This window comes from Natrix helvetica (assembly GCF_964273705.1).
Source record: "Natrix helvetica genome assembly, chromosome: 1".
NCBI lineage: Eukaryota > Metazoa > Chordata > Lepidosauria > Squamata > Natricidae > Natrix > Natrix helvetica.
This window is the reverse complement of record NC_138548.1, coordinates 242,397,429-242,523,934: the sequence shown is the minus strand read 5'-3', so window position 1 is coordinate 242,523,934 and position 126,506 is coordinate 242,397,429. Positions and strand designations below refer to the sequence as shown.

The window sequence follows — 126,506 nt, the reverse complement described above, 5'->3', positions numbered from 1 at the left end:
CTCCGGAGGCTTCAGGGACAGTCCGGAGGCTTCCCTGAAGCCTTCAGAATGCTTAAAACGACCCTCCGAGCAAACCGGAAGTGACTTCCAGGTTGCTCGGAGGGTGGTTTTAAGCGTTCCGAAGGCTTCAGGGAAGCCTCCGGACGGTCTCCGGGGGGGCAGGGGAGGCTCTTTTCACCCTCCCCAGGCTCCTATAAAGCCTCTGGAGCCTGGGGAGGGTGAAAAAAGCATGTAAAAATGGGGGGGTCACGCGTTGTGCGCGCATGCACACTGGGGGGTCGCGCGTTGCATTATGGGTGCGGCACGTCCGCACACAACCCCCCTGCGCTCCCCCCACTTGTGGCACATGAGCCAAAAAAGGTTCGCCATCGCTGCTATAGATACTGAAATAAAATCTGAGTTTAAAAGATTCCAGCAAAGCTTTGATCTCTGAAAACATTGTAGGAAGTTAGCACCCACCCCTCTCCTAGAAAAATGAGATATTTTAGGAAATATTAAAAGGGCAGAATATTTCCTGTAAAAGGGAGGCAGAAACTGATTCCCCCGCCCTTTGTCAATGGGCCATTAAGGCCTGATCCAGTCTATTCTACATAACAAAGATCTACCCCCTTCAGCTCCAGGGTGATGGGATTAAGACAAGACATGATAGGATTAGCCCTCTACCCATCTCATCACATGGCACCTGGGAAGATTACATCACCTTCCCAGCCTACAAAGGAGACAGACAGCCTACAAAGTTAGCTAAGGCCTCTGCCCCCTGGGAGTCTGACCACCAATCAGAATACATTTCTTACACAGGTACAGGAAGCTCTAAGGTGTGGCCCAGGGAGGGCGCAAAACCAGGGCACTCTCAGCATCTTTTCCCTTTTCCCACAGGATCTCAAACCATGTGGTCCTGTCCAACATTAAAAACCATCTTTCCAAAGAGCCAGCATGTTTCCAGTGTCTTTCTCCCCACTTGGAATTGAACCCAGAAGGACATTTCTTCCAACAACATATTGGGCATACTCCAAATAAATGTCTTCTCTGCTGCATGTGATTGTGAAGTTTTCTGTGTGTTCTTTTTATTTTATTTATTTCAAAATTCCTTGCACTTTTTGTTGTGTTGCTGCTGCTGTTGTGGCTGTCTACTGCAGAATTTTAGGGTCCTGTAGGCTGCAGAACTCAGGACCTTGATAGTGATGTCACCTTACTTGGCACCACTGATATAATCAACTATGCAAGACCCTTTGCTAATAATATGGAAAAGCTCTTCCTTGCTGGCTGTTTCAACGTCTTAGATGCCCAACCAAGGGAGGCAGGGCTAGATTCCTCTCCTTATCCCTTCCACTAAAAAGGAAGTACCTTTCTAGGGTAGAATGTATTGTCCCAAAAGGTTTTTCACACTCAATGAGTTGCCAAAATAGTTTTTAATTTGTAGGAGTTCATATTCTTTTTTAAATGGATGTGTTTTAATTAATTTGCTTTTATAACATTAATTACATTTTTGCGCTTTATCTTAAAAGTGATTTGCTATAGGACTGTGATGGCGAACCTATGGCACGTCTGCCACAGGGGGCACACGGAGCTGTTTATTAGGGCACGCTAGGCATTGCCCTGTCAGCTCCAGCATGCATGCACGAGCTGGCCAGCTGACTTCAGCCTTCTTTTTCAGCCGTTTTCGCCCTCCAGGGGCTTCCCTGAAGCCTCCGGAGGGTGAAAAACAACCCAATGTGCAAACCGGAAGTTTGGAGATGTACTAGTTTGTGCATTGGGAACGTACTTCCAGTTTGCGCTCCGGAGCCTTCAGGGAAGCCTCCTGAAGGCTCTGGAGGGCAAAAAATGGCCCTAGGGCAAACCGGAAGTTTGGGAACAGACTTCCAGTTTGCCCATAGTGCCGTTTTTCACCCTTTGGAGGCTTCAGGAGGCTTCCCTGAAATATGTTCCCGAACTTCTGGCTTGCCTCCTGAAGCCTCCGGAGGGCCTCCGGGTGGGCGGGGGAATGCTAGATTCTAGAAAGCCTCTGGAGCTTGGAGAGGGCATAAAACAGGTCCATCATGCGCCAAAGCGGGTGCAAGGGCAAGGGTCGCATGCATAGCATTATTGGTGTGAGCATGCCTGCGCACGACCCCCTGCACTCCCCCCACTTTTGCTATGTGATGAGAAAAAGGTGACATGAAGGTGTTAACTCTTTTAGGAAGAACTGAAAGGGGAAGGAAGGAAGGAAGGAAGGAAGGAAGGAAGGAAGGAAGGAGGGAGGGAGGGAGGGAGGGAGGGAGGGAGGGAGGGAGGGAGAGGGGAAGGAAGAGGGGGAAAATGAGGAAGGATGGACCATCTTTAAAAAGCATCAGTGCATTTAAAGGCAACATATTGCTTGTTTAATAACACAGAGCATTCTTATCTTCCTTTTAAAAAGATATATATTTCATAGCAGCTCTCATTTCAACATGGCACCTTTAAAATTAACCTGAGCTTCCATAATAGAAAGGAAAGTGGTTTAAGTGCTTTAAGTGCTTTTCAAATATACTGTATTTAAAGAAATTGCCTCATTGTCTTCATCTGCTAAATGTATAAATATTTAATGGATTTATTTTTTAAGCCACCTCCGCATGTTGTTATGCTCCTATCTTACCGTTGTTTTTAATATAAATGAATAATCACCGGAAAATTTTATGTATTTATCTTTACTGAAACTATGTTTCCCCCACTCTTACAAAGTACAATGTATGATTCAGTAATCAGCCAAATACAATACATAAATATTATGGTACCAGATGAATTATATTTTTAAAATACTTTTATTAAACAGTTTTTTAAAAACAATTTTTTTACAATTTTCTTCTATACATTTCCACATCGGTATGTATCCATTGTATATGCATTTCTCCCCCCTTGTTTCAATTTCTCTGTCTATACATATGATACTAATATATACATTCTTTAAATTACAATCCTTCATTGTGTATCGTTTCCATCTATACATGTTTATTCATTTCTATATATACATTACAAATTTCTATCTTTCCTTAACCTTTACACCTGTACTCTAACCATTTATACCACTCGTTCCATGCCATATGATATTCTGTTTCCTCTTTATCTTTTTTGTGTGTGTGTGTGAGTCTATCCATCTCTGCACACTCTAAAACTTTCCATATCACATTTTCCTCTGTTGGTATATTACTGTTCTTCCAATTTTTGCATATATTATTCTCCTGCTGTTGTAATAAGTAAAATTAAATATTGTATTTTTTATCATATTTCGTTGTAGGTATTCTCAATAAAAATAGTTCCAGTTTCATATCTACCTGCTATTTAGTTATCTCTTTGAGCCATTTTGTTATTCTATTCCAATATTGTTTGGCTTTTGGGCACAACCACCAAATGTGGTAGTATGTTCCCTGATTTTATCTACATTTCCAACTGTCTGGTGATGTATTCGGGTACATTTTAGCCAGTGTCGCTGGCAAAAGGTGCCATATGTAGAACATTTTATACATATTTTCCTTGTAGGCTACTGCCATTGTCAATTTATAATTTTCATTCCAAGCTTTTTTTCCCATTTCTCCAAATCTATACTATAGCCAAACTTTTTGGCCCATGTTATCATAGTTTCTTTAACTACCTCCTCCTCCATTCTATAGTTCAATAAGTAATTATATAATTTCTTAATCAATTTATCCTCTGTACCTCTAAAATCTTATCTAAATCTTGTGGTTCTGTTTGGAATCCATATTGTTCTTTATCTTTTTTATATCTAGCCTGTATCTGTATATATGTCCACCAATCGATGTCTATGCCTTGTTCTTTTAGTTCTAATCTTGTTTTCATTCCCCCTGATCGTTTAGTAAACCTTTATATCCTTTTATTTTATCTATATCTAATACATTTGGGTAGACTAGTGCTTCCATAATTGATAGCCAATTCTGAATTTTAATATAATGCTTTTGTTTAATTTTTTGCCATACTTGTAGCAATGCATCCCTAATTAAATGTTTCTGAAAATAACTATGGATTTTATTTTTGCTGTCCCACATAAACACATGCCATCCTAGCTGTAGGTCATGGCCTCCTAAAAGTAGAATTCTTTAATTTTTTAGCTCTATCCTATCTTTAATCCATGTAAGTGCCATTGCCTGGTAGGATGTCTACCACTTTCTCTACTATCCTGCAATAATTTTATTTTGTTTCATGCTTTTTTCCCCAGCCAAATATATTTCATAATTAATTTGTTTAAATCTTTAAAAAAGCTTTTCTCTACATTTATCGGTACTACTTGAAAAAGGAACAATATTCTTGGTAAAATGTTCATTTTGATGGCAGCTATTCTGCCTATAAGGGACAATTGTAATTTTTTTCATGTTTCTAAATCTTTTTTTATCTGTTGCATTAATTTGCTATAATTATCTACTTTAATTGAAGAGCATCTGGCTGATAACCAAATTCCCAGATATTTTTTTGGTCACTTGTATGCCCATTCTTTCTTCCAGTTCTCTTTCCTGTTTTTTGCTAAGATTTTTCATTATTGCCTTTGTTTTATTTTTGTTAATTTTAAGTCCTGCTACTCTACTGTATTCTTCAATATGTTGCACCAGTTCAGGACCTGTCTCTAACAGTTGTTCAAAATATAAATACTAAGTCGTCCGCAAATGCTTGGACATTGTATTCTTCTTTTCTCATTTTCAGGCCCTTTATTTCCTGGTACCAGATGAACTCTTACTGCTTGATAGCTCATTTAACTATTTTTATCAGTGTAAAAACAGAGAAGTATTTCCATTTTCACCTTCTCATCACCCATAGTTCAAGTACTCCCGTCTTCATTTTTTAAAATAAATATAACATTATTTGTACAAAACCAGCTCAATGGTTAGATTTGACTTATTACAATTCATTATTTTCATTGGTCTTTGCTTTTTGCTTAATTGGCTGTATCTTTCCGAGCTCCTTTACCTACTCAGAGGACTTAATAATTAACAAATGAGGGCTTTTAAGATTAATTTTAATTTTAATTTTAATGTGGATCAACAGTATTTACAGAAGAGAAGTACGTCTTTTAAGGAATCATTTCTGGGGAAGAAAGTACTTTCAGGCTAAACTCAGTGGCAGTACTTCAAAATTAAACCTAACGATTCAGACTTTTGAGTATGCCATACTAATTCCTAATTTTGTAGAATTAACATAGAAGTAGTTTATTTGTAATCCCAATCCCCACTCTTTCATCTACAGTTCCTTTTTCTTTATCTGGGAGATCTTTAGATAGACAAATTATTACATCAAAAACTTGAAGAGAGGGTATAAGGAAAGAATCATTTTTTCTCCCAACCCCGACTTTCCCCCAACTTTTTTAAATTATATTTTTCCTCCTATTTTGTAGAGGGCAGCAGGAGGCAAGAAGCAGACCAGCAGAGATACAACAGCATTTATTGACTCAAACTGGAACTGTGGAACAATAGGCAAATCCCTGTAATTATACTCTGAGTCCACAGGGCCTTAACCAATCATAATACTTGAAAGAGCCCGCCCAAATATGAATGTTCTAAGTTTCCCTCCAAAACAGTTGCAGTTAACAGTTAGGGTCATCTAAATGTTAGTTTCACTTTAGCAGGGCTTAACACAACTATATATATTCAATGCATAACACCTACCACTTATTTTAATGAAAGGGAACTGAACATATCAAAACTAGGAGTGATATCTCTTTGTTGTTTGCTGGAGGGAATACTTCAGAGGTGGTATTCAGCAGGTTCTGACCAGTTCTGGAGAACTGGTAGCGGAAACTTTGAGTAGTTCAGAGAACCAGTAAATACCACCACTGATTGGCCTATCTATTCTCTGCCTCCTGAGTCCCAGCTGATCAGGAGGGAATGCGGATTTTGCAGTATCCTTCCCCTGAAGTGGGGAGGGAATTGAGTTTTTACAGTATCCTTCTTCTGCCACGTCCATCAAGCCACACCCACCAAGCCATGCTACATCCACCAAGCCACGCCCACAGAACAGGTAATAAAAGATTTTGAATCTCACCACTGGAATACTTGAGGACTGGAGTGTCACTGCGTTAAATTGTTTGCTAGCTGAAATGAAAGAGTTACTGCGCAGGTCATAGGGTCTTATCTGACAATGATGTACTGCGCCTGCTCATTACACATTCCAGAGACTTCTCTTTCCTTTTGATCTTTGTCCGTCTGCCAGGAAACTGGGAGACAGAATTGCTTCTGCCAAAATGTAACAATTAGATAGATTTGTTTTATTTTCTATTTCTTATTTTTGTATTAAAGCTTGTTTTTCATTAGAATATGTTTTCCGGGATTTTTATTTCATTTTTTCGCACCTTAAAGATAATGCTGTTTGGAAACGCCGCGATCTAAGACCTCATCTAGTTCAGGGTGAAATATTTTTCCTCTGACATGGAGAACTGTGAATTCCAATAGTCCACAGTTTCTGATCTGCCTTCTTCCCTCTTTCCCAACATCAGAACTCTAGTCTTGGAGAATATTTTGATTATTTGAGGCATCTGGGAAAAAACTTTTAGCGCAAATACAAATACTTTGCATTATGCAGTTAAGGAAAGACTGGTGTTTAAGATTTGCCATCTGCTCCTGTGCGACAATGATCTTCTTGAGAAGATAAAATTTTTGTTTTAACTGGGTAAAAAGAATCAATTTTTCATAACACTGACTGTCCTCCCAGTAACCACAAAATAAACTGTTTTTTTTAAAAAGAAATTGAAATGAAAATATTTGCTATTTACTAACTTTCACACTAAAATTAATCCAGACATCAGTTGCTGAAACATGGAGTGTTTTAGACCTATTGTTGAAACTACAGTTCCGCAGCAGCAAGAATTTGGGGGTAGAATTTTACATCATCCAACTAAAATCCCTATTTTACTGAGAAATTACAAAAGGCAAGGTTGGTGCTACATCTATAGCCCGCTGAAATGTTTTTTTCCTTCCTGCAAGAGTTTGAAGGAAAGAAAGAGAAATGGAGAAGTTGCAAAGTCACTGAACCTTTGCATGATTTCATCACTGTAAAAGCCATGTGTAATTTCCACTAAACAGAAGAACATTAGTAAGGAATATGAAGAAAGCTTGCATTGCTCACATTTTAAAAAGACTTTGATCGAAAAAGTCAGGGAAGAATAATAGCTACAATTGGTCCACATTTTTTTTTATAGATCTTGAAACTCCTTTAAATGAAAGGTTCATTTTCTTGGCAAAATATTGCATTTTGAGCCAGCTTTATGAGATTTTGAATGATGCAATTCTAATAAATTCCAATCTATCTAAATCAGAGGTGGTATTCAGCCGGTTCAGGCCGGTTCAGACCAGTTCATCCGAACCGGTAGTGGTGAAATGGCCCTCCCACCCACCCACCGACCTCGGCTCCAAAATGTCCTATATGGCCCCATTTTCAATACCTTGCACATGTGTGCACACTGTGCATGTGAGCAAAGCACATGCACAGATAGCTGCATGTGTGTGCAGAAGGGGTGGGTTCCTGCCAGTTCTAATCTCTTCTATTGAAGAGGTTCCACAAATCTACAGTGCTGTTTAGAACCGGTTCCAGCTCCCTCCCCCTCCCCCAGTCCGCACATCATCAAGATGAAGAGCGAGAGGAGGAATTCTGGGAGTTGAAGTCCACAAGTCTTAAAGCTGTCAAGTTTGAACACCCCTGGGGTTTTTTTTTCTAAAGGGTTAGGGGTGCAAGGGTCTTGTAACTTGACAGCTTTAAGACTTGCGTGCTTCAAATGCCAGAGTTTCTGAGCCAACATTTTGGTTGCTAAGCAAGAGTGTTGTTAAGTGAGTTTCACCACTTTTTACAAGTTGGCCATGCCCACCCAGTCACATGACTGCCAAGCCACTCCCACCCAGTCACATGGCTGGCAAGCCACTCCCACAAAGCAGGCCACACCTACAGAAGAGGTTCTAAAAAAATTGAAATCCACCACTGACATGCACACAACGCGAGCGTGGCATGAGCGCTCACAGTTACGAACCAGTGGTAAACCTAAGTGAATCCCACCGCTGATCTAAATGTAATTTATCTCCTTATATTGGATTTATTTTACAAAATAAGGGAGATTTTAAAATTTGTTCTTCCCTCCAGGAAAATAAATTGCTGAGTTCTGTTACATAGATTATTGATTGCCCTGCAAAAAAGAGTTTGGAAAATTACTGTGGAAAATGTTCCATTTAGTTTGTACATAGCACACTACTAGTCAATCCCTACAATCACATCAAAGAAAGTACCAGGCCACTCACTTCAGCTAATGAAAGTAGAGCTTGATGTTCATTTAATAAACATCAGCAAACATCACAACTTTAACTGGCAACAATGGGACAAAAGGAAGGTAGACATTATCCAACAGGCAAAAAATACTCATTATTTATCTCTCAAAAGAGAGTTTCCAGAGCCACTGAAAACAATACTATAAATAATTAGCATGGACAGTCCCAAAAAGAATGGCTTTTGTTAGTTCAGCTTTGGCCTTTTTAGGTACATAATGGCAGCAGAATATTAATACAAAGAAGGACAGCAGATGTTCCTTCTTCTAAAGGTGAAGCTTTTTGTACTGGAAAATTTGCTATGACAATTTTTGCTTTGCCAGCAAGCAAAATAAGGCCGTAATTTTGTAGTTTACTAGATGTTCTTGTTTGAGCTTCTGGTTTATTGGCAAATGACAAAAGACTGACTTCTCATTTTCTGGAAAATCTGAGCAATAAACAATAATTGTTTTTGTTCCCAATCTTTCATAATATATCATTTTGGCATATATTGCATTGGAATAGCAAAAAAGATTACCTTTTCAAAAAAAAACTTATAAATTACTCATCTTCTGGATCCAATTCCTAATACTTGGAATAATATTTTTTTTCCAATTTCTCAAAATAATTCTCTTGGCATTTCTCCATCTCAATATAATCAAAGTTCTTCAAACGTAGTGAAAGTCTTCATTTTTGGAATGTAATTCAATGTGTTAACATCTTTAACATAATTTTTCACATGATTTCTTTTGCCAAAAAGTAGCGAAGAATCCACAAAAACAAATTAGTTAGTCAATGATACCTCAAACTTTTCACATCACCAGCCAAAAAAAAAAATCTGATTTCTTTCAAATACACTATTGGTGGTGAGGGTCTACAGAAGAATTAAAACTTAAAAACAACTCCATTTTACAGGTTTTGATGAAAGCTAAACATACCCTCCTCCTCCTCCTCCAAGGATATGACAACAAACCAGAGGTGGGTCCCTACCGGTTTGGCCTGGTTCAGCCGAGTAGGTAGTAACTCAGTTCTCTCTGCGGTGCCATAAGGCTGCCATCTTGTTGTTTGCTCTGCGCATGTGCAGAAGCTTTTTTTAATACTGCGCATAATGTGCCTCAAGCAGGTGCACACACAAAGCACACATGCGCACAAAGTGCATCGCTGAGCAAACCAGCAGTAGCAGCAGCTGGAATGTACCCCTGCAAGAAACTCAAGGTAAACTGCTCCAAACTCCATTGCAGAAAATACGACTTCAGCAATAGAGTGATCAACGCCTGGAATGCTCTACCTGACTCCATTGTTACATCCTCAAACCCCCATAGCTTCAACCTTAAACTATCTACCGTGGACCTCACCCAGAGGTGGGTTCCTACGGTTCGCACCGGTTCAGTAGAACCGTTTCATCAAATCTACCGGACCAGTTAGAAGAGGTTCCACTGGTCGACCCGGAAGTAGGTTCTACCGGTGGACCCGGAAGTAAGTTCCGGAATGCCTGCCCCAGCCCTGTCGCTCTCTCGCCCTGCCCATTCCATCGCAGCTCGCTCGCTCCCTCGCCCGTCCGCACTAAACTAGCCCAGCCCCCCGCTCACTGATTGGCTGGAGTCCAGCCAATCAGTGAGCGGGCTTGAGTCGACCACCCACCTCTAACACCTGTTTAAAAGCGCAGGGGTTCCTCCCTTTATTTCATTTTGTTTCATTTCGCCTTCAAGCAGCTTGCTGCTTCCCTCAGGTAAGCAACTAAGTGCAAGGAGGGGTGGAAGAAGCCGTAGGAGGCTAGCTTACGCCAGTTCGCGGTTTTCACAAGGGAAGGCCTTCAGGCCTTGCTTCGCGAAAGCCGCGAGCTGGCATACGCCACATGGCTGAAAGGAGGAGGTGAAAGAAGGAGGTGAAAGGAGGAGGTGGGTGGCTGCGGTGGGAGGCCGCGGCGGTGGGAGGCTACCTTACACCAGCTTGCGGCCGAAAGGAGGTACTACAGCTCTCAAATTTGCTGAAATTTTCGAATGAAATCAATTATTCAGTATTTAAAAACTTTCATTATATCATATTAATTACATATTGCTTTGATAATACACTTGGCTCTAAAAAATAGGATTCTCTTAGATATCTCTTGCCTAAAAAATAATTTTTCAGTCTTCCTTTCCCCCCTCTTTTTGAGTGAGACTTCAGGGAAAGTAACATATTCAGTTCTGAATTGTGATGTATGTGGGTGAATGCTCAGCTTTTGGTGACTACATAGGACATATCCATGTAGTTTTGTTTTTGGCAACAGAAAAAATGATTTGCTGGTCTTCTTTTGGTTGTTTGATTCGTTTCCTCTTCCCAGTCACCCCACAACAGTGAAATTCCCTTTGGGTCTTCTATCTAAGAACTAGTTGAACCTCACAATGCTTAGCTTCTAAGTCTAGATGGGGACAGACATATACTGCCACCTGCTGAGACTTCCCATGAAAAGGAGTAATAGAAATAAAGAATAAACAGTGCAAATGTTGGAAGAAATGTCCATTTGGGTTCAGTTCCAAGTGGGGAAAAAGACACTGGGAACATGGAGAATGCTTGGAAAGATAGTTTAATGGTAGACAGGATCATATGGCTTGAGTTCCTGAACAGAAAAGGGAGGAGCTGCTGAGAGTGCCCTGGTTTTATGCCCTCTCTGGGTCCCACCCCAGAGCTTCCTGTTCGTGTGCAAGAAATGTATTTTGATTGGTTGTCAGACTCCCAGGGGCAGGGGGGCGGTCTTAGCTTGCAGCTGTCCTCAGACCGAAGCTTGTTTGCCTTGCTAGCTGATGTAATTTTCCCAGGTGCCTTGTGGTGAGTTTCTGTTTGCTAGATGGGTCTGCCTGAAGGGGGTAGATCTTTTTTTTTTAATAAAAGTTTTTTTAAAAAAAAAATTATTTTCAAAACAAACACAACACATAAAATCTTCCTTCTTTACATACTGTAGAAAGTGTATCAGTTGGTTACAAAAGACTTTCGTGCATCTCTTCCACAGTCATCAAGCATAATTCATATTAACTCAAGTATTTTAACTCAGATATTTATACATGTTACCATCATCATACCTCCATTTTCATTTGATTATAATTGTTTAAATGTCCTTCATCATAAAATATACCACAATTTAATACATAACCACATACTGGCATTTCATTTACTATTTCTAAAATCCTTCAATGACACTAAATCCTTATGTCCTATTCTAGCTAAACATCCATAATATTTAATAACAAAGTTTTCTATCCTTCATTCCAAATCACTGTTTACAATTTACATCCTATTTCCTTATGTTGTACCCATACATATATATACGTTATTATGATTATCCCTCCTTTATTTGACTATATCCTGTATCATATCGTTTTACCCCCTAATAATCAAGACTTAACTGAATCTAACTTAATTCTTTTTTTTTTGTAAAAAGTTTTTATTGGTTTTAAAACATTTATAGGGAAAAAGGTAAAATTTCTACTGCTAACGTGGGAGCTACTAAAATTTTCTATGTACCCTTGGAATTTTCTTAAGAATGGTAATTTCTTTATCTTGGTATTTTAGAGGTCCCTCCCTTTGGGCCCCTAGCATCTCGTCTCTCGTGGTCCTCCTGAGAAATTTAACGTGTACCTCTCTTGGAACATTGTGAGTTCTGGCATATGCTGAATTAATTCTATAGACCAGGTCCATATCCCACCACATCTGCTCTTTGTTTCTCTTAAGGTATTCTGCTAAAATTGTGCTCATAATATCTTTAAGATCTTCATTTTCTGTCTCTGGTAGATTCTGGAACCTGAGAAAAAAAGACATTCTTTCCCATTCTATTTTGGCCATAAAGTTTTCCAGTTCTAACTTAATTCTTTTTTTTATTAACCTTTATATATAATCCAAAAGGGTTTCTAATCTTCCTTTCATGGGTACCATTCAATATTCATATCCAGTTATTACTTATCATAACACTACACATTGTATACATTATAATCATCAATTATGTATTTAACTATATCTATTATCACTAAATTTCACTAAGTTTAGCTAATTTTAAATTATACTCTTTCATCTATCAACCTGTATCTTTCCAGTAGCAAAACAGTCTCATATCTTCTGCCATTTGTTGTATCAGTCCTCTAATCATCTCCTTAATCAACTTTGTATGGATTCCTCTTAGCAACTCTTTGCTTATAAAATCTCTCATGTAATTTCGATGCCCTTCTTCTGTTTCCTTAATCAGCTTATCTTTGATTGTCGGTAGTATTATCAATGATATTGCTAATGAAATTTATCTCTTTAAATCCATAAATTCTTTTCTTTTCTCTTTTTCTGTATCTTGCCATCTGGGGTAGCAATTTAATTTCTTTATATTCATTCTCCTCTTTGATTTTTAGGATTTCTAACTGTCACTTTTTCCATTTGATTGGCATCTTCAATTTCTTCATCATATTTTGCTGTTAGGTGCACTAAAACTTCCAATTTCTTCTCTATCCTCTCACGTGCATCTGATAATTTCTGTATTTCTGAAAGTATCTTTTGTAGACTTAAAACTTCTTTCTGCTGTTGAAATTGTGCCATTACCTCCAGCTAACAAACACTGCTGCTCTAACTTAGAAGGTTTTCACAATAACATTTCACTTTTCTCTGGTTAAAAATATATTTCAAAGGAACATCTGTGTGCTTTTCTTCTTATCACTCTCCATAAACAAGCTGTGAAACCTTGAAGTGCCAAGCCAGGATAATCAGTGAAAAAAAGTGTTTCATTTCCAATACACAAACCTCCAGCCTCGGAGTAGCAGTGTTACAATGTTAATTTCTTTGAATCTTTTTGTATCTTTTTTGTATTTCAAATTTTGAAAAAGTCCAGTTCTTAAATGAGTTAGGAAAACACCAACAGTAATGAAAGAGGAAAAATTTAGTCCATAGATTACAGAGAATAGTAAAAGAAAAAAAAATAGAAGAAGGAAACTTAATCCATTTGTTTTAAAAGGCTTGCAAAGATTCTATCCATGAAAATAGCATTTAAAAAGTAATATAACACACTGTCCAAAACCAGTCCAAATTTAATTCCGCCACTTATTTCTTCTGTTCTCCAATTTAAATTAATTTTAAGTTTTTTTTATAGGCGGTCATTTTTAAAACAGTAAAAATTCCTCACAAGCTGGAAACACTTTCTTTTTCCATGTCCTTCCATTTTGGAGCCACCCCGACTTCATCAGCCAAATGGCTGGATTTTTTGTCACCGGCTTGAAGAACTTCTCTTGGATCAATCAGGGACTTTGCGATGTCCCTGAGATCAGCAAGATGTATTCTTCCTGTTCACCGTCTCTGCAGGACGGTTTAGGTCTGTTTGGACCACCCAGTGGCAAAAGTACCAACTGCGATCTCAGAGCATTGAGATTGCACGTCGTGTTGTCACGACTTCGGATCCTCCCTCGGGATAGATCTTTGTTATGTAGAATAGACTAGCTCAGGCCTTAATGACCCATTGACAAAGGTGGGGGGGAGCTGAGTTTCTGTCTCCCTTTTAGAGAGAATATTCTGCCCTTTTAATATTTCCTAAAATATTTCATTTACTAGTAGAGGGGTAGGTTTTAACTTCCTACACGAAGAAAGAAAATAAAATAGATGAAGTGAAAAAGAAAAGAAATATTTAAAGAAGTGATTTCTGATCTTCATCACAAGTATAAAAAACCTATAAAACTTCACTCTCTGTAGGTTGGGCGTGAAATACCTTTTCCCCACAACCTTATGCAGATCCATAAATCACCAACTTTTCAGTCCTGTGGTGTCAACATGAAGTCCATAAGTACCAGAGCGTTATAGAAACATGTCCAACTTTAACCTTTAAGCAAACTATCATTTTTGGAATAGTCATCATTCTCTTTTGACTGCAGAGGAAACAAATTTGTATTAGAAATGTCAAAGATAAACATTCAGATTTCCAATTAAATGGCAATAGATTGAGCAGCCTCAAGGCCCTTGTTTTGCCCTTTGAAGTCTCCACGTCTGCTGCATTCACAGAAATGCCATAAATATGGTAATCCTGGATTTCATTAGTCTAGCAATAATGCTCTCTGAGACCTTGAGAGGCTGAAAAAAGTGAGTGAGTGTAGCATCTGGCCACAGGCAAACTATCCTACTAACTTCTGGTTTCTGAGATGGATATATGGATCCAGCCAATTGTGACTTATTGAACCAAAAAGCTATAATGAGTTGCTCACAGCAACATTTGAGGCCAGTCTGAAAATTAAAATACAGTTCATGCAGGAAGGTGGTGACAATATTTCTAAGTAGCATTGAGTGGAAATGGACTTGAGCTGGCTCACCAGATGAATCCTATGTGATAAGAGAATACCAAGCCACAAGCTTTATGATACTTTCCCCCACCCCCCGTCCAATACAAGCAATTACTTTTCTTGTCCTTCATTCTTTGCATGCTTTATCATTCTTTTCTAATTTATTTTGGTGCTGTTTTTGAACACACACACTGTACTACTGTAATGTGGTAAAGGTTGCTATTGTAATGCATCACTCAACTGCCTTCCAAGCTGGACAGATTCAGAGAAGTGACTCAGGTCTAAGGGTGAAGGAAGTTAAGATGAGGATGCCTGAAATAAGAATGTAAGGTTCGGAGATATGCTTAAGTCAACAATGAGCCAAAAGAAGAACTTAAGCAGAGGCTTGAGAAAGAAGCAGCGTTTATTTTGATCAAAGCAAAAGGCTGGGTAGACCATTCCATGAACATATAGATAAGGTGCATGCAAGGAAGGCCACATCTTGGGGAATGTATGGGGTCCTTCTATACCTTCAGAGACATCAGCTTAGTACCCAATTCTGGCTCCCTGGCCATGCCTTCCTTGTAGCCCTGCACTGGCTGTGCAGCAAGGAACAGGGGGGCTGAGTGCTTAGCAACACAGGTATTTGCCTGATGTACCCCTGCCAAGGTATGACATACCCTGATTCTTGTTTGAGATATGTACCAGGCTCTGAGTTATGAAAAAAAAAAACCTAGATATCAGCAGTTAGATCACTGGTAGAAGCAAATGGCAGAGGCAATTCTAATTCTTACAGGAGCAAAGCAATTCTTACAGAAGGGGAATAGCAAGTTATTATTATGTCCCTTCAGGAATAAATGCAGAGATCATGCAGTCATATTGGGTTTGTGCTGATAAAACTAGGTAGACTTACAGTATTCTCAGTGGATGTATGCAATGAAGATTCTCAGTCGTCCAGTAGAGTTGTCTGGAAGTTAACTCAACTTCCAGTATCCTCAGTGGACTATTTTTTTTTACTCCATTTTCCAATCATATTCCTTTTTTATTAGAATGATGCCATGTTGTACAGTACAGTTATCAGTAGTTATCTTTACTTTGAGAACGCACAGGACATTTTTTATTTGGTGTTTAAAAATAATTTAATCTAAAATTATTTTTGAAAATCTCATTAAAAGAATTGCAACAGCTATTGGTTCTCCCACTGGTCTGAGAGCTGTCTGTCTTCTACGCCTTTTAGGCAAGATAAATAATAAATATTGTCCCAATCAAAGCAATGTTTGCATGTTGTTCTGTACTTTGACTTCAAAAATGCTGAACAGAACATATTGTCTAATGATCCAAAGAACATAATATTAGCATTTTAGGTTACTCTCCTCTACCTTAGGTTACTCTCTCTGCCTAGGCTCCTTCAAAACCCTAGAAGCTAATTTTGGCATGGCATACAGTAAATGGCATGAAAAATATTAATGATCCAGAGTTCCTTTTGGAATGCCTACAAGCACTTCCTCTTGTGTTTCCCTGTCCTGGAGAATTGTTTACATTTTTCAGAGGCCAGCATGTGGCAAACCATAACATCAATCTTTCACAGCCCTTCAGGGTATCCTGACAAGAGGCATTATACCACGAGTTCTAAGATCATCCTTATTGTAAAGTTAGTGTAACAGTGACTTGCAAATCTAAAAGCACTTTTCTCCTTCATTTTTATGTTCAGAAAACTAGGAAAGATCCCAGGGGTGGGCTGCTGGGGGTTCGCAGGGGTTCAGGAGAACCTCTGGCTAAGATTCTATTTGGAGAACCCCCAAATCCCATTCCTGGCTGGCCTTGCCCACCCCGCCTCTCCCAGGAGCCCCACATGGCCCATTTTGGATGCAGACAAGTGCAGAGCGCATGCAAAGGCTCGGAGACAGCGAAAAACGGGCCTACCGGAAGTTCGGGAAGGCCGGAAACAGGCCTGATTTGGGCCTCCGGAGCCTGTGGAGGCCATTTTCACCCTCCTGGAGGCTCAAGGAAAGCCTCCAGAGCCCAGGGAGGGCAAAAACACCCCCTTCCCACCGTGGTGCAGGAGGCCAACTAGGCTATGCCCACCATGGCCACGCCCACCCAGCAACCAGGCAGAGAACCCCTTGCTAACATTTTTGCCCACCCTTGGAAGATCCTTTCTGAGACACTTCCAATGCTCATTTTCCTTCTGTTGGCTGAGATATCTTCGGCATGATAACTGCCTACTAGCTTTTCCTCCTGTCCCAAGGTCATTTTCACATATCGTCACAAAAAGCATCCTTATTGCAAGGAGTGCCTCTGATCTCCAAATGGGCCCACGTAAGCTTTCTTAGGAAGTGAACATAAAGAGCTCGAAGCCAGTGCTTTGGAAATATGCTCAGTCTGCCCAGAAATGGACTATAAAGGAAACATGGATTTAGGAAACATGTGAGAAACAAGGACTTCAGCAGTAGCATTCTAATAAGTAGTTCCTTTCTTACTGGAATGTCCCTCATGACAAAGAATCTGTGAATGAGCATATCATTTTTCAGCTTTGGGCGGGGGGCATGGTCCCAACATATTCTCAAAATTCCACATTTGTCTACTGGTCCCCAAAGATTCAGGACCTCTTTGTCTACTGGTCCCCAAAGATTCAGGACCTCTTTGTCTACTGGTCCCCAAAGATTCAGGACCTCTTTGTCTACTGGTCCCCATAGGGCATACACATATAAAATGGACAGGATTATTTTTTCTTCTTCTTGTACCTAAAGAGATTTAAACCCTATGGATATCTGCGTGTATTTCTGTGCTCTTCCTTTATCTTTTCATTTTGAGCCTTCTTTTCATTAATTCCACAATTTGTACCACATTCCAGACTGTGTGATAAATCTTATTTTAAGTCTGCCTTCACAGCTTTGAGAATAATATTCTTTGCTTCCCTTTTGCAGCTGGCTGAATATCAAGAAAAAGAGTCGTCACGTGTATGTATGTGATTTTTCTCTAGGCTTCTCCAAATGTTGGTCCTGTTTCTTTCTCACCAACAAGAGAAGGAAAGCTCCTCATTATGCTTGTAGTTAGACTCATCCCCCAGGACGTTGGGTTCCCTTGTATAATGTCCCTCAGGTACAGCCCTCTAGAGTTGCACATATAAGCAGAAGTGGGATATTTGGACTGACATACCTTTTGAAAATTACTCCATGATAGTTTTGAGGTGAGGAATAAGGCAAGTAGATTTCTCCCACCTATTTGCCTGTAAAGGAAATCCTGGATCCTTCTAAGAAAGGAGGAGCAGGAAGAGGAACCACACACAGCTCCAACTGTCTACTGAGGCATGGACCTTCTGTTCCACCTCTTCTTTTTCATCCATTTGCCCCCTGTTTACCCAATCGGTCCGAAGGCTTTGGACGATTATGTGAAGCGTCCTGACCTTCATTACAGTTACACCCTTGTGTCTAAAAAGAAGCACCATGACTCCACTGTCTATACCATCAATATGACCTCACTGAAGTGGTTGGACGGTAAGTAGCCCTCTGGAAGTGGTGATTTGGGACTTGTTTGGTTGTTGCTCTTGGTGGAGAGGAAACCTAAACCCTTCTCAGGGAAGAAGTTTATTAAAAAGGCAGGAGATGCTTTCTGACAAGTTGGTAAAAAGTTTCCTTCTTCATAAAATGGGATGGGAAATAGTTGGACCCCAAATCCTCTTTTCTATTATATCCCACCTGTTTGTTTGAATATAGATTCTTGCTTTACCTACCTAAATCTGTCTAGAAGTGAAAGACAGAATAGCCGCACAATAGTATTTTCATTGGAAGTGCCAGGAGAAATTCAGCTGGAACGACTTACCAGCTTTCCAAAAGTTATGGTAACATGATGCTCCTGTGCTGATCATCAAAGGACTCATATTCCTTTGATTTGTTTCCAGTGATTGGAACAAAGCATAACTGAGTTATAGCGCTTTTTGAAGAAATACAGTGAATTTTATTTATAGATGAAATTGTATAAATAGTACTAAACTTGACCTCGCGGTACACTTTCCACAATAAATAATTTGTGGGTGGCCAACACATTCAGCAAAGAGGCTATTTAATCATGTATGCCTGCCCACCATCTCTCCTGCCAGTCATCCCATATCTTGGAGAACTTATGTTGAGTTAATACAAATTGTCAACTCAAAAGCAACACTTTCTAGCCGAAGGGGGTTTTAGGGGCCATTTCGCTCCTTCAATAAGTGAAAAGATTTTACTTCCTGTTTTTAACTTTTTATTTCACTACTCAGATGAAGAATAACTATACAGGTCTACAATCAGAGTTACACAACTATAAGGATAATTTTATGCAACCGTAACTTATAATGCTCTGTGAACAAAAATCTTGTTATTTGGCATTTGTCTCTCTCACCCATGTGAACTTCTTCCTCAAAGGGCAATGCATTTCTGATGGCTTGCCCTCCCTTGAACCAGCTGGAATCCTTGCTGATCCAAATGCAGGTTGGGCTGTTCATAGACTCTGCCAGTCTTGATTCTCTGCACCAACCATCACAAACTGGACACCTCTTACTCTTTTGGCTCCAGTCCTCTTTCCACCAGACTCATGGGACGCAGGTCTTCACAGGTAGCGATGATCATCTCCCCTGAACTTAGCTGCAAGCAGGTATATCAGCTGGGCATAAGGCAGGGTGGAGAGAACAACCTGGCATGTTCTCCTATTATTTTTTCCTCACAAGTAATCTTTGGATTAGTTGCTTCCCTAAATGGGACAATTTGTTCCTTATTTCCCTTTTGTCTTCTTAAGGTGGCTCATGAGTAGCCACTCTCTTCCTTTACATTTTTGCCTCTTTCCTCTCTTATTCTTGAGTAAACTTTCTCCCTCAGGGTTAAGGTTGACTCAGCCTTCCATCCTTCCAAGGTCAGTAAAATGAGGACCCAGATTGTTTCTGGGAGCAATATGCTGCCTCTGTAAACTGCTTAGAGAGGCCTGTAAAGCACTATGAAGCGGTATATAAGTCTGTTATTGCTATTGTAAATCTGTGTTTTCGTTTGTATCTCCTTTGATTACCTAAGTTATCCAGTTACTTATCTTTTCCCTGGCCATTTCTTGCACTCTTGGTCCCTTGGAATCAAGCCTGCTAGTAATGAGACCCCCCCCCCACAACCTCACACTTTTATATTTTTTTATAAATAATCAATTTATTCCATTCATTACCTTATCCTGATTACCTCTCAGGCTCCCATTGATCTTCCCAAAAGCTACCCATCTCACCCTATCATCTAATATAGCTTATGGTTTTGTTGGGGATAATCAACTAAAATAAATGAAATGTGATAACGTAAGTAGTAAAATGAAACAACATTGGAGAGCAGCAAAAATAGTTCCTGGATTCAGTAGGTCAAATCTACATATTTTCCCTACGTGGGAGTGCACAAGAATGTTGTAGTACAATAGTATTGTACACTCTGGGCACTGTACAAAATCGTAAAAACTTGAACTAAAATAATCTTAAAAGAAACACAAATGAAACAAAACAGCCCCACCTCTATAAAATACAATAACCCCAGGCCTGAGACCAAAAGCAAGTGTCACTTCTGTCATTCCATCTCCTTGAGCTCTTCAGAAATCCAAGGAGCATCCTGGGATTGGCCCACAGAGAGAGGCCACATAGGAGCAATCTGGTCCAAGGCCTTAGTCACATGCCTATTAGAGGCTTTAGCCACAGATGTGCCACAGATGACACGCAAGCCATTGCCCAGCTCAATTGCACTGCGCTTGTGAGCGCGCCTTCCGCCGGTCAGTTGGTTTTTGGGTCTCTGCTGCAAATGCAGGAGATGCATACGCATGTGCAGAGGGGCTGAAGGTCGCATGCACATGTGCAGGGAGTGAGGGGAGTGCAGGGGCTACGGCATGCCTCCCTGCGGCCTATTTGTGGTCCCAGGAGTGCAGGGGGTCATGCATGCATGTGCAAGGGGTGGGGCGCATTGCATTATGGGTGTGGGCAGGTGTGCAGGTGCTGTCGCAGGTGCAATTTTAGCACACAAGGGGAAAAGGTTTAGCCATCACTGCTATAGCCAATGACTCAGCCCAACTGCCTGATAGGCCTGGTCCCATGCTGTCTCTGGAAATCAACAGGGCCCATCAATTGCCTGGGGCAGGCCAACTTAACAGGCTCTTTCATCCCATGGAGATGGATGGTCCCAGCGAATACTTTATGATGTGATAATGTATCGTTGTTGGAGTTTGTGCCTGGCTGCATTGGTGTGGGGCTTGGGAGTCCCATCTGTACTATATCTGTCTTTTCATCCCCAGATTCTGAAGTGGATAAAACAATCTGGTGGCACATGGTGACCATCGCTGAGCCCAAAGTATATAAGAATGCACAGATGAAGAAGTCATGTGTCCTTTTGCTTGCTGGTGGAAGTAATGACAATCCAGAAGAGCCTGCTGAATACTCTGCTAAACAGATTAGAACTCTAGCAGTCACAACTGGATCGTATGTAAACTTTTCCTTAAGTAGGGGGGGTAATGGCAGTTCAACAACTTTTCAGGAAAAGTTCTCAATAGTTTCCATAGGAATCAGCAGCCGTGGTGGCATAATAGTTAGAATACAGTACTGCAGGCTAATTCTGCTGACTGCCAATGGTTCGATCCTCAAGGTTGACCAGCCAGCCATCCTTTTGAGGCCAATAAAATGAGGACCCAGATTGTTGCTGACTCTGTAAACATTTAGAGAGGCTGTGAAGCAGTATATAAATCTGACCAGGGGTGGGATTCAGCTGGTTTGGGCCAGTTTTGGTGAACCGGTAGCTCCAACCATCAGCTGAGAATGAACCAGTTCTCTCTGATGATTAGCCGGGGGCCCGGCTGCCTGCCCCTGCACTGTACTGACCTATATTCCATTTCCTGTTTTGCATTGGGGCTGCAGTAGAAGTGTGTTTTCAAACACACTGCACGCACTCTCAGCGAACTGGTTGTTATACCGGTTGAATCCCACCACTGAATCTGAGTACTATTGCTATCACCAATCCTACAGGAATTAGGAACCTGAAGGCAGGAAGATGTAGAAAGTAATAACTGAATGTGTCTCAACTGTACATCTACTGTATCTCTAGTTATTTTTACATTTTCTTTGTCTCTTATAAGATTAGGATCTAAGACCTAATAATATAGAGGGAGGAAAGATGAATAGAAGTAGGATTAAATAGAGCTGTAACTCCACCTTCCTAGATTAAGAACTAATAAAGTAGGATATTGATTGTTACTAATACTTAACTTGGACTTCTTGAATATGCTTTTCCAGAAGTTTTGATCACAGCATTTTCTCCAAGTCCCTGTCCAAGTCTTTATTTCATCCGATCACCCTATTGGCCCATCATATGTCTTTTTTGTAGAGTCTCCTGTGACCATGTAAAGGAATTAAGATAGATGGCTCAGCACAAAGGCTCCAGAAGGTAGTTTGAAATATTAAGGGCAGCAAAGGAGAAAGAACATTAATCTTTTGAGGGAGGAAAAGGTCTTTGAAAGCTGGCAGAGGAAGAAGTGGAACAGCAATAACTGCAAACTTTATCAGAACAAAAAAGCAAAGCAATCAGAGGGGGGAAAAGACTGAAGGAGTTGTTCAGCTATTTGCATAATCATGATTTATAGTATCATCATATATTGCTCTGGAAATATAAAACATGTCTTCATTGCTGTTATATCAGTGTATTGATGTCTGGAGATGCTTGAAGATGCTATAAATCACTTCTGTGGAAATAATTTGAGGGTGGGGAGGGAAAGCCAAGGAAAGAGAACAGAGTAGGTACCCCAAAGTGCACTTACTTTTGGTAACATCACGGAGAAAGACTAATCCTGTTACCCTTGTAACTATTGTTTGGGGTAAATTGGCTAGTGAGGTACATACATACAGTACATACATCTCTCTTTCTATGAAGTTACGTCATAATGCTCTTCTTTTTATAATCTATCCTGTCTAATCATGAAAACCATAAATTACAACTTCATTCTTTTCATTTTCCTACAAAAAATTCAAAAAAGGCTTCCAGCCACCAATAAAAATATGGATAATGTCTTTTTCTCTAATTAAGCAAGTTATACCATATTTAATCCTAATATTTTTATCTTGCCATTTAAATGGTATATCCGATATCAAAACATGTACATTGTCTGAAACAAAAATATCATTTTGGCAAAAAAAAAACCATATTATTACACAAATTCTCCCCAACAGTGACAATTTTAATCACTCCCATCTTAATATGTCTTTCTTAATTTCAGTCCTTGTCTTAACATAATCATTTTGAAATAGCATACAATTCATATTTGTCACAGTAATGCTCAAATGTTTTACTTTTTCTCACTTTTAAAACATGTTTTCTCAATCAGTTCTAATTAATCTTATAGTTTCATTTTGTTAATATTTTTGTCTTCTGTTTATTAATCTTAAATCCGCTAATGTACGAAATTCCTTTGATTTTCCCATTAATGCTTCTACTCCCTCTAGAGGATCTTCTAAAATTAACATCAGGACATTTACAAATGACCTTAATTTGTAAGTTTCAAGTTACATTAATATTCTTAGTTGCAGAGAAGGTCCTTCGATGATTTGGATTTTTTTTTTTTCTGTTTAAAGTTCTGGAACATACGAACGCTATTAAATAGGTAAAGGGGATTTATACTTCTCAGAAAGCACAAATAATTCTTAATGGAAAACAAACAAAACCTTGTTAGGGGACAAGACAGTATATTCACTATCTCCAATTTTGTTCATTTTGATTCTTGAAGTATTGAATAAAGATACAGGTAGTCCTTGTCTTATGATCACAACTGAGCTCAGGATTTCTGTTGCTAAGCAAGATAATAGTTAAGTGAGTATGCCCCATTTTACAACCTTTCTTGCCACAGTTGTTAAGTTGATCACTGCAATTGTTCATTTAGTAACACGGTTGTTAAGGTGAATCTGGCTTCCCCATTGACTTTGCTTGTCAGAAGGTTGCAAAAACTGATCACATGACCCTGGGACATATCTTAAATATGAACCAGTTGCCAAGCATCCGAATTTTGATCACGTGATTTTGGAGCTGTTGTGACGGTCGTAAGTGTGAAAAACAGTCACACATCTCTTTTTTCAGTGCTGCTGTAACTTTGAACAGTCACTAAATGAATGGTTGTAAGTTGAGGACTACCTACATAAGACAACGACAGAAAATTATGGGGGTTATGATTAAAAAATAAACCTGAGTGTCTTTTTCTAAATATAGTTTAATACTTATTTGAATATCCTCTCCAAGTCTGCACTTATGTTCCATTAAGGTTTTTTAAATGAAGACTTTGAACCCCAGCAACATTCAAATGCACACTAATTCATTATTTTCTTACAATGCAATACTATATTAGAGTTGGATCTAATGGAATAAGCCGAACGTTTTACATCTGAAAAGCAGAATTATTCTCAATGTCACATAGCTAGAGACATTGGGTACACGAGCAAGGACCATGAATTTTAGAGCGAGTGGATTGCATTGCATTGAGCTGTGGTGGCTCAGTGGTTAGAGTGCAGTACTGCAGGCTACTTCTGTTGACTGCCAGCTGCCAGCAGTTCGGCAGTTCGATTCTCACCAGGCTCAAGGTTGACTTAGCCCTCCATCCTTCCGAGGTTGGTAAATTGTGGATCCAGCTTGTTGGGGGCAATATGCTGACTCCGTAAACCGCTTAGAGGGGGATGGAAAGCCCTGTGAAGCGGTATATAAGTCCAAGTGCTATTGTTATTGCTATTATAAGACCCTTAGCTACTAAACAGCGAGCATACCCCACCATTCTCTGGTTTTCAGCCACATCTAAAAATCAGAGTTTTGCTACAGTTGATAAATATAATTTCACTACTAAAGGAGTGCATTCAATGCAACATAATTAATTACCATTTTTTCCAATTGCAGATCAAATCTTTGCCCGGCATATATGGATTTGGGGGTGGTGAGAGCGGAGAGACAAAAGTGATAGAAAAATGCTCTCACAATTGCAGAGCTCAGATTTATTGTTTTTTTAACGAGTGGGTGGGAATGACGAATGGATGTTTATGAACTGATTTTTATTTTGTTGAAATGAAAAGCTTGGGCCCTTTCAATTGTTATTTTCTGTTTAGAATAGTGGAATAGACTTGACTTAACAACTAGCCATGGATACTTGCAGCCCTGTGACAGCTGGGGATTCATGGGGTCATAAAAAGGGGGTGAAAGCTGGGTGCAGGCCACAGGCTGACTAACTCTTTAAATGACATCTATCTGGTGTTACTGGTGTCAAACTACCATATTTTTCAGAGTATAAGACGCACCTTTTTCCCTCAGAAAAGAGGCTGAAAAGCTGGGTGCGTCTTATACACTGAATACAGCATTTTTTGCCTCCTGAAACCCTGCACCTTCACCAAAATAGCCATGCAGAGCCTTTAGGAGCTTTGCAGAATGCTCCTGGGGGCTGGAGAGGGCAGAAATGAGTGAAAAACGGGCCGTTTTTTGCTCAATCCCCCCCCCCAGTCCCCAGGAGCACTCTATAAGCCTCCTAAAGACTGTACATGCCCTTTTTTTGACAAAAAATGGGCCCATTTTCACAAAAACCGGGCCATTTTCGGGAGATCTGCAGATTGCAAAGACTTTTTTCTTTAATTTGCCTCTTCAAAACCTTATTACGTCTTATACTCTGGTGCGTCTTATACTCTGAAAAATACGGTACTTTGTCTGAGTTTGCCTATTATAAAGCAGAGTGATGCCAGAGTGATGTTTTTGTTCTTCGAAACTGGTTTGGACTGACTGATTTGTCTTGGCAGGGTTGCAGTTCGTCTGCTGCAGATCCCCTTCCAGCCTCTCACTTTCTACGTAAGTACTTGTGGCTTTTGCCTGCTTTGAAGTTCCCTTCTACCTTTCAGAGGAGAGGTAGTGATGCAGGACAATAATTTTAGACCCCAAAGAAGCTCCTGATGGAAACGTTCTGTGCCACTGCAATAGAGTATATGGCCTGCAGAAAAGCAGGTAGTAACATTCAAAGGAAAACAGAAATAACAGCCAGCATTTCAAGAGTCATAAACTGAGTGGATTAAAAAAATATAGCCACTTAGAGGTTGTTGGGGTTTTTTACAAAATGAAATCACTCATTTTTACATGATATACATGTACTCAAATACTTAAATCAGTGTAAATTTGGAAATAATGTGTATTACACACACACACACACACACACACCAATGGTAATTTAGTTGTATAAATATGCACATATGGCTGTTGAGTAACGCTATACATTGGCCTGCAATTTTGGAGTCCTACAAATTTCCTTATGGTACTTTATTGTATATCAACTAAGCAGCCTTTCAAAACTTGAGAATAATAGTTCTGTCATATTCTGGAGTTTCCATGGCAGCAGGAACAGATCCACAAAAAGTTCTTGACATTCTGATCATGGCAGTATGACATGAGTGACGTCTGAGTGCTTTGCAACTGGTGGGCCTTTACAATAATTGCAACATCCTGTAGATACACCACCACTATTTCTCCATTTCACAACCAGCTTCCAATAATCAATGGAGGGGATCAATGGAGGATCAATGGAGAGGCAGTAAAATTACGAGTTGTAGTGAGGTGATGTCTTGCTTAATGACTGAATGGAAAGTCCATTGCAGTTGCGCAATGTTTTACTTAGTAACTGTGTTGCATAGCAATGGAACTGTCAGTCCCAATTGCTAAGTGAGGATTACTTCTGCTTGCATTACTTTTACAGACATGAAATCATACATACATACTTTTTTTTCCTAGACTGCAGTTGAAGAGAAAAAAAACAAGTATGACTGTAGATTATTGGCTAAACATCTCTTGCTAAGCAAAGAGGTTAGGTCTGAGTTCTGAGCAATTTGCAACAGATGCTGGGAAGTGGACGAAATGCATTCTTCCTTCACGCAAGTGATAGTATCTGCCATTATTTTGTAAAACAAGAAATGACTATTTTTTTCTTATTATTATTTCCAGAAACATCCTTTTGGGATGAAGAATATAACAGAAAATAGTTTATTTGCATATATTGTATGGAGATTTATTAGTGACCCAACTACTTCGCTGGACTGGGTCATCCAATTCCCAATGGTCAAGGTAATTCTGAAATTCACATTCCTTACTATGGAGTTGTAGACCTTGGGATTCTCCAGAGATCATTGGGCTGTAATCCCCATCAACCTCAGCTCACTTGAACAGAAAAGACAAACTGGTAATCTACAACATATAGAGCAGGAATCCCTACAACCTCCAGGATGTTGACCAGTACTAATCTGTGGCCTGTTAGAAACCCAGCCGCGCAAGTGAGCGAAGCTTCATCTGCACCTATGTGGGATCTAGGTAGCACATGAAACCATCCCACCCACCTATCTTGTCCATGGAAGAATTGCTTTACATGAAATCTGTCTTGGTTTCAAAAGGTTTTGGGACTGCTGCTATAGAGGACTGCAGATTTCCCATATTTACTGTACAGTGTAGCTGTTGAAGCAGAGGTGGTTATTCAGCAGGTTCTGACCAGTTCTGGAGAACCGGTAGCGGAAATTTTGAGTAGTTCATAGAGCCGGTAAAGACCACCTCTGACTGGTCTTGCCCCCATCTATTCTCTGCCTCCTGAGTCTCAGCTGATCCGGAGGGAATGGGGATTTTGCAATATCCTTTTCCCTGCCACGCCCACCAAGCCAGAGCCACAGAACCAGTAGTAAAAATTTTGTGAATTTCACCACTGTGTTGAACCTAATGAAATCTTTCCAGGGTACAGATGATTTGTGTAGCTATATGTCCTTCTAATGTCTGTGTCTGTCTGTAGACCAGGAGTCCTCAATCCCATGGCCCTTTCTTAACCGGGTCACACAGTGGTGGTGGTGGGGGAAGCGCTTGTACATGTGCACAGCTCCATTTGTGGGAGAAGGGCGGTTGCACAAATGAAGATGCGTACGCTCATGCACCTGGCACTCACACAGAACCATCTCGTCCCACTCGCCAGTCTGCCAAGCTGGAAAGGTTGGGGACCGCTGCTGTAGACCACATGTGTTTACCTTGTGAGCTGTAGAAAGCTCCTTTCTATTTAACATCTATTTAGCATCAGCAATGCTTAGTTGTCAATGAAAAGAAAGAAGAGAGAGAGAAAGGCATTCTATGACCAAAATGTTTACACATGTGGGCAATAAAAAGGTTTCCAAAATATTGTTGTTCTCTTCCTAGGAAGACTTCATAAAAAATCATTAGCAAATAACTTGGTACTTACCACATTTAGAAAAGAATGACAGGACTTTTAAATACATGCACCTAAATAAATCCTTGTGACCGCTTTAGGATTAGCCCATAGATGATGCAATGACTAACCTTTCAAGTTATGGGAAATGAATCAAACTTATAATAATTGTTCTGCTGCCTCACATGTGGAGCACTGCGTGTTCTTTTTTCCCTTTTCAGTAGAAAGATGTTGGTTTTTCAAAGGAGCCTATTAAACATATACTGTATGTTTAAAATATAATTTTGTTGATGCTTTGAATCAGTGGTTCTCAACTTTCCCAATGCCGCGACCCTTTAATACAGTTCCTCATGTTGTGGTGACCCCCACCCATAAAATTGGTGTCTCGGTTCCTAAGACCATCAAAAATATGTGTTGTCCGATGGTCTTAGGCGACCCCTGTGAAAGGGTCGTTTGACCCCCAAAGGGGTCCCAACCCACAGGTTGAGAACCGCTGCTTTGAATGTACCATGTCAAATCAGCATTAAAGCCAGAAGCTATAATCCTGCTCTCTTCCTATGCAGGCCACTGTGCGAGCCATGGACACAGTTACAGATTTCTTGCGGAAACAGACTGGTGGAAATGTACAACTCACCAAATTTATGCTACTAGGCTCATCCAAGGTATCTGAGAGGGCCAAGGCCTAAATAAGATGGCTGGGAAGTTGTGTGTGTGTGTGCGTGTGTGCGTGTGTGCGTGTGTATGTGTATGTGTGTATATATGTGTGTGTGTGTATGTGTTGTATTTGTGCTGATAAATAAATAAAGGGAGACTAGTATAAATCTATTTCAAGCTATTTAGCTCTCATCAGCTAGCCATACCCTTACTGGGATTTGAAATACAACACAAATATAAAAAGGCAACCTTAAAAATAAAAATATGGGTTTCTGCCTTTATGGTTTTCTGTAATGAGCCGAAGGACAGAAAGAGGGAGTAGTGAGCTCCCTCCCATATTTGGGCATACCAGGGGTTGTAACACAAATACATATATATGTGTGTGTGTGTGTGTGTTGTATTTGTACTGATAAATAAATAAAGGGAGACTAGTATAGATCTATTCGAGCTAATTAGCTCTCATCAGCTAGCCATATATGTGTGTGTGTGTGTGTGTGTGTGTGTGTGTGTGTGTATTTCTGTTACAACCCCTGGTATATATTCATGCATACATAAATACATGTGTGTGTGTGTGTGTGTGTGTGTGTGTGTTGTATTTGGGCATACCAGGGGTTGTAACACAAATATATATGTGTGTGTGTGTGTGTGTGTGTGTGTGTGTGTGTGTGTATATATATATATATATATATGTTTTATTTGTACTGATAAATAAATAAAGGGAGACTAGTATAGATCTATTTCGAGCTAATTAGCTCTCATCAGCTAGCCATACCCTTACTGGGATTTGAACCCGGGCTGTATATATCTTAGGCAGGAGTGTTAGCCACTAAGCCACGGGCTCACTTCCTTATCAGTTGAGCCAGGGAAATAGGTATGTATTAGTGTTACAACCCCTGGTATGCCTAAATATGGGAGGAAGGTCACTACTCCCTCTTTCTGTCCTTCGGCTTCATCACAGAAGACCATGCAGGCAGAAAACCATATTTTTATTTTTAATGTTGCCTTTTATATTTGTGTTTTATTTGTACTGATAAATAAATAAAGGGAGACTAGTATAGATCTATTTCGAGCTAATTAGCTCTCATCAGCTAGCCATACCCTTACTGGGATTTGAACCCGGGCTGTATATATCTTAGGCAGGAGTGTTAGCCACTAAGCCACGGGCTCACTTCCTTATCAGTTGAGCCAGGGAAATAGGTATGTATTAGTGTTACAACCCCTGGTATGCCTAAATATGGGAGGAAGGTCACTACTCCCTCTTTCTGTCCTTCGGCTTCATCACAGAAGACCCCTGGTATGCCTCTAATGGTTGCCTGGACTTTTGCAGCCGAAGTGTGATATTCCATGCAAATTTGATTTGTCTGGCATCCATAATGGTGAGTACTGGTGGCACAGTGGTTACAATGCAGCATTGGAAGCTGACTCTGCCCACCGCCTGGTGTTTGATCCTGGAGGGCTCAAGGTTGACTCAGCCTTCCAGTGTCAATAAAATGAGGACCTAGATTGTTGGGGGTAATATACTGACATCTGTAAACCATCCAGGGGGTGCTGTAAAGCATTATGGGACAGTATATAAATCTAACTGCTATTGCTTTTGCTATTGCTATTGCTTGAAGGTGGGAGTAAAAGCAAAGGAGACAAAGCTGAGTTAAGTTTCCAAGTGTTTCTTCATTCTCTGGTGGGTGCCATCTTTCTTTCTTTCTCTCCCTCTTAGCGTGGATGGATTGTTTGGCTGACTGCAGCCGTTGACAAGCGCGTGGTATCATTTGTCACAGTCGTTATGGATATCCTGAATTTTGCTAAGGTGAGAGTTTTCAGATGCAGTACAGTATACACCTGTACTTTGTGTATACTGGGTTGGATCGTGACAGAAGAAATCTTCTGTTCCTCCAGATTTTTCTAAAGGAGCTTCTTAACTTTTCGAAGAAGTTCCATAATTATAAAGCTAAACAGCTTAGAATATGTAGAATACAAAGCCTGATGGGTCTCAGACATTAATTGGGTGACTTCAACTACTGGAAATGAAAATTGGGTTGTGGCAGAAGAGGGGTGAGCAGCCTGTTTTAGAAGTCCTGGACTTGACCTCAGAATTTATTTAATTTTTTATTGTATTTTGTGATATTCTCTATGGACTGTACACCGCCCAGAGTCCCTTCTGGGAGAGGGGGCGGTCTAGAAGCACCAAATATAAATAAATAAAATATAAATGATCCTCATCAGCACAGCAAGTGGGAAAGCACTGGAAAAGTTGGAGTCCAAAATAATGGATGGAACCAAGCTGCTATTGCTAGCTCTCATTTTAATGGGGGAAAATATCCTGTCCTGTCAGAGCTAATTTCAGTGCTTCCCAATTTGCAGGCTACTTCTCCATTCAGTTCAAATTGAGTTGAGATATAAATCCAAATCTCTGCACTTGAACATGTAGACTTACAAATTATTGCATAAACTGGAAGGGGCATTTTGTATCAAGGTTTGAGATGGTTAAATACAAGTTGGAAAGTTCTCAGGTGTCTTCCCCCAAAGAAGGCTACTTTGCGGGGGGGGTCAGTAGTTTCTATGGAAACCACCGCCAGCCTCCTCCCAACATCCTAGTATAATAGTAAGGTGAAGGACTTATAGAAAATACAAAATGACTGCCAGAAAGAAAACAAAAATTTAAAACTTTTCCATTTGGTTTTTTTTTAAGGAGGAGTACAGTTAGACTGTCTTAAAATAATTGGGAGTATGCCCTTTATCCCTAGAAAAGTTAGTGAAATTATCATCTCTGTTGCTTCATTCAGAATTTTAAAAAAAAAATTGAAAATGGGCATTTGCTCCAAAGCAGAGATGTCATCTGATGTGTCACTAAAACAAAATAGAGGCAGTTTCCAAAAATCCTAACTAAACTGTCCCTTGAAGAAGCTATCTCTTTCTGTGTTACCAGACTTGTATCCCATCTAGCTCATAGCATATGCCATGTCCAGTGGTGTATTAACCATTAAACAGACTAAGCACGTCCCTAGGGCACCAGGCCCAAAGGGGGCACCACAAAGTTGAGAAAGAAAGAAAAAAACCCAATGAAAATTTGTACAGTATGTACAAAGGAGGGGGGGTCAACAAGATTTGTCAGTGCTTATGGCACCAGTGAGCCTTAATCCACCCCTGGCCCTGTCCCCTGAGAATTTCAGAGAGTTGCAGTTCTCACAAATAGAGGGCACTAAGTTGGGGAAAGCTGACCTCTATGCTACAATTTGGTTTGAACCCAATATTACTGATAGGACCTCAGGAGCCAAACTATGCCTGATGCTTGCAGGATTGGTCTGCCCATGTGACTGGGGAGTCGGCTACTTAAAAATTGAATGCCAACAACCTAGCTTTTTGTCAACCTTCTGCAGAGTTTACATCACCAGTACAGATCATATTGTGGCTGGAGTTTCGCACTGGCGCCTTTCTACTTCCTCAATATTACTCAACAGATCGACCATCCCCGTTTTGAACTTATTGCTTCAAATATCGACCCTTTGAGTAAGTAAGCACCACTGAAGATGAAACGAGTGGGTTGAATTAATGAAGGACCAGATTATAGGACTGTGGTATTTAGCAGGATAGAAATGGGTTTAGGGAGATGCAGAGTACGTGAAAGAAACTTGAGACATACATTGATGGGCTGTGAGAACAACCTTGAGGAACAGGAGGAAGAACTGCAGCTAATGCAATGGGCTTATCTGAAATCTCAGCCCAAAGGAGGAAAAGAATTTGAGAAAATGTCTCAGACCAGACTTTCCCTAGTTTTCTTCAGCATAAAGGCAGGGAGGGGAAGATACAACTAGAGTTTCTAGATTCTGTTACTTTGAACATCTACTTTGATATCCAATTTGCCTTGAAGGGCTGACACATACTTAAGGTGTGGGTGAGGGGACAAATTAAATATCAAAAGCAATTCTATTCTCTTTCCTCTGAACAATTACCTCTGTCCTATTTTGCTTTCTGCTTAAAATGAGGCAAGGCTGAGAGCCACACATATTCCTTTTTTTTCCTTTTTTCTGTTCCCAGAATATAATAAGCATTATAGCAACAAAGCAAAGTACCTACTTGTGGCATCAGGAGATGAAGTGGGCCAGCCTGACAATTCTTATTATTATTTTAATCAGCTAAGCGGAGAGAAATATCTCAGGTGAGTTGAGCCATAGTAGAACGATCTCTGGTGTAGAGGCTCTTGGGTTGCATTTTTAGAAGAGTGGAGCAGAGCAATAACTACTGCTCAGAGAGAGTTTGAATTAATGAATTGCAAATAAATTCTACAAAAAGAGAGCATCTGAGGGATTTTATTACAATTACATCTTAACTCTTGCAACAACATATGAAGAACGGTTGCAGGAACTGGGTATGTCTAGCTTAAGAGAAAGAAGGACTAGGGGAGACATGATAGCAGTGTTCCAATATCTCAGGGGTTGCCACAAAGAAGAGGGAGTCAAACTATTCTCCAAAGCACCTGAGGGTAGAACAAGAAGCAATGGGTGGAAACTAATCAAGGAGAGAAGCAACTTAGAACTGAGGAGAAATTTCCTGACAGTTAGAACAATTAATCAGTGGAACAGCTTGCCTCCAGAAGTTGTGAATGCCCCAACACTGGAAGTCTTTAAGAAGGTGTTGGATAGCCATCTGTCTGAAACGGTATAGGATTTCCTGCCTAGGCAGGGGGTTGGACTAGAAGACCTCCAAGGTCCCTTCCAACTCTACTATTGTATTGTAACTATACTGATAGCATAGGTTAGGGTCCCAGGGGTATCAAACTCCACTTCATTGAGGGCTGCATCAGGGTTGTATTTGACCTTGGGGGGGGCGTGGCCAGGGAGGGTGTGTCCAGCTTGACTTCACTTGTGTTGGGGGTACCTGTGAAGAACCGAGCGCTCTGCCAGTGAGAAACAGCTCCTGAGCTCTGTTTTTGGCTCCTTCTGCAACCCTCTGCCAGCGAACATGGAGCTTTGGGGGGGGGGCACTGCCCTTGCGAGCTGTGTTTTCAGCCATGACAGCCTCCTGCAACCTGACAGAGGCACCGTGGGCTAGTCCTTCGCTGTTTCCAGGGTGGCCCATGGGCCAGATCTAAGCACCCCGCAGATCAGATCCAGCCCACAGGCCTTGAGTTTGATACCCCTGGGTTAGACAGTCACTTTCAATTTAAAATAATGAGGGAAATTGTGCTGGGCAAAATCCAAGCTCTCCTTCGGACAATGAACGAGTTTAATTAGTCACCGTAGAGCTTAATGAGAGGCAGTGGAGGAGAACAATCAGACTTTACTATTCCTAAGGGCCTTGTAATAATGATAAGCTTGTCTTATTTGAAAATTGCCTCAAATGTAGCTTGAATTCCAATTCTCTGATAATGTTTGTGGATTTATTGGACTTTGCCAATTGATGAGTAATATCAATCCTATATAATATCCAAGGATCACTAAATAGCCTCCTTGGTCAAGGTAGAGGAGAAATGGCATTTTGTTTAGGAGCAGAAAAATAACCCAGTACTGCAGATTATTTTAACACCATAGCAGGATTTGTTTACTTTGTGTGCCAGTGCAAAATTAAATAGGCAGCTGTGCAAAGTTGTTTCAAAGCGAACTCTTACTATTCAAGCAATGCCTGCATTTCATACCATTCTCACCCTGATCGTTTACAGGATCATGCCAAATATGAACCATGACTTAGCTTTCCATAAAAGCAGTGTTGGAGTTCCAACTGCCACTTTTTACCTTATCACCATGCAGAATCAACAGCATCCAGAGGTCTATTGGAACAGGACTGTGGTGAGAGACATATTATTCACAACAGCCAAAAACTGTTGATCTACTATGCTAAAATAAGAGCTTGGGTTCCACAGACAGAAATATTAAATTGACAATGTCAACTGCATATAAGGAAAATTTGTGTAAAATGTTTTATAGATGTACCAGCAAGACTGGCAAAAATGTTTAAAGATAGATCGGCTAATTGTTGGAAGTGTAAGCAAGCATCTGGTTCATTTTATCATATGTGGTGGACACGCCCCAACGCAAAACAATATTGGACAAAAATACAAACATGGCTGGAAAAAAATGGCAAAACAACATATGGATTTGAAACCAGAGATATTTTTCTTGGGCATTCTACCTGAAACATATGATAAAAAGACCACATACTTGATCTTACATATCTTAACTGCCACTTGTATTTGTGCAAAAATGGAAAGATGATGAGATCCTGTCTGAGGGAATATGACTAAGAAAATTTTAGATTGTGCAGAAATGGATAGATTAACACTTGCTATTAAGGATAAAGAAGAAACGGAATACTTTTTGATATGGGACATATTTTATCAATGGCTAAATAATAGAAGTTGGAAAGGAGGAGATACAACTGGAGGAGATGGTAAAGAGGAGAGTTGTTAAAGAAGATGATGTTAAATCAGTGGTGAAATATAAAAATTTTTGCCACTAGTTCTCTGGGCGTGTCTTGGTGGGAATGGCTTGGTGGGGGACTCATGTGACTGGGTGGGCATGGGCAACTTTTTAAAAGTTTTAAAGCATTTTTTACTACCTATTTGCTCAAACTGGTAGTAAAAAATGCTTTAAGAAGTGGGAAAAAAGGTTCAGCTGTGCCATGCAATCGTGGTAACCTCTTTTTTTTTACTTTTAAAGCATTTTTTACTACAGGTTCAGGTGAATATGTAGTAAAAAAAATCTTTTAAAAGTGGGGGGGGGAAGCTTCCAACAATCGCGCAGCTCACAGCTGAGCCATGCGATCCTCGGACGCTTTTTTTTACTATCGGTTCGTGGAACCAGTGACAATCGTCCCTACTGGTTTGCGCAAACCAGTGCAAATCGGTAGCATTTCATCCCTGTGTTAAAAGTTAAATATCAATGTTACAATATTATTATATTATTAATATGATGGCAAGGAATTATAACAACAAAAATGTATAATATGATTACTTAAGCACAATTGCATCCCAGAACACACGCTCTTCAATGAAAATTGGATGTTATATAAATAAAACAAATAAAACGTGAAGGAAAAAAAAAGCTTAGGTTCCACAAAAAGGTATTTTCAACAAACAATTACCTTATTACAGGGGTGTCCAAACTTGGGAACTTTAAGATTTGTGGACTTCAGGCTGGCTGGGGAATTCTGGGAGTTGAAGTCCACAAGTCTTAAAGTTCCCAAGTTTGGACACCCCTGCCTTATTACCTTAGTAATACGATGGTCAATGAGAACACCAGCCTGGAACCGTCCAGATGGAGTGGTTGGGAATTCTAAGAGTTTCAGTCATAATACCTCTCGTGGACTCTTCATGGGAAATCTTTGTTATGTTACTCATTACTTTTAAGTAGAGAGTTTAAATGAGCTATTTCTTTATTTTGAACAAACATTAGTCACTGCAAACCAATATAGACTATACTCCCAATCCAATTCTGAGTGAGAAAAGGTATTTCCCATTCTTTGAGAACTGGGTCATGAGGGTGGGTGGGAGAACTGGGGTTGGTGGGAGAAGGAGGGCTGGAGCAAGAGGATTGCAGCCCTGAGGACCACATGCAATGCCAGATGTTGAGGTAGGAATCAGGCTCCATACATTCACTCACAGTCCTATCCACCCAGTGATCCCACTGCAGCTGAGATAGCTAAGGCAAAAAGGATGAGCCGCCGCGGCACAGTGGTCAGAGTACAGTACTGCAGGCTACTTCTGCTGCCTGCTGGCTGCCTGCAATTGGGCAGCTCAAATCTCACCAGGCTCAAGGTTGACTCAGCCTTCCGTCCTTCCAAGGTGGGTAAAATGAGGATCCAGATTGTTGGGGGCAATATGGGGACTTTGTAAACTGCTTAGAGAGGGCTGTATAGCACTGTAAAGTTGTATATAAGTCTAAGTGCTATTGCTATTGACTTGCCTGTCTCTTTCCTGGTGTCCCAGTGTTGCTTCCACTGCTGATTTTGCAGAGAGCTCTCTATGGTCCAGTAACTGTAAAATTATCTCAAAACAGAAGACATCAGATGAATAGGAATGCAAACCTTAAACAGACATACAGAAAGATCCTACCCTTTAAAAAGAAGAGTCCCAGACCCACCCATGCACTGATGTGACTCGAATTTGCTTGTCTCTTAATGCATGTTTCCTATTGCAGTCTATTTGCACCCCATCCAAATATCAAATTCAGCCTCAAGCTACCAAAGTTTGTTTGTTCCACATACCAGGTTTATATAAAGCTATTTAACTGATGGCCCATCATAACTTGACTTCATCAGGTCGTAATAGAGGAGGATGAGGGTTGACTTCCAAATACATCAGGACAACAGCAAATTGGAGAAGACCGCCTTAATGACATGGTCATCCAAAATCTGATTTATGTGTCAACTGTGTTTTTTGTTTCCACTTAGGGAAAAAGGAAAACAGCACTCAAAGAACACCTGCCTTCATTTCTTTCTCATTGATCCTTCCTCTTTTTCTAGAAAAATACTGGAGGAGCTATTTACTTTTGCACAGACCAGGAGCCTTCATTGATCTATGCTTACCATGCTAAGACTAATGATGATACAAGGTATCCTATACATTTATTTATTTTTCCCATTCTCTGTCCCTTTTTGAGAGTTACATTTGCAAAACCAAATGACATTTCTTTTTTTAAAAAATGATATAAACCAAAAGGAAATATAGAATTAGAATGAGAAATAAACCAATTCAAAAAGGAGGAAGAAAAAACAATATTGGAGTGTACAATTTTCTCCACTACTTTTAACATCTCTAGGAGAGATTTCAGGATGCATGCGCTATCTGGAGAAAAACCTAAAAAGAATCCTATTAAATGGACTCGTACTAAGGTGAATAAAGTGGTGAGTAGACCTTCATTCATTCATTCAGCTTTGGCGGGAAGAAATAAAGCCATCCAATTAATAGAAAGCACCCAGGTGTGTAAGACATGGATGGGAAACTTACGGATGTTTAAATATTGCTATTACGATAGTTCCCAACATATCCCACCATTGAGTGTCTAGCTGAGCAGCTCCTTCATCTGTTATCTCTGAAGAAGCGTTATCATGTTGTAACTCCTCAGACGGAGTAGCTATCCAGATCTCACTTTGGGCCAGTTCCTTGGTTGTCCTATCTGGCCATTTTCAAATGCAGCAAAACGTTTGTTTTTATCCGCTTTGCCTTCCTTTCTTAATGTATGTTTCATGATCCCACCCCAACCCCCCCGACTCCACATTCAGGCCTGTGGTGGGTTCTGGATCCTGTCGTAACCGGTACGCTGCGCATGGGGCAGGGCATCTTAGTCGGGCACGTGCGCTGCACACGCCACCGCCCTGCGATACCCAGCTGCTCGGCAGAGGTCACGCATGCACCGCACACTGTGTGTGCGTGCGCAATTGGCCCAGTTGCTTCAAAAGCAGGTAAGGAAGGCAGGCAGGCGGGTGGGCCAAACAAGCCACCGTACTGGTACAGTGGCCGCTGCTCCCGGTTACTACCAGTACGGCCGTACAGGGCTGTACCACTCGGAACCCTCCATTGATTCAGGCTCAATCTGGCCAAAACTAACAAAAGCTTTAAAAAAAAGCCATTATCCGTCTCTGTAAATAATACTCATTAATATACATCAGTGGTTTGCTATCTTGTTTCCTCATGGATGATTTCAACTTTCTAAACAGTAACCAGCTATTTCCTGTCTTTTTCTTTCTTGGAAAGAGCACAAATGTTTATAAGAAAGAAATGAAAAATCCAGGCAAAGGATGGATAGGATTCTTCATTGAGGTAAATATTGAGTTTTGCAGATGGTTTTTTCATTGGGGGGCGGAGGGCAGTCAGGGTTACAAACTGTGCTTCTTATTCAAGACTTATTTTCTTATTTTATAAAGCTGGGTTTGAGATGGGGGTGGGGGGGACCAAATGTTTTTAAAGTAGGGCTCATATCCCCGCCTCTGCATGCAAAGAATTGTTTCATGCTTGCCAAAGAAGCAGGCTTTAATTAGGATCCTGGGTATTCTAATGTTTGAAAGGGGACAGGACAGATGGACTTGAGGTCTGCAGAGGCAGAGGGGGCAAGTGATGAAATGGACAATCTATCCCATTTGGAGTTGTCTGTACCTGGGGGGCGGGGGGGGAGGCAGAAAGTCTACTGCAGAAATTGCTTCAGCATTCTGTTGCAAGCGTCTATTCTGGAGATGCCTCTGCATCTAGTTCTGTTTTTGTTGTTCCAAAGGAGGAATAAACAAGGGGAAATAAAAAATAAAACCAATATGAGAAGGGGAGAACCACATTTTGGGGAGGGAGCAAGTGGGGATAGGCTAGCCCTATGCAGTGACATGGGGTCTCTCTTCTGCCCCATTTAATATTTGTTCTTATAAAAGCAGTTATATGTTCGATTTTCTTTAGGGCAGGGGTGTCAAACTCAAGGCCTGGGGATTGGATCCGGCCCGTGGGGTGCTTAAATCTGGCCCATGGGGCTGCCCTAGAAACAGTGAAGGACTGGCCTGTGGTGCCTCTGCCAGCGAAAATGGAACTCGTGAGGGCCACACGCTGCTCTCCCGAGCTCCGTTTTCACTGGCAGAGGATTGCAGGAGGCTGTTGCAGCCAAAAACAGAGCTTCTGAGGATCATGTGCAGCTCTCCCAAGTTTCATTTTCGTTGGCAGAGGGTTGCAGGAGGCCATCTCAGATAAAAACAGAGCTCGGGAACCTGTTTTTGCTGGCCAAGCGCTTGAGCCACCACAGGTGCCCCCAACATGAGTGACATCAAGCTGACCATGTCCACCCTGGCCACACACACACCCTGCCACTCCCCCACCCCCCGAGGTCAAACACAACCCTGATGCAGCCCTCAATGAAATCGAGTTTGACACCCCGGCTTTAGATGCTTCCATTTTAAATTAGCTCTTTCCCACTGCTCCTGACACAATTTTTGCCATTGGTGTGATCCAGGATGTTTCAGTGATAGTGTGGTTGATGACAGGGTCAGGGGCTGGGCCCTACTTAGCTCCTCTTGGCAACTTGGTTCTTTCAAACTGGCCCCTTCTCAAGGATCAACCCAATGCAGATGTTGCAGTGGGGTGATACGGTAATGCAGTGAAGCTACAGAGAGAGAAATAGTAGTTTGAAGGTGCAGTTCCCCTCCATTTTTATCTGCTGTTCATTTTACTACAAATACAAACCTGCTGGGTTATCGTTTCAGAGATATTTCCTTACCAGAGTCCTTAATGAATGCCTTCAACAATGGTGGGCATTGTTTAAAACTCAGAGAACTATTCACAGATGCATCTACGTTGAAAGTAGTCCATGTTGAGCCGTACGGCACAGTCAAACATCAGCAGTTGACTCCAGCAAATAAATACAAATACAATAATATAATAGCAGAGTTGGAAGGGAGCTTGGAGGTCTTCTAGTCCAACCCCCTGCCTAGGCAGGAAACCCTATACCGTTCTAGACAAATGGCTATCCAACAACTTAAAGACTTCCAGTGTTGGGGTATTCACAACTTCTGGAGGCAAGTTGTTCCACTAATTAATTGTTCTAACTAAATGTTTTATGGCATCTTGTATTATGTCATTAAATGCCTGATGATAATTTTTTGTTATGTTTCATAAAATTTGCCAAATTCCAGTTCCATGGGAGTCATGGATCCCTGTTTTTGGACACATTCTGTTAGTCCACTTGAAGTATCTTGTTAGAAAAAGTGTTGATCTATGATGTACCATTTCATCCAGTTAAAGTTTACAAATATGAGAGTTTTTAGAAGCATATGGATTATCATGTACTTGTCAGAGAAAGATTTGCACTTTAGCTGTCAGGCCCGATCACATGTTTTAGAAATTTGGCAGGAATGATTCCTCCTCTTTTTTCTACTCCTGAGATTAGAGTCTTCATTGGTATTTTGCTGCCTGTTTTGAACAGCCAATATTTGTCAATCAGCTCTGCCAAATTTCCATTTAACCAAGCAATTCCCCTGTTCTTAAAACTACTGTTTCGGCTACCTCAGGTTCTTTCAGAAGTGTGTCAAAAGCTGTGTTTAAAAATAACTTAAAATACAGCTGACAGGCAGGTGGGTGGGGTGGGGTGGGTGGGCTTGGACAGTGTTTGTGGTGTGGGAGCAACCAGACCTGCAGCCAACTGTTAGTTGGGCTACTTTACTGTGTATGCTTGATCTTAGCTGTAAGGCCAACGAGTAACTGGGGCTTCTTTAAATCCTTCTTCTAAAAGAATGCTAAATCCATGTTCAGAAGCAACCAGAACATGGGTTTAGCGATGTTCAGATTTAGAAGCACACTAAACTTATATTCAACAGTAGACAGAAATACAGCTTGCAGGCATTAGCAACTTAACTCCTCCTGCCACACCTTGTAACTTGACTGCTAGGGCTGGAAGATGGCAGGAGAATCTGAGAGTCTTGTCCCCAGGTGCTTTACCTGTGGCTGATCTATGGAATCGAGATAAATTTCTCCTGCTTTACCAGGTGATCCTTGTTGAGTTCATACATCAACATCCTCAGTAACAGAATGCAGATACCTACCCATCATCTATCGAAAACAAATTCTTGTCCCAGAGGGAACACATATGAGAGCGAGGAATTACGTTAATAATTTAGAATGAGTAATTCTTACGCTAAAGTGAGAACCAGTTTGATCTAGTGATTAGGACACCAGGCTAGAAAGCAGGAGTCCACGAGTTCTAGCCCAACCTTAACCATCAAAGCCAACTGAGTGACTTGGGGCCAGTCACTCTCAGTGCCAACCATCTCGCAGAGTTGTTCTTGTGGCGTAAATAGGAGGAGGAAAGGGTGTAGGATATGTTCACTGCCTTGAGTTATTTGTATAAAGAATAAAGGCATGATTCCAATAAATAAACGAAGTTACCTCGGTTGAAAAACCAATCCGCTGAATTTGTGCTGTGATAAAACTATGAGGGCAGTTCTACTTTCCAACCAGAAGAGCATAGCACCGTGATGGCGAACCTATGACATGCATGCCTGAAGTGGCATGCGGAGCCATGTCACTTGGCATACGCGGCATTGCCCGTTCCTCTCCCATATTTCTGGTGCGCATGCAATGATCAGCTGTCCACGCATGCGGCAGTGCCGGAAACTGGAAGGGTTTTCTGGGATGAGCATGTGCACCCGCCAGCTGATTGTCGCCCGCACATGCACAGCAGTAACTGGAAGTCTAGCTGGTCGACAGGCAGGCACCCGCTGGAAACCAGAAATGCATTTTCTGGTGCGCGCATGCCCCCTGGGCAGCTCCTCTTCCAGGTCACAAGCGCACTCTCTGTCCCTTTTCAGCACTGATTGCCTAAAAGGTTCACCATCACTGGCATATAGGGTATAATATTGCAGCTTCCTTCTCTTAACTCAAAAATGGATAGACCGCATGTTAATATAATTGCCCAACTATGCCTTAATGCCTCCTCCCCATCTTCATGAGCAATATAAATCGGGGAATAAGGAACTGTTTGGCACAGCATTTTTTGCACCTTTTTCTGAAGCAGAGCTTTCAAGAATATGATTCTATTGCAGGCTACATATTCCGGCTTTATGGATTCCCGTGAAAAATTAATCATAACATCTGAACTTCACATAATCCCAGAAACCTTTCCATGCGAGGACTGTGTCGGAGAAGGGTGCTATAGCAAAATGGTCTGAGGACATGCAACTAAAATGGAAGAGGCCTTTGAATGATCAATAAGAAGACTCAGAAAAGGGGTAGTCATCCAATTGCTGGAATAACTTAGAAGAGGGAATGGGCAGTGTGTCCTTTCAGGTTCTGCTGGATCAGTAATCTTCAGTTATCTCTAGAACACGGCTTCCCCATCTTTAGCATAGGTGGTCTGACTCACATATTTTGCAATAAATAAAGCAACCTATTTTCAAGGAATTGTCTGCGAATCATAGTGGTAACAAACATTAATGAGTAGATGTAGTTGCCTTCAAATGATTTTGTTTTGTTTTGTTATGGTTTCTCCACAATTTTCCACTCTTAGTTAATAAAATCATACTCTGCATCACATATGGCTTATTGGAATTAATGTATGTTTGGGATTACAAAGGGTTTGAGCAGGGGTGGGCTTCAAAAAATTTACCAAGGGGTTCTCTGCCCGGTTGCTGGATGGGCGTGGCAATGGTGGGGGTGGCCTAGTCGGCCTCCTGCACCACGGTGCGGGGGGATTTTTTCCCCCTCCACGGACTCCAGAGCTTTTCTCAAGCCTCCAGGAGGGTGAAAACAGCCTCCCCAGGTTCTGGAGGCCCTCTGGAGGCCGGAAACGGGTCCATTTCCAGCATTCCTGAACTTCCGGTGGGCCCGTTTTTTGCCGTCCCCGAGCCTCTGCATGCACCCTGCACTTACCTGCATCTAAAATGGGCCACATGTGGACTCCTGGGAGGGGAAGGGTGGGCGGGGCCAGCCAGGAGTGGGATTTGAGGGTTCTCTGAACTGCATAGAATCTTAGCTAAAGGTTCTTCCAATCCCTTGCGAACCCCCAGCAGCCCACCCCTGGGTTTGAGGTTCTGCAAAATGTTTGCCAATCTGGAAGAAAAAAGATTGGGTTGATCTCGATCTCTGCGTGAAACATCTTTGAGAACAGGGCAAAACTGAGACACCTGTTACCTTTGTTACATATCACACTATGATAAACATATCATGCTTTATATACAGAGGGAGTGTGTAGCATTAATTCTTAAATCAAGTTTAAGAGCAGTTGGAGAGAAACAGACCCAGGAATACTTCCAACGATCTTCAGAATGCATTTGCATTTATCAACAGGTTCTCCTAAAACTGTTGTCCAGTCCACTAGTTAGTAAATGCCATCTATTTAGTAGTTAGTAGCTGCACCAACATATTGCACCTGCAAACAATTAAAGGTGGCAGATGTTTCTAGTTCCCAGATGACAGAAATCTATCATCGTTCTTACTATTCTAAGTAGACTTCTTAGAGGAAAGCTGGCAGATGCAAGAATCTCAAATAAAAATATAAAAGCAGGTTATAGCATTTTTATCTTTACAAGGAGTTATAATATATTCCCAAACATGTTGGGGAGGGGAGGAAGAAAAGACTGTCTGAACACTTTACAGAGGCATAATAGTATGAAGTCCCAGAGGTTTCCTGGATACCATCCCAACTTTTAATTCTTCCCTTGCAAGTTACTTATAATAAGCTGTCTGTTCCATCTTCTAAGTTTTCGGTGCTCCAGCTGTTAAGAAGCTTTGCAGCTGCAGTCATACACTCACACAATTTGCTCCATGTTGATTTATTTAGAAGTTTATTGTTGCAGATTAAATGTCAGCTCTGGCTCCGTCACAAGGGGGCCCCCTGGTGATGAAACATAGTAATCACTGAAGGACTTGCCCTTGTGGAAAGTTCCAACGGATCCTTCTGAGTTCTGGTGAGGGGTGAAAAATCACTTCTGAAATTTATTTATTTATTTTCCTTTGGTGAGTAAATCTGTGCTCTCATTGAAAGGGATTCGCATCATTTCTTCTCACTTCCTGTGTTCCCAGGATGTTAGGCTATTAGATAAACAAAAGTGCTGCCATGCCAATATTAAGGGTATGGAAGGCAGTGGATGTTTGCCACCGTAACAAGCAGAGAAATAGAAAGTTTTTATGCAGATGAGGACTGATATGCTTTCCTGGAGGTTTTCAAGAAAAGATTGGGCATCTATTTGTATGAGGTGGTATAGGAATTTGTGCCTTAGGCAGGGAGCTGGACTGGTAGACAGTCCAGGTCTCTTCCAGCCCTGATTCTATGACCTGAAGGAAACAGCTTTTTATTCTGACCGAGGCCTCCCAAGAGCATGAAGCAAACTCCTGGTCCCAACAAAAAACCCTTTTATTAATTTACTGTGAATTCTGCTCATTCACATCCAGCAAAGTCTTTCAAGGAAGGATTTACAATCACAGACCTTACCTGGCTTGAAGAGCTGGCAGGCCAATATCTGCAAAACTTGGCAAGGAGTCTCGGAGAGTCACAAACTAATTAAGCAAACTAATTGTCTCCTGCAAACTCCACTCCCCTTTTGCTCCTCCTTTATTTCCTCTGGGAGGGGTCATTCATCGTCCACCTGTGGCCTTACTCCCAAGTCGACCCCTGTTCTTTAGCTGTTCCCTTCGTCTGGCAACTCTGCGCATGCACACACTGGGAACAGGCTCCAGCTGTTCATCTGCTTCACTGATGTCTGACTCTGAAGGCAGCTGATAACTGGCATACGGCTCTGGCCCCCTCTCTGCCTCTGACACAGAGCCCTCATCAGAGCCTTCCCCAGACTCCAGGACTGGCCCATGTTCCTCCCCAACCTCCTCACTGTCCGAAACTTCTGCTGGCCTCTGGCAGACCACAACACTTTTCATATACAGAAGAAACTTTGCATGTAGGTATCAAGTGAGGTACTGTACAGTATGAATCAACACAACACACACACACACAACCCCAGTTGTCAAATTACATTTTCTAGACATGATTTCTTTGTGATTGCTAAAGGCCATTTCACAGAAATAATGAATTCCAAGTAGGCAATTCTCATTTTAAACAAGGTCTGCAATAGTAGAATGACAATTCAAAAAGCAGTTTGCTGCCATCTTCAGGTAATCAACCAGGCAGCAGGAGTTTCAAAAAGTACATTTGAGGAAATACACGATACACCCACCCACTCATTTCCTGAGTGTCTTTAATAAACACTGGCTCCGTCACTTGAATCAGGTAACTACAAAACTAAGCAGCTTCAAGTTCTGACTGGCAGTGAAGGTAAAAGGGAGATAATCACCATCAGACATTTCTTTTCCATTTTGCCAGTGGAAATAATAAAGTGAATGTAATTTGCCTGGGTGCTTGCAAGAGAAACAAGAAATAGCGCCGGAGTGATTCACACACCCTTGTATGCATCATAGGCAATGAATGAAATCTTTGGGTTTTGATAAAAGAGTTAAAAAAAACCACTCCCAAAACCACACAATAGACCTGTTTGTTTTGGTGGGTCTGCTTAGCGATACTAAACAACATATCTGAGATTTCATCCGTGGCCAACTCCTGCATTGAAACCATGGACAGCGACTGTCAGAACTTGTTGAGTTTTGGATAAAGTAGACTAATAATATGACTTCCTTTTCTTTGTTCTTCCTTTTCTTTCTCTCCTTTTGCTTTCCTTTCTCAAACATTTCTTTACAAATTGTAAGCAAACTAGGAAACAAATTTGGTTCATTTGGCCACCACCCCGTTCCTTTTAAATGATCTGGAAAATTGGAGAGGATGGTGGATGTAGCTCTAACTCTGAAAAGTCATCCCTCTTCAACACCGATCCTCCCTGTAAGTAAATTAATATTTGGATTTAACTTGGCATGCCAAGTGGTACAGCATTGGCTACTCAACTTTCTAAGTCAGGGGTAGTCAAAATCAATTTCATTGAGGACCGCATCAGAGCTCTAGTTGACCTCGGGGGCTCAGGGGGTGCGGCTGACTGGGTGGGTGTGGCCAATTGGATGGGCATGGCCAGCTTGATGCCACTCACTGGGCGTGGCTGACTGGGTGAGCGTAGCCAGCTTTACGCCACTCCCCAAACTGCTGCCATGTTTCCTCTTCGCATTGGGTAGACTGGGCCAAAGCCACACTGGCGTGACATTTCCTCTTCGCATTGGGTAGATCAGGCTGAAGCGACACGGGCCCTTACGTTTTACAGGATGGTCTCACAGGTCGGTTTCAGCCCGCAGGCCTTGTGTTTGACACCCCTGTTCTAGGTAGTTTACAATACTGTAATGCTTCACAATTTATTCTTTAGAACCCAACCACATGTTCAATAGATGTGCTGGACTACGACACCCAGCATTCCCAGACAGCATTGCTGACTCCCTTGCCTGATTCCTTATAGAACTTCAGCTGCTCTAAATGCTTACCTCATTTCAGAATCTATTTTGAAAGGCATCCAGGGTGGGCTAAATTTAAGATTAGGTCATGTCTGCAGGAAAAAGCATCATCAACAGCCCAGGCCTGAAATCCTCATATCTCCGCTACCAATTCGGCAGCGGGAGCATGCGCAGAACGTGCATGATGATGTCTGGGTGGGTGGGTGGAGCCTTGTGCCACTGCCACTCCCGGTTTGCCCGAACTGGTGCGAGCCAGTAGAATGCCACCTCTGCAACAGCCTCTCAGCTGCAAAGTTTTGGGAGGCAAATCTTCTCTTTGAGCAGCCTTCCCTCCCTGGTGCCCCAAGTCCATGCCTTCTGCCTTAGGCTGGTGAAATCTACTTTTTTCATCTCTACAACCCAGAAGGGGGTCAGTAAATAAAATTGTGAATGTGGCCACAAGATGTGCCAACTCATTTTCTGCACAAACATCCATTCCTAGCTAACTTTCCTCTTCATCCCCACTTTCTTAATTTCAGCATCCCAATTTAGTGGGCTGTTGTGAAATGCTTGGGAGTCAGAAACCCTGGCTGTTTTATTCCCAATTACCCAAACATGGTCTAGCTCTAGCATATCAGAGTTTCCTTTTTGCCTGCTCCAAGGATAAACATTGCATTCGTTAGCTCTAAAGGGACCTGGTTATTTTATTTTCTTGGCTGAGTGGGAAACTTCCCGCTTCCTTCTTGCAACTGTGCATTTTATTTAGTTTAATTACATAGAATAGCCCTGAAATGTTCTAAGACTTCAACAATTATCTTAGGTTTTTTTTATATACAAGATGGCAAGTAATATATAAATCCCATCATCAGACAAGTCTGCACACGTTGAAAAGCTCATCATTTCTGTATCATATTTTTAATCTCATATAATTATTTAAAGAAAATAGACATCTTTCAGTATAAGGTGCAAATCAGGAAGAGTTAGGTCCAACAATGGACTTCATCCTGCCTTCATCCTCCATAGCCATTAAGAATTGCTTAGACCCACCTCAATGTACTCTTTTGCCCCCCAACAATAGGCAAAAACCTAGGATTGGCTGGCAATAACCTCATGCAAAAACATTGCTGCTGGGATTCCAAATTAATTCAATCTCATTATCCTTGTTTACCCATGTCACGATGTTAAAAAGTTTGCTAGATATGAACTGACTGAAACTGACACTAAAGAGTTAAACTGAGAAAGCTTTATTGCGCAGGTCATAAAAAAAAAGTTATCTGAAAGTGATTTATTGCGCATGTCTTCACACATTCCAGAGCTTTCCTTCTGATCTTTGTCCGACTGCCAGGGAGCTGGGAGATGGAGCTTTTATTATCAAAATGTAACAATTAGTTAGTCCTGTTTTATTTACTTTTATTATTTTTGTATTAAAGTTTGTTTATTAATTAGAATATGCTTCTCAAGTCTATTTTTCTTTTCTTAACATCTTAATGATATGCTGTCGGGAATCAGCCCGGTCCATAGACCTCATTTTTCATCAGGGTGTTTTTTCCCCTGACAACCCAGCTACAAGAAGACCTTCATATGATTTTGATTGTGCAAATTCAAAGAGGCTGCTGAGATTGTCTGGCCCCTAACCAGCAAGAGTCGGAATCTTTTTTCTTCTTCTTTTTTGGTGCAAGACAGTTCTCAGAACACAAAATTTGCCTAACTGTCGGCAGAGGAACACAAGCAGACAAAGATCAATGTGAGCCAGAGGTGAGTTCAATATTTATTTGCTGCAGGTGTTCTGTGCTAAATCACAAAGTGGTGGGAAACGAAAGTTCCAAACCAGCCCTGAAAAACAGATTCAAAACGAAACTATAACCCAACTGCCTGACCTGTAATAGCTTTCACTCTTCCCCCCATTTCCCCCTTGTGCTACAGCAATATGCAGGAACCCTGCCGTGTTTCATAAAAACGATCTTTAAAACAAATACAAAATAATCTCCAGGGGAAAGAAATCTGTACAGAGAGTATCTACATCTCAGATAAATAGGTGGTGGGTTTGGAGGCTTGGAGAACTGTGTGAGGAATCGAGAGCTCCCCCAAAACTTTGCAAGGGAAAGCAGCCTTCTCTGTGGCTACCCTTCTCACCCACCCACCCCACAAACCCAGTTGCAAACATTAGCCAGCAAAGCACACCCGATCCAAATCCCTCATCTCCAACCGCTCACTTGTGCTTCACTCGGGGTCAAGAACTACTGCTTCCACTGGCAACCTCAGCTGAACTCATCCCTGCCAAAAAAAGAACTGCAACAGGACTGATCAGAAAGACAACACTCAAGGTGTGTGCTTTACCCTTCCTTATTATTGGAAGGTCCCCCCCCCCTTCTTCCTTAAACGCTGCTATTCTGAGCTATTATTCCAATGCTAAATAAAACAGAGGGTGGAGATTTCACAGCCAGCAGCTGCATGGGGCAGTCCCCACCAACAGTTGGCAAAAGTCTTCCTGCAAAGCATCAATACTAACCACACAATCCGCCTGCCTGCTTCTGCAAGTCTGTGAACTGGCTTACAGCAGTAACAAGAACTCCCTAAAGTAGGTGCCCTCTAGAACGAGGGCAGTGGAGACCCTGGAGGTGGCAGCCTTGCCCTAGGCCCCCTCATCCAGGTGTTGGAGCAGACATCTTGATTGCTCAATACTCCTAATGGTTAATTATTAAAAAAAGTGAAAGAGGATCCCCAGCTAACCATGCCTAGCAGACCCCATGGCTGAATCGCTTTGGGAATGGAAGCCACCAATCTTGCTTGACTAACAAATAAAAAAATAAAGGCAATAGGAGGTGTGTCTCTGAAATCTCTAGGCTTCAAAGCTAGCATGTCTGCTCTATAGATCAATGTATGCCTTTAAAGGTATGTGGTCCACTCCTGGTGCTTGGCCTTTAGAGAGTAGCAACGGCAACTTAAAATAGAGCTGCATCCCCTTAGGGGTGCGTACTGCGTTATGCGCTCTACCTCTCCATTAAGCTCACACAATGAACAAATAAACTATGATAGCCCCCAAAGACTCCAACCGCTTTCTCTTCTGGTCAACTGGACTGCAGAAGATGCCGTTGGGATTCAGGTTGCCAAGAAGCTGGCGTTCTTCCCCAAGAAAGAAGTTAGTGAGTTGGTGGCTACCATCCAACTTAGTGCCCCCTCCCCTTCTTCCTGTTGCCAAACAGGAAAAGAATAGCAAAAGCTGAAGCTGGGCTCCTGAAGGCAGCAGTAGAGAGCAGGCGGTCTAGGGCAGCCTCTCGTTTCCCCCACTCTGGTGGAGATGGAGAGGCATCCCCTGCCAAGGTCACCACCATAGAGTTAGACCAGGGGACTAATGCCGCTTGGTGGAGGAAACCTTCTTCTTGCGTGCCGCAAGCATCTCGTAGAAAGGGTCCCGGCTAATTGCAGCTCTGAAGAGAGAAAAACGGGGCAGGGGGAGAAAAGAGATAATTAAACTCTTAATCAGCTTCCCAGGAGGACTTAAATCACAGGAGCTCAGAATGGCTTCAACTTCTTTCCTGACTCTTTTAAGGAAAGCCGCCTTCACCGGCCATTCTCCTACCTAACAAGGAGATCACCAGATCACTATTTTAGGTTACACAAAAGGCAAACGCTTCATTATGATTTCATTGAGAATTACCCTACCTCTTTTCCTCTTAATCAGAGCGTTGACTTACAACCACAGTTGGAACTTGAATTTCCATCATAGATCATTGCATGACAGGATCCGATTTTACAACCATTTTTAATATCTACAGGGGTGTCAAACTGACCGCCCGCAGGCCAGAGACATCGCGCACAGGCCACGCCCAACCCAGCTCTGCAAAGGGGGGGGGGGGACACACACACCATGATACGTCACGTGATGGCAAGGTGACGCCACAAGTTTGTGACCAGTGTAGTGGTAAGTCAAGTCACATGGTCATAAGTGTAAATCCTACTTAAAATTGCAAATCGTAATCAAGAGACTGAAGGATAACAATAAAAGAGAAAATGTGCAGCTCGGGGTACACTGTGAATTTGGTTGTTTTCTTGCAGACGTTTCATTACCTAAACTAGTAACATGATCAGTGCTGTTGATGTTATTTTGGGTAATGAAACACCTGCAAGAAAACAACTAAGCTCAGAGAGCACCAAGGACACCTAAACATGAGCTGGTTACCCAAATTTAGATCATGTGGGTGCAGGAGTGGGGTAATGGCCATAAGTTTTAACTTAAGTCATAACCATAACCAACTTTTTGGGGGGGGGGCTGTCATTAATTCAAAATGTCATTGAGCAAATGGTTGTAAGTCAAGGACCACCTGTATCCCTACAAGCCTATTGACAAAGATTACCCTGTTTCCATGAAAATAAGCCCTCCCTCATAATAAGCCCAATCGCATGCACTAAAATAAGCCCTCCCTGAAAATATTGCAACACAGCAGCAGCCATGAGGTGTCCACGCTCGCCTCCTCCTGCACCTCAAAAATAATAAGACCTCCCCCAAAATAAGGCCAGGGGCCTATTTCGGGGGGGGGGGGAAATAAGACCCTGTCTTATGTTCGGGGAAACATGGTAGCAAAAATCTAATGCTGCTCCTCTCTCCCCAATTTAAGGTTCTTCTTTGGCAAGAGATTTATACTTCCTCTTCCTGCTTCCCTATCAAAAATTTGAATTATACACACAAAGTTCTAGCAAATTGCCATATTGCTTCAAACCCTAGGCATTCCCTTCTTCTGTCTCACTTGATGCATTTGATCCACTCGTCCTTCTCTTCTGTCGTGGGTGCCGAGATGCGGTACACAGTGTGGTTTCCTTCGACCACACGTCCGTCTGCCTCCGTCTTACATGCTTTGATGACCTGGTCCTTGTTGTCAGGGATATACAGTTCAAAGCAGTTCTGCAAGAAGAACAGGTCAAAACTTATTGCTTCATTGAAGACGAAAGTCAGAAGTGTCAACACACAGAATGCAGTTGACGGAAAAGTCACAAGTTTTCTGCAGCAAATATCAGTTCCGTAAACCAACTTCTGCTAACTGAAGTAGGAAGATATTAATTCAACCTACTGTAGTTTCCAATGTCATCCAAAAATGATAAATCATGATTACCAATTAAACCATCAGTATTAATCTTGAAACAATCACTAAATGGCTTATTGCAAAACTGGTCGTATTAATTTCCAAATTCAGTTGAAACAGGAAACTATGGTTAAAAGGCTTCCCAATTTTATTGTTCCTCTGTTGGAGGCCTGAACAAAAGAAAACCGGTAGGTATTGTCAAGAAGTGTCTTCATCTACTCTTTTATTAAGCCAAAGTCAGGTTATAGCAATTTATAGAAATGCTAAGGTGGCATCTACATTCTAGCTCAGATATGACAAAGTTCATCTTGACTGGGCAACCGTTTCAGGATAGCGACAGGGGTGGGCTTCCAGGGGTTCGCAGGGGTTTGGGAGAACCTGTAGTTAAGATTCAATGCAGTTCAGAGAACCCCTAAATCCCACTCATGGCTGGCCCTGCCCACCCCGCCCCTTCCCTCCCAAGAGTCCCCACACCGCCCATTTTGGATGCAGGTAAGTGCAGGGCGCAAGGGGAGGGGAGGGGAAGGCGAAAAATGGGCCTATCGGAAGTTCGGGAAGGCCGGAAATGGGCTTGTTTCTGGCCTCCAGAAGGCCTCTGGAGCCTGTGGAGGCCGTTTTCGCCCTCCTGGAGCCTCTAGGTAAGCTTCTGGAGCCCAGGAAGGGCAAAAATGCCCCCCCCCCACGTGGTGCAGAAGGCCAACTAGGCCACGCCCACCCAGCAACTGGGCAAAGCTAAAAATTTTGAAGCCCACCTCTGGATAGCGCATATCAGAGTTGTCCATGCTTCAGCAATCATTTGGAATGCTTGGGAACATGAGCAGATCACCTCCTTAAGGTAACTTAAATCTTTTTCCAGGCTACTGTGCACTGGAAAAGATACAACCACATTAAAGAAGTGCTTCCTCTTTATTTATTTATTCACATTTTTGAACTGCCCAATCTCCCTCCGAGAGGCACCTTTTTTAGAAACAGTGTTAAGCTATTAAAAGAGTTCTTAACCTGCTGGGATGAAGGAGGAAGTTATTTATTTTTTCTTTCCCTTTCCGTTTTGTCGCACATCCAGTTTTTCTTTTCTTTTAATTTTTTTTTTTTGCATGGATGCTTATCTTTTATATGTATAATTCTTGGTGTTATTTGCATTAAGGAAGTATTTCTCCTTTGTATTAAAGAAGTACTGTTCCCTTATGGTTCAAAACACCTCTTCCAAATCACTTCTGAAGCAAGGCCAGCCTGAGTAAATGGTTTGTGCACTAAAATAAAATATTCTAAAAAACAAACAAACCCCGATCATCTTAAGAAATCATCTGATCAAGATCTATTGTAAAATAGATCAAATGCAGCAAGGTACGGCTTGAAAATATTGTGGTCAATTCTCGGAAAACTATATTTTTTCCTCTGTGCGATTTCCCTGATCTCAGTGCTTTGGGGGTGTCATGCGTAATTTTCCTTCTCTCACTGAGTAATAGAAACAGAAACAATTCTGCAATGTGGGTAAGCCTGCTTAATAACTCATATTTCAGGGTTACTCCCACTTTTCTTGAATTCCCTCTCATTTTCTTTCAAAGCATGCAGAATGGCAACAGGTGAGGGCTTGGGAGAGTTTTCTGGGGGGTTCATTTTGGTTTTGAATAATGATCTCCCCATCTTGGTGCATATACTAGAACAGCAATGGCGAACCTTTTCAGCACTGAGTGCCCAAACTGGAACGTTTGAGCATGCGCCTATGTCTGTGCACTGGAGTGTCGGAAACCTGAAGACCAGCTGGCTGGCATAATCATGCGGGTTTTTTCACCATTTGGGGGGCTGTTTTCAAGCTGGTTTTCAGGTCGTTTTGGGCCCAAAAACCAGCCTGAAAACAGCCCCAAACAGTCTGGTTTTTGTTCATTTTACAGGCCGTTTTCCGGTGCTCCAGCGCCCATGAAAACCAGCATGCGTGCCGGAAATCAGAACAGCAGCTGGTGATGGCGCATGTGCCCACAGAAAGGGCTCTGCGTGCCACCTCTAGCGCATGCGCCGTAGGTTCACCATCACAGTACTAGAACTTTCACTTTGCTTCCCACAAGAAACGATGCTTTCAACTTTTAGTAACCATAGTTACATAATTAAAACAAAACAAAAAGGAATGAAAGGCTGCAAAAAGTTGATCTCGCCCTATCTCACAACAGTCTCCAGGCTTAGTATTACTCACCGGTTTCTTAGAATCTTCCACTTCACGGATGCTTAGATTCTCCAGTGGAATAATGCCTCTCGGCTCCTTGTCCTACAAGATAGTCAGATTTGAATCCATAAAATTATCTTCTCAGTTGTAGCACATGTTACAAATGTTCATTCATCACAAAGTTAAGTGGGGAAAAACCTCCCCTCTTAGACACATGTATCCAGACAGATGCTTTAAAGACAAAACTTTCAGTGAGAAGACCAAAGGCATATATCATAATAAAGGAAGGAGAAAATGGCATGAAAAAGGCCAACAAATATATTGGGGCACAGTTTTCTGGGTTTCATTGTGGTATTTGTTCCAATAGTGAAGATTTCAGGACAACAGCTTATGCTATTGTGTTTCCCCGAAAATAAGACAGGGTCTTATTTTCTTTTGCCCCCCCCCCAAATAAGCCCTTGGCCTTATTTTCAGGGAGGTCTTATTATTTTTGAGGTGCAGGAGGCGGCGAGCGTGGTCACCTCATGGCTGCTGATGCGTTGCAATATTTTCAGGTAGGGCATATTTTCGGGGGAGGACTTATTTTAGCACATCCGCTCAAAAGCCTGATTGGGCTTATTATCCGGGGAGGGCTTATTTTCAGGGAAACAGGGTAAATACTCCAATCTTATGTTAAAACAAGACTTCACATTTAGAGTAGCCCTTGGGTGCATCTGCACAAATGGTGACAACCTGAGACACTCACCGTGGTGTACTCAAAGTAGTAGAGGCAGTTGTCTGTCAAGATGAACCAGCGTCGCTTCCATGTCTTCACTCGGCCACCTGCACAAGGGAGAAGCAAGCTTGACAATGCGTGCCCAGGCCAAAAAGCTGGCTCTGGACACAAGAGCAGCTAAGGCAAAGGCAAAGCTACAGCCTACGGGCACAACAGACAGTAGCCGAGCACATGCTTGTCAAGAGCGCAAGCAGAGCCAGCCCCACACCAAGAGCAGCAGGTGGCTTCCAGCTGAGCACAACAGCTTGAGCAGGAGAAAAGGTTGCATTGGTCAACCCTACTATATGCTACCGAACAAGCCTGCGTCTGCTCTGCACAAGGATGGAGAAGAGGCAACAGATTTCCACTAAGATAGAATTGCTATGAGTAAAGTCTATATTTTAGCCAGATCCTCAGATGAAGCTGCTCTCTAGGATTCCACTTGAGCCCAGGAAGCCAAATCTACACCACCCTCTCGCCTCTTTTTTATTACAGGTTAAAGAAGAGGGGATTACGTATTTACACTCCATGATAATTTGGCAGCCAGGAAACAGCCTTTTTGATCTTGATGCTCTCACCCCTACCTGACCATGAGACACCATCGTATTTTAAGATACAATAAGCTAGGCTAAGGGAAAAGTCCTTGATCAAAACGGGTGACAGGAATAGCTATCCCTACCCCACTTGCCTTCAAGATGCAATAAGGATTTTGGATGTGTGAAACATTACTTGTGCCTGATGCAGAAAAAAGGAAGCATGCTAAAGGGCCTGATATTGGAATTTGCTCTTAGCTTCTTTCAACTCCATGCCTTCTAAATGACTATCTCAGACCTATGATTCCCATTTTCCCAGCCTAAGACAGCGGTCCAAATCACCCAAAGGGTACCAGATGAACAAACATTATCCTATGTAAACAGGATGTTTTCAAAAGAGATTTCCCCAATAGTTAGGGGATACGTCTACAAGGCAGTTGGCTCAAATTAACACCTATTAGGGATATGTACCGTATTTTTTGGAGTATAAGATGCACCTTTTTCCCTCAAAAAAGAGGCTGAAAATCTGGGTGCATCTTATACACAGCATTTTTTGCCTCCTGAAATTCTGCCCCTTCACCAAAATGGCCCTCCCCAGCCCCCAGGAGCACTCTATAAGCTTCCTAATGCCCCCCCTTTTTTTTTTTTTTACAAAAAACGGGTCCGTTTTCATGAAAAACGGGCCATTTTGGGAAGTTTGCAGAGTGCAAAAACTTTTTTTTTTAAATTTGCCTCTTCAAAACCTTGGTGCATCTTATACTCCGAAAAATACGGTATATAGAGATCTCCTTTCTTTTTCCTAATACTAAGTTCCTCACAGGTAAAACAACCTGGCTTTGCCAGTGGTTAAACAACCTCTTTACTCCCAGTGTGTTTCAGACATTTATCCTTCTGTTTATCCAAAACAGAAGCTCGGTGGAAAAGACCTAAATCCTGTCAGTTTATTTCATAGCAATTGGTTCTTTCTGGGTTTTCTCCCCTTTTCCCCAACTAAACTGTGCCCACAATTAGCCAATGGCTTTTTCCCGAAAGTCAACTCAATGTCAATAGGAAGATTCAGATGCAGGGAAGCACATTACTTTTGGCAAATTGTGACAAACATTTTAAAAAAACGACCTCGGGTTTTGTCAGAGATTGAGAAACTGTGAAAGAATTGATACAAATGGGTACTATTCTGAACAGTTACTTCCCAGAGGGACCACCAAGGTAACTTCTATCCACAACTGCCTGCCTTCACTCATTAAAGGATGGAAGTTTGCACAGCCCCCTTGGGCTGGTCTAGCCAGTTTATACAAGGGGGAGAGGGGTATCCTCTGGTGCCAAGAGGCAGAGCAAAGTTGAGAAGTGAAGAGGCAAGATCAGCTCAATCAGCAGGGGCTACTCTGGCAAATCCAGAGGAGTAGAGTTGAGCTAACCAGAAATTACCAGGAGCAAAAATATAAAGACCCACTCAGGGAGATTCTTACGCCACATATAGGCACACACAAACAAGAAGACTTCATTCAAGCAACATAAAAACAAAAAACAGAAAGAAAGGGACAATGGTGGGTGGAAGAAGCCAATTGCTCCAGATAATGCCTGCTACAGTCCCCAAGGAACTTGGAAAGCTTCAACTTTTGGGAGTTCCCTCTAATCATGGAATGACCGACTTCATCGCAAGTCAATATATTACAGAAAGACAAAGAAAACACCCCCACCCACCCCCAGGGGAGCCGATTGGTAAACTCAGTAAGTCTCCAGTTGTATCCTCACAAGTATTTGGCAGTAGTGTTTTGCCCATTTCGTTTCACTGTAGACAAAACTCAGCAGGGTGGACAAACAACCTGTGGGGCAGCAGAAGACAACTTCCAGAAGAGCCCACCAGAAAAGAATGCGGTGAGCTGGCTTCTAAGGAACGCTAGGCCAGCCACCTTTAAACTGAGGCTTTCATTCAACAGGAAGAGAAGTGATTTGTCTACCATGATATTAAAACTAAGACCAACAATTGAGGATCAGGGCATTGGATGAAGATGATGATGATGATTAAAGTTTTTTTTTTTTAATGCATTTGTCCCAAACTGTGAACTGAAAAGCAAAATGTGAAAAGATCCGCCATTTCACCTCCCTTCCTTTTTCTCTTAAAAGTTCTTAAAGTGAAGCTCTTGTTTCAGGATGGTAGACTTACAAGTGTCAATTTCAAAACACCCTTTGAACTTGGGTGAATATGTAAATAAACTCTAGAGTTCCAGGGAATAAGTAGAGGGATATAAACCACCAGGAGGTTTCAGCCATCATTTTCCAACTTTTATCTTTTGACAATTGAACAACTGTAAGTATAAAACAGCTGAATATTCAAGAAACACCTTCGCTTCAGAGAATTCCAATTTGCTGCCATATTTATAACTAAGAAATGCTGAGGGAACAGTATTATATCTGAAATGTTACAAGCTAATAACTTATAGCAGGGGTGTCCAAACTTGGGAACTTTAAGACTTGTGGACTTCAACTCCCAGAATTCCCCAGCCAGCATAGCTCCACAAGTCTTAAAGTTCCCAAGTTTGGACACCCCTGACTTATAGAATAGTAACTGACAGGGTTATTAAAATCCCAAAGAGCTCCTTGCTGTCAACTATTGTTCATCCTGATTTTCAATTCAGACATGGCAACTTTAATAGTTGGGGTATATTTTTAATGGCCACAGGCAGGGGTGTCAAACTCGTGGTGTCACATTATCATGTGATGTATCATAACTTTTTCCCCCTTCACTGAACTGTGGGTGGGGGTGGCTAACATATGATACATCCGGCCGGCAGGCCACAATTTTGACACCCCTGGCCTAGGGAGATTCCTACAATAAAAGATACACCTGCATTGCTTTTAGTTACACACTATTTTAACCCCTCCCGGTTACAAATCACTTAATAATACAATTATAGCTAATGCTAATATTATATGATTAACAAATGATGGATTCCATCCATTCAGCTACAAATTCACTGGGTGGCATTAATCAAGCCTCTGCCTTCATCAACCAGGCATCTCCAGGGATGATGATACTTTAATAACCACGCAGGCTAAAAATTACAGGAGTTACAGTCTGGACTTGTTGGGCAGATTCCTGGTTCAGGAAGGTTCCGATCAGGGGTGGGTTCTGGCTGGCTTTACTGCCGGTTTGCTACCGAGCATGCGCGCTTTGTGCAGTTCAATTAAAATTGAACTCAAAAACAAAATGGCGGAAGCAGCAACCAGGGAACCGGTTCGGGGGCATGGCCGGTTCCAGTGACCCAGGCCACCATACCACTACCTGTTCGGCCGAACCAGTAGGAACCCACCTCTGGTTCCAATCCTGTTCTTATTCCAAGTCCATAAAATAGAAAGGATAACCTATTTACAGATTTATTGTAAATATCAGAAAAAGGATTGTTAAAAACTGACAGCCATAAATTGATCAATAAGTTAACCAACTGAAAAGAAGAACCTTTATTATGCGTGGTGAATTCTAGTCAGTGGGAGTAGCATTAAACCAAAAACCTGATCTAATAAGAGATAGGATCACGATCTTCTCTCCTCTGATCCAGTTGGACATTTTGATCCTGTGCCATCCCAACTAACTGGAAACTATCTCATATATAATTAAGGGAGGGTTCTTCTTCTCTGTTCCCCACAGGACCAGAGCATGGCTAACTCATTGCCACAATCAATTAAACAACTAATATTTTATTATTCCTTTTCACATTGGTAGCATTTTTGTTTTGTTGAGTGCCCCTGGATGAAAATTACACATTACCAATAGGGATTCTGCATTTAACTCTGTTCTCATTGATTAATTGTTTCCATTTTCTTTGCTTTTTTTAATGACAAGCAGGAAATATGAACGGGTTCCTCTTAAAAGTATCCTCTTAGTGATACTTTTCCTATCTGAAAGTAATGGGAGGGGGTTAATTAACAGAAGATATTTTAGATTTAAACAAAAATACGCACTATGCTAGGACCTTGGGCGAGAGGTTGTCCCAAAGGTGCTTTTTTCTGAGGCAACTGGATTTTGTTTTTTCTTTTGAAAATTAAAGGAAAATAAATCCTTCCACTCCGCACTATCCTGTCAGAGCTGAAGAAGCTTCTTGTCTGAGAAGCAAAACTTCTTCAAAAGAAAAAACAAGTCCAATTGCCTCTAGAAAAAGTACCATTGGGACAACCATCACCTGGATGACTGAGAATCACTAAAGACTTTTAAATGGAAAAGAGATTCATGATTCATCTTACAATCATTTTAAGTTCATCAGCTGTATGATGTAGGGCGGATGAAGGTTCATGATGGCACTGCAATCATCAAGATTGAAGTAAAGCATCTGGAAGAAGCCTGCCTAAGACTGGAATGGTATAACAATTGTGTTAAATACATAATTAATCTGTGGTATGCTAAGTGTAGCCAAAATACATCTCCCAGCATCCTTCAAACTTAACGAGAAATGTTTTTTTTTTCCTGTAATATCTATCCCAGAACAGGTCAAACAACATTTTGGGATTGGAAGTCATACTTTATTTTTAATTATTATTTTCAGCCTGTCAGCACCATACGGACAAATGTCAGTAATACTAAGGGCGAGATGGAAAAAAAGAGAGAAGCTGACAATTCTGAGCTCTCCCCACTCCTTTTTTTTAATGGGGTTGGAGATATTTAAACTTGCTCTCTTTCAATTCTTTCCTTTTTTTAAAGTATTACTTTAAAATTAGTATTACTGAAAATATTATGCAGATATATCCATATTCTCTACTATCAAATTGTAACCCTGAATACTTCCAAAGGGGTGTGGGCTTCCTAAAGCAAGAGAAGCATCCTATTCCACAGGAGGAAGAGGGTTTTTTCCCCAAGCCCTATCATGCCCTTCCTACCGTGTTTCCCCCAAAATAAGACAGGGTCTTATTTTCTTTTGACCCCTGAAATAAGTACTTGGCCTTATTTTTGGGGAGATCCTATTGTTTTTGGGAGGCGTCAAGCGTGGTCACCTCATGGCTGCTGCTTTGTTGCCATATTTTTTTGGGAACGCTTATTTTGTGGGGAGGGCTTTTTTTTTAAGCATATACGCTCAAAAGCCTGATTGGGCTTATTTTCCGGGGAGGTCTTATTTTCAGGGAAACAGAGTAGCTCCTGCCACTCTGGAAGCTCAAACCCACATCCAGGCCTAGTTCTGACAACCCGAAGTCCTTCAGGACTATAGAACTTGCCATACTCTCACAGAAGACATCCAGCAAGATCAGAGTGAATTTTAGAAAAGCAGGATGAAGAGGATAGCTACCCGAATCATGGTTTGGGAAAGTCACTGCTCTCTCTTCTCTCTCCGTTTCGTGCCTAGCAGAACACAAGGACTTCCTCTCCCACCTCTGACCCCCCCACCATCCCACGTCTACCCCACCCCACCCCAGTTCCCCAGGGACTGTGCAGCCAATTAGCAATGGTGGCAACAATAGCAATACGAGTAACATCAGCAGCAAGTAAAAATAAAAGAGAACAGAAAAAAAAACAAGCAAGCACTGCAGCACGGCCTCGGCCCCAGCAAAGCTAGCAAGGAGATATGGGGGTACGTACCTCCTGAAGTTTGGGGGCAGGGAAAGGCAGAGCCAAAATCATGGAAACATACAAATGAGGGAAAAAGAAAATTAAAAAACAAAGGACTAAAATTTGCCCTTCGTGCACATTTCAATTGCAGTCAGCAGTGGGCACCGCCCAAGCTAAACATTTTTGAGCAAAAGGGAAAAAGGAGGGAGAGAGAGCTCTCCTTAAAGGGAGTCAACGTATCTCCTACTTTAATACAAAAAAAAAGGACCGATACATTTCTGGGGCTACCAGCATGCCAAGGCCATGAATGCAGCAGCCGCTGGGATACTTGATAGAAAGGTTCACCTCTCTGGATTAATTCTTGCCATTGGCCATATCATGAATGTGTTTGCCACACAAACAGTTGACTGAGGAGTTAGTGCTTTTAGTACCAAGGCAGTGGTGGGGGTGTTAAAATGGCCTGGAGCCAGGAGACCTCTAGGAGTGGGATGGAAAGGGCAGCATGCATCATCAAGGGCCAAAGGGTTCAGCCAAAGAACAGCCATATGTGGAGAAAACCAGGGTTATATCCCACACAGTCCAGGCCAATGGGCCTACCTGATCCACCTTTGTTCTCCTGTTACCCCCACCCTCCCCTCTGGAACACAGCAAAGAGGCCTCATGTCTCCCTCTGGGTGAATAATGGAACACCACCACCCCACTTTTCTGTCTCTACAGGGCAAACCTCGGTCTCCCCTTCTTTGCTGTGCTCTTAGCCACATTTTCCTCAATTGCACAATATGCTGCAGTTCTCTTTTTTTAAAGGATGTCACTGAATAGACATCATCATGACAATTCTAAAAGGATTTGACCTACAATGATGGGGATTGTCCCCATTGTGGTTGTCTCTTGAACTTGGGACCTTGCTATTTGGGCAAGTCTTCAGGCTACGATGTTCATTCCACTCAGACAAAAATTCATATCTTCTAGATAAATAAACCAGGAGCATTTATTCCACTCTCTTTTGTTGCCCCTGAGAAAAGTTAACAGAGGAAATATCCAAACCAGGAGGCACTGGAGAATTGGGTGTCAGGTACAATGTTAGGGTTCTTGGCATTAATACGGTCACAATTTGAGACATATTTTTAAAAACAGTTGCCACAGAAGTTGAAATGCAAACAACAAAACATTCCGCCTTTGGAACTGAAGTAAATTTGTTTCCTGAAATGGAATATTAAATGTTGGAATTTGCATTTCACTTCTAAATCCTCATTTCTTTTGTTTCAATCAACCTCTCTTGGCTAGATGGCAAGAATCTACCCTAAACCATGGTCACTTCTATATCTAAGGGGAAGCACAAAAAGAACTAATAACAGACATTGTCTTATTCTGATAGTCAATATGACTATAATTTTATGGATTCATCAAATTTATATAGCCACCCATCTCACAGAAGGTGACAAAAGTTGTGCTGTCCCTCAGTTGCCTCTACTTGCTTAACCTCCTCAATGTGAAGAACCTCTTCAGAACTGGGTCCAGCATGTAGCCAACCAAGCAGCCTTCAATTTTTATCCTGAGCCATAACCAATTTTAGTTCTCCTGCATATGCAGCTTAACAGTTCTGCCCAAATACTGCAGTTATTCTTTAAAATGCCAAGCGAGCTAAACATGTTTGCTCAGAAGGGACTTTAAATTCCTTTCATGCAGCTACTCAAAGTCCAGTGAAATATTTTTCAATAAATTTTTAGGAATTGTAAAACTGAAAATGGAAGAGATTTCAATTTTCTGGGGTTTGCTGTGTAATTGAAAGCCATCCGATTTTCAACTATGCGACTATTTAAACCAGGGGTCCCCAAACTTGGCAACCTTAAGACTTGTGGACTTCAACTCTCAGAATTCTGGGAGTTGAAGTCCACAAGTCTTAAAGTTGCTAAGTTTGAAGACCTCTGATTTAAATGGAATGCCTATTACTCATTGAGCAGATATGATACAGATAGACTACAGCTCCATCATCCTTCGGCTATCGGGGGCTAGTTAAAGGACAAAAAATGTTGAATCTAACTCCTAAACCGCCATAGCTTTCCTATTCCCATCACAGAGAATGGAATTTCTGGATCATTTGCTACCGAGCTAAGACAAACCTTATTGCAATTACTGTAATTACAATATGTATTAATCTTATGATTATATAGGAAACTGTGGTTATTATGTGCACTTGCAGTAGTGCACAACTATATTACTACTGTACAACTACCGGTATGTATTACTGACACACTTATCAGTCTACTCTCAAGACTACGTGAAGACAGATCCAGGTTCCATAATAGTTTTTTGCATGCCTAGATTGAAAGAAACAGAAGAAGAGGGATAGAAAAAGTGGGGACTTAGAATCAGGTCTTATTTTGGACATCAAACCTAGATGAGTGTATGCCTTCTCTCTGGCTCAAAGCAAAGTATGAAAAGTTATGTATGTAGAATAATTTCATTAATTTAATTCAATTCAGATTCAGCAATTACAAGTTTGACTATTTAGGAGAATTCCATTTTCAGATTTGATTTTCAGATTTCAGGTGATTTAATATTCCTACAAGGGGGGGGGGGGGACCTAGGTAACCACCCGTTCCTTAAAGAAGCCCGGAAGATTTTTCGAGCCAAATCCTGGCAATTTAAAAAAACAAACAGCTTTGAGTAAACTTGAAGAGGGAGCCAAGAGAGCTGCAGAAGGAGAGCTGGTGATTGCATCCTAGTTTGACCTGTTAACAGTCAGTGAGCGCAGAGCTGCTATGCGTGAAGTGATGCCAGAGACGAGTCTGAAAAATGAAAGTGAGAAGCAAGGGACCATAGATAAGTCTTCAGCTTCTCTGTAGGCAGTTGTAGGTGTGCATTTTGGAACTAGATTCACCTGCCATTCCTGGGATTCAAGTAACCTGCCTTTTTTTTCTTCCTAAGTACATTCTTTTGCCCAGCTTTGGTAAGAATTGGTTGGCCAAGCCAACTTAAAAGAGAGCCATAGGAAGTTACTGAGCACTGCAACCAAGGCCCTCCTCACTGGGTACGCTGTTCAAGAAAAGACAATGAGAAGCTTTCAGGTTGTATAGCTGGTCCTATGTGCTGGACTGTGGCCACCGAGAGCCCCATGCAAAGAGACTCCTGCTGAGCTCCATGCTCCCTGCAGCCCATGCCACACCATCAGCAGCCCTGCTCCTTGTCGGTCAGGCCTTGCCTCGTGCAGACACACACACTCACCAAGCTTCAGAAGCCAGCCTTCACGGTCCGGATTAAAGAAGGTATGCGTCAAGTCATTGCCATCATCCTCGGGGATTTTGAAGGGCTCGTTTTTTATGCTCTCATAGAGATTCTGGTGTGAGGGAGGAGAAACATGTGGGGGATCACTTCCACCGAAAGGTTCTGCGCCACCTTTTCAATATTGCACTAGTGCAGTTTCTACTTCCCAGGAACCACGACTGCGTTATGGAAGCTCAGTATTTGAGCAGGAGATACTGGGAAGACCAAGGTAGGCTCAACCCTGACCTATTCCTGGGTTCTTGGTGAGCCTGCCAGGGAGATAGACAGACAGAAGGCCCTCTATTCCGGGGATTCACCACACCCACCGAGTTCTCCATTATGGCCTATTCACAGCACTCCAGTCTGCTCTCTTCCCACAAAACTCACCCTGAGCAATTCCTCAGGTAGGTCCCCGCCATCATTGATGCCACGGTTCATAGCGATGAACCGCTCCACAGTGGGTTTGTCCTTCACGTTGGGATTATGCAAACTGGTATTCAGCATGATTATGGCAAAAGAAAGCACATAACAGGTATCTGGGACAGAAAGAAAAAGGAACAGGGGATTCAAGCCCATTTGGGAACATAGTTCAGGTTATACAATATCAAATCCAAATTAGAGCCTACAGGTAGTTTTTTTTTTTACTTATGGCCACAATAGGGGGCTAGAATTTCCGTAGCTAAGCAAGTCGGCTGTTGAATGAGACACACCCAATTTTAAAACCTTTCTTCTCATGGTCAAGTGAATCACTGCATTACACAATCGTTAAGCAAATCTAACTTCCCCCAGTGGTTTTGCTTGTCAGAACCAGCTGGGAAGATTGCAAATGACAATCTTGTAACCCCAGGATACCGCAGCCCATTGCCACGTGCCCTGGTTTTGATCACATGACCATGGGGATGCTGCAACGGTTGTAAATGGAACTGCTTGTAACTCACTTTATTCGGTGCTGTTGCAACTTCCAATAGACATTAAAGAAATGGTTGTAAGTTGAGGACTAGTTGAGAAGCCCAATTTGACCTTTAAAATCTTTTGAAACTCTTAAGCCAATTGGGGTCACTTTACCTGAAATACTGCCTGCTTTATATCCTGCATTTAATATTTTTATAAATAATTCAAGGTAAGGTAAAGGTAATGGTTCCCCTTGCACATATGTGCTAGTCGCTCCTGACACTAGGGGGCAGTGCTCATCTCCGTTTCAAAGCCGAATAGCCAGCACTGTCCAAAGATGTCCTTGTGGTCATGTGGCCGGCATGACTAAATGCCAAAGGCACATGGAACACTGTTATCTTCCCACCAAAGGTGGTTCCTATTTTTGTACTTGCATTTTTACATGCTTTCGAACTGCTAGGTTGGCAGAAGTTGGGAAAAGTAATGGGAGCTCACTTGACCTCCCCGCGCATGCATGCACAACCACCACCCCAGGCTACGGAGGCTTTCCTGAAACCTGGGGAGGGTGAAAAACGGGCCCAATGGGCCAACCGCAAGTTCAGAAATGAACTTCTGGTTGGCCCATTGGCCCTGTTTTTCACCTTCCCCAGGCTCTGGAGGCTTTCCTGATGCAAGGGGAGAGTGAAAGCGGCCTCTCCCAGCCCTCCGGAAGGCTGAAAACCAGCTGCCCGGTATGCGTATGCGTAGTGGAGCTGACGGCTTGCATGCCAGCAGATATGGCTCCGCCTGCCTCCTGTGGCACGCAGGTTCGCCATCACGGCCCTCTACCATTGTAGACAAATGGCTATCCAATCTCATCTTAAAAACCTCCAATGTTGGAACAGCCACAACTTCTGGAGATGGTTGTCCACTTACCTGTTGACTGGAACACACCAGGGTTGCATTGACAGTACCGCTGTGCAAATGCTTCCATCATCCGGTCAATTTTTTGCGCTTCACCTGGCAACCGAAAGCTCCAAAGGAATTGCCTGTGAGGGCAATGAAAATTAAGCCCATGTCCATTTGTGTGCTGTACAGTTGTGAGGAAAGATACACCACAACTAACATTCCGTGCATCTTTCCCCTGGCAAAGTGTTGGAAATACAACTCTTAGAATTTCTTGCCTACATAAGCAACCAGCTGGGAATTTCTACAAACCCAGCATATCTGATTGACGCTAGTTTGACAAAGAAAGTGTTGTGAAAAATAAGGCTGGTTCAAAGGCAGGAATGCTTCAGAATCATCAACAAAGCATTGGCATACTTCTGGTAAGATCAGAAAAACCTGTTTTGAGGCTGAAATAGGATTCAAAATTTTCCCACACCTTTACCCACAGGCCACATCAAGAACAGAGCAGATCTGGACTTTCAAGTGCTACCAGACCCTCAGTAACTCCCATAGCCCCAGCCAACATGCTGTATAATCATGGATGCTGATTTTGTGTGTGTGTGTGCCTTTGAGTCAGTTTTTCAGTCATTGTGATGTGGTTTGTCATTCCCACAATTTTAGGATTAGCAGCCCATTAATGAAGGGTCCAAGTCAGCAACTTTATTGTGTTCTACCTATAATACAAGAATCTCTCCAGACTACTTACCTTCTTCTTGGGAATAACTAGATAAAGTTCCATGAAACTTAGGGTGTAGAGTTAGGCTTATACCTCTTGTGGCTATGCAAGGACCCAAGGCTAGTTCCCCACCTGACTCCTCCTTCCTGCCTGGCTGGGAATTTCCCAACATTGAGAGGTTGACAGGCTTCAAATCACATAGTTGGCTTGTGCCTAAGGTAGGTCTAGAACTCATGGTCTCCAAACCTCTAGCCTGGTACCTCTAACCACTACACCAAACTGGCTCTCTACAGTCATAGAAAATGCTAGTTAATCTAGTTAATCCAAAACCATAGGAAAGAAAACACGATCTACAGCTACACCTACAGGTACACAGACATGCATCTGTCTAATATTATCATCTCTTCCTCTTGTCACTCACCGCAGTGCCTGTACAAGGTTGAGATCTGTAAACTCGTGCAGCTCCACAAAAGAATGCAATACTTGGATGTTGAAGTCGTCTCTGAGGGAAGGAAACAGAATACATTGAAATTCTGGACTGAGCAATTTATTGTTATCGATTACATCATATACAGGTGACAGTGCTTGACTATAGTTAAGGTCTGTATTTGCACCTCTTTCTTAAGAATTATAATATGCTGGATCCATATAGCTTAGAGCAGGGATGTCCAAACTTGGGAACTTTAAGACTTGTGGACTGGGGAATTCTGGGACTGGAAGTCCACAAGTCTTAAAGTTCCCAAGTTTGGACACTCCTGGCTTAGAGTTACTACTCTGAGGGTCCCTGAATCAGAAGGATTTTCCTATTTCCTCCTTTCTGAGTACATATACACAGGTAGTCTTCAACTTGCAACTACAACTGAGCCCAACATTTCTGTTGCTGAGGCAGTTGTTAAGTAAGTTTTGACCCATTTTATGAACTTTGCCACAGTTGTTAAGTAAATCACTTCAGTTGTTTAGTTAGTAACATGGTTGTGAAGTGAATCTGGCTTTCCCATTGACTTTCCTTGTCAGATGGTCGCAAATGAGGAACATGTGGCCACGGGATCCTGCAACTGCATCATTTTGAGCCAGTTGCTAGGCGTCTGAAATTTGACCACATGACCATGGAGATGAGGCAATGGTTGTAAGTGTGGAAAACATTCATAAGTCACTTTTTTCCGAGTGTTGTTGAAACTTCAAACGGTCACTAAAAAAATGGTTGCAACCCAAAGGCTACCCGTACTCTACTGCTGACTTTGGTCCTTTCTCTAACATTAAGAATAACATTAACATACATTCCGGGGGCTTGGTTAATTACCTTTCACCCAGGTAGTCACCAATGGCAGTCTTGTTGAGTCCTTCTCCCTTGTAGAGGAACTGGGCAATGTCCTCGCATGTATTCTTCAAAAGGTCATTCTCTATGAGGAACTGAATCCCCTGCACGTCAGGGAAGAAAAAAAAGCCTTTCAAACATTTGCTGCATGAGAACAGAGAACATAGAAATAAGAACTTGTAACATCTGCCATGCTCTTCCACATGAAATTCAAATTATCCTAATTGATTACATCTATTTCAAGCACAAGGGACTGCGGGGAGTTGGAGAGGAGGCTGCAATCAATATAACAATAACTTGCTTAAACTCACTTAATGAATTCTGCAGCTGAAGTTAGTTTGAAATTATTTCCTGACTCACCACACATGATTTAGCGCAAATGCCACAGTTTCTCCACGATCAAGAAAAGACCTACCTAATTGAAACCCCAGTTGTGTTGGGGTTGTGTTAAGCCAGGGCTGGCAAACTCACAGCCCGGCGGGATGTGTCACACGCTGGCCACGGCCACACCCAGTTTAGTGAAGGGGGAAAAAGTCCCGATATGTTACGATGCCTTGACGAAGTAAGTTTAACACCCCTGTGTTAAGCTGTGTTAAAATGAATTCTGCTTTTAGGAAACAGTCTCACTGTTACGTGTTCCTGACTGGAGAAGGGAAATTACAGACCTTATTGCTTATTTCCAAAGAATCCTTGAGGGAGGAAATTGTTCTGAGGGGTTTAGCAGATAATTTGGGGAAAGAGGGAAAAATAAAGACAAACACCAATATAAGTAAGGCCCAAACAGATAGCAGCCAATTTGGGATCACATCCTTTAATCCTGTTGATAACGCAGGATTTTTGCCTGATCGATGGTTGCTATTAATACCACACCAAGGAAACAGCAACATTTACCTTCTTAGGATCCATGTTAAATTTCTTCCTCCCCATTGCCACCTGCTTGTTTCTCTGCATGTTTTTCCTAGGTAACACAAAAAGATTGCTCAGTCTCCTTTGCTACAAAACAGTCTGTGGACACCACTTGTGTAATAATCACTGCTTGCAATACAGTTAATCTTTTCCTTCATCTTGCATTCTTTTTTAGTTTTTTTAATTTTTGTTCTCTTATATGTATAGTTACAGGTATACACTCACATAGTTATTTATCTTTATCACTTTTACATATTTGTTTTTCCATATAAAAAGTTAAAATATACAATCTGGGTTGCTTTTCTTATCATCCTATACATCTACTTTGTATTATCACCATCCTATTTTTCCTTTTTTTCCCCACCCTCTCTCCCTTCTCTACTTTCTTCCTTCCTCCTCTCCTCTCCTTTCCTTTTCCTACTTCCCTTACCTCTACCCTACTCCTCCCTTCCTCTTTCCCCTCCTCCCCTCTCTCCTCTTTCTATCCCTTCCCTCCTTCCTCTCCTTTCTTTTCTTCCTTCTCTCCCCTTTCCTCTCTTCTCCTCTCCTACTCTCTTCCATCTTGTATTCTAACTGAAACCTTAACAAACACATCCTCATGCCCCTGAAAGGCCTTAAGGTCCAACCTAAAATATCTAGACACAAGCAAACTCCTAATTTCTACAACAAGATGAACATTCACTCTCAAACATATTAGGGAATCTAGGTAACAAGATTCATTTCTCAGAAAATTGAAGTCAGCAAAACTCTCAGTAATATGTCACTGAATATTTTCATGAGAAAATCTCCCAAAAATGTTGATTTAAAAAAAAACATAAACACTAATGTGCTGCATATATAGAATGGCATGTTTGTTATTTGGATTAAAAATCTGGCACTGAATTCCTAGAAAACGGAATGTAGGAAATTCAGTAGGCAAGGCATTTTTGGTTTTATTTATGAAGGATTTATTGTATTGTTCTAATTGATTGCTATTTAGTCACCCAAGTTCTTATGTAAGCTAGGGCAGCCATTAAAAAATTTATAACAATAACCCTGAATACCCACAAACATCAGGATTTATTTTCCACAGATTAAAGATTTTTGAAGAGTGATTACTGCTTTCCTTCCAATATTCATTCCAAAAATAGTGAAATGCCACCAAATTTCATCTTCCCACTTCTCCATCAGGACTCACCTCTCTTCTGTGGAGCCCAGATTTTCAATTTCATTTGTGACCTCTGCTATCTCATCTTTCAGACGCTGTACAGAAGAAACAAGGGGGAAAGTCATGGAATAAGTAATGAAGTGATGCTTTTGATCAACTTGAAGCAGAGAGGAAGTTACGTTTATTTTTAAGCTCAGAATGGAGAACAACCTTTATTATGCCAGCCTTGGCTGAACTCTTTTTTTTAACACCAGCTTCACTTTTTCAAATTTCTAATTCAGATCTAGCAATGTTCAACGGAGGGGCAGGGGGAAGAGAAGAAAAGGTTATACTTGCAGAATATAGAAAAGAATAACCAAATTCATGCTACCGTTAAAAGTCAAGAGTATAGTAAGTTGAAATTTAGAAGCATCCAATATCCCAGTTGCAACTACAGAACTAACACCCTGACCCCTGTGGCTCCTTTAAAACCAATATCAATAACACTTAGACTTATATATTGCTTCGTAGTGCTTTTACAGCCCTCTTTAAGCGGTTTTACAGAGTCAGCATATTGTCTCCACCAATCTGCATCCTCGGAAGGATGGGAGGCTGAGTCAACTTTCTATCAAGGGATGGGGGACAATGAATCAAGGGACATTGTTCCTTCATTGCCCATCTTCTGCAGCCAAAGCTTAGGCCAAGGTAGCCAAAATGAAGCAAGGTAGCCAAATGAAGAAAATTACTGGGCTAATCCCATTAGCAAGTGTCCGGCACATGGCAGTGATTAGCCCCTGCTGCTGTTTTATTTATTGCTGATGGGCTTGATGAGCATCCGTGCCAAGCAAAGCTCCAAGGAGCAAGTTGCTGCAGGGAACGGGTGGGGGTGGGGCTGGGGGGCTACCAGAGCCAAATGCAGATCTATCTGGCTAGTAGATAATGCAATGAGTGGCAGGGGATGCAATAAAGCCACCTTTGAAAATGTACCATTTCTTGAGGGGGGAAATGCAATTTTTTAAAAAATGGCCCTATTTTGGTCTGATAGGGAAGACAAGAGAAAGGCGAAGCACAGGGGGACAGGAGTGAAGGGAGATAATAAAATCAGATAACTCAACATCCTCCTCACTTCTTTGACAGATCTCACAGGCCAAAATGGAGACCGAAGTTGGTGTGTGTCGAAGGGAGGAATAACTTGGGAGCTGTGCTGTGCAATTGGTTCTCCTGGTCATTTCGCACCTCCCTCTCCTTAGTGTTCATGGCTGTCCACTCATTTGCAGTATTACAGCTCAAGACCCTCACTGTACAAACTCTCAGGACCACCCAGAGAGAAAATCCTTTGGGATATTGAAACCACCAATGTTTAATTTTTTTTTTTTAAAGAAAACTTACCCAAAAATAGAATCCCTGGCTCTAATCTACAATGTCTGAGGCAAGAGTTACTCAGGGGCAAGGCAAAGAAAAAGCCTCGGGAGAGGAAACCTGCACACCTTTAAATTTAGCTTATCTTAGCACTGAATAACAACACAGCAAACAATTAAGTCCCAAAGGGAAAAGGGATGAGAAGCCAGAAAAAAAAGTGCCAGGGATTCAGAGTGAGAGAGCTCTGTATCCCAAAACAGGGACTAGCACATCTTGGAAGAGGAATATAAACTTGTAAAAAAATATCAAAAATGGGGCACCTATTTTTGGCAGTGCTTCATCTCTTCTGCAAAAAGCTGTTTGTGTGCAGCCAAACTATTGCCACTCTCCATATTATTTTAACTGTCAGCAACTCTTAAAAGATGTCAGGCAGGTGCTCCAGAGACACAGCCTTTAACTCGAGCTGTGGCCTGCCTGAATCGAACTTCTACTCCCCTGCCCTTTCCTCACACACCTGTATGTCTGCCAGCAGTTCCTGTTTCCGCCGACGGATGTTCTCCAATTCTTGACACTCCTCAGGGGTCAGGTCGCTTGGCACTGCAAGGTGAAACAAAGAGTTATGCTCTAAGCTTGGGGTTGGTTTGGATAGTCTTATAGGTACCCTCCATAACAGTAAAAAGTGAGGTAAAGACTTCTATGAATTCAGTGGTTGTTTGTGTATCAAAGGGATGTAGAAAAGAAAGGACTGAAAGCACAAAGACTATCAAGAATGCATAAGTCAGGGGTGTCCAAACTTGGGAACTTTAAGACTTGTGGACTTCAACTCCCAGAATTCCCCAGCCAGCCATGCTGGGAGTTGAAGTCCACAAGTCTTAAAGTTCCCAAGTTTGGACACCCCTAGCATAAGTGAAGCATGGAGATTGCGCAATATTTTTCTTTCTCACTAGACTAGACCAAGAGCAGGTGTGTTGCATGTGTGTGGTGTATACACACACTATCACAGAAATGTTCTCCCATGGCCAAGGATACTAAATTCTGGGTTAAGCATTGGCACCCGCAAAACTTCTCATCTGAAAGACATACACTTAACATTCACTCAGGTTCAGTGAGCACAGGTATTCAGTGAGAGAGCACAAATATTATCGTTAGTTTGTTCTCTAATATAGATTTCTTAACATCCCAGGATTGTTGATAGCCTCCCAAAGCTGTAGACTCCAGAGAGGCCATCCAAAGCATACCACCCAAGGGAAAAAATTCCTAAATACTGTGCATGGAGTTTTCTTACATGGATATTTAATTAATGTAATTTAAAATAAAAAGAATGTACATTAAATTTTTATTCTAGCTCCATTCCTTGGTTGAGTGGGACCACTTGAAAGCCTAAGGTTAGCTCTCTGTCCACAAAGACTGTCCATTCTTGATCAATGTAAATGACCCAATCTGTTATTTGAGAAATGACAAGTCCCTGACAAGGCAGCTTCTTTCACCAGATTATGCTATAAAACTCTGTCGCATACCGTATATGCCTTCTTGCACACATTCTAGCCATTTTACTTATCTTTCAGCCTTGAGCTTATAAGTTTCCCAGACACATCTGGCTGGCCCCACTAAACGCGAAAATGCTGGACTAGAGAGACTCTTTATCTGATCAAGCAAAAATAATATTGTTGGAAAATGAGAAGTGGATCCTGGACTTACAACACAAAATGCCAAAAATATTTATTGTAAATCTAATTTATTTCTGCTCAACAAGCTTCCTCATCGTATTACCTTCTGGGCATAATCTGTTTTTAACAATAAAATAAAGATTCTTAGGACTTAGCACTACAATATATATTAGCACTTTGGAAGAAATGTTTTAATGTTTCTTTTGGAACAATCTTAACGGTGATTTGATATGCAAGGAAAATGTTCTTTGGTTTTACCAGCAAGCAGAATCAAGCTCTCTTAGGCTATGACTTTTTCTTCTTCTTGCAAACATAAAATGGCAATATCAGATTGTGCATATTAGGTTAGAGAAACCTGTATTAGATCACAAGTTCTAAGGGCACACCTTGAACACAGCACAAATGCTACAAATCTGGGATTTGTAATTCCTGGAACAAGAATTAGAAGGCATTACTGTATTTTCTAAGAAGGGGGGAAAAACCATATAAAACCATGTAACATTCACTGAAAGTGTGGAAGTCTCAAGATACATCCAACAGTCCTAGAAGAATGATCTGCTCAAAATTCCAAATGAGAATGCATTTTTTTCTATAATGCTGTGCAGAATGGATAATTTCACCATTTCACAAAATGGATAAATTCCTTGCGTGACATTTCTGCCTTTAAGACAAGGCGGTGGCAAAAAAAAAAAAAAGTTAGTGCTCCCTGATCTACATCTATTCTTTTTTACAAAGTGCATGAGCTTTTCTCAGTTCTAACTCTTTTACAAAGCATGTCAGCCTAACATTAGCTTCTGCATCACTCTCTCCTTTCACAAATCTAGATTTATACCAGCAGGTTTAGAAAGCTAATCCCAGGAAGGATGGCCAATGGCTCTGTTTAATATAAATCAGGATGTTGACAATGGGTTGGTATTGCAAATGAGCCACGTCTGTTCCAATTATAAATCATAGATAATATCCGATCCTATTATTCAGAAAAATCCTAGAACAGCTTCAACTTTTCAGACTGAATTAGGATGTGGAGGTGGTGGTGGACGGCATTCATACGCACATAGCTGTGTCCTATCTTCAGAAGCAGCATGACGAATCCCACTGCAATCTTTTGATAGGTAATCTGGTTGACCCTAGAAGCAATACTTACTTTACTTTTACTTTTATTTAGATTTTTATACCGCCCCCTCTCCCCAAAGGGACTCGGGGCGGTGTACAGTCAAATAAAAACACATCAATAAATAGAAAATACAAACACAAAGAGGAGGCAATAAGAAACTGTACATATCTGAAGTAAAGTAGTTAAAAGCAATATTTAAATACCCTAAAAATACCCAATTAAAATATCTGCCAGGAGGTAGAATAAAACTATAAATGGGCCAAGCCGGCTAAACGGAACAGGTGAGTCTTCAGTTTTTGTCGAAAGGAGCGGAAGTCGGTGGTGGTTCTGATATCGGGGGGGAGGTCATTCCAGAGGGTTGGGCCCATCACAGAGAAGGCTCTACTCCTAGGCGCCGCCCGTTGGCATTGCTTAGTGGACGGCACCCGGAGGAGTCCTTCCCTGTGAGAGCGAATCGGTCGCAGGGAAGTGTGTGGTAGGATGCGATCCCGCAAGGACCTAGGTCCTGAGCCATGGAGCGCTTTAAAGATGGTAATTAACACCTTGAAACGCACTCGAAAGACCACTAGGTTTATGCACACGGGCTCTGTGTAGAAAAGCTTTGCATCTACTGGTTTTATGCTCATAGCAAGGACATGTGAAGGAGGTTATTTATTTTTCCTAGTTGCATGAGTCCAGCAAATAAAGGAGGCATGATGCCTCGGGATTCCTAGGAAAAATCAGAACTTTGTTGAGTATCCTATCTATCAGAGATACCCCATGGAAGAGGCAGAATGTGATAGCTGAAAGAGCCAGTTCATTCCAGAACTCTGACCTACATCTGCACGGTGGCACACAGAGACTTTAGCACATGCAGCCAGCATCATAAGACAGCCTGCAAATGCCACTAGAGGAGTTCAAGCACATTCTCTTCATTACAGATGCAAGATGCCTTGACTTGAGGATTTTTGCTGATTAACTTGGCTTGAAATAAGAGTCAAGATGGAACCCCTATTAGGATATCAGATGTGGAAGACCAACAGTGGGTATAGCCAATCAGCAAATATGTTGTCGGTTTATCAGTGTACCTGGCAAAATGCTCGTAGTATTGGGGGGGGGAGTATAGAAAGCAATGCGGACTATGTCCTAACGGGACTACAGATTTCCAATTAGGAGTGGGAAGTCAAATCTCTCGAGTTAAAGCCAATTCAGAGAGCAGAGTTCCTGACACAACAAGGCTTCATTGTGTGACTGCTGGAACAGAGAAGCCAAACAAGGAAAGCGCCTCTTTCTTTGCTTTGTAGTTGGACACGAGGATAGCAACCTAAAGCCAAGCTTCCTGCAGCCCCAGAATACAAAGGAGGATGGTCTTAAAGAGGCAGCATCTTCTCTCTCCATCATAAGGGTTCGAGGCAGAGCCATGATGTTTTGCTTAAGTAATTCATGTAGTTCAGATACTATTATAAGATGGACAGCATTCATTTTCAAAAGCGATGGAGCGCTTTATAAAATTAAATGAGAAATTATGTGAAGTCCTTCTCTTCCCTATCTCATTCCTAGTAGTCTTCTTTACAATAAGGTTTCTCAGCCTGTTTGTAAACCCTCAGAAGAAAGGCAAAGTGTCTTTCCAAGAACGTGGAAAACGTTTTTTTTTCTTTTTGTGAAAAGAATATTTATTTTATCTGAGGAGGGTGAAAACAGATTCTACACCTTGCTTCATCTTGTCTTTCTTAAAATTATCAATGTTTCCCACTGCCAAGCTGAACAGCTAAAGAGAGGCGATTATCTAAGTTAACAGAGAGGGAAAAGGGCAAAGCCTGCTCTGAAGTTAATAACTGGTTTGCACCACATACAGACGAACACAGAAACATGATGTTGTGCCCTATAAAAGTAAAGCCAGATGTTTCCGTAGTCCTCTTATTAAAGAACATAACGGTATAGAACAGTATAATTACGCACACATCTGGTTTGTAGTAGTATAAATGCAGCTGTCTCCTACAGGTCAAATGAGCAATCCTAGACCAATAACATTACAACCCCAATGTCTCAAAACAGGTTCCTTAAAAAGACAAGGTTGAACTTTAAGGAGATGGTATAATCTTGGAGGAGACCTTAGAGCAGAGATGTCAAACTCAAGGCCTATGGGCCGGGGTGCTTAGATCTGGCCCAGAGGGCTGCCCTGGAAACAGTGAAGGACTGGCCCGCCATGCCTCTGCCAGCAAAAGTGGGTTCCCAATCTTCGTTTTTGCCTGGGACGGCATCCTGCAACCCTCTGCCAGCGAAAACAGAGATCGTGGCCCTCCCAAGGTGGCCCCACATACCCCCTGCCCCCCCCCCGAGGTCAAACACAACCCTGATGCGACTCTCAATGAAATTGAGTTTGACACCCCTGACTTAGAGTTTATCTTATCCATTCTGCTACCCAATGCAACAATCCTCTACTAGATGATCCCTGAAAGATCACCATTAGGCCTCTGTTTAATCGCCGCCAGCAAAGACAGGATCAACTATGTCAGTTGGTAATCAATACAGCACCATTGTTGAACAGTTCTTCATTTTTCCTGATTCTAACCAAAATCTATAGTGTTTCTTATAATTCCCACCTCCCACCTTGCTCTCTTGGAGCAAGAGAGCAATGTGATTTCCCTGTACTATTCTACACTAACATCTAAACTTACATGTATGCACACAGCTCTACGAGTCTGGAAACAGCGAATGGCTCAAATTCTGCATAGTTCAGCAAAGTATGTACATAAACTTTCCAATCAGTTGAGGTTCAGGGAGTGGATTATAGCATTTCTCAAGAACTAAGACTGGTTTTTCTAAAATTCTTCAGCAAAACAAAACTCTTAGCATCTCATTTTCTCTTCTCGTTCAATACAACTGCTAATAAAGTGATCTCATGCATTTTTTTAAAAAAACATTCATTTTCCCCTCTTCCAAACAAGTTGCTTACGTGAGAGACCAGACTTATCACCCAATATTGCCTTGGACTGTAATAAGGGCATCTTTCTACAGATTAAATGCATCTCGTTCAAATGAAAGCATCCTATGGGTACTCTTTCCTGCTTTGCTTTGTGCCAATATTAAACCATTTTTTTTTACAGAAGTGCAGTCTGGGTCTGCAAGAATGGAGCAAACAAGTTCCCATAGATGGCAACAGCTATACTGAGTGCCCAATCTCAGTTTGTGCTGTACACTGAGTCACATGAGTGGTTGTATGAAACACTCCATTTTAAGTTTGAAACAGTTCCAATATAATCTAAAACGTATTGGGAGAAGTGGGAGGGGGGGAGTGTTATCATTTTAGACTTATGGCAGCAACATTATGCTGAAAAGAGAGGATGAATTCAAAATGGTCCAAATTTCCAATATCTTGCCTACCTTTAGTTGGTTCCAATCTTTGATCCAAAAAATGGAATTTCCTTTGCTCTTGGTGATATACTGCCCATCATCCCAGACATTTGAACTGTTAACAAGCAGCAAGTAAAACTGCCATAGACTATTAACTATTGCTTCTTTAGTAAATCTTACACCCAAGTTTCTATCTGTCTACCGGTCACAGCCCTTAACTCAGGTATCTACCCCTTTAATTCAAAACTGGTCCAATATGTCCAGAGCACATCCTAGACACAAACTGTTAACATTGGGAACATTAAGGAACACTAAGGCTCATCTAGGTATGGACACTCTACTTGCATCAGGGAAAATCCAGTTTCTGAATGCACATTTAACAGAATAATGAACACCTGAGACCAGAAGACAAGAGATCCCCCCATAAATAAGCTTACAAAATCCTTAGAACTACACTTACCCTGCTGGCCTCTACACTAAATCCTTCAAAGGAGCTATTTCTCCCATCCCAAACACAAAGGAAAACATTAGCATAATACCCTCTATGTCTATGCCAAAAAAATAAATAAATAAGCTATTGGGAAACTAGAGTTACAGACAGTAGGCAGATGTGGAAAGCAAAGCCCACCGATGGCAGGACAAGGAAGATATGTCACACCAAGCATGCCTATGACAGAAAGAACAAGCACACAGGACTCCCATGAATAAGACACAGACCCCTCACACTACATGCAATTGTGACAGATGGGCCAGCACACAGAAAGGGTGCCGAGCAATAGCAGCTTTTCCTAAAGCAGAGACAATTTCCCATTTGCACACACATGCACACCCTTACCCCAATCAGCTGCCTTGCTTTTTTCTGCCTGCTGTGGATGGGAGTCCTGTGACGCAGCATCAGTGCACTAGTGGTCCATCTGCTGGGGGAGCCCAGCCTTGTCAAGGCAAAGGGGTTGTTCTTCGTTGGGCCCTCATTCTACTCCACTGTGCTTCCCGGGTCGGCCTTCCAGAGAGAGACTGATGGCTTTGGGACCACCCACCTGCCGCTGCACAGAGCCCAGGCATTAACTCCTGCCTGCCTGAACTGCAGCTAGGACTGTACAAAATGTAGTGGAGCTCTTGGTAAGACAACCTCCTTGCCCTTTCAGAAGCAGCCCCAGCCCTATCCCAGGCTTAAATCAGGGATAGAAGCCACTTCTACCAAAACGGCTTCTCTTTTCTGCTGCTTGCTAGTTCAATACCAGTAAAATCTTTCCAGAATGCAGAGAAAGCTGAGCTCCATTATTTAATAGTAACCTACTCAGTAATGACTATTGCATCTTGTTAGGTCTGTTTAAGGCACACACCGCATAATTCTGTTTTTACCCAAATGGATTGGCAACATTTCCACATTGCTGTAAAGCTATGCATGAACTTTTGTTCTTCTTGTTAAGCAAACCCACAGTTGATTGTTCTTTTTATTCAAAACTCAGTTTGGCAAATGTTGATTTCCCCCTCTATTTTCTGAATGGTCATGGAGATGCCCCAGCTGACTGAAGTATCCTTTTCCCTCCTTTACCTTTGTCTTCAGGAGGTATCAGGGGTGGGTTCCGGCCAGTTCTAACCTCTTCTATAGAAGAGGTTCCACAAATCTACAGTGCCGTTTAGAACCGGTTCCAGCTCCCTCCCCCCACCCATCTGCACATCATCAAGATGAAGAGTGAGAGGAGGAATTCTGGGAGTTGAAGTCCACAAGTCTTAAAGCTGTCAAGTTTGAACACCCCTGGGGTTTTTTTTCCAAAGGTTTAGGGGTAGCTTGACAGCTTTACGACTTGCGTGCTTCAAACGCCAGAGTTTCTGAGCCAACATTTTGGTTGCTAAGCAAGAGTGTTGTTAAGTGAGTTTCACCACATTTTACAAGTTGGCCATGCCCACCCAGTCACATGACTGCCAAGCCACTCCCACCCAGTCACATGGCTGGCAAGCCACTCCCACTAAGCAGGCCACACTTTCAGAAGAGGTTCCAAAAAAATTTGAAACTCACCACTGGGCGGTATGCCCTTGTCCAACATAAAGATTTTCTTCTTCTGTGTGCTGTCCCTTCTGCAACAGACTTTAAAAATTTTTGGGGGGAAAGCTCCCCCTTTTCCTTTCTTGGCTTTTAATTGGCTTACAGGGAGTCACACTGATGTGATTATTATTTGCTGTTGGTATTTGGTATAAATGCTGGTAGTTAAAAAGAGAAGCATTTGTTTGCCATCGTCCCTTGCATCAAAGAAAGTCATTCGTCCACCACAGGATTGTCCTGATTAAGTCCTACATGCTCAGTGATACTACATATCCCATGAATCTATCTACTTCTTAGGAAAACTTCATAGACAAGAGTCAAAAGGAATATTTGTGGCATGTTGGGCCGGGGAGAAATATAGGAAATAAAGAGGGAAGATCCTTATCTTTAGCAAAAGTAGGATAAAACAAATCAGCACTCCAGTTTAATAGTTTCTAAATGCTTTTTAAAGAGGACAATTTTAATTTTATTAAATTTATTAAATTAAGTTTTTATTTGATTTTAATCAAATTTACATTTAAATCCTGGAGAAGCAACTTAGAACTGAGGAGAAACTTCCTGACAGTGAGAACAATTAATCAGTGGAACAGCTGCCTCCAGAAGTTGTGAATGCCCCAACACTGGAAGTCTTTAAGAAGATGTTGGATAGCCATCTGTCTGAAACGGTATAGGGTTTCCTGCCTAGGCAGGGGGTTGGACTAAATGACCTCCAAGGTCCCTTCCAACTCTACTATTGTATTGTATTGTATTGTATTGTATTGTATTATTTATTTATACCATTGGCCTGTTAATGAGCTATTAAAATGCAATGTTATATAACACTTCTGCGTCTGGTTGTTCTAATCTATGCCTTCTGTCAATATACTTATTGACTTCTTTGCATGAGGAATGTAAAAGTCTTAAATCCTGCTCAGTGCTGAAAAAGATGCACGAAACTGCTTTGTTTGGAAGTAGATCCCACCAGAGATGATTTTTTTAAATACTTATTCAGGAAATGTACTTTAAACCTCATCAAAATTAATTTGAAAACAGAGACTTGATAACATTGTAGTGCCAACAAATCAGGTGTAAAGAACTTCACACTCCAAAAAGATTCTTATTCTAGGCTGCATGTTTATTATGTGATTATTTGTTCTTGTTTTTAGCTTCAGTATTCTTAAGCTTTATGAATTAAAGAGAAACTTGTACCTTCCTCACATTATTTTCATTATGGGAAAATATCATTAGAAATAAGTATCCAAGTCTTATTTTTACTTTGGGTTTGTACTTCCTTAACAATTTTGAGATATACTCTCTACACCAACCTTTCTAAATAAACTTCGTAAATTTCAAACCTTCTTTATGTCCGAGTTTTATATATCTTATTCTTTGGCATTGTTTGATACCCAGATCTAACGGTCCATAATATTCACTCTAATACAACAAACCTATACACGATTATTTAGAAGTAACACCCATTGATTTTACAGGGGGTTACTGTGAGATACAGAGTATGGAAATCTAAAAACATTTCAATGAAATTGTTGAAAATGATTTCTCCTTTCTTAAGTAAACTTCACATGCTCGACATTCAGGAGTTGCTGTCTTCCATTTTGTATGTCATTAGATATGTTAGATATACATAAATGGCCTGTTCCTGCTTGAGATCTGATTTTCGTTCTAATCCTAATTGCAGATTCAGGTTCAATACTTCCATACATTTTTAATGTTTTACTTCTACCCAAGCCACACAGCAAATACAGCTTAACCTGGGGATTTAAAATAAAAGAACTACCACCACCGTCTCTTCATAATTTGTGTTTTACAGCATGTCTAATAAATCAGGAAACCCCTTGCTTCATTTGCTCAGCGTGAAAGATGACAACACATGCTTAGATGGCATTCATTCTTAATTCAGTGCTTCCTTAATACATCTTGGCTAATACATCCCAGATTCCTTGTCAGGATTAATTTTGTCATGGTGGCTACCCAAAAGGCAGAAGACAGCAGTAGTTGCCGCAAGCCAACAACAGGAATCAACTATCAATTTGAATGATCAGTGAACTTGGTGACATCTTGCATCTTGGCTGCCACACAGAGCCTTCCTACCACATGATAAATCTGTTGAAAAACAATTCATCAGAAAAGCCCCAGTGTGGAGAAGCTGATTTAAACACACTCCACATGATGACTTAAACACACCTGCTCCTGCCTGCAAATTGTAAGGCTCAAGACTCATCTATGTCGACCTTCTGAACTCAAATAATCCAGTAGAAGGAGCAGCCATCACAGCAAACCTAAATCGGGCATCCTTAAGCAAAGCATTTCTTAAAAGCCTTCAAAAATCATCTGGAATCTCTTCCTCTTTGCTAAGAGTTTCCTATAGCAGTTAATGTCTGAGACTGGACTCATCTCAGGTCCATTTCTGATTTGTTACTTGCCCATCAGGTGGAATCTATCATTTCTTCCTGGCATGTATTGCTCCTTTGTGAAGCCTTATATGATTCACCAGGGTACTGTAATTCTGTATTGTACTGCTTTTCAGGATATGATATGAACAATTTTAGACATTGCCATATAGGGAAGCACTTAGAAGAAACATTCACCTTGTAAGAAAGGCTGATAAAGTGCCACATGGGGAGGTTAAGAGAACAGAAATATGAAGAGGGAACTGCCTTTAGAGTATGTATTAGTGCAAAGGAAAGACTACTCATAGGACTGCTGGTAGTTTTGCTGCTACCAGCATATCCAACGAGTCTCAAATGCTTAGAGCAGTGTTTCTCAACCTTGTCAACTTGAAGATGTCTGGACTTCAACTCCCAGAATTCCCCAGCCAGCTGGCTGGGGAATTCTGGGAGTTGAAGTCCAGACATCTTCAAGTTGACAAGGTTGAGAAACACTGGCTTAGAGCAAAGGAGGAGAATTTTACCAGGGAATGGGAAAGGCAAAGTAAGAGTTGAGTATACCTACAATCAAAGCTGCTTAGCCATATGATGTGGCATATGAGATGTGGCTATTACTTTCCTTCAAAACATTTCCTGTACTTGAGACTTTGAGAGGCAGTTTGGTTAATAGTTAAGGCACCAAGCTAGAAATTGGGAGTCCGAGTTCTAGTCTTGCCTTAAGCACAAAGCCAACTGGGTGACCTTATGCCAATCGATCTCTTCAGCTCTAGGAAGGAGGCAATGGCAAATCATTTCTGAAAAACCTTGCCAAGAAAACTGCAGGGACATGTCCAGGTGGTCACTAAGAATCAACACTGACTCAAAGGCATAAATAAATAAAATATATTTTGAAAGTTTTTCAAGCAGTTGATTGGCATCTCTGATCAGCCCAAAAAATATAACAGAGTCTTAACCATAATTAGCTTGTCCTTATTTATGTCTGCCTCCCCTTTCCACTGTTCTCTTTAAATCAAATTGTGCATTTCATCCTGCTTCCTTTCTCGTATTCTGTAAAGAATGTTCACAGCATTCTTACCAATATATAGTAAGATACTGTGTACAGGCGCTATCAATTCTCCTAACCAACACACTTAGGTATAAACAAGATGAGGTGTAACGCCACTCAAATGAGAGGGAAAAACAGTTTTACAACAAGACATCTACATATTAAGTTTTAAAAACCCAGGCAGTAACAGTGATTGAAGTTTAGAAGGCAATGGGGAAGATAAATTCCAGATTTACTCAGCTTCCTGTGTACGTGCGTGAGGCATATTAGCGCAGTAGACAGCCTAATTATGAAATTGTTCGGTGCTTGAAGCAGCAGCAGAGCTCCTGACAATATTTGTTTCTTCCCTTCTCTTTACTTGGGTTCCTGCAAAAGAATTGCTTTTGACACGAGTTCACAATATTTACACTAAATATTCTCATATCACAACTGTAGACAAAGGCAGAGTGGCAGGACAAAAAATATCTTTTGCATATTACATCACCCATATCCAATATGCATTGCAAGAACCAAGTCTTGCAACTTCCTTAAATCTGAGTTATCTTTCTTGCAAAATTTTGAGATGATGTAAAAAATGCAGGTCACAAGCCACGGAAACAAGCGCCTCCAAAGGTCCCAAGGGACACACTTGCTATGTCAATGGTCTGACTTCAAAGCACATACTTGGGTGGCGGTTCTACATCCAGATGTGCTATCAACCTCATTAATTACAGTAGGGTTCACATACTTACAATGTTTGAGGAGCAGAACACATAACACATTTTTTTTCTAGAGAGTGGGACAATCTTTAGCTTCTGCCAGCACATTTGTTCACAAGCCAATTATTTATTCATTAACAATTCTCACACAATTCTCCTGATACAACTGGCATCAGAAAGAGGAAAGAGGAGGAGGGATAATTTATTCGAGAGTGGAGGAGGGTGTTGTGTACACTAAACACCATGATACATATCAAATTCTAGCACATTGTAAGGGGGGGGGAAGCTTCATTTTCCTCTTGGCTTTCAGTGTTGATAAATGGCTGACAGATTCCACCCAAAGAAACCCCATTACTGAAAAGGGAAATTTAGGTTCCTCTCCCTATTGTTTCATTCAGCCCTTGATCCTCAGTTTTATAATATGTTACTCCCATATCACCACAAGACCTCATTTATCTGTAACTGATAGAGAGAAAGGGAGAGTGTTGAACACACAGAGAGAGAGAACCAGGTCCTGCCCACCATCACTTTGATCTAACAGAATATTCCAGCTACAAAGAAGTAGATGTTAGACTTGGAGGCAAGATTACTCTCCTCTATGTCATATGGCCATGATGGCGAACCTATGGCACGCGGAGCCATTTCTGAGGGCATGCAAGGCGTTGCCCTTTCAGCTCCAGCACCGCATGCCAGCTGATTTTCAGCCTTGATTTTCAGCCATTTTTCCGGTTTGCGCATTGGGCTGTTTTTTGACCTCCGGAGGCTTCAGGGAAGCCACCTGAAGCCTCCGGAGGGAGAAAAATGGACCAAGGGGCAACTCAGAAGTCAGTTCCCGAACTTCCGGTTTGCATGTTGGGCCGTTTTTCACCCTCCTCGGGCTTCTAGAAAGCCTCTGGAGCCTGGGGAGGGCAAAAACCGTACCTACTGGGCCCACCGGATGTCGGAGAATGGGCCATTTCACCCTCCCCAGGCTCCAAGAAAGCTGTGCACGCATGCACGGGGCAGCTGGGTGGGGTGGTCATGTGCGCCCTGGGGGCACGGCACAGGGGAGCATTAAATTGTGGGGGTGGGTACGCGAGGGCATGGGAGTGCATGCGACAGCGTCCGCACATGTGCTTTTGGCACCTGAGGCAAAAAAAAATTGCCATCACTGTCATATGGGTTGCACAGATGGATTCATTGCAGTGTAATCCCTGCCCCAAATTCCCCTAAAAAAAAATCACACTGCCACAAGCTTATGACTCACTTGCCTATTGGGCCAGGGAAAATATAGGTTTGTAGAAGCAACTATTCTTGGGGGTGGAAGTGGGGGCAGGGATGGAGCTACAGCTAATCCTTAGTTTATGACTACGTGGGACTGGGATTTAAGCTATAAATCAGTGTGGTCATAAGTCAAGTCCTCACATGACCAGATCTGATTTTATAACCATTTTTTTCAGCAGTCATTAAGCAAACCCAGCTTTCCCAAAGGCCACTTTTTTTTGCAGGAAACCAGCAAAACAGGTTGCAAATCACAATCACAAAAACTACAGGACGTTGCAACCAGTCATAAATGCGAGCCAGTTGTCTAGCACCCGAATTGTGATCAGCTGACCACAAGGGTGGTACAACAGTTGTAGGTGCATGTATAGATCATAAAGAACTTTGAAATATCATTAGATGGTGATATGTTGAGGACTATCTGTATTAAAGTAGAAAGGAAACATCTTTTCTTTTATGGGCATTTCCCCCCAGCACCTATAACATTTAGAGGAGCCATAAGGAGGAAAATGTTTTCTGTTCAACTTATGACCACAATTGACCCTAACATTCCCATTGCTAAGCAAGACTGCCATTAAGCAAATTTAGCCCCATTTTATGACTTTTCTTGCCACTTTTGCTAAGCGAATCACTGCAGTGTTAAGTTAGTAACACAGTTGTTGAATGAATCTGGCTTCCCCATTGACTTTGCTTGTCAGGTCGCAAAAGATGATCCCATGACCCCAGGACACTGTGACCATCCTAAATATGAGCCAGTTGCCAAGCATCTAAATTTTGTACACATGACCATGGAGATGCTATAATGGTCACAAGTGTGAAAAATGGTCATAAATCCATTTATTTCAGTGCTGTTGCAATTTTGAATGGTGGCTAAAGTATTATAAGTTGAGGACTTGCCTGTACTTCACTCCTTGTGACTAATAGTTGGCAAAATCAGATATGTCTACTATGAAATGATTCATAGTATTGTCAATACTGCAAGTAAGAGCTGTGGATCCCCTTTGCACAGCTGCGGATCCCTATTGGCATGTGAGTCTACTCAGCCAAGGAGAAGCAATTCCCAAGATACAGATGTCAGAGTGAGTGATAATTAGAAGCCCCTTTGTCTCTACCCTTGCATTAGAATCTTTCATCATACCTTTCACCTGCCTATATTTGCATAATAAAGTAAGAGAACATGTACTTGCACATTGCTTCACTTATTCTAGATTCAGCCTTCCCTCCTCTGGTGACCTTCAGAAGCCTTGTGAGTAGAGTTCCTGGAATAATGCCGTCCTCTACATCTGGACGGCATTAAATTGAATAAAAAGCTGCACTATACATGGTTACATATCAGGGATTCCAATGGTCAAATGTGAGGTTTCTCCTTCACTAAAACAAAACTAAGCAAACCAATTCACATTATGCTGTGTTTGTTAAAGACAACGGGTGCAAACTGTTCTTTCAAATAATAGCACCACTACTCACGGTGTCTCTTATAGCAAAAAATTGGCATTGAGGTGTATCAGGTTTTTGTGTGTGTCTGTCTGGGGGGCGAGGGGGGGGGTTGTCCAGGATTTCAACATTCCTTGAAGCCAGAGCAGAAGCTCCTTTACTAATCTTTCCTTGCTGGACTATGATTTCTACTGTGCCTGTTGTTTCAGGGCAAATGCACTGAACAAAAAGTAGAACCCTAATTCTATAGAAAGTGTCCCAGTGGTGGGCTGCTGTGGGTTCGCACAATTCTCTAGCTAAGGATCTGCCCAATTTGCAGGCGAACCTGCAAATCCCACCCCTGGCTGGCCCCACCCACCCACCCAGCCCCTTCCAGGAGTCTCCATGCGGCCCATTAGAATGCCAAGTAAGTACAGGGACCGCACGGAGGTTCGGGGAGGGCGAAAAACGGGCCTCCCAGAAGTTCCGGAAGTCCAGAAACGGCTCCGTTTCTGGCCTCCGGAGGGCCTCTAGAGCCTGGAGAGGCAGTTTTCACCCTCCCGGAGACTTGAGGAAAGCCTCTGGAGCCCGGGGAAGATTAAAACGCCCCCCTCCACCATGGTGCAGGAGACTGACTAGGCCACACCCACCATGGCCACACCCAGCCAGCAACCGGCAGAGAACCCGTTGCTAAAAATTTTAAAGCCCACCCCAGGTTTTGAACGTGTCCCAGTATATCTCTGGAAAATCCTTAAGCACCTAGCTATTAAATGCAGTCTTCAATACAGAGGAAACAAAATTAACGCTAATGGCGACTCAAGAGTAACAGCCTGCACAATCTTAGACCACAGATTATTCCTAATTATGTCATGTTCTAAAGCGTTTGGGTAGAGCACATGGATGGCAGAATTTAAATTCAAAGAGAAATAGCAATCAAGCTGTGCCACGCTCGGTAAACACAAGCAGTAAAGAGAGAATATAAGCTTCAGTGAGAAAAACCCAGCCCTACGCCTACAGGCAGGAGAGGAAAAACCCTGCCATCACTAGCACACAGCAAGGTGAAAAATGTATGTGGCTACTGAGAAATAACTTGGTACAATAAATCAAGGTCCTGGTCATTTTGCTTGCAAGCTTATGCTCTACTACAGTTGGCATAATGCAGTGGAGAAGCAGCTCTTTCTTTAGATCAGAGGTGTCAAACATCATGTCGTCGTCTTGTGACGTATTGCGACTTCCCCCCCCCCCCTTTGCTAAACCGGGTGTACATGTGGCCACAGTGGTGGGTTGCAGGCGGGTACTCCCCGGTACATGCCTACCGGAGCCAGCCCGGACCCCAGATACTATTCCGGTACGGTGCTCTGGAGGGCCAACGAGCTCCTTACCCATGTTTAAAGGCTTCTGCGCTTCCGCGCAGGCACATGGCGCGTGGCGCATACAGCACCTGCGTGACGCTCCGCAGAGCAGCTGGAGCGTCATGGAGCATCATGAAGTACCGGATTGGAACGGGATTTGAAACCCACCACTGCATGGCCAGTACGTCACACATCCGGCCTGCAAACTGCGAGTTTGGCAGCCCTGATTTAGACCCAGAAACTGAACTAAATTGCCTTTTGGATCCTACTCCTCTGCCAACTAAACAGTTCAATTTATAGCAAAGTGATTTTTTTGTATAAGATAAAAAGTTTCACAGTTTAAAACTACACAATTTTCCAAAAAAAGCTGGTTGCTTATTTATCTAGACTGAATTCTATGACTCACATTAGTCCACAAAATATACATAAATGCTTTTAAAAGCCCAATACTGTTAAAATCAGATAATCAAACCGATTAATTAATAGGCAACAAAAACAGAAAACACCATATAACCACCACAGGGCCCTCATCATATGTACATTAAAATTCACAAAGAGCTGCAGAAAAGCTGTTTCAATAGCTTTGCAAAAAGATGCTGAGGTCAATGCTAATGGGTGTGCATAGGGAGATGTGAGCTGTTCAGGGTGAATTGCTCAGAAGCCATGTTCAGGATGGGAAGGAAACCACAAAGTCAAGGCTGTGGAACACTAATAGCTTTGCAATAAGAGCAAAGGGGTTAGCCCATTGCTACAAAGCAGTGGCTTATTTGAAGTGTTGGAAGAAATGTCCATCTGGGTTCAGTTCCAAGTGGGGAAAAAGACACTGGAGGCATGGAGGCTGCTTGGAAAGATGGTTTAATGGTGGACAGGATCACATGGCTTGAGTTCCTGAACAGAAAAGGGGGATCACATGCTTCCAGATGTTGGGTGAAGAAGAAAGGAGAGAAAAGGGGGGAAAGGGGGCTTGCCGAGAGTTCCTGGTTTTTTTATACTCTCTGTTCAGCCCCACCTCTCTGTTACCTGTTCCTGTATTCTGATTGGTTATCAGACTCCCTGGGGTACGGGGATGGGGTGGGGGTTGTTCTTAGCTAACTTTGTAGGTTGTGTGTCTTTTAGTCCCAAGCTTGGTTGAGTTCCCAGATGCCATGTGGTGAGCTTCTGTACAAGGCTAATCCTACCTTTGTTATGAAGAGTAGACTAGCTCAGGCATTTTTCATGGCCCATTGACAAAGGTGGGGGCTAGTAAGAGTGAGTCTGTTTCCTGCCTAAAAACATGTTTTTTCCATTTCTTATCCAGGAAAATATAATAGTCTGCCTTTTCAATATTTCCCAGGATATTTCATTTTTTTCTAGGAGAAGGGTGGGTTTTAACTTCCTACAGAAGGTTGCCTTGTTTTGGAGTTCACCATTATGTAGGGCTCCAAACTGGGAAGGCAGGTATAGCATTTATTTCCAGGTTCACTCCCTCAAGTTAAGTGATGGCCTTGCTGATGTTCTGTTAAAGCCAGAAGCAACAGAACAGTAAGCCAAGGCATCGGTCCATCCATCTCAATAATGTTTACATGGAGGGAAAACAGAAGAGAAATTGGCATAAAATGCTAGACTTAGGGAGACTTGTAACAGCTCCCCAAAAATTTCTAACTCCACACAACAGAAAGAAATGAAAAACTTTCTTTGCCTGTACCTTCCCGAAAAAATTTAAAAGTCCAACAATAACTCACACATACAAAAAGAATCAAGAAAAATGGAAAATGTTAGGGAATGTCTAACGGGTTTTATTTTGGAATGAGGAAATACTTTCAAAACAAGGTTTGTACGCTCTCAAAATTAGTGGATAATTCTCTAGTCACCTGAACAGAGCTTCTGCCTTAAAACATAGCCTAGGAATAAATTATAGATTTCATGTACATTTTCACTGTTACATGTAATGTTAAAACTTGTCTCTAACATTACTACACAAGGTTTTCCTTAAATACCTTCATTAGACTGTTCCAATAAAGACTAGAGGGAAACCAAGAGGTAGTTGTTATAAATGAATTAAAGCTGTGATCTTAATTCAGCCGTTGAAAACACATTGATAGGCTCAGCATGTGCACTAAAACACCTTTGTTTCTTAATTTTATAATGCACAGATCCCCACCAAGCCACCATTTTGAAGCCCTTGACAAAAAGAAGAGGTCCATCAAACCTAAAATCAGCCCATTCCCAATTATAAGAACCAGCAGCATCTTTTCTCCCAACCTTACAGAGAGGTTCCTCAGACCTTTGCTGGAACTGAACTTCTACAGCCAAGTAAGTCTTCTGCTAAGTCCCGGTCCACTCCAACAAACATGAATGCTGTCAGGTGTTGCAGGAAAAAAAAACCCCTACAATCTGAATCATTAGATACATCTGTTCTTCTAAACTTCTGGCATATAGTGTATATGCAGTAATTTTGGTTGCAGAGGACTAACCCTCGGAAAATTGTTTAGAAACTTAAAAGTTAGCCAATAAATTAGATGGGCTAAACATTTAAAACGCTACACTGATAAACAGCCATTATGTTCAAACGGAGCACAACAAGTGAGGATTTTTTTTTCCTACCATGAACATAAAATGATCATATTTTACAGCTCGCCAAGGAGTGGGAGGCATTTACTAGATCAAGTGTGCAGGGAAGAGAATTTTAAAAAGCAAGAATCCATTGATGAATACATTGACTGTGATAGCTTTGGGCTTGTTTTTTTAACATATACGCACAGCCAAAACCAGAAATGTTTGGTCTTTGTAAGTTGCTAGAATTTTTAAATACCTAATTTTCATACTTGGTTTGCACTTAGAATTAGCCTTTTAAAAGCCCTTCAAGTACTGTGACAATATGTTAAATGATCTACTGAAAACGTATTTGCTGACAGTAACAAGTGGCCCCCCATGTTTTCCCTCTGCGCCAACAATGACGACTGAGCTTGCTCCTTTACAATGGGTCCCTCAACTGCCAGTTCATCTGGATACATCTGTGCTTGGTGAAAATTGCATTATTCAACGTGCATCTAAAGAAAAGAGAAGCCTGCCCCACATTTGGTTTCACCAAATCCACAGACTCTCCCTCCCACAGCCTCCTTGGTGCCCAAAGGCCAAGGTGGAACCGGCAGGAGAACTGTTGCATCTAAGGCATGCCGTGACATGCCTTGTGTGCCACATGCTGCCACAGCTGCCAACAGAAAGTCTCCTTTTTGAAGTATAGAAACTCCTAACTTCTCCTACAGAAAAAGGAAAAACGGGGTGCTTCCATTTTCACAGGAACTCCTCAAATTTTTAGAGCCCAGCAACGTTCACAAGGACAAGGGTATACACTACTGTTTTTTATATAGACTTTACACCCAATGCTGCCCTATATAACCTGTAGAAGTGCCAGGGCTACCTCCAACTTCAGACATATTGTCTGAAACGGTATAGTCTGAAACATTGAGACATTGTCTGAAACGGTATAGGGTTTCCTGCCTAGGCAGGGGGTTGGACTAGAAGACCTCCAAGGTCCCTTCCAACTCTACTATTGTATTGTATTGTATATAACTCATGAGCGTACCCAAGGTACACTTCTACTCTACTGGAGCTGAGAACTGGTAGAAACTTTGACTACAGAAACATATGGGGTCATTTTTGGAAAAAACATTATCCCATAGCCTCCTAAACTGAACAGGTAGACCAAGATTTCCGTATTTTATTCAGTCGAACTGGCCCCTAGGACAAGGTCCCTCATCGGAAATGATTTGGCTCAGCCACCCAAACGAGCTGAGGACACCCCACCACATATGCTCACCACTCTCCATCTTGAGCACCATGCTGCCAGCAGCAGAGACACAGACCACGGCTGGTGTTCGATCCAAGATAGGCGCGGCCCAGCAACTCGACTGGGTTGATACCTGCGACTGACTTGCTGCCTGTCTGTTGCTTCCTGGAATGAGTCAAATCTTGCTCCAGCTAGTGGGTGGCTCTTGCTTAGGACGGAATAGGCGTCACTGCCTTTCTGCCTGCAACAGAGATAACCAGTAACGCCCTGTTCCTGTGCCGATCCCTCAAGCTTAAGAGAACCATTAACCCCTTGTGCTCTGGAGATCAGGCAGAAGCTTTAGCCTGATAGATGGAAGTGTAGGAGATCCCACTAAAGAAAGTTCTCAGGAGCTCATATATTAGCAAAAGTCTTGTAGCAAAAGTCTGAGATCACTCAGGTTCAATGCTAAGCCTTTTATGCATGTAAACAATAAACTAAGAACCAATGGCGTATAGGGGTTGGAGTGTTGGTATTAGGAGTGAAAGAAGCCAAGTTCAATCTATGGTCAGCAGTGACCCTGGAACAATCTGTATGTCTGAAGGTTATTTTCAAATCAGCCCTGTGAAATTATTAAAATAGTCTACCGTCCATTAAAGTTAGAGAAAAAGGGAGGGAGAAGAGGAGAGAGAAAGATGTTGCATTACATCATGCCACACTGCATGAGGAATTACATGTCTTTTACCAACTTTCTTAAAGCAGTTGCTTAGTCAGATGTAGAATGGTGTGGATCTCAAAAATGATTTCATGCCTACCACAGAACATTTGTTAAAACAAATGCTGTTGGATGTTCTAAGGCCATGATGGCTAACCTATGGCATGCGTGCCACAGGTGGCATGTAGAGCCATTTGTCAGGATACGCGAGGCGTTGCCCTGTCAGCTGGTCAGCGTGCATGCTTTTGGCCTTTTGAGGCCATTTTTCGCCCTCCAGAGGCTTCCTTAAAGCCTCTGGAGCATGAAAAACCGGCCCTATGGGCACACTGGAAGTTCAGAATGTATTTCCAGTTTGCTCGTAGGGCTGGTTTTAGCCCTCCAGAACCTTCAGGAAGGCTCCAGAGGGCTAAAATCAGCCCTACGAGCAAACCGGAAGTCCGTTCCCAAACTTTCAGTTTGCCCGTAGGGGCGGTTTTTCACACTCCGGAGGCTTCAGGGAAGCTCCTGAAGCCTCTGGAGGGCGTCCAGGGGGTGTGGGGGCGGAGACTTTGGACACGACTTTGCAACTAACAACAACAAAATGAAGCAGTGGTCTCTCATTATTGAAGACTTTTGCAAACACTTCACTCTGGAGAACAAGAAACAGTTAATCCCAGATTTCACCTTATTTCTCTCTATAGGCCCTTTCTGAATCTTCCTAGCATTTCAAGAACTGATAAAGAACAAAAGGGATAGTGGTAAAGAAAGACTCCCATCTAATGTGAGAAGTAGAAAAACAAACACCTCAGTCATCCATTCTAACTCAGTATTCTTTGTTTTGCCTCTTTGCTTGCTCCAACTACATCTTTTTAGATGTTTGTTTCATCTTGGAATGGAAGGATGGAACTTCTGCACAGGATCTAGGTATCAAGAGCACTCAGCTTACTGGGAAGAAGCTCCTGGAATAACCAAAAACAGGATTGGTTTCCTATAGCTTTAAAAACTCTGTAAGAAAAAGAATGAAAGGGACGGGCGGCTCAGTGGCTAAGACACTGAGCTTGTCGATCAGAAAGGCTGGCAGTTCGGTGGTTTGAATCCCTAACGCCGTGTAATGGAGTGAGCTCCTGTTACTTGTCCCACCTTGTGCCAACCTAGCAGTTTGAAAGCACATAAAAAATGCAAGTAGAAAAATAGGAACCACCTTTGGTGGGAAGGTAACAGCGTTCCATGCACCTTCAACATTTAGTCATGCCGGCCACATGACCACGGAGAGGTCTTCGGACAGCGCTGGCTCTTCGGTTTTGAAACGGAGATGAACACCGCCCCCTAGAATTGGGAACGACTAGCACATATGTGCGAGGGGAACCTTTACCTTTACCTTAAGAAAAAGAACATCAACAAGTGCACTTATTTTCTTATCATGATAGTAAACCCTGCCATTTGCTCTTATTATTAATGTTCCAAATAGTTCTGTCTACCTTTGCACCTCTACCTTCTGGCAAACATATTCAGAATACATGAAACATCAAGAAAGGACTAGCAGCAGTCAATCTGTATCATTGCTACTAGGGTAAAAGAATAAAGGCTCATTTCCCTAATCACAAGGATTCCAGAAGGAGCTGGCACAAGCTGAGGCTAAGGAACAGCCATTTTGATTTATTAGTAGCCATACATAGCAGATTTATATCTTAGGGTTTTGTTTTTTAAGGACAATCCCTTACATCAGTCAAGGCTGAGGGAAAAGTTGAAAAGTTGGGTCTGTGCTGCCCTCTGCTGATTGGAGAAAGACATTGGCTTTAACCCAGAAAACCAGGAGAGGACGCCACAGAAAAAAAAGCACACTTTTGGAAGAGTGTTTTACACTGGTACAATTCATCTTCCTGTCATCACTCCCATCTCAGCTTATTATATGCCGACCATAAAAGGAACCACACACATTAATGTGTCAGTAGCTATTTGTACGAGGCAGTCACTCTTACTTCCTGCCCCAACAACAGGACGTCTAGGAAGAAATGCTCGACGACTATCAATTTATAATTGCTCCACAACACTTTGCTAATCTAATTTTTCTGTATGCATTGCAGCCCAGTAGCTGCATGACTAAAAAAAATGCCCTCAAACAGGAAAATATATTTATCTCAGTGCTGTCCCATATCTTCCTCATTATATGTGGATTGGTTCTATTAAATGTATTTCTTTTTTCTCTTCTCAGAATGCATTCAAGCTCTTATTACTGTGTTTTCCCGAAAATAAGACACGGTCTTATTTTCTTTTGACCCCCTGAAATAAGCCCTTGGCCTTATTTTCAGGGAGGTCTTACTATCTTTGAGGTGCAGGAGGCAGCGAGCGTGGTCACCTCATGGCTGCTGCTGTGTTGCAATATTTTCAGGGAGGGCTTATTTTCGGGGAAGGGCTTATTTTAGTGCATCTGCTCAAAAGCCCAATTGAGTTTAGTATCTGGGGAGGTCTTATTTTTGGGAAAACAGGGTAGATGAGGCTGCAGTAGGAAATCCACCTCTCAAAAGTATGCAACAATTTCACCACTGATCAAATTGTGTTAAGAAAATAATTGGCTGCTCTTCAGCCGTTCAAATGCTGCTCCTAGGAATAAAAATAAATGTAACAGAAGTTAATAAATAAACCTTTAACGCAGCCAAGCATTAAGGACATAACACAAATTTGCCCCTGGTCTTACCAGAGCTCAGCTGATGTCTGGGGTAGATAGATGAAAAATACCCTAAATCAGTGTTATCTAAAATGCCCTTAAGCAGGAAATCCATTTGGATGACAAGTCAACTTTGAAAAATGGGACAATGTGTTTTAATTTAACAAAGGGGCCCCTTCTGGTTTAAATAATGCCAAGCATATGCAAGGATCCTACCTGCAGATTTTGCCTGCCCTCCGCTGTTGATGCTACCACATCCTGTTTTCCTGATACCTACTGCTTTAGCATCAGAGCAAGAAACATTAACAGTGACAGAGAAAGGTCCTAACTTCAAACCTGTGAGGCTTGCTTCTCAGTCTTGAAGCTAAAATGAAGTCTACACTATAAATCCACTCTGTTCATTCATATCTGAAATGGAACCCCAGCTACGCACTGCCTGGGATTTCTTTGGAGTGGAGGCCAGGTTTCCATGGACACCTCCTGGCTCCCATTCGTACACACCCCTTCCAAAGCAGATCCTCTTCTGTTGACGTTTACAAATGGATCTAACAGCCACCTGGGAAACAGCTGTCCCTAACAGCTGTGAGAGCAGAAAGAATGACATAGCCAGTCTCCCTCTCTTCTCTGAGAAGCGCAGTTGTGGGTTTGTGTGTGTGTATGTGTGCCAAACCACTGGATTTCATAGGATACCTTCCCCCGCCAACCTGACACAAGATTGCTGGCAGAGCTACAAATTTTCACTGTGTTACTACTAGACAACACAGATTACCAAAATGTGTTGCTGTATTGGAGATAGATATAAGGTTAGATGGATAGGCAGGCAGACAGACACTGCAGAAACAATTTGAAGATACTATGCGGTTCACAGAATATTTTTGAAGGAGACAAACTGGGTGCCTTCTGGGTACTTTACACTATAACTGATATAATTTATCTTTCATTATGATCATGAGATTCAGGGGAATTGCGGGTCCAAGCATCTGAAAAGCACCAGGTTATTTCCAGAAGAAAAGTATGTGAAAAGGAAACAGCTAAGCATCAGATTCTGTGGGTTTTGCCTCACTTGCAGATGACTTTGCAGATAACCAAAGCGCAAATCTGATTTAAAATTTCTCTCCTCGGCTGAGGATGTGCATTTAATTTGGTTGCCTCCCTTAACGACTTTCTGAACAATCAACTGCTAGCTTTAGTAACATAAAGAGTCGATCAGGTCTGAAACTTGCTGTGCTAATTACATAAAAACAAATTAGTTTACTAATAGAATAAAACAATGTAATTAACTTTTAAGAATAATAATGCGGTAGGGTAGAAAAGCTTCTTTAAACATTTTGCTTCATAATTATTCTGTCTTTCCCCTCCTAAAATATTGATCATTCTATATATTTTAAATGGAAATTAAAATAATGACCTTTACTTTTTTGATGGCTGTTCATTTTTTTGTTTGGAGATGCTATCAACAGCACCAGGCATGAATGCTATCCAGTGGTGGGTTGCTGCCGGTCCTGACCGGTATGGCCATACCGGAAGTGGCCTGGAGCAGCTGAGAGCGTACTGGTATAGTGGCTCGTTTGGCCCACCCACCCGCCAGCGTTCTATAGCTGCATTTATGCCAAAAGGCACACTCCGCACACGCACACAGCCTGCAGAGCCTGTGTGCGCTCTGAGAAGTGGCTGGGTATCGCAGGGGTGATGGATTGCACATGCGTACACAGCGCACATCAGGCGCATGCACAGTACATGTCAGGTTCGGGCACAGACAGACCGCGATCAGTGTACCGGTAGCAACGGTACGTAAGAGCAACCCACCACTGATGCTATCCCTCCATAAGACTGAACAAATATTGGTAGTTCTTAACAACCACAATTCAGCCAAAAATTTCCTTTGGCAAACAAGAGTTGTTACCGTATTTTTCAGAGTATAGGACGCTCCAGAGTATGAGACACACCTAGATTTTGGAGAGGAAAACAAGGGAAAAATATCTGCCTCTGCCTCCCAGCAATTTGCCTCCTTGCAACAAACAGTACAGACAATATACACTGTTTGTAGTGTTACATTTCAGACTACACTTGTACAGATGCTGTTAAAATGTGCTTTCTGTAAGTATAGTCTCTGCTATTTAAAAGAACAGCACTTTTTAAAACAATAGCACTGGGCCTCTTCAGATCAAGCATTTATTTTAAAAAGCTTCTTCATTTTGTTACGTTGTCTAGAACAAAAATAAAGCAGTCTTTTAAAAAATAATCTAATAATTTGAACATTCTATAGGCATTTATAGTTGTTGACTTACCTCCTTGCAGCGGATTAGCACAAGAAAAAAAAAATCTGCCTCCCAGCAATTTGCCATGTGGAGCAAACAGCAAATTTCACTTTCAATTTCTCCCGCCCCGCAAGAGGTAAATTGCTGGGAGCAGAGGACAAAGGGTGGGGGCTGGTGGGTGGGTGGGGCTTATTCGGTGTATAAGACACACCCAAATTTTCACCCTCTTTTAGGAGGGAAAAAGGTGTGTCTTATATTCCGAAAAATATGGTGAGTTTTGCCCCATTTTATGACATTTCTTGCCACAGTTGTTAAGTGAATCGCTGCAGTTGTTAAGTTAGTAACATGGTTGTTAAGTGAATCTGACTTCCTGATTGAGTTTGCTTATCAGAAGGTTGCAAACAGGGATCACACAACTCTGGAACACTGCAACCAACTCCCAATTGGTCAAATTTTGATCACATGGCCATGAGGATGTTGTAACAGTTGTAAGTGTCATTTTTTTCACTGCTGCTGTAACTCTGAACAGTCACTAAACGAATGACTGTAAGTGGAGGAGCACCTGTATCACCTCTAGGGAATGATAGTGAGGTTCTTTTCTAAAACTACTTTCTTGCTATCTAACAACTAAATCAATGGATTGTTCTAATTGAACTAGTTGGGTGATTTTTGGGACGGCTGTGGATGAGATAGACTGATCTACTGTTCATCTGAATGTAAGAAGCATTTAAGGCACAGAGAAAGATTTTCCACTATTGAAGTATCAAGCTATTTGGTTTTCTCCCACAATCCCAAGTGCTGTTGCTGTGTTACCTGTCTTCTAATCTAAAATGTTATGAGGCAGAGGCAAAGTTCAATGAGATAGTTGCATATTTGTATTTCTTGAATACTACCCTGGTCAAGGAATTAAGGAGTCTACAAAGAAGACAGCTAAATCAGGGGTGGGTTCCGGATTCTTTTACTGCAAGTTTGCTCAGGGACATGCTTCGGGTGTGCGCGCGCTTTGCATACGCAGAAGCAAAAAAACAAGACGGCAGCACCTAGGGTGCCACCGATAGAACCGGTTTGGGGATGTGGGCAGCCAACTTACTACCTACTCAGAACAACAACAATCACTGAATGAAGATCTGTTCAGTGGCAATTCTCCATGGCGGGAAAAGACACATTATAGATCAGGGTTCCCAACCCCCAGTCTGCAGAGCAGTAGCGGCCTGTTGAGAACTGATCTGTGGCAGGTAAGTTAGCGAAGCTTCATCTGGTCACGCATGGGATCTAGGTTGCACGCATGAAACAACCACCACCACCCCTGCCCCACTGGTCCATGGAAGATAATTTAGCTCTCAAAGCCAGAAAGCTTGAGGACTGCTGTTATAGATGATGTCATAATCCCAAAAAAGAAAATAAAAATATCCCCGGACCCCACCCCATGCTTGTAACCTAGCCAAGGTCACCAGACTTTGACATTGATTCATTTGCTGTTTTAAATGTGTTTGTGTGTCTGTGTCTGTGTGATATGTGTGTGTGTGTGTGTGTGTTGTATTACCAGGGGTTGTAACACAAATACATACATATATATACATATACATATACATATACATATACATATACATATACATATATGGGTATGGCTAGCTGATGAGAGCTAAATAGCTTGAAATAGACCTATACTAGTCTCCCTTTATTTATTTATCAGCACAAATACAACACAAATATAAAAAGGCAAGATTAAAAATAAAAATATGGTTTTCTGCCTGGATGGTCTTCTGTAATGAGCCGAAGGACAGAAAGAGGGAGTAGTGAGCTCCCTCCCATATTTGGGCATACCAGGAGTTGTAACACAAATGTGTGTGTGTGTGTGTGCGCACACACACACACACACACACAAACACACCAGTCTTCATTAGTGAGGATCCAATTTTCCCTTAAAAATGGCAACATTTCAATATAAATCTTTTCATACTTCATTCCCCCCCAGGCAAATTCTAAATTGGTTGGTAAAACCTGTGACTACTCAGTTGTACATTTTCTTGTTCGAGAAAGTCAAGCAAAATATCCTAGCCACAAACCTCCACTAACAGCCATCCTTCTCAGCACCAATTTGATCCATTATTGGGAAGATGTAATTAGCAATCAAACCTATTATTAGATTTAATAATAACCACATTATTTCCAAAGTCACTTGGTTTCTGTCTCCTTGTGCAAAGGTTCTTCTAGCGATCCAAAAACATAAAATTATTTCTACCCTGCTGTAATCAAACCAGAAGTCAGCTCTCCTTCCACCCAATCACTGAAAGTTAGACTGGTTTCTGAACCAAGACATTAATCAAACGATGTAGAAAAGATGTGGAGACTCTAGAAAGAGTGCAGAGAAGAGCAACAAAGATGATTAGAGGACTGGGGGCTAAAAATATGAAGAACGGTTGCAGGAACTGGGTATGTTTAGCTTAAGAGAAAGAAGGACTAGGGGAGACATGATAGCATTGTTCCAATATCTCAGGGGTTGCCACAAAGAAGAGCGAGTCAAACTATTCTCCAAAGCACCTGAGGGTAGAACAAGAAGCAATGGGTGGAAACTAATCAAGGAGAGAAGCAACTTAGAACTGAGGAGAAACTTCCTGACAGTTAGAACAATTAATCAGTGGAACAGCTTGCCTCCAGAAGTTGTGAATGCCCCAACACTGGAAGTCTTTAAGAAGATGTTGGATAGCTATTTGTCTGAAACGGTATAGGGTTTCCTGCCTAGGCAGGGGGTTGGACTAGAAGACCTCCAAGGTCCCTTCCAACTCTGCTGTTGTATTGTATTGTAATAATGTGAAACAATTCAGTAGGCAACTGAATTAACTTTGAGTGCACAAGCTCCAAGAAAAAAGGTTACCTTTAAACCGAACATTAGTGTAACGATTCTTGTAAAAGAAAAGCTACAATAAACACATCGAAGTACATATCTACAGTACAGCCTGATGGTAAACAGAGGGATCCAACAAACAATTCTATCCGTGGCAGAGGAATAACTTAAACTCTCTGCATCCACCCTGTCTTTTGCTCCCCTCTTATCATAACGTTAGCAAAATATTCCACAGCAGAAAAAGTTAAAACACCTACCTGGCTTTGTGTCCACCAAGACGGAAGGGCAGAGGAAGGCTTGGAAACTGGAAGCACAGAGCTCACCGACGGTGCCCATAGTGGCAGCGCAAAATTATGCCCTCCCAAGATTGGGTGGGAAAAGCTGCCCTTGGACAGCCAGCAATAACCTAGGAAGTCGGAGTTAGCAAGGCGACCAAGGTGGAGAGCAGAGGTTAGAACTTAGGGAAGTCCAGCTTCATAGCATCGATGTTCAGCTGCACCTACCACACCAAGAGGGCCAAAGAAGACAGAAATGCAAAGCAAGGGATCCCCAGTCCGGCTGGAGCAGAAGGAACAGCAGAGGCTCCCACGCACAGAGCCTAGCCAATCCCAGCTCCCTGCCAGGAAACTATTCCTAGTACTGCAGTGTGCAGCTGACAAGAGAGGCCGTTTGGTTTTGGAATTTTTTTCCAGATGCCCCCTCTGCTGGCTCCCCCTCAGCCACTCCCTCGAAGGGTTCTGGGAAGGTTTGGGCAGAGAGTATTTTTAGGGTGCTTTTATCCAGCTTCATCATTTGAGTTTTAAGCTTCTAGCGAGCTGGGCTGTTGCATAGCAACTGTCACTGCATAAAGGAAAGGTGCATGAAAATATAATATATATATGGGCACCAAAGATTGGCAAATACATATGTGTAGCTGGAAAGTGCAACGTAGCAACTGGGTAGGAGTTGTAAAGCAAGGAAACTGACAGATTTCTTTTTTCCTCGGCACCTGCAATACTATAAAGAAGACTCAGGAATAAATTCCATGTGGTTATTTCTGGTAGTTCAAATCTTTGTCAGGAAGTTTTAAAAAAAACCTTTTCCAAACAAGTTGGCTCCATTATTCTAATTGTACGAGTTTCAGAATGTATAATCTGCAGTTGCATGCTATACTGAAGACCAAACAATTAGGGATGTGTTTTCATTTGTTTTCTGAAAAGATCATTAATCTTTATAAAGAGAGCAATGCCAGCTAAGGACAAACTGGCTAGTACTTCCTTTGACACAGCTTTTATTTGGCTGAGAAGCATAGCAGGCCTGACAGTTACATGTGTCTCTAGCCAGTGCATCAGCTTCTTCTATATGCTAACAGCTGTTCTTAAAAAGATAGGTTCTTATAAACAGGAAACCCACTTCTGGCAAAATGAGTCATGCAAAATATGTAAAAGAGATATAAACCAGTGGTGGGATACGACCGGTACACCCCAGTACGGGCGTACTAGTACCTGCTGAGAGCACCAGGTATCGTTCCGGTATACTGCTCCGGAGGGCCCACCCGCCCACCCTCCTTACCTATATTTGAGCCGATCGGGGCTTCCACAAATGCGCATGGAGTATATGGCACCTGTGTGGCGTGAGCAGCTGGACCGTCACGGCTGGTAAGTACGTATGTGCGTGGACATGTGGTAGACCACCGGCCCCATTGCACCGTACCGGTTGCAACGGGATCCGGAACCCACCACTGATACAAACCCATGTATTGAGCAGCAGCAGGAGCATGACGGTGGTCCTGTAAGAGAGCCAACCTGCAACCTACAGATGCTATGGGGTTGGCCATATGGGATAGTGGCCATTTTAGCCATCGTCTTCACTCTAAAACATGACTCGAGACTAAGAGGGATTAGACTCTGCTTGAAAATATAGGGCAGTTTTGCTGCGCTTTTATAATTTTATCTTCGGATGACTAAGTGGGGAATGGGATTGGAATGAATTAACAATCTCTGTACTGGAAGTGTTGAGGAGAAGGCGTGGAGTGAGCTGGAACTACTTACTGCTTTTCAGGTAAGAAACGGAGAGAGGTTCTGTCTCTCCCTAGTAAGAGTGAGATTTATGTCTGGCATAGGCGGTAGCCAGGCAAGTTGACTAGGGTTTGAACGGTGAATGCTCGCAGAAATGCACTGGTACCCAGATCAATTGGCGATTTTGCTGGTGTGTGTCATTCAGGTGATGTCTGAATCAAATAAATAATTACTATTATTATCTGAGGTGTGATGGGGCCTTTTGATATGGGGGAAAACGACTAAGGTCATGAGAAATGGGTATTGGGATGTAGCCAGGCAGTGACAAAGGAGAGGCAAGAGACAGAAGGTAGGTCAATCTTGGGGGAGGCAGCCTGTATATTTGCTCCCAATGCCTGCCCTTCACCACCTGTGTTTGGCCCTGAAGTCTACTCACTGGAGTGTTGGTAGCCCCAGTTTCCATCTGGATACTTAATGCAATGTTGGACTATAATAAAGCTTGTCTCAACTAGAATCATAAATGAAGAGCTGACCTGATAGGCCAGTGATGGCTAACCTTTTTGTCCTCGCGTGCCGAAAGTGCATGCATGTGCACGACAGCTTGCATGCGTGTGCCCAAAATACCATGCATGCACTCCGCTCCCCTGTGCATGCACATGCACGTGAAACCCCCACACACCCAGTTTTGGGCCTAGCAGGCCTCCTTGAAGCCTCCTGGGACCAAAAAGGGGCATAGGCGTGTCCCGCTCGGATGCCCCCTCCTGCACGTCTAAGCTGTTTCAGGTGTTATATCGGCCTTGTATGCAGCTTTATTCCTCTCTACGACCTTCCTGTTCCTGTTGTATGTATATAGCTATATTCTCGATGGCTTGTATAGTGTTTTGCAGAGACCCAAAAATCAGCTGGCCAGTGTGCGCATGCTTGGTGGAGCTCAGCTGGACGACAGCTCATGTGCCGGCAGAGAGGCCTCCAGGTGCCTCCTGTGGCACACGTGCCATAGGTTTGCCATCACAGTGATATGCATTACTGAACCTGATTGGGCATGAGGGTGGGAGGGGGTCCCCTCTGTGAAATATGCCCACCTCAGTTTTGGATGTGGCACAAGTTGTGACTCTAGGACAAGGTGGTTGTGCGACTATTGTCATCCAATAAATTTTGGTGGCTGCCAGGGTGCTCTTCCACATATAGCCAGAAATTAAAACCCTATTTGTGATGTTGGGTCTTAAGGATGAGCTGGAGTTGATAGCAGCAGACCAATCTTCCTGATGCCCAGCTGCTTCCATCCTAAGCTGCTGAATTCCAAGGGCAAGTTGGCTGTTGCCTTCCCCAGAGTTATATATGGTTCTGAGGACTTCAATCTGTTTTCTCTAGACCAGAGGGTGGCTTAGGAGTTCACGGCTGCCATAGTAATTCTGGCCCTGATCCAGGTTATCAATGGGGGGGTTATATATCTGGGTTTTTTTGTCTTGGGGCAGTGGCAACCTGATGTGAATTTGGGAGATATTCTCATTTATCCCTCCTATATGGATCACTCCCTACTAGTTTCAGAGTACACCTAGTTACTCACACACACACACACACACACACACACATCTACCTGCAAGGAGGTAGGGCATATTTGATTGGTCTGCCCCAAGACATGGATCGACCAGTTGGGATTCCAGAGGGTTTTAGGATTAGTCACTGAAGCTCTATTGCCGTGATGGCTAACCTTTTTGTTGTTGGGTGCCAAAAATGCGAGTCCATGCGTGATTGTGTGCGTGCATGTCGGCACCCATAATGCAAAGTGCGCCCCCACATGTGCATGCATGCACAAGCATCCCCCCATGCTCCTCCCCATGCACGCCGCACTGCTTGCCTCACCTCCTACCGGAAGTTCGGAAATGATCCGTTTCTGGTTTCTGGAGGGCCAAGGAAGGCCGTTTTCACCCTCCCCAGGCTCTGGGAAAGCCTCCACAACCTGGGGAGGGCAAAAAACAGGCCCAATGAGCCTACCAGAAGTTTGGAAATGAAAAACAGGTGAAAACGGCCTCCCCCGGCCCTCCAGAAGGCCCCAAAATCAGCTGGCTGGCACACGCATGCACGCTGGAACTGACAGCTCATGTGCCAGCAGATATGGCTCTGTGTGCCATAGGTTCGCCATCACAGCTCTATTGTAAGGGTTAATTAAAGCCTTAGTCATTGATTGCAATGAGTGGGTGACAGTTGCCTAGGATTTGATTACACCTGTGCAGATTTTTGTCCATGAACCTCTCGGATGCCAACCTGGTTTTAAAGCAGTTCTGGAAGATAAAATGATATAAAGATGCCTAGAGCTTTTCTAGAGGATAGCAAAGTGCAAATCTGACCAAACGCCAGTAAGAGCCTTTATTAAGAATTACCTGTGGTATTAAGAATGGCCAAACACTCGTATATCTGTTCTACCATTGTGTCCGCAGATAGACAGTCATCCTATTCAAGATGACTTGGCCGTACATAAGCGCCCCAACGTGCCTACCGTCCCTGTCCTACTGTTTCCCCACTTATTCGTATCCATTTCCTGTATGCATAATCATGTTTATACTTATATCTGTTATCTTGTACATGCTTGACAAAATAAATAAAATAAAAATTTAAAAAACGAAATTACTGCACATGGAGGAGCTGGGAAACACTGCAAAGTCATTATGAGGACTATTCTAGGTATTTTATTAGATTAAATTCTGCCTGTACAAATATTATGGAAATGACAAAGGCAAAGCCTCGCTTGGTTATCAGGACAGACTTTGAACGTGTCAGTCCAGAGGCAATAGATAATCCTTAAAACTCTGAATTCCATCACCTTTTTTTTTTTGAGACATATTCTTTCTGGCTGGTCAAGGCCTCCCAGATAATATGTTTTTGGATGAAGAGGTAGCAAATGTAGGAAGGGACCCGACTGCCTGCTTTAAAGGAGATAGTGGTTCATCCTTTCCTTTAAAAGCTACACCGAATCCTACAGTACTGGACAATTTTCATCCAGTTTTCAGCTTTGGGGGGGTGGGGGGGTTGTTCATTGGTGCTTTCCGATCTTGGTTGTTTTCTTGTAGACATTTCATTAGGTAACATCATCGGTGATAGAAGGGAGTTGACTTTGTTCTGAGCAAATGTTGACTAATGAAATATCTGCAAGAAAATAACCAAGAACCCCACAGTTCAACCTTGAGGTACAAATATTCTCCTCTTATCAGTAGTTTTCAGCTTGCAGTTTAAAAGGGCCACCAGAGGAAATAATTATTTAGAACTTTTTCAGTTAGTTTTCCGGCAAGGTTTTTTTTTCTTTTTCTGTTTTGTTTTGAGGTTATAGTATTGAGATGGCATGTTTATACTACGCTTGTACCTCTGGCAGACTCAGGCAGGAGTGGTTTATCTGTCTTAACTCTCTTGAGCTTTTGCTGATCTTCCATACCATCAATCATAGTATTCTTCTGGACTAGCTTAGAGAATTGGGATGGAAGGCATTGTTTTACAATGGTTTTCTTCTTTCCTCCAAGGGCACTACCACCTGGTCAGGGAGGGGGTAATCTAGCCCGAAGCCTTCGCTTTGCAGGATGCCTCAAGGCTCAATCCATTCCTCCTTTCTATTTAACATCCACACAATGTTACTGGGTTAGGTCATTTATTACCACGAGATTAACTCTCATTGGTATGTTGATGATATTTAGCTACATGTACAGTATCTGCCTGAAGTGGTTTCACAGAATTATTTTCCCAATGCCTGGAGGCAATGAGGGTCTAGATGTAGAAGAACAGGCTCTGATTCAACCCTAGTAAATTGCATGGCTGAGGGCTATGTGGAAACTTTGCATTGTTAACTCTGGAAGAAGCAGCAAGCCAGAAATGGTTCACAATTTGGGGTTTTTCCTGGACTTATAACTTTTGCTCCAATTATTTCTGTTAGATCGAGTGAATGAAGGCACACTCAGGCTTCAAAACAACAAACAGCTCTTTATTAGCACAAGTCAACTATGTACAATCCAGCGAAGGTTCAGTCTGACAGCAGCCCTTTTATAGGGAGCTGTCAGACCCTTCGACCAATCAGATTGAATCTCTGTTCCCGCCGGAACAGAGGACCTTGGTGTAAACCATTACCAATTTTTCTGCCTATCTCACCAGATTCAATACGCCTTTAACAATTTCTGCCTATCTCACCAGATTCAATACGGTCAACAAGTTTTGGGTTTTCTTTTTCTTTTGAAACAGTGCAATCTAACGGGACCTAGGAGGTGCACCTTCTCTGTATTGGCACATGCCCTATGGAACAGGTGTCCCTTGATTTTACCTTCACAAAAACCTTGTGAGGTAAGTGGGTTTGAGAATCAATGACTAGCCCAAAGCCTCCTAGGGAATGTCATATTTAAGCAGGAATTTCAACCTAGGCATGTCTGGTTCCAGCTTAACAAGAATAAAAAAAAAATAGGGATGTGACAAGATACTCCTCCTGCAACATGCAAACTACACTAGTCCTACCCTCAGAAGGTAGAGAAGCAATCCTTACCAAGTTTGAATCTTCCAGATGTGTTTATAGTAACTTCCATGAATCCTATACAACATATATGTACAGAGAACCAAGACAGAGACATACGTTAAGGATATAAGTATGGGACATGTGGCTGCTGGATATGCATAATGGCCAACTGAACAAATCATAGATTTGCTTATCACTAATGTGGAGAATAACATTGCAAAATAACTCAACATAATTGCTTGCAAAATAACTCAACAAAAAGAATTTATCACAATATTCCCAACTCTCCAAACCACACCTGGGTTTCCCTAAAAGGCTGTTAAAAAGGTTTAGAGCAGCGGTTCTCAACCTGTGGATCACGACCCCTTTAGGGGTCGAACGACCTTTTCACAGGGGTCGTCTAAGACCATCAGAAACACATATTATCGAAAAAATATGTAAAACATAAAATAATTTTATGGTTGGGGGTCACCACAACATGAGGAACTGTATTAAAGGGTCGCGGCATTAGGAAGGTTGAGACCCACTGGTTTAGAGGAAAAGGATGGAGAACTACAAGTCCTAATATAGGCATTTTCACATATGACCTGATTTTACTATTCTGTGCCAATTCTTCCTGCTTCTTACTGGAAGAAATATTTAGCCATTGTACTCCTGTTTCTTCACATCTGGAGAATATTTACTGTAATATTCCCACAAGCAGTTAAAAGCTAAGATGGAGGTCTGAGGAAATCCTTTCAATTTTCCAATTTGATAAACTATGGGATAGCTTGGGCAGGAGAGAGAGGAAGCTCATGAAATAAATTAAGCAAAAGACTAAGCCAAGACAGATTTTTATTTGGCTGTAATCTTGTTGCTTCTCAGTTAAAACAAAAATGAAGGAAGTCGATGGTCCGCACATTAATTTTGTTCAGTACACAAGCCACAAGCAGAGTTTTTTTAATTGTCTCTTTTTTCCTGTTTCCTCAAGCAATAGTTTATGCAATTTTTCATCTTTATTACATAATTTTTGGCTACTGAACAGAAATAAAATGGTTTAGGAAGCTGACAGAAAACCATGCCACTCAATTCAATAGCAAATATAAAAAAAAATAATTACCAGAAAGGATTTTGTTGTAGGAGGGAGAACAGGAGGAACAGAAAGAGGGAGATGACTACACAGGCAATATAAGAAATGAAAAAGTCCATAGATTTATTTCTACTTTCCCAGCAGCTGGAAATCTAGCAATCTCATTTATAGATTCCTCTTTTGAGAATGGAGTTGCAACAGCTGTGAAAAACCTTGGTTTTTTTCCCCTTAAAATCACAATATGTCATTTCCCCCCCCCCCCCCCATATCAGATCTCATGACTACAGTGGCTGAATTGCATCAACTGGCCAGAAGCTTTATGGAAGAAGCAGCTGAGTATTTACAATCTTTATTGTAAGCAACAATCTTCATAATTATTTCATACAGGATGGGTCTAAGTGCCCAGTGTATCTTACTTTTTGTGCATGTGTAACTTCGAGTCCATTCTTAAATATTTTTGTAGCTGAGCTCTGATACTTTACTAGCAGTAATCTGTGGTGTGTGGTGCAGAAAAAAGGGAGTATTTGCAGTATTTGCAGTATTTGCTGTGGGAAGGGTTAAACTTTCTTCTTCCCACTGCCTATGTTCTAGTGTAATTGTTTATGGCCCTCATATCACTTCCAATCACTTTTCAACTGTTAGACGGGTTAGGCTAGGGATATCTAACTTATCACATCGTTGAATGGCCATTCTCAATATTCCTTAGGCAATAGCGATTCCTTTTATGTAGGCATGAGTTCAGTTTTCATGTCCAGGATAGAAATGCTCCAATAAATATTAGCACCAAGCTCCTAGGATTAGTGAATGGGAAGTTTGGTTCAGCTTTTCTATTTGTAGAATATTGCGTAGCTTTGGTGGTTTTAATAAATTACCTAGTTTGCAGGGTTATTGTGAGGTAGCCAAATATCCAAGCACAGAAAGCATTTCAAGTATAAATAAATTGTCTTTAGAACTGGGTTTTCTAAAGCTACCACCTCTATTTCCACATAATGCTTCTTAGTAAGAAAGAGAACTAGAGTAGGTGTCTAGCCTTAGTCTTTCATATGACATCTGCAATATGGAGTAAGGACCAATCGGTTATGGCATATTTTGTCCATGTAGCACAGGAATAATCAAACCCAGTTTTATCTCAAGCAAGCCATGGTTTTTTATGCAAGATAGGATCGCTAATGTTAAATTTTCACTGCGTATTATCACCTGCATCCCATCGGTTAGAAGCCATGCCATGTGTTGACTCATATGTTGACCAAATACAAAAATGAATGACCAGTATGGAAAAAGCTCCTTGAGAAGAATGGTTGATGGGACTTGCAGAAAAAAATGTAGATTGAATTTTAAAACTTAAAATATGAAGAAAGAGTGGAATGGATTGTTAATCATTTGCTATTATTGCTTGAAGAACATTACATTAAAGCCTAGTGTTGGGACCTAAGCCAGGTTTTAAGAGCTTACTACAGGGGTGTCCAAACTTGGGAACTTTAAGACTTGTGGATTTCAACTCCCAGAATTCCCCAGCCAGCTGGCTGGCTGGGGAATTCTGGAAGTTGAAGTCCACAAGTCTTAAAGTTCCCAAGTTTGGACACCCCTGGCTTACTAGAACCCTGGGAGGAGGCGCAGTTCCCATCTCTGGAGCTATGCTGTTCCAGAGGGTGAGAGCTACAACACAGAAGCCACACATTGTCTGTCCCAAAAGGTGACAATGTTTAATAAATAGGAGCTGGAGTGCACTCACTCTGCAAGAATGTACAAAGTGGGCAGAAATGATTGAAGATACGCAGTCCTCAGATATCCAGGCCCTAATGCCATACAGAGTTTTATAGGTAGTAACCGGGACCTGGAATTGTAACAAGAAGCCAATCCACCAGCTAAATCTTCCGTGTCTGATTCATACATGGTACTCAATACAAAAGTGAGTGACCAGGATGAATAGGAACCATGGTGGTGCAGTGGTTGAAATGGAATATTGCAGGCAAATTCAGCTCACTTCCAGGAGTTCAATCCTGATCAGCTCAAGATTGACTCAGCCTTCCATCCTTCCGAGGCCAGTAAAATAAATATTGAATCTCAACACAAATACACTACAGGTAGTCCTCAACTTATAATAGTTCATTTAGGGAATGTTCAAAGTTACAATGGTACTGGAAAAAAAGTCACTTAAAACTGCTTTTCACATGTACGGCCATTGTAGCATTTCCATGGCCATGTGATCAAAATTTAGATGCTTGGCAACTGAGTCATATTTGTGACAACTGTAGTGTCCAGGGTCATGGGATCACCATTTGCGGCCTCCTTACAAGCCAGATTCACTTAACAACCGTGTTACTGACTTAACAACTGCAGTGATTAACTTAGCAACTGTGGCAAGAAAGATCATAAAATGGGCCAAAACTCATTTAAATGTTTCATTTAGCAATAGAAATTTTGGCCTCGATAGTGGTCATGTCAAGGACTACCTGTATACGAAGGAAGGGAGGGAGGGAGGGAGAGAGGGAGGGAGGGATTTCCATGATAATGAAGTCTTGTTTTAGTGGACAGTTTGTTTCCAGCTGTTTCTACATTGCCTTCCTCAGCATTTCAAATGAATTGTAAGGACCTAAGTTTCTGATCCAGTTTACTCTTTTCTGAACTCAGCATCTCTGCTTCCAGGTGCACAGATTCTTATCCGTCAGAAAACACACAAATCAACCTTCTCCTTCTGCACAGGGCACTTCAAAGTTCCATGCACCAGTCCTGGGACCCTGTGAGAATTCTGTCCTGCTCTTCTTAGTAAAGCTGGCAGTAGAACTGAGTCCTGGCAGGAAGGTGTCTCAAGGGGAAGGGGGGAGGAGTAGAAAACTTGCTCCGAGGATAAACCTTTCTTCATTTGCACCAACAGCAGCCTAAATCTTTTTTTGCCATGTTTTCATGATGTCACTTTCATCTGATCCTCAGCCCATACCAGAAGCAGCTTTCAATTGTCTTTAGTTGTACTAGCTTTGCGGCAGTATTTTCCCCCTTATTCTAAGAAAATGTTTGCTGCGAATACAATCTGGCACTCTTAACTGACTCTGCTGCTGCTGCTGTGGTTAAGTGACTTCTACTGGTTGGGATCAACCCAACTGCATTGACCATAATATACAATGTAGGCATGCCATCTTCCTGTCTGGGATCCTGCCCTTCAGGACCATTTTGATTAAGGTAACAAGATAATCCTGGTCTTTCAACCAGGGCTTTCTCCTTGTATCCAGTTCAGGGTCTGGATCAGCCCTAACAGCAACTGACTAGATGGGTGGGAGTGGTAAACAGAAGAAAAAAATCAGGACACTTCTCCTACTTTATGATGCACACACACACACACACACACACACACTTTTTTAAAAAAATCTGCTTCTAAACATAAGTTTAATATTCTTTCAACATAGGGATACTACTACAAATACTACTAGAAATATAGTGGATAGAGGGTTACCGGTTGTGAGGATTAGCTGCTACTCGTACCAGGAACTATCTTCCCAGACATTGGAAGGTGAATATGACAGAAAAGACATGTGCTTAATTAGCAATGTTGATTCATGAAGGAACCCATGCTCAACAAGTGTCCAAATATTATATCAGCTCCCTGTGAAAACATAAAGAGCTCCCATCTAAACAAAACACTTGTACAAATCCAAGGAGAATCCAACAAATAGCTAGTTCTACTGATCTAAGCTCTTGACATAACTCACCTTTTTTCCTAGCACCATCCTACATTAAAAAGAAAGGGTAGTGGACATTTTTCTGCTGGCTGATACATTTTTGGGGTGAAGGCGGAGACAGGTAACAAAGCCAGGGGAATTCACCATTTCTGGTCTTTTAACAGACCTGCACACCCTGCATAACATTAATACCATTTGCCAGCATTGTGCCAGCAGCAGCATAGAGGCTGCCAATGTAATGCCAAAATTGTCTTCTGCTGTCTCAAATACAGTTAGAAAGCACATTAAGTCAGCCATGAGGAAGAGCCCTGTGTGAGGGAAGTCAAGATAAAGAAACCGAATGTGTTTTACATGCATACAATGATTGTGCAGTTCTTTGGATTGGTTTTATTGAAAAGGTACATTGAAGTGGCACACATCTGCCTAATCTTAAAGAAGCTGAACCTTTCCCAAGGAAATATAGTGCACAGCCAGCAGCTTGAGCCCAGGAGAAAGCAGAGTTGTTTTAAGGTGCTACAGATAGGGCCTACATTCACATTCCTATGTGCCCCCAAAATATTTTTATGGAGACAGAATCTAAAGGACCACACAGCCCTACATCACAGTCAAATTGACTTTGGTTCAATTGTAATGCATAAGATTCCTGGGTAAAAACTATGGGCCACAGGATGGGTTGGGAAAGTGGGGAAAAATAAATGGCTTTGGGATACACTGTTAAGTAAGTAAGCTCCCCGTTAGGAGAGCGAGTGTGCAGAGAAGCATAATGAGAGTGGTAAGAAAGAACACGCACAAACCAGCATACAGGGACACCGAATAGTATAAATATAGTAGTTTACTATGTGGAAATATAGAGGTATTCAGAGTTCAATTTATAGTCCAAGTCATACACGGTTCAGTCATTCAGTTATCAATGTTCTCAGTTAAGGAAATGATCCTTTGAACACAGTCCAGTATCAAATAATCAGTTTAGGCTAACAGTAGCAAAAACACAGTAACTCATGATACATCCAACGATCAGCATCTAAAAGAGAGCTAACAGTCATTCTGGCTCCCTCTTATGGCTGCTTGAGGTAACAGCAACCAATCACATTACAGCAGTACTTAAAGAAACAGTACTACCATCCTGGTTTACATATTGCTAACCCAACTGTTAGCTTACATTCCTAACATACACTATGAAAGAACCACACAAAAAGAAACAGTAAAACTTTTTAGTAAAATCCTCTCAGTTTCTCATATACCAAATGAAGGTTGGGCTTTTAGCAACCTGTTTTTTTCCAGTATAAAAATAATGTTTCACTAAAACGTATGTTTTAGTAATGTTCTAGTACAGTGATGGTGAACCTATGGCACGCGTGCCACAGGTGGCACGCAGAGCCATTTGTCAGGGCACGCGAGGCCAGCCCTGTGAGCTGGCCAGCGCGCATGCGCGCGCTAGCCAGCTGAGTTCACCTTTTTAAAAGCCATTTTTCGCCCTCCCCAGGCTCCAGAGGCTTTATAGGAGCCTGGGGAGGGCAAAAAGAGCCTCCCCCCCCCAGAGGCCCTCTGAAGGCTTCAGGGACCGTCCGGAGGCTTCCCTGAAGCCTTCGGAACGCTTAAAACAACCCTCCGAGCAAACTTCCGGTTTGCTCGGAGGGTCATTTTAAGCATTCCGAAGGCTTCAGTGAAGCCTCCAGATGGTCCCTGAAGCCTCCAGAGGGCCTCCGGGGGGGCAGGGGAGCCTCTTTTCGCCCTCCCCAGGCTCCTATAAAGCCTCTGGAGCCTGGGGAGGGCGAAAAAAGCATGTAAAAATGGGGGCTCGCGCATTGTACGTGCATGCGCACTGGGGGGTCACGCATTGCATTATGGGTGCGGCACGCCCGCACACGCCCCCCCTGCGCTCCCCCCACTTGTGGCACGCAAGCCAAAAAAGGTTTGCCATCACTGTTCTAGTATGTTTTGGGAAGAGATAATTACACATACATTTGACCTTGAGGCAAGTTTTAATATTCTTGGATATCCATATTCTTTGAAACTACGGTAGTCCTCGAGGTATGACCGGTCATTTAATAGCCATTTGAAGTTATAACAGACTCCCCCCCCCAAAAAGGTACCGTGTTTCCCTGAAAATAAGACATGGTCTTATTTTCTTTTGACCCCCAAAATAAGCGCTTGGCCTTATTTTTGGGGAGGTCTTATTATTTTTGAAGTGCAGGAGGCGGTGAGCATGGTCACCTCATGGCTGTTGTTGTGTTGCAATATTTTCAGGGAGGGTTTATTTTCGGGGGGAGGGCTTATTTTAGCTCATGCGCTCAAAGGCCCGATTGGGCTTATTATTCAGGGAGGTCTTATTTTCAGGGAAAGAGGGTACAAAGTTCCCTTTTCAAAGTTACAACAGCTGCACTGCCTCTACAGTCATCTGCCCTTACGTTCAACCACAGGGATGCTGCCGCATTTGGGCCTGCTCCCCACAAGCCCATCACCCATTGTATTTACCTTTTGAAACTCTCCAGACCTCATGTTGGGGAAGGAAGGCAAGCCATGTGTCCCTGGGCAAAGTCGTAGCAACCCGGATGCAACTACCATTTTGCCCTGGTGGCCGCAAAATAAACTGCTCCGTTTTGCTACCTTAACAAAATTTGCCCAGCACTGCAGAAGCTTTCTGCAGTTTTAAGAAGCTTCTACAGGGCTGTGCAGATTTCATTAAGGAAGCAAAATGGAGCGGCCTGTTTGCTATGCAGCAGTGACCTGAGTGTGACCACCAAAGAACTGCATAATTATCATATTATGTAAATCACATTTTGTGCATGGGACAAAATGGCATCCGCTCACAGAATCCTGGCATTCAGCCATGCAAAGAAGCAATCCATTCCAATGGTCTGGAAGTCCTTGGAGCTCTTCAAATAATAAGTGAGGAGGAGGAGGACGTTTGGCCTGGTGGGTAGGAATCAGGCCTTAGACCTGGGGGAGACCTAAGGGGAGGGAAAAAAGGCCTGTGGTGATCCAATGGGTGGGGAGCAGAGCACATGTATCTCAGGAGGTATGGAAGGCCTTGGGAGCTAAGGACCTTCCCCAAACCTGAATGACCTCATGCTCCACTTAACGACTGGCATGTTCATTTAGCGATTCATTGAGAACAGGGATGGGGTCATTAGATGAGACACTTCACTTAATGACATGCAACTATAATGTGCAGGCTCCATTACGGTTGTATCACGAGGAGTACCTACTGTATATATACCTATTGCCTGAAAATTGATGTCTGGAAAGATTCTCCACACTCTTTTTAGTGCTTAAAAAACCAGAGCTTCATCATTAGAGATACATATATTTATGACTCCATTTACTCGAGGATGGAAGACCCAATTTTTAATTATTTATCTACATTTGTTACAGCCACCCAACTCAAATGGATTCTAGGCAGCATACAACCCCCCCAAAAAAAATCCATAAAACAAAACATAAACCACACAGACAGTCTGGACTAAAACAGTCATAAAAGCTAAACAAATCCAAGAAAAGAGGGGTCCCAAAATATAAAACATCAACCCCAGACCTGAGACCAAAGCTAGGTTTTCAGAGCTTTCCAGAACCCCAGAAGTGGAGGCGCCATCCTTATCTCCTGTAATAATTCCACAATGTTTAAAAAACAGGATCTGGAGTGTACCCACTCTCCCAGAACACACTGGCATGAACAAAAATGATTGGAGATCACTCATATATTCAGGTCCTATGTCATATATAATCCTTTATTGGACTATATTTATTTTATTACCAGGATCTAGAATTTCACCTGGAAGCTGACTGGTGATCAATGCAACTCATCTAGTTGCAATGACACATGGACATCCCGAAAGGCAGCCATTACTGCTCACACTGCCGTGTTTTGCAGCAGCTGTAGGTACCAGGTGCTCTTCAAAAACAGCCCCATACAGAGCACATTGCAATAATTCAATTGTGAGATGAGATGGCCAGAGCATGAGTGATTGTCGGAAAAACTTCCAAATTAAAAGAAAGGCACAGATGGTGGTGCAATATGAACTTATGCAAAGGCACTCCTGGCCACAGCTGCCAGAAGGACCCCAAGCTGCACACCAGTCTTAAAATTAGGAAGTGCAATCCCATCCAAGATCAACAATGGTAATATCCCTAATCCCAGTGGATAAACAGCACAACCACTCTGTCTTGTCAAGATTGCACCAGGATTGCATTCTGCCCCATCCACACCTGTGCCACCCAATGTATTGACCAGATAGATACTGGATCAATACATCGCCGTAAAACCCAAACAATCCCACCCAAGTATCACCCAGCCTCCGATTCCATATAAGTTACATGCAACTTACAAATAAGATGCTTTCAGATACAGAGCATATATAGTATTTGTAATGAAATATAGTCATTGTGAAAAACTTAATATGCATATAATCTGCATAAGACCTGAATGTGTATATAGGCTCTTTCCTTTCATGCTCGTTTTTCCAGTTTGTTTTGTTTAATTAATGCCCTTCACCATATTAAAAACAAAATCAATACTGCTCTTCCAAATCGTTTGACTTTTTCACTGTCAAGTAAGGACTAGGCAACAAACAATTTTGCCATTAGCAAGATGAAGCTTGTTTATGTCTAGGCAACACTTCTCTTAGATTTACTACCCTATTTACATTTGGGTGTATATTTCCCAATACCTTAGCAGTGGCTAGTAAGAAGAAACTGAATTTCTTCACCTTCCTCTAAAATGAGGCATAACCAACACCCTACTGGAATTGCAACCATCAACCAAAGGTGAATGTAAATGAACTACTTCTAAAGCATTGTTTTCCAAAGAAATGGAAGAGATATAGTTCATCCCCGGCAAATCTGCATTTTTCTAATTAAACTCTGACAAAGCAGAAAACACACATCACAAAGTCATATCAGTTACCCAGTTCCTTTTTCTCACCACTGCAACCAGGAGATGTACAGTAAGACAGAATTTGTATTCTCAGCAACATTCCTACACGTGAAAACAGATCAAAACCTATGCACCTCTAGAGCAAGGCTGTCTGCAATAGTGCTGACTAAACAAATGGTCATGCTTCTGAAATGAATTCTTGCCACAAAACCACTGCTTCATTGCAAGCACTCTTTTCCCAGATGCCTCGGATTGCCAAAGAGTGCAAGATTATTGTTCCACCGCACATTTTTTGCAGAAATGAATGAAACCAAGTCAGGAATACAGCACTGTGAGCCTGAAATAAGAGCCTGGGTTTTGTAAACAAATAAAAATAAATAAAAATCCGCTTGTTAACTCTTAATACATTTGTGGCCTATCAATAAATGGTTCAGAAACAGAAATTCTGGAATTTAACACAAGTTTCTCAAAGGACACCTGTGTAAACATTTCGTGCCCTTGGTTCTTATCACTTTTAATTATGGAACTTTGAAGTACAAAAACAGTGAAATCAAAGGAGAAACAGGAACAAATGTGTAGTTTCAGAAACTCTAGCCTCTAGCCTCCGAGCGGCAGTATTGCTTCCTTTCACACTCTGATGTTGTCTCAGGCTTAAGGGAAACAAAGTTTCTTAAATGGAATTTAATAGCAAATAATAGAAACTTTTGTTAGAGTAGAGAAGGAGATTTTAATCCTTAAATTAAAAAGTAAAACAAGAAAAAGTCAAAGAAGAAAAACCGGTCCGTTCACTTTAAGAGGAGAGAAAGAAAAAGTTGCGAGTATTTCAATCCACAAAGTGTAATTACAAAAGGGAAAAAAAGCATACTATCCAAAACAATCCAATGCAAGTCAATTTCGCCGCTTACTTCTGCTTAAGGATTTGATTTAGCATAAAAAAAGAAGTTTTTTTGGGGGGGGGCAGTCTTTTTCAAAACAGAAAGGATTCCACATCAGATGGACACACTTTCTCTTTCCATTTCCTTCCGGAGCCATCCCAACTTCATCAGCCTAGGCTGCCTTTTGTCACCAGCTTGAAAACCTTCTCTTGGATCAATCAGGGCCTTTGCGAGGTCCCTGAGATCAGCAAGACATAGTCTTCCTGTTCACCATCTCTTCGGGACGGTTTAGGTCCAATTGGACCACCCAGCGGCAAAAGTATTGGTGACGGTCTCGGAGCATCGAGACGGCATGTCCGTACCGTCACGATGTTGGCTCCTCCTTCAGTGAGGCATAAATGTTAATAGTATGAATTTCTGAAAAAGGGCCCCATCTTCTGGCAATAAAAATTAATTTCATAATTGTTTGGACATTCATTAAAGCAAGCTAGCCTTTTTTTTAAAGGGGGGGGTCAATTATGTAACTAAGTCTTCTTCAACTTGATGCCATCCAAATGGACTATACCTTTTATTCCATAATCCCTCACTTAATTATATCAAAGCAAGTCAGTAAACTAGAGAACCGTCCGTGATGCAACCTAAAGGCATTCAGGGTATCAGCAAATAAAACCTAATGAATTTCCATAATACCCATGGAACTATTTTAAATACCCTCCCATTTAAAAGAGACATTTCAAGCCCAGAACAGAAGCAGCCGTGTCTCTGGTTGCAGGCAGCTATCAGTTGTTCCCTGGCCCAGAGCAGCTGCCAGTGAATATAGTATGCCCATCTCTATAGCAATTTCATGTAACATGAGACCAGATCTTATTCTGCTTGTATCCAGGGTCTACAGCTTTTATTAGCTAGGCATTATAACAGACACGGAAAATGCTATTAAATATAATCCACAAAATGTTATGACTACCGAATTTTTCGGAGTATAAGACGCACTGGAGTATAAGATGCACCAAGGTTTTGAAGAGGCAATTTTTTTAAAAAAAGTAGGTATATAGATAGAGGGATAGAGAAGGAAAGAGAGAGAAATACAGTACGTAGGGAGGGAGGGAGGGAGAGTAGTTAGGTAGGTAGGTAGATAAAGGGAGAGAGTGTGTAGGTAGGTAGGTAGAAGGATAGAGTGTCGGGAGGGAGGGAGGGAGAGGGGTAGAGAAGTACAGTAGATAGGTAGGGGGAGAGAGAGAGAGTAGGTAGGTAGGTAGAGGGATAGAGAGAGAGAAAGAGAGAGAGAGAGAGAAATACAGTAGATAGGTAGAGAGAGAGAGTAGGTAGGTTGGTAGGTAGAGGAATAGAGAGAGAGAAATAGGGAGAGAGAGAGAAATACAGTAGATAAGTAGGGAGAGAGAGAGAGTAGGTAGGTACGTAGGTAGGTAGGTAGAGGGGGAGAGAGAGAAAGAGAAATACAGTAGATAGGTAGGGAGAGAGAGAATAGGTAGATAGGTAGGTAAATAGAGGGAGAGAGAAAGAGAGAAAGAGAAATACAGTAGGTAGGTAGAGGGAGAGAGAGGTAGGTAGATGTTTCCAGGTGTATTTATCCATGTGCTGGAGAAGTAAATCGCTGACAATCTGCAGCACCTAAGACTTTGTTTCTCCTGGCACAGCACTCGATCAATGTAATTCTCATCAATCAGTTAAAGAGCTTTCCAAAAGGAAAAAAAAAGTTTTTGCACTTTGCAAACCTCCCCAAAACGGCCCATTTTTTGCTCATTTCTGCCCTCCCCAGCCCCCAGGAGCTCTCTGAAAGCCTCCATAAGGGTATGCATGGCCATTTTGGTGAAGGGGCGGGGCTTTGGGAGGCAAAAAATGCTATATTCGATGTATAAGACGCACCCAGATTTTCAGCCTCTTTTTTGAGGAAAAAGGGTGCATCTATACTTTGAAAAATACGGTATATTCCAGTGATGGCGAACCTTTTTTGGCTCGCGTGCCACAAGTGGGGGGAGTGCAGGGGGGTTGAGTGCGGGCGTGCCGCACCCATAATGCAATGCGTGACCCCCCCCAATGCGCATGCGTGCACAACGCACGACCCCCCCCCCCCAATTTTTACATGCTTTTTTCGCCCTCCCCAGGCTCCAGGGGCTTTATAGGAGCCTGGGGAGGGCGAAAAGAGCCTCCCCCGACCCCCCGGAGGCTTTAGGGACCATCCCTGAAGCCTTCGGAGTGCTTAAAACCACCCTCCGAGCAAACCGGAAGTGACTTCCGGGTTGCTCGGAGGGTGGTTTTAAGCGCTCCGAAGGCATCAGGGAAGCCTCTGGACGGTCCCTGAAGCCTTCGGAATGCTTAAAACGACCCTCCGAGCAACCCGAAAGTCACTTCCGGTTTGCTCGAAGGGTGGTTTTAAGCGTTCCGAAGGCTTCAGGGACTGTCCCTGAAGCCTGCGGGGGAGGCTCTTTTCGCCCTCCCCAGGTTCCTATAAAGCCTCTGGAGCCTGGGGAAGGCGAAAAATAGCTTTTAAAAAGGTGAACTCAGCTGGCCAGCGCACGCATGCGCGCTGGCCAGCTGACAGGGCAGCGCCTCGCGTGCCCTGACAAATGGCTCCGCGTGCCACTTGTGGCACGCGTGCCATAGGTTCGCCATCACTGGTATATTCTAACAAAGCAGACAGCCAAGGACACAACTGCATTGTTATAGCAGATAACCAAATTCAGGAAACTGCAATAAAAAAATGAAAGAACATGTAAAGAGATACAGTGAATAAAACCTGCAGTTGCCTAGCCCTATCCAACCACAAACACCAAGAATAGGACACACAATGAAATAACAAAAGGCCCTCTGAATCGACGACAAGTCACATTCAGGAGAGAACAGAATCAGAAAGAGAGAAGGATCACATCTGCATGATAACTCAAGAAGCGGAACTGAGATGTGGGGCAAGCACCCAGTCAGGAGGAACAATGTGCTACAGAGGATGTGGCATTCATTTCATGATTGCACACAAAGCAATTTTTCTCCCTATTCTCAAACTTAAATAAGATAAGACAAAAACCTTACTAAGTCTAAGGTCCCCATGCACCAGGACATCAAGCTAAGGTATTTCTACGGGTACCAATTCTCTGAGTAGGCAAATTCCTTTTTCCTAGAATTAATTTAGTGCAATGAGTGAGGTTGTTTACTGACAATCCCATAATCACTGGTTTACAACCATTCATTTAGCAACGTTCAAAGTTACATTGGGCACTGGAAAAAAAGTGTCTTACATCTGGTCCTTGCACTTACAACCATTGCAACATCCCATGGTCGCGTGATCAAAATTCAGGCACTTGGCAAAGAGGTCATGTGATTGCCATTTGGGATCTTCCCAACCAGCTTCCGGCTAGAAAAGTCAATGGGGGAAACTGGATTAGCTTAACAACGTCTGATTCACCTAACTGCAGTGGCTTGCTTAGCAATCATGGTAAAAGAAAAAAAAAAGGTTGTAAAATTTGGACAGGACTCGCTTAATAAATCACCTTGCTTAGAAATGGAAATTATGGTCCCAATTGTGGTTGTAAATCAAGGACTAACTATTTTCCTGGAGATTCTTACTATCATAATTACAAGAGAACTGTGTTCATTTGAAGAGTGCCCCCACTTCCTCTCTGGTTGAAGTAAGAACCTGACAACACCCATGCAAATCTGGTTAAATTTAGCTTCCCCATAAACAAAATAGGCCAGTAGAGCTGAACCAATGATAGATTTCAGAATGTATTGTAAGTGGTCAGAGACGCAGTCAAGCCTGTTCTGAATTCCTTCCCCAAAATAATACTCACAGCATTCCCTGGAAACACACTAATCCATGTGCTCAGATTAAAAGTGATGCCCAGATGGCAAGCAGGGAAAGAAACTCATTTTTTTCCCCTCTGCAATTTAATCCTAGACAAGCAACAACAAGACTCTTTTCCTCATCTCACTTAATCTCTCTAGGTCAATGTTCCTCAACCTCAGCAACTTTAAGATATGTGGGCTTCACTTCTCACAATCCCCTGAGAAGCAGGGCTCTAGGTGAACAATGCAAATTGTAAACTTTGTTCAGTCCATTAAGCAGGACATTTCGGAGGTGCATCATTTCAACATCTCCCTCCATCCCAGCTCTATTTGCTGCACTATTTTGCATTTAAAGGGAAAATAAGTTAAATAAAACCCTACCCAAGTTGGAGAAACCCCTACTATCTGATGTAACTGAAACACTTTAAAAATAATACTGGCATCCTAGAGTGGAATATTCCTGTTCTTATCTATTTAATTTTCAAAAAAATGTATTAGAAGTAATTTCACAAAACTTATAACAGAAAATAAGTAACTTAAATATGACCAACTGCACTTGCAATGCAATCTCAGCTCAAATTGAGCCCCACTTGGCAGTGCCTTGTGAGTCTAAACCAAAAGGCTATTGATCATCTACCCCTGAATCTACCATTATCCCTAAGTTACCTCTGTTGCCGAATCTACAGGATCCCTCCATGTGACTGGGCAGCACATCCAGGTTGAAAATATAGCAGGTTGAGTGATATGTGAGCAGAACTGGGCAGCCTGCCATTTGCCCAAGTGGGAGATTATCTATTGCTGAACATCTAATCCAGCGTTTGCAATGCACGCTAGATGAGAAAACAGTTTCATAGGTTGTTTTACCATTACAGTACTTCTCTCTTAGTAGACAAGTTCCCTAGAATAACAGCATGATGTCTGCAACACAGCTGGAATGTTCATGTACAGATCAATCAAGAACAAGTGTGTGGATGGCAGGGGCATATGTGCACACAGCTTGCCACTCTAGTACCAGCTGCAGCTCCCATGTCTTTCATTTTCAGTCCAGATCTCTAGAATTAAATGATGTGTCCAAGCTGCTCTAAATCAAAGCCATTCAAAATTCAAAGGTGATTTCTAACGAAATCACAAATCCAACCCATCCGCACTAGAAGGAATTCTGCTGTGAGCACCCACAATATTAACTGGAAGGTTAAGAAGAAATTCCAGGTGTTGTTTCTGTGACAGAACAGGCCAAATAAACGGAGCAGGCCTCTTATCACATCAGCAATGCAGAAATCTGATGCCCAATTCCACTGGGGAAATCTGTAAGTCAGCTACTCACCCATAACTGGGTCATACACACTGATTGGTGCAACAACACTGCAGAGATGCTCTCAACATTCAGAATGTCAGTGAATTTAGAGCCAACATGAATGAAATTAATTATAAGGACAGCACTGAGGCAGTCCCTCCATTGTACTGTCACACACACCAGGTTGAGTAAGCAAAGGATCACAGTCTCTTTGAAGCAGACTGTACAACTGGGCTCATGCTTCATTTATAAGCCCAAAAGAAACACATGCATTTTTACTGCAAGATCTTTTTTTTCCCTTAGGCAGTCTGCCTATTCCAGTTTGAAGCTCTCTAGATGAACTGGATTGCAGCTTCTATCTTCCCAGCCTACATAAGATGCTGAAAATTTTAGAACGAACAATACATCTGGACATCACCAAAACCAGAAAGCAAATAAAGCAGGTAAATTACAGTTATTCCCACTATCTTTCATATATATATGTCACCGTGAAAGACCGAAATTGGTGAATGTCGACATTCACCGGTGAATGTTGGTGAATGTCGACATTCACCGGTTATATATATATATATATTCATATTCTGGATCACTATGTGAACTGCACATCTCTTTCCTAGGGCTATGCACACTTGTTATGAATGAGAAAGACATAACCTGCTAACTTGGATGCCCGTTGTTGGACAGTGACAAAAGTTAAGCTATAAATACAGAAGACTGAAGGCTTGTTTCTCAACGTAAGGCAGCTTTGCAGAAAAGACATATATTGAAGTTTTAGCAACATTTACAAATGTATCACTGCATTTCTGAATAGATTCCCAGTTCCTTATTTATGATGACGGCAGAGTTACGAAATGTGTCAATCCATTTCTCTCTCTTTTTTTTTATGCAAAGCATGCCAGAGTTTTGCCTTGACAAAAGCTCCAGACCCTTCAGGCCTGGATGTGTTGCTCCACTGCCAGGATGAAGCCAGGGAAGCAGATTAGGGAGAAAAGTGTACCTTGCTGCACAGTTTCTGAGCATTGCCAAGCTGTGAGCCGCCCACTCTTCTTACTGCTGGTTCAGAGAACCTATACCAGTGAGGGTGAACTTTTTCGGCACCGAGTGCCCGAATTGGAACATGCATGCATGTGCATGAGCCAGAGCACCTGAAATCCAAAGACCAGCTGGCCAGCACGGACATGCCTTTTTTTTGGCTGTTTTGGGGGGCGTTTTCAGGCCGTTTTTTGGGGGCATTTTCAGGTCTTCGTGGAAACAGCCTAGAAAACAGCCTGGGTTTGGGGCGTTTTCAGACCATTTTCTGGCGCTCTGGCGCCCATGAAGACCAGTTGGCCAACGTACATGTGCGTTCCGTAAACCAGAAGAGTAGCTGGCGATGGTGCACATGCCCACAGAGAGGGCTCTGCATGCCACCTCTGGCACGCATGTCACAGGTTCGCCATCACAGACCAATACCTACTTAAAGCTTTACTTTGAGTTTGGTAAGAAAAGGGTTTGGCTAAGGTCCAGGGCCTCTCAGACATCACACAATAGAGCTGAACAGCTAGAACTTAGACATGGAGCTCACACAGCTTCCGTTCAGTACTCAGGCCACTGAGAGCTCCCAAGAGTGGCATGACGGCAAAGGCTGGCAGCAGCCGGGCACGTCAGTCAAGCGGCACCACCAAGGCCCGAAGACGACAGCACGTTTCCTCTCCCTGCAGTCCGAAGTCTGGTTGGCGTAACAGCGCAAGAACGGCAGCAAAGGCAAGCAGCTGCCACCCACTGCAGCTGTTCCCCCCGCTGTCAATGCCCAACGCGGCGCCCCCTTTTCGCCATCCGGGTCATGCTTCTCCCGCTCGCCCCCTTTTCCTCGCCAAGCACCCAGCGGATAAAAAATGGCCCGTTCAGCGGTCTGTTGCTCTCCCCACCCCATCCCCAATTTCCCGGACTTCCAAGAAGACCGAAAGAGCCACAGGCCATTTCCGCAACCCCTTCGCTGCCAGCAACTCCACGCCGAACTTCTCGTCCCCGAGAAAGAACAGCTGTTCTTTGCCCCCGAACCAGAGGGGCACAACAGCTGCCGGTCGCCGTCTGAAAGCCGCCCAGCCCAGCCCCAAGACAGCTGCCCCACAATTCGGGTCCCAGCCGTCGCGCCCCCTTCCTCCCCACAACCACGGGGCAGACTTGAGGCCCCCACCTCGTCCCCGGTTCCTCGCTCAGCACGTTCCCCACGCCCAAGATGGGTGGTGGGCTGAATCTTGTCACCGAACCCCCCACTTCCCTTCCTCCCCCTTTCGAGCAACCAGCCCCCATGGCAGCCTCTCGGCTCTTCTCTGCCCCATTGCTTCGCCTCCTTGCTTAAACAACCACAGCGATCCTTTTCAAGCCCCCCGCAAGCCAGGAGGGGGGAAGGAACGCGCGAGGAAGGGTGGATCACCGGATCGCAGCGCGGCGGATCCCAAGGACAGTTTGGCTAGGCGTACGAGGGCCACTCCCCCCTTTGCTGCTCCCCCTCTCCCCGGATATAAACGCTTCGCTTTCCCCGCCGCGATGCAGGCGCCGCTCTCACCCACCCACCCGCCGGCCCGCCATCCCTTCCCTCCGCTCACCGAAGCCGCCGGTCTCGTCTTCTTCCTCCATGTTCCCGAGCGGAGTTTTGAGCAGCCGCGCCGAGGAGGCAGTGGAGGAAGCGGTCGCCTGCCGATCCTCTCCGGCAAGTTCCTTCTACAACCACCCGAAAAGAGGCGCGGCTTTTTTTCGTGCCACGTGATGGAAGACGCGCTTCGGGGCTCATAATGCCACACAAAGCCCCACCCAACAGGCGTGGGGGGGGGGAGGAAATCGGTGGTTTTCTGCTGGGTCGGAGCTGCGCCTGCTGGAGAAAGGGAAGCTACCGCATCTCGCCACGAGTCGCTCAGACCGCGAGGGGATGTCGGGGATGTCGGGTTTTTTTACACGCCTTGGCTGCAGGAGCCTGACTAGGAGGCTTAGTGGCTAAGAGCCTGAGCTTGTCTATCAGAAAGGTCCGCAATTCGTACAGGTCTCCTGCGTTGGACTAGATGACCTCTAAGGTCCCTTCCAACTCTGATGCTTAAGTTTTTTAAAAAAAAATAGGGCAGAATGGACCGTGGGGCTGATGTCCCAAGGCGACCAGAGATAGGCTTAACGTTCACGTTATTTGCTTCGGGAATTAATTGTCATTCTAATTGTAATTTAATTGCAATTACTAATTCGCCTGTGTCGTAGCGTCCTCCTACGGTCACAGCGATTCAGAGAGTTGGGAGCTAGCAAAACTTGCTTCTATCTGCTTGGGAGTGGGGTGCGTGGCCGACTTTGCGCTCCCCCCGCTCTCCAAGCCAAGCCCTCCGCCCTTCTGGTTCGCCATGACGTTCTTCGATGAAACCCTCCAATCCAGAATTTTCCTCAGAATAGCTTTAAAAATCCCATTGCCGTTTTTTTATTTTTAAGGGTTGCTCGCTTCCTATTTTCGTGCGTCGGGTAATTTTCACACTGTAAGCGGGAATGCAGAAACTGATCTTGTAAATTGTTATGGGAAGCTGTTTTTATAGCTGAGTGTGGTGTTGTTTTTTTTTAACTGCATCAAGTAAAACTTCCCCAGAAGAAAGTGCATTTGGGGAGACGGGGAAACCTAAAGATTTAGTAGAGGAAAGAAGAAAATCACCTGCAATATGAAGTAAAATTTTGTACTTCATGAAGTAAAAAAGGTGCTGCTTTGGGGAAATTACTTTTCACCCAAGGATACCCGGTCATTTTATATCCGGCAATTCAACATAAACCTGGTTGTGTTGGAAAATCCAGAAAAACCTGGGAAGAAATAACAAACAATAATCCTTCTATTTTTCTGCAAAACCTTTCCAGCAAATGCTAGTTCGGGTGTTTTTACATCTTTGAAATTAAAAAAATCTCACTGTGGCTTAGTTATATCAGCTCAGTTATTATCAGCCTGCACATATAGCCCACATCCTCAGCCAGTATTTAAACCCTATAATCAAAGCTGATGCACTCAAAACTAACTTCGATGATTGAGCGGAAGATGGACTTATCAGAGTCAGCTACCACAAACTTACTTAAAAGACAGGTTGAGCTCTGCTGAGAGAACTCTTCCTGAGGCTGAAAGGACTCTGGCTGGTACTGTTCACCTCAGAAACCATCCCTTGCTAAGCTCTCTGAACCCAGCCAAACCATGACACATTTTTGGGAAGCTCTCCCAGGCTGTGGCTTTTCTCCTACAGAAATTCTGCAGTTTCCTACATTGGGCCTCTATGCAGAATCTTCTCTTTTCCCTATTCGCTTGATGGGTGGTGGTGGTTGTTATTGGGGGGGGGGGGGGGAGGAATAGTCTGCAAGTGTGTGAGACTTTAGAAACCTCTACCTAATAAAAATGCAGCCCTGCTCATTTATGACCTATAAAAGCTGTTGATCCAAAATGCTACAGCCAATTGTTCACTGATCTATTTCAGGACCATTCTTCACAACTGAAAAAAGCGTCACAAGTATGAGCCTCGTAGATGGCTTATGGGAATTCAGATAGCGGAGAATTTGCTGGGTAAATAATATAATATGTCATTCCTATTGGCTGTATTGGAATGGAAAGGAAAATTTGGAAACAGTTGCTGTGGAGTTTGGGGTGTGTGTGTGAAATAAAGAGACTGGCAGGTCTCTACCAGGAATGCGGTGGCTCAGTGGCTAAGATGCTGAGCTTGTCGATCAGAAGGTCAGCAGTTCAGCCGTTCGAATCCCTAGTGCCACGTAATAGGGTGAGCTCCCGTTACTTGTCCCAGCTCCTGCCAACCTAACAATTCAAAAACACATTAAAAATGCAAGTAGAAAAATAAGAACCACCTTTGGTGGGAAAGTAACCGCATTCTGTGCACCTTCGGCATTGAGTCATGCCAGCCACATGACCATGGAGACGTCTTTGGACAGCACTGGCTCTTCGGCTTAGAAATGGAGATAAGCACCGCCCCCTAGAGTCAGGAACAACTAGCACGCATGTGTAAAGGGACCTTTACCTTCTAGGTGTCTAACATCTCACTTCCTCACTCCTACCTAAAGCTACCATCTTCCAATTATGTTGTTTTCCAATTAAAAGCCTATGAAAGTGTCAAGTACTATCAAGTCGTATTCAGGTTTCTCTAGGGACAAATTGAGGGTCTACCCAGTGGCTTCTTGATTTGAACTCCAAGGCTGGTGATTGAATTCTCCAGAAATATGTTTCTTCCATG

The 126,506-nt window shown here is 42.3% G+C and overlaps 2 protein-coding genes and 1 long non-coding RNA gene across 8 annotated transcripts; 2 read left to right on the top strand and 1 right to left on the bottom strand.

Annotated features, from left to right (window-relative positions):
- Positions 1-17,807: 17,807 nt before the first annotated feature.
- Positions 17,808-42,040, top strand: LOC309396899 (autocrine proliferation repressor protein A-like; the record flags this gene model as incomplete). The annotated part of the gene is made up of 12 exons (XM_081962447.1): positions 17,808-17,994; positions 20,777-20,832; positions 26,476-26,595; positions 28,273-28,371; positions 30,078-30,167; positions 31,738-31,867; positions 32,396-32,516; positions 34,017-34,143; positions 36,818-36,906; positions 37,114-37,198; positions 38,049-38,114; positions 41,864-42,040. 12 exons carry the CDS (start codon positions 17,808-17,810, stop codon positions 41,987-41,989), a joined length of 1,296 nt encoding a protein of 431 aa, XP_081818573.1. The 3' UTR covers positions 41,990-42,040.
- Positions 42,041-44,685: 2,645 nt separating this feature from the next.
- LOC309383863 lies at positions 44,686-48,986 on the top strand. Its single transcript, XR_014173936.1, has 2 exons — positions 44,686-47,347; positions 47,739-48,986. It is a non-coding gene; the product is annotated as an uncharacterized lncRNA (long non-coding RNA).
- On the bottom strand, positions 47,919-124,014 carry CYTH1 (cytohesin 1). Of its 6 annotated transcripts, none has more exons than XM_081936806.1 (13): positions 123,870-124,014; positions 71,210-71,292; positions 69,388-69,452; positions 68,196-68,262; positions 67,290-67,408; positions 66,411-66,491; positions 65,302-65,414; positions 63,883-64,031; positions 63,456-63,568; positions 54,157-54,235; positions 53,442-53,513; positions 50,921-51,075; positions 47,919-49,603 (listed from the first exon to the last, which is right to left on the bottom strand). In XM_081936806.1, the coding sequence occupies exons 1-13, from the start codon at positions 123,898-123,900 to the stop codon at positions 49,525-49,527; spliced, it is 1,206 nt and encodes a 401-aa protein (XP_081792932.1). In that variant the 5' UTR covers positions 123,901-124,014; the 3' UTR covers positions 47,919-49,524. The 6 variants fall into 6 exon arrangements, with proteins under 6 accessions (XP_081792932.1, XP_081792935.1, XP_081792933.1 ...); XM_081936809.1 differs by lacking the exon at positions 123,870-124,014 and adding an exon at positions 90,805-90,940 and having other exon boundaries at positions 54,157-54,233; positions 63,457-63,568; XM_081936807.1 differs by lacking the exon at positions 123,870-124,014 and adding an exon at positions 89,269-89,341.
- Between the last annotated feature and the right edge of the window lie 2,492 nt (positions 124,015-126,506).

Excerpts from the sequence above, each read along its gene's own strand:
- CYTH1 (XM_081936805.1), bottom strand. The coding sequence starts at position 89,233 with ATGCTGCTGGTTCTTATAATTGGGAATGGGCTGATTTTAG. Across the intron at positions 66,492-67,289 it reads GGTGACTACCTGGGTGAAAG|AGACGACTTCAACATCCAAG; the intron begins GTAATTAACCAA and ends TCCTTCCCTCAG. Across the intron at positions 64,032-65,301 it reads TGGTGTGTTCCAGTCAACAG|ATACCTGTTATGTGCTTTCT; the intron begins GTAAGTGGACAA and ends TTTCTGTCCCAG.